The 121,896-nt window shown below is 43.6% G+C and overlaps 1 protein-coding gene across 1 annotated transcript; it reads right to left on the reverse strand.

Moving 5' to 3' along the window:
* Window positions 1-31,779: 31,779 nt before the first annotated feature.
* Window positions 31,780-121,458, reverse strand: PID1 (phosphotyrosine interaction domain containing 1; the record flags this gene model as incomplete). Its single annotated transcript, XM_082003552.1, has 3 exons — window positions 31,780-32,256; window positions 86,414-86,560; window positions 121,429-121,458. The coding sequence occupies 3 exons, from the start codon at window positions 121,456-121,458 to the stop codon at window positions 31,780-31,782; spliced, it is 654 nt and encodes a 217-aa protein (XP_081859678.1).
* Between the last annotated feature and the right edge of the window lie 438 nt (window positions 121,459-121,896).

Genomic DNA, 121,896 nt, shown 5'->3' on the forward strand with positions numbered 1-121,896 from the left:
TATAATAGGTATTTTTAAACAGCTTTTCGGGCTGAACGGCTTTCTGGGTGCCTCCACCGTTACCCGTTCGCTCTATGTACTCTAAACATCCCAAACCATCAACAGACAAATTAGTCTCCTATTTCCTGCGACCAGGGAAATGAGCTTTACTATTAAAAAAAAAAAGATGATGGTCTCTTGCTGGAACACAATTTAAGAAACATGCAGAACAAGGAAACACACCAAGTGTACATGCTTGAGGATAATTTCCCTAATGCATCTGTTCAAAGATGGGCTGTTGACACGTGTTTTCCTTAAAACAATCACTACTTGAAAAACATTTTTCTCCTTGTCCTTCCTAAAAGTCTTCAACAGTTTGCCATTTTGTAATTATTTTGTTATCATCTTCTGCATTTGTAGTACATTAAATCTCTCATTAGTTGCTTATCCACCAGGAATTGGAGATGATTATCACTCTGTTGCTTTGAATTCATACTTTGATATGATAATTTACTGTCTAGATATTATCCATAAGAGCAGGAGGACGCAGCCTGAACACCCTGGCTGTAATTTGATGAAGGATTTGTGGCACTCTGTCAGTTCTTTGACCATCAATCTGCCCATGCGGGGGCTTCGCTTAACCCATCTCCATGAATTACATTGTGGCACAGGGGGAGAAGTGATTATTCCAAAACATTACTTCTAAATCAGAGTGTCTAAACAGCATCTACAGCCTGTATGGGAAGGGATGGTAATAAAGGACTTGTTTACAGCCCTGAATGCCCACTGTTCTTGGAATTTATTAAGTAGTTAAATGGCACAAGTGGTAGTCAGAGCTTGTATTTTATGTCCTGTTGTAATTCAGTTGTAAGTCTACTAAAAAGGTTGTCAGCAACCTTTGCTAGTTCATAGTGTACATCTGAGGGAAGAAAAGGGAGTTTGTTTTTCATTACAATTTATTCACTTAATTATTTAATAAAAAGCTAACGATAGACAGGCCTCCCTGCTGGCAACACATATCAGAATTATAACTGAGCAGAGGAGTAGCACCAGATTCTTCTGTTTGCCCGGTGTTTAAGAAGATAGCCATAATTATTTTTGCAGGCAACACGAGCAAGATTCAGACATTCATCTTACCAAACGTTCACCCCGCAGCAAAGGTCCCTGCACTGACCCCGTATCTCATTTTGATTTAGGACCAAACGCCATGCGTGGTGCCCCTCCTCGCAGCACATCCCTGCAAGCCCCCGGCTTCGGGCTCAACCTCACGTTGCATCTGTGCTGCTGCCAGAGGGAAGTCGGGCCCGAGCTAGCACTCAGTTACAGGGGGAGCTTTCTGGATTCAGTGCAAGCCTAGACTAAAATAATTAAAGTCCCTTGTCAGCTGCATGTACAACATGTCACTGTCACCAAAGCCAAATTCCCCTAGTTTTATAGTCCCCAAAACAGGCTGCCAGACTGCACCTGAGGCAATATTTCTATGACCCTTCGATAACATTAGCTACACAAATTCAGAAGCAAGATGATGACAAACATGAAAATTGGAAGCAACCGTAAAATTCTGCCAGTTTATATTTTTCAGAACAATTCCTGTTTGTAAAAGTTCCCAGCTTCTGGACTCCTCAGCTCAGCAGCTGCTTGCTTAGTTGCATAGCAACTTTCTCTTCTGCCTCTGCTTGCCAGAATCAAAAGGCAACGTGTTGCATAAAATTATTGAAGTGTTTCTTGGCTCAGAAGGACCAAAGTTCAAGCAGGCTGGCTGGCACATTATTCCCTGCACTGCTCTCTGCCTCCAAATTCCTGCAACAACAACCTCCTCTCTGGATGACAGTCACAAAGGTGAAGGCAGTCAACTCTGAAGCTCACGAAGCCCAGGCCCACAGCTCTGGCATGGCCTGGCTGCAGTGTGCCATAGCCAGATGACAACCCATCAAAATGCTACTGACACAGTCATATTTGTAGATTTGGTTGGCTTCAGGGCAAGACTTGTTATATTTCAGCACGTGGCTGAAGCATGGTGAGCTCTCAGGACGCCTCAGCCCTGCCTTGCAGGGCTGTGCCCCAGGAGGTTGGTGGGTGAACACCATTTTGATGGCCTTTCATGTATTTCTGTGTACTTGCACGTTTCCTCCCGAGGCTGTACCCCAACAGTGGGCACAGCCTTTTTGGAACAGAGAGACCCAAGCTGTGTCCCTAGTCACTGCTCTGTTTTATGCTTTGTCCATAAAATTGGTAAGGGTAGACAATTACCCCAAATCCTTCCCAGCTGCCACAAGCATAACCATCTTTAGGAGCAGTCCGGCTTTCAATAGAAAAAAAAAAATCGCCCTAAAAAGAGACTTTTTTAGAGGATCTTTAGGGCAAAAACCTGCACAAGCATAAAATGACAAATGACTGCCTTTGATGGAAATATGCAGATGCATCCATGCAAGGACCCAGCCCTGATGTCCTGTATTCTTGCTCTTCCTGGGAAACAGATCCATGGATTTAACATAGTCATGCTCTTATTTAATTGGCCTTACAATTAAAATTTCCCCGTGTATTTTTTGCATCTCATAATTTCCAGAGTATAATGTCAGCAGAAAAGAAATCACAGTGAATGGTAACTCCTTCCCCATGAAGCAAGTCTGAGTTGCCTGGGCAATCCTGCCTGGTCCTTGCTGTGCTTTTGGGCCAGGCCATCCAGCACCAGCACCAGTGTTTGCTGCCAAGTGCAAAGAAAATCTCTGGCCTAGCAAGCAACCATGAGAGCTCACATCAGCCACGGTCAATCCTCGCCGCTTCGTGTGAGGTCAGCTGGCAAATACGGCTTCCTGTGCTGTGGACATGAGCAACACACAAAACCTCAGCAGTTTAGGGAAAGCTTCACAGTGGATCAGCCAAAGCGCCTGGCACGCAGCTTCTGAGCATCCTGCTGCTCCCTACCAGCCAAGCCAGAATTGCCTCCTTTCTTCCCCTTTTCAAAATCCTGCACCCCCCAGTTGTTCTGAGTCCAAACCGGTTGCTCAGGTGTAACCCACCAGAGGAGAATCAGCCCTATCTTACATCTACCCATGATCCCCAGTACAGGTTCTGCACCAGCTTCAGAGGATTCATGCTTAATCTACATCACCTTGAATGAAAGGAGAAAATCCGGCTTATTTTCATCATCCTTCCCTTCCCCTAGCACATAGAAAGCTGCTTACCTTGCTGGAAATATGTTGAAATCCTAGACTGAAAACACCTAGGAACTTCTGAACATGAGTCCAGGGCTGGATTTGATCTGAACTGTGCAATGAAGAAAAGAAGGGCAAAAGCTCAGGTCTTTCTCCTTATTCTCTATACACCACTAAAATACACATTTTTGAAGACTCTGTTTGCATTAGTTTCATCTGAATTTTGTTGCTTTTTTTGACATGAAAGAGGTGTAAAAACCTCATAAAAACACAGTCCTCAAGAACTGCTCCTTACAAACAGCCTCTTCACTATTTTCCTTTATTGATGAGGGAACAGAAAATACACAGTGAGCACTAGAAAATTGAATTGTCAATTGTAATAAGGTCTACTTACTTTGAAAGAATGTGTAAAGAACTGTTAGATTTTTGCTGTAGACAAAGTAAAGAATTAAAATCATTAATCTATTATCTCACATCAAATTACAAGAAAATTTAACAAGAACATTTTATCATAATGAATTCAGGTATATATTGCTCAGAAATCCACTGCACCAGGATTTTTATACATACATACATACGTAGGGAAAAGGAGATCAGCATTATCCACAGGGACAGGTTCAGCAGACAGCAGCGGGTGCCTGGTCGGTGGCCAAATGCCCTCTGACAAGGCCTGCCCTTACTGCTCATACTCAACAAATTCATCTCCTTCATAAACGCCCTGAATTCATAGTGCACTCAATCCCAGAGTGCCAGCTGGGAAGAGAAAAGGAGGTAATGGACGGATCAGACATTACCAACACAGTCCTGATTTTGGGTGCCTGCAACTTGCACGACCACCCAGAGATGCCCCAGGTTTCCTTCCCCTGCGTCTCAGTTCAGTTCACTGGGGGTTGAGGGCTCTTCAGTATTTCTGGAAAAAAGACCAGCTGCAGTACAGCAGCATCAATCTGTTAGCCAAAAACAGCTGGTCCCTCTGAGGAGTAGGCACAGATTTTTTTTTTCTCCCATCAGAAAAGAAGGTAAACAAAATGAAAAAAAAGAAAAGAGTAAACATATGCATGTTGTGTAATTGGTCAACAAAGCTGCATTAAAATAGACAACATGAAGTATATGAATATTTACTGCCCAGCTAAGGAGCAGGGAGAATCACTGTGTCATCCCACGCCTTCCTGAACATCTCTTCTGCCCTCACCTTACTCCAAAATGCAGTGTTCTGGTTGGAAAGTAAAGCCCCATGAAGCAGCACCCAGAGTTGGCACAAGGTCTTCTGAGAAGGACGTACCAGCTGAAGCTGGGAAACAGGGCCAAGACCTGCCAAACGTGGAAGGGAGAAAGGGCTTTTCACCTAAACCCCCAAAAAAGGTGTCCAAGCAGTTCCATGCTGGGTTGGGACTTCATGCTCAGCGAGGATAGGCGCCTCAGCCCTCTGGCACATGGCGATGTGACCAGAACAGAGTGGCAAAGCGAGCTGTGACCGCCTGCCACACCATCACAGGTACAGCCTCCTGCCTGCTCCTGCCTCCAGCCCCCTCCTCGGGGTGTCTCAGGCTCCGTTTTAAAAGGGAATACATCTTTGGGCATTTTGCACTCTTTATTTTACATTCTGCATTACTATGAGCAATCACCAGCTGCTTTCAGGCTTTTTTTCTCAATTCAGCATTCAAGATTTGTACATTGATGTTTAACTACACCCAGGTCACCTCCGTTCAGCTGGGGAGAGGGAGGGCTTCAGCCCCTACTCCTCTCTGCTTTAGAAAGGGGAAAAAGTCTCATGATGTGGGGCTGATTGCCTCTTCCCTTGGAAATACCCAGGAGTGGGTGGAAACTTGAAAGGACAATTGCTCTCTTTGCCTTTTCTGCTACCATTTCCCCTTACACACCACAACAACTTCCAGGGAAAAAAGTACTCTCAAGCTCCCCAATCCCATAAACTTGTCTTCAACCCTGTAAAGATTAAATTTGAAGAGGGAAAGGGCACAGACAGGTCACCTACCCACCTTACAGCAGGGGCAAACCTCCACCTGGAAAAGCCCAGTTGTGTATGGACCTAGAACAACCAGCACGCACAAGTAGTAATTTGGTATACTAATCGATCTGCAGGTACCTTCTCAACTCCTCTAACATAGCTTTGTAAATAATATCTGGAGAACAAGGCATATATTTGTGCAGGGAATCAGTGATATGCAATTTTTATGTGTGTGAAGCTAAATATATGTGCTAATTTGCATGTATTGATTTCAGAAGGAATTAGGTATCTAAACATTATTTTAAATCTGGCTTCAGCTGCAGGGTGTAGCAATATTCTGAATATTTAGCAATGCATGAAAAGGCTGGTTCCTGACCACCCTGAGGACACAGAGACGATTAAAGATTATCCCAGAAACAGTTTGTTTCATTAAAAGCCAATATGCTCAAAAAGATTCTTTCCACCCACATTTCTTCCCAACTGTCTGACACTCGTAGAGTGTAAGTGCACACACAGAGTGGGCAGGAGGCTGGCTGCAGTTTCTTGAGAGCTCAGCATTTAGATGAAACAGTTATAAAATTCCTCAGTCAACCTTCCAACTTAAAAAAAAAAAGGAAAAAAACTATAAATCTCTCTCTCTCTAGCTTCCCGACCCAATGAAGGTCTTGGTGCCCAAGTGCCGATGTGTCCAATGTCGTGGCTGCCACGTGACGGGCCATCCCCACATGCTCCTGGGCTTCCCATGCCCTTGAGCTCCCTGTGGGTGCAAGAGCTACTGGAAGGGATTCAGGATTCATGGGAGTACAGCCACAGTCTGCTCTCGCTCACTGCCTTGGGGGATGCAAGGAGGCGTTTCCTCCATGTATCGTATATTACTTTAGAAACTACATGCCATCTGACAGGGATTTACACGCAGCCAGGATGTTTCACTCGAATTGTGAATTTGCCTTAAATCCTCCTGCTACTTCGCATAAACACTAGCATGATCTGGTCTGAAGGATGTGCTACAGCTCCTGCTGCTTAGGCCAGCTGTGCACAGCAGACAAAGGTGGGGAGACCTTTGTCTAAAGGTCTAAAGAAACAGTGAAAAGAATCCTAAACTTTGGCTCTTCAGCTGGGGTAAAAACCACCACTGAGCAATTTGTATTGGCCCAAGGTACTCAGGCGAGCAACTCCTCTGTGCACACAGCCCATCTGAGGAAGAAAAGGGGTTGTTATTCTGAGGAAAAAAAACCACCAAATTTTCTTCCTCACCCTCACCCCAGGCTAATCCTGGAGCAGAGCTGCCGGGTTATGGCTGCTCAGCATCCACAGCCATTCGGGCTCTGGGCAGTGAGTCAAGCCGCTGCCACCTCCTTGCTGAACCCCTTGAAAACCCCTCAGAGAGTGGAGCCACCACCCGACTTCAGCGTTCAGGCACAGTGCAATGGCTGCATGGGGAGTATCGCCCTCGTGCTGCTGAGGCTGCCTAGTGCCATGAGGAGTCCAGAGGGCTTTCCTGTACGTGCCTGGCTCCGAGCTCCCATGGTGTGCAGGACCACTCACCAGAAGTGAAACGCTGAGTGAGCAATATACTTTCCCTCCTTCTGTTTCTTTAATGAATACAACAACACCAGCACAATTATGACAAGAGGTTCCCTCTGGCAAAAGAACCATAAAATAGGAATATGATAAACCCTCTGCCTGCTCAGAGCTCTATATTGGTTCTGGCTTTTTTTTTTTTTTTAAATTACATTCCAAAGTACATAAACTTGGACCAAAGCTTATGGAAGTTAGTTTACTGATCTTGAACAGGATTTGCTCCTGTGAAATGTCCATTGCAGCTCCTCCTACTTCATACTTGTAGAAACAGATGTGAAAATAGCCATAGAAAAACAAAGATTCCTCATGCCATTGCCTCTGTCATCTCCTTAGGGGCAAGAAGCAGTCCTGCTCACCTTCTTTCCACAACCAGTATTGGTTTTAGGCCTTCTATTTCCTACTGAATAGTATACCAGCAACCCAAGACCATACAAGAACAGGTAAGTTTGGCAGGGCTTTGCTGTACAAGAATCATCATCTTGAGGGGCATCAATATAAGACAAACAGCTCTCACAGGTTTAAATACATTTTTATACATAAAGTCTAAGGAATAGCAGTGCAGTGAGGTCACATCTCCAGACCTCACTACGTGCTGTGGTTTCACACCCTGCCCCGAGCGCCGTGGCCGCCAGCCTCAGCCTCCCCTCCAGATGGTGCCTCCCGCCCGGCAGGGGCTCTGCCTCCCTCCGGCACAGGACAGCCTTCGTTTTTCCATCCATTTCTCAGAAAAGAAAAACAATTAGAAATCAGCTTGTGAACTAAGGAGCGATGGTGAAAGCTGGTGCTGGCCATACAGCTGGAAATCAGGGCTGAACAAAGCAGCGTGATGGCAGAAAAGGCACCTTTTCTGTCAGGGTAGGCACAGGCTTTCCTAGCACTTTCTCTGCACCTGGTAACTTAAAATACAAATGACAGCAGTGGTCTAAATACATCCTTGTAACATACAGCACAGAAACACGTCAGCAGTCCTCCACCAGAAAGATTTTGTGCATTTAAACTGAGGCTTCCCTGGGGGTGTCATTTAATGGTGACAGCATATTCCTGGTGAGTGCTATTTTTCTGAATATTTAAGGGAAAAAAACTCAACACAAAAACATCAAAACAGTCCCCCAGACAGTTTGCAAGAGTCTGGCTTTAGCAGAACTCAGGAATCAATCCCGAAACACAATGGTAACACCGAAGGCTGCTTAATACAAGATTGTATTTAGAGAGTGAAATGAAAACACTCTGATTTTTAGAGCATTGAAGAATACAGGGGAAAAAAATTTGGGCCACTGAAAGCTGTGGGAGATCAGCACTTCTGAAAAACAGCTGTTTTATTGCAGTTAGGGTTATTACATTAATATTCAGCCTTAAGGCCTACGTGTTGTCAGCCTGTAAGTAAATCATGTGTGTTAGAAATGCTCGCACCCAGCAGTGATGTTCTGCCTCAGAAGTGAGTCTGCGCGCTGAGCTGGTGATATGGCACCCAGCACAGTCGCTGAGGGGCAACGGCCATATGCTCAGACCATAAGCCACCACATCATTTTTAAATAGCTCTTCATTATGTAAATAAAAAAAGTCTTCTATTCGATCAGCTGCCGTAACTTTTGGGCAAGTAGAAGGTTGCAATGTGGTCAGGAGCGGTGGCCCACCCTGTGAGAGGCAGCAGCACCCGTCGGTGTCTGCCGGGGCTCTGCTTGGCAGCTAGCCTCACTGGCACCACCGCTTCCTGCGCCCATCTTCTCCAAAGTATGACTGAAAGTACAATTAGACGCTGGCAGCCAAATCCTGCCACTCAGGGAAGTGGCAGGCAGTAGCAAAACAGCAACATGCTGCTTGGCTTTAGGATAAATATTATGGCACTCCAGCTTTTCTGAAAGTTCACAGGTTTGGTAATTTTGTGTTCTGCTTTTGCTTCTCTCAGTTGCTTTAGGTTTCAGTGTGTAACAGCTGTAAACCATACAATTGCATTACAACATGTTGATTGGTATTTGATAAAATATTCATCAAAGAAAAGCAATAAAACGGCAGAGCTTCAGAAGTATTTTCCTTGAAAAGCCTTGAAAACAAAGGAAAAACAGAATTATTAATTAACAACAATAGAATTCTCAAGAGAATAAAAACCAGACTTTTGTTCTGAAGTACTATTTGTTCTGTGTCCTATAAACTCAGACTTTAAGAGGAATGTTTTCACAGCAAAGTGAACTGTAGTTTACATTTATGAGGCATAAAAATTAATAGACTTTTTTACAAGCACCTTTGCATGCTTAGTCACAAGAATTTTTATATCGTCTTATTGTAGAAATGGAAATAATTAAGTGAAGTGGTGCCACATCTGAACGCTTACCATGGCTCACTGGGGACAGGGCTGTGGCAGGGGAGCTCCCCATGAGTCTGACCCCACACTTGGAGCAAGGCATGGCTTTCACCAAAGGTAAAGGTGGCTTTACCTGGTCACAGTGACCATTAACGGACCAGCTCCAAAAGCTGGTGCAAGGCACTGGCTAAGGAACCACCTCAGTTTTCCAAGGGTAGGATCTGAGTCTGCAGCAATTGCGGTGTTGTTAAGAGAGTGCAGAGATGGGGCAGGGAAAAAACAAATTATCAGGGGGTGTTGCATGTTTTGGGATGGGAGGTAACAACAAACAGGACAGGACACAACCTCTAATTATAGAAACCCTAATAACTGAGTCTTTAGGTCCCTGTAATGCTGTAAACTATTGCTACTACCAATATCATGCCCAAGAGACAGAGAATAAAGTGTTAGAGGCTAAACAACTCACTCATAGCAAGAGGAGGAGGCTGGGAGATCGGCATTTTAAACAGCATAAGGAACTAGTCACTCATAGTGCTGAGCACCTTCAGTCTTCAGTAAAGCTGAAACCCTACGGAAAAGACGTGAAGATCGACTCCATTTCTTATCATTCTTTCCTACAGCAACACCATTCCTGTAACAGGGGACCAGCGCTGGCTCATTTAGTTTTGGGGTTTTTTGTTTTGTTGGGTTTTTTAAGTCTATCAATATTGTATACCAAATCTTACCTAGAAGCAGGCCAAAATCATCTGCTACAATTACCAACCATGTTGCTTCATCATTAACTTGCATAAAATCACTCTTGCTTTTAAGAGCTGTAGGCTAGTTCTTGTGAGCTTTGATGAACTGTATTTACTGAAGGTGAAAACTAACGTATCCATTTTCAAACAACATGCTAATATTCCACTGCAATAAGTGTTGCTTTCTGTTGTTTGTTCTGGTTTTTTGAGGTTTTTTGTTGTGTTTTTTTATTGACATTTATGAAATAACAGTGCCCTTTGGTTATCTAATACTCCAAAATTAAAAAAACTAATCGTTTCGAGCTATGATGGACAAGGAGAAAGAGGCAAAGTGGAAGGACAAAGGAAAGACATCCACATAAATAACTGTGTTAGTATTGTGCAATTTAGTGTGAGTCCTAACAAAAATCTAATCAAAGGCAGCTTTATAAAGGTGAAGTAAAATCAGCACATATGTATGTAAAACAAAGTCACCAGTCATTTTGATGGTAACAGTCCACAACCTCTCCTGACATTGCTTCCAGGAATGATATTTGAAAATTGTCCCTGTTCTCTGTCTGTAGGAAGCAGGGAGAAGGGCAGACATGCTCTGATGTGCCCATTACCTCTGCTGGTTTGGAGAAGGGGGAATAGCAAGGGAACAGACACTGCAGTAATTTTTCTTCCCTTTTGCAACACAAAATAGCCATTTTTAGCATTTCACCTCTGCTTTTCTGAGGAGTAATTTTAAAGGATCATTTTTCTACTAATTTTAAAACATCGCCTGTGTTTCACAGAAACAGTGGAAGTGCCCCAGTCATCAGTTTCTATTCACAGAAGTATCTCTGGACTCTTTCAATGTGTTTATTTTCATCACAATAGAATATAATTTTGTTTTCATCATTAATTATCCAGCCTGGTTTTTGTTTTCCTTTTTCTTCCCTGCATCAAGTATCTTTAATTTTCTATAATTTTTTATCTTCCTCGTAGTCTTTCTAATAATCCCAAGAGAGATCCCTTAATAATTGCTTTTAGTGTATGGATTTTGATACTCCTCCTGCAAACTCGTTTGAAATAATCCTGCTGCATCCTCTTGTTAAGTGATAGAAATCAAATATGCATCAATTATCCCAAGCATAATTTGCCCAGTTTTAACTCTGATTATAGGCACAAGCCACCTTAATTCCTTTTGATGCCAACCCAGATGCAACCACAGCGAGGAGAGTCTTTGACCACGGGCAGATTGAAAGACACACAGGATCAGCACTTTTTCAAGGTTGGGGCCACTGGACAAAAAAACCCAAAACAACCACAAACAAACAAAGAAAGAAAACCAAACCCAAACAAAACCAAGTCTAGACAAAGAAATAAAAAACTCCTTCCACACTCTCCTGATAACTTCATCTGCAAGATGAACAGTGTCTTACCCCCAACTCAGTGGCCTTAAGCCAGGCGCCCCAGCCTTCCACAACACTTTCTCCAGTGCACTGTAACGAGGTAATAGGCACAACTCCTGCCGAGTTCCATTCCGTTGCACAGAGAACTCCCAGCTGAACCCTGCCTATGTAACTATGGAACAGATCCATGTCAGCAGCGCTGTGGTCCCTGCAACCACTCAGGAGATGGACCTTACAAAGCACCTGTGATGTGCCCCCGCTGTGGTCCTCTCTTGCTTCTCACAGGGCCATAGACCTGGAGTAGCTTCCCTCAGGAGAGCTATTTCAATACTAGAAAAGAATAAGATACCTTACATCATCTTAATCTCTATATATGACTCAAATATAAGTGACTTTGCACTTCCCTACATATCACATACTTGCTTAGCTTTTTGCATTTATGGCGGTTATCATTAAAAAGTCAGGTTGCATCAACCATCCACTGCTATCCTGTTTTTCCCAACGTCAGAAACAAAACTAATGTTATTTGCTCATCTTGTATCTGTAGTGTTGAAAAGCAAATCATTGTAGCCTACACCTAAATAGAATCACAGAATCACTAAGGTTGGAAAAGACCTTCAAGATCATCAGGTCCAACCATTAATCCAGCACCACCATGCCCACTAAACCATGTCCCGAAGCCCCACATCCACATGTTTTTTGAACACTTCCAGAGATGGTGACTCCACCACCTCCCTGGGAAGCCTGTTCCAATGCCTGACCACCCTCTCAGTGAAGAAATTTTTCCTAATATCCAATCTAAACCTCCTCTGGCGCAACTTGAGGACATTTCCTCTCATCCTGTCACTAGTTACTTGGGAGAAGAGACCAACATCCTTGTCGCCACAACCCCCTTTCAGGTAGCTGTAGAGAGCAATAAGGTCTCCCCTCAGCCTCCTCTTCTCCAGACTGAACAACCCCAGTTCTTCCCTCAGATGCTCCTCACAAGACTTGTGCTCCAGACCCCTCACCAGCTTCGTTGCCCTCCTTTGGACACGCTCCAGCACCTCAGCATCCTTCCTGTAGTGAGGGGCCCAAAACTGAACACAGGATTCCAGCCTCACCAGAGCCGAATACAGGGGCACGATCACTTCCCTGCTCCTGCTGGCCACACTATTTCTGATACAGCCCAGGACGCTGTTGGCCTTCTTGGCCACCTGGGCACACTGCCGGCTCATATTCAGCCGGCTGTCAACCAGCACCCCCAGGTCCCTTTCTGCCGGGAAGCTCTCCAGCTCTCCACTCCTCCCCAAGTCTGTAGCATTGCATGGGGTTGTTGTGACCTAAGTGCAGGACCCAGCACTTGGTCTTATTAAACCTCATACAGTTGACCTCGGCCCATCGATCCAGCCTGTCCAGATCCCTCTGCAGAGTCCTCCTACCCTCCAGCAGATCAACACTCCCACCCAACTTGGTGTCATCTGCAAACTTACTGAGGGAGCACTCGATCCCCTCATCCAGATCATCGATAAAGATATTGAACAAGACCGGCCCCAGAACCGAGCCCTGGGGGACACCGCTTGTGACCGGCCGCCAGCCGGATTTAACGCCATTCACCACAACTCTCTGGGCTTGGCCTTCCAGCCAGTTCTTTACCCAGTGAAGAGTAAACCTGTCTAAGCCATGAGCCGCCAGTTTCTCCAGGAGAATGTTGTGGGAGACGCTGTCAAAGGCTTTACTAAAGTCCAGGTAGTCAACGTCCACAGTCTTTTCCTCATCCACTACGTGGGTCACCTGGTCATAGAAGGAAATCAGGTCGGTCAAGCAGGACCTGCCTTTCATGAACCCATGCTGGCTGGGCCCGATCCCTTGGTTGTCCTGCAGATGCCCTGTGAGCACCCTCAAGACGAACTGCTCCATGATCTTCCCCAGTATGGAGGTCAGGGTGACAGGCCTGTAGTTCCTGGGATCCTCCTTCTGGCCTTTCTTGTAGATGGGTGTCACAAATATTAGGCTGAAAGTTTAGTATAAGAGTCTCTTTGATCATATTGGCTCCACCCCATTAACCCAGCATTAGGGCAGTGTCATTAGGGACGCTGCTGCTGTCAGGCACTGCCTTCTTAACACGCGGAGTACAAAACTTACCCAAAATTAGACTGAGGCCTAAGACAGCAGCCAAAATAGTCCACCTTAAAATTTGCTGAGACATGTCATGCTACTGTAAATTATCTCCCTCTATATTACTTGAATTGCAGTTTTCCAGTAATAAATAATATAGTCTTACAAATTTTATTTAAGTCCATACACTAAGTAGTGCCCCTAGAAGTGCACCAACACCGGTTATCTGCCAAATCAGAGGGGGAATGGTGCCTTCTCCATTCTTGACATCTCCTAACTCGCTAGGTAAATGAAACACACCGCTACAATTTTCTACGCCGCTGTGCCGTGTGTATATAACATGGTATTTGCTTTTCTTCTTCCCTAGTTAAATGTTTGCCTTAATGGGTCATAAAGTCATCAAACAAACAGAAATTTATGTTGTTGGAAACTTCACTCGGTTATTTCTTAACTTTGGGTGCACTGAACACTGCCTAGGTGGATATTGGAACTATCTAAGACAGGAAAGTACTAGATCTTTAAATTGCATATAGGGTACCTCATGAAAAAGAGAGTAATATCAGCCAGGGAGACCGCACAGTCCCCTCTAGCTCAAAATGCAAACCGAAGCCTGAAAACCGCCTCTGAGAGGTTTCACAGACGCCATAAAGCAGAAGGCCCGACGCTCCGCGTGGGAGCCCCTCCCGGGCGCCGCCCCAGCAGAACCAGCCCTTCGCAGCCGCTCAGCTCCCACAGGCCCTCGCAGCAGGCTCCTCGGCACCGCTCGGAGTCGCAGCCCAACCAGGTACCTCACCCACCTGTGCCTTAACTGCCAAGAGTTAGAACAGCAGCCACTTCTCGACCCGCTTCCAGCGACCGAGATGCCCTGGGGAAGGCAGCCAAGCGATCATGGCTTCTGGTCCTGTGTGGCCCTGCCCTGGCCACTCACCCACTTACCTGAGGGGGAAGCCTGCTGGGAGATGGGCGGAGGGAGGCACGTGGCACTGTGTGACACAGCAGCGGCACTGCCATATCTCCTTGGCCCTCTTCAGCCGCCCTGCTGGGGCAGGGAGAGAAGGGAAGAAAGCAGGGCGTGGCCTCTGGGTTTGTCAGCTGTAATCAATACCTCACTATTTTACAAATACCCTGCTCGGCAGCGGTCTGCTCGCACCCAGCGCCTGCTCTGCAGGCTGGGCTTTTGGGCAATCGGTGGTTGAGGGAAATCCAGCTGTGGGCAGCTGTGCTGGCGCCGGGGCCGAGAGACACGGCCAGTTCCTCGGCTCAGCATGGCCGGTGCCGCCCCGGCAGCCGCCCGTGGGGGTGAGCAGGGAGTCTCTGAGCACCTGGGGAGGGCGGCGTGGGGGCTGCCCAAGGGCACTGGGGAGCTGAGCCCTTCAGGACTCTCCTGCCCATCAGAGAGGATGATTCCTTGCTCTGAGACCTGCGACTCGGGAAGGCAATGAACTCCACGGGGAAAATGATTCATGACAGAAATATTACTCAGTGGCTCCTTCTTACCCTTGCACACTGTGCTGCTGTGGGCAGGCGTGCTCATGGGGAGCTGGCCTGGGCAGGCAGGGGAGACCACCAGGAGGGATTCAATGCCCACTCCAACCGTGGCTCGACGCAAACCCCAGCCAGAGCGGACAGCCGCTGCCGCCGGCCGGGACGTACCCGACAACCTCGCCGCAGCTCCTCCAGACACTCCCGGCCAGGACTGGCGGGGAGAGTACGTGTCCAGCCGCTCCTGGTATCTATTCCGGGACTGCAAAAGGTACAAATTTGTTTCAGTAACAGCGATCTTGGCAGGCAAGAGAGGCAGCTCCGGCGTGCTTTTTTATACGTACGTCTGTTGGACTCCCACCGAGAGTTATTAGTTATTAAAAAGCAATCAAATGAGGCCGGCTTTGGAGTACATTTGTTAGCCACATGATATCAATTAAGCCCCAGTCTCCTGACTGCAAGGAATTGACATTACCTCATATGCGAGCAGAACTAAATTCCTTCTCTCCCTCTCCCCCTCTTTGAAGTTGGTAATGCCAAATATCTCCCACATTCCTGGGGAAAAATGTTGCAGTTATCCTGAATATGTGGATGCCTTCAATTTGTAATTAACAGAGCTATGTAGCAAATGCTCTTGCTGGAGCATGCAGCAGCAGCGAAAGATTCGCTTGGCCTTGCAGCGCTAAATAACGTGGTCATCGGTCCACTGAACAAAGCGGGGCAGGTCAGCCGAGCAGCTGCCCACCGAGTCCCAGGAAGACTCACCGGTGAGATGTTAGGACGCTTGTGAATTACCAAGGAAAGCGAGGATTTTCTTTACTCACGAATAGTGGGTTGCCACTAAAGGCAAACCTGCCTTTTCTCAAAGCTTTGCAAAGCCTAACACGGCAAGACTCGCTCCCATGTTGTGGGCTTGAGGCAGCCACGCTACTGTCAGTAGCATTACGTATGGAAGCTAACCACAGAGGTGGACCAGAGGCCATAAATAGGACACTGAGCAGGTAAAATGCAGCTGTAGCTTTTGCAAGAATGAATAAAATTAATACCATCTACTAGCTCTGACAGCACTATGAAATGAGTTGAAAGTTTCCACCTTCTCACATTGGAGAGCAGTTTGTATCTCAAACACCACATGACACCAACTGGAAACCCTAACAGAAGGGTTAGGACTTCTATTGACAAGACAATGTTATTTAACAGATTTCTAAATCTCCCAAATAAGCCTTCTTTAGATTTCACTGCGTATCTATGTGTTTGCATAACAGGCATCGCCGAGAAATGCTTCTGTGATACCAAGCATCAAGATGTTTCCTGCTGGTACCTCTACAGCTGTCAAACTGTCCTGCATGCACCCAGCAACCCAGCCGAGCAAAGCGACACAAGAATCTACATAGAATATTTTGTAGACAAAAGAACTGCTTAAGTGAATGCCATATTTCCTTTTCAAGGCTATTTTATGTCTTTGTGGCTTGTTTTTATCAAGCTTGCCCATTTAAATACCAATGCTGCAATTTAAGACTAAAACAGGGAGTATACTTTTGTCAGCCAAGTTGGCAGGTTTTTTTATCTGTAGTGCTATGCAAAATACATATACACAACTGTTCTACCAGAGTGCAAAATCACAAACAATTGCCAAATCAATTGAAACTAATATACTCTAGATTAACAGTTCTCTTGCCCATTAGTGAAAAAATACGCATTACCAATTGCAACAGATGAAAATATTTTTTTCATAGTTATGTCAACCATACAGATATTTTAATGAGAAAACCACCATAAAAAAAAACTGCTATAAAACACTCCAGTTCAAAACATGGATATTCAAGGTTATGAACTGTGGTTTTAACAGTAAACTTTTTAAAAGCAACAAAGCACTGTGGAACATTTTTGTAGTTATGTAAAGAAGCTGTATTCTACACATAAACCTAGGTACCTGACATGCCCTATAATGAGATTTTATACAAATATATATTTTGTAAGTATTTTTATGTATATATATACACACACACTATATATATACACTATGCATATATATTTATAGAAAATAAATGCTTTTTGGAAATTATTTAGCTTCTGCTCTACAGTTCAGTTATAGCATCTTCATTGCTTTGTCCTGTTTCTATGACTTGAGATGATTTATTGCCAAGACAGTGCACTGTAGGGTAACTCCTACAAAATTTTAGACAGATTTACTGTACCATAGACAAGACTTACCAATAAGCCACATATTCATTATTTCCACCAGCTAGAACCAGGGCTCAAGCATTGCATTTGGGATTTGTATCTTAGGTGTACCTGGGTTTGTTGTTGGTAAAAGGGTTTTGTTTCATAGCTGTAAAGGAAAGACCTATTTGCAATTCCTACCTTTCTGAAGCCTATGGCTGGAGGGATTTTTACTTGCCCTTCAGGTCCAGTTCAAGGGCTGAGGTAATATTTATGGCTTTGATAAGGGTTCATGCAACTGGACAAAAGCCAAAGATGAGACATTCCTGGCTGAAAGGATCCACCTTGTCAAATGAAACACCGAGACGAGAACAACCAGGGGTCTGGCTGTTACCACCTTCTCCTGTAAGTACTTCCTTTTGCTTTGAAAAGTCTTTTCCATGATAACCCATTGGATAGTGCTCACCTGCACCCTCTCCACAACAAATTCTCGGGAGTAGGTCACACCATCCTCAGAACTGGGCACAACTAAAGGCTCCATGATCTCAGCTGTAGTTGCCAGTGTGTCAAAAGCTAGCACCCCAGAGCACACCAACACGGAGGATAAAAGTCTTCCCATTTTCCACTGTCAGAGAGATTTTAAGGAGGGGTTTTCTCTTGAAGCATAGAGGTGATGTTCAAACAACACTTACGTGCTACTAATATCCAGTGGTGCCCAAGGAAAGAGTGAAAAGCACAATTCCATTGCCATGTGTCCCACAGCAAACACCTCTTGGCCACAATCCCATGATCAAAATGGAGAACCCAGACCTCACGTGGGACACCAAGTGAAGTGTACAGGGAAGTGAGCAGTGCGATGAAAGAATTGGCTGGTATTCAGCTATCTCCACCATCAATCTGGTCTCTCTTTCCCAGCCACATCTTGACTCCCTCATTTGTTACCTGCCTTTGGCTGTTACAAATAGGAGCAGGGCTTAGAGAGACAGCAGGAGCCTTCATGCAAAGCCCTCTAGCATTCTTTGAGTGCTGCAATACCGCACACTCACCAAACAGGTGTCTGTAATCAATGTGTCTGCCATTCACTGGCAAAATAAAGCTGAGTTAAAGTTGTTCAAATAGGCTTGTGTTTGACATTTCTGAACTTTGGAGTGCTTGACTTTCTAAAGTCAATGTAAAAAAGGACAAGAATATCTGTCACCAAGGGGAGGTTTTTAGGAAGAATCCCTGGCCAGCCTCAGGAACCAACATTGCCCCAAAATACACTGCCCACCAGTCTCCAGGTGCTTGCAGCCATATTTCTGCTACTGATACTCACTGAGCATGAGAAACTGCTAAAAAACCACCAGGTTTTCAAAAGCTCTGGATGATTTTAAAGATTTCCACTGGTCCAAGTCTACAGCAGTCTCTCTAGTACCAAGGCAGAGGAACTGCCCAGAATAGAAGCACCACTCTAAGAGAAATATTGGGAGTTTTATTGCAACTCAGAATGAGTGGTTGGTCCCCATTACAGACAGTACAGAGCAGAACTTGGAGACCTAAAGGAAAGAAAAATCAGCCATGATATGCTAAGTTTTCAGTTTGGGGCACACACAAGCACAAGGGCATACATTCAGTTGTATAAATAATGGCAGAACACGAATGAATGGTGTCATTTTACCCATTAACACTGTAGCAGAGCAAAGAATTGTGCACAGGGGAGCAAACAGATTTTAAACAGCATTAAAGATTTACTACTGATTTAAAAAACCAGTTGCACAGCATGTGCATAACCTATTAACTCATTGCCACATGTTATCATTGCATTCAATAGCTTAATAGGGTTCGCATACAAATTAGGCGTTTCCACAGAAAACGAGAACATCAGATGGTCCTGAATGAAGTAAATAGGTTTAAAAGTATGTAAATACTCATATTTCAGGGCAGACTCATGAGACTGGAGAAAAAAAGTCCTCCAGTGGGCAGGTATAGCATTACAGGACCATCATCTGTAGCCTGGAGCACAAGTCACTTTCAAAGACCTGACAATGCACAAAACAGACCACTGCTTACTCCGGTACGGTAATTCCCAGTTACCAAAGGGACTCGTATTACATTTTACTGTGTCGTCTTACATTTACATCTGAGAAAAAAAAAGTATTTGCTATCCTTGAAGTGCACACAAGAATTTTTGGCTGCTTACCCACATAAATGTGAAATTGCACAATTTGCCTTGGGTTTTCCACTGGCATTATCCTGCCCATGCCCGGCACCTCTGAGATGCTTCCAGACAAGAATTCCTGATTCTCTGGAGTGAGCTGATGGCGAAGCACAGCGCACTGAGCCTTGAAGCTGTGGTTAACCCATAAACAATTTAGTAAATTGCTACCACTACTTCAGCATTTCTAGAGGCATTAATCTGCAGCCCAGCATTATTGTTATTACCCTATCTTTGATAACATCCAAAATCCAGTGCCTTGAAGCCCTTTTAGTCATACGCTTTCAGTGGACCCATGGGCTATCAACCCAAGTAGTGAAAATCAGAGGTTGGACTAACCTAATTAAACCTTTCTTCTGACCTCCTTTGCAAATGTCCCTTGATACTGGCACTGCCACCAGACCATCCAAAAATGTTTTGAGGAGAAAGCGGGGACAGAGAGCTGCAAGGAGCCTTTAACCCTGTCCCTCTGCAGCCCCACCAGTCCATCTGACCACAGCCTCAGCTAGGGCTCATCCTTCCATCACCTCCTCTTCGTCACTGACGGCATCCAACCTGCCCTCGGCAAGACGGCACAGCAGTGACAGGGAGGGCTGCTGACGGTCCCAAGGACAGCAGCGCTGCTGGGACAAGGGCCGGAGCCGGCTCAGCACTGTGTTGCCTTTGGCTGTTGCAAAGGCTGTTGGAACATTCCTGGACACCAGGTTAACTGCCCAGGGAAGCACCAAGCAAGATGAGGGTGGGAAGGGGGGATAGGGGAGGGAAAATAATATCTATTTTTGGACATTGGGGAAAAAAAGGAAAAAAGAATCACCAATGTCAGCAAGGAAAAACACTTGATTTGAGGTTTGCAAGAGAGCAATTATGTTTTTAAAGCTGGCATGAAGCTTGCCCTTTGCCCCATTTGATCTAATTCAACACCAGCTGAAATCACTTGCCAATGGCTTGCACTTGGGCTTTCATATAAGTCAATACTTTACATAAAAACTAACAGTGCAAAATTATCCAATAGATCTATTTGTACTAAGTAACTTTCCATAAAATGTTGAGCAAATAAGCCCTTATATTTTTAGGAGCATTTTAAATGTTTACTATAAAATTTTATTATGTATTAAACTTAATTACCCAAATTAAATTCTCAATTATTGTACCTGTGCATGCTGTTTTATTTTTTGCTTCACTAATGCCAGATGGTATAGCTATTCATTTTTATTTTGAAATTTTGATTGCATGTATTCAGTTATTTCATGTTGGTGGTGAACTGATGATAGAACCTGGTTAAGCTTTAGAATAACTGGCAGACTGCACAGGCTATATACTGCCAGTCATGGTTGGCAACATGCACTGGGACTTTTTTTGAAGAAAGGCTGCCGTGATCAAACAAATGGGACTGAAAAGTACCGTCTGCTAGGACCTAATGTTGAATCAAAAGCAGATTTCCGTTTCGGAGCCAAATCTTTCTTGAAACCAGGTTTTCAGAGATGAAAACATTACATCACCTTGGGGGCAAAGGGAAAGGATACAATAAGAAATTTTAAGGCAAATAAGCCTTATAGTTTGCCAAGCATATGACTGCTGACGATTATTTTATGTATGCATTTATGGAGCATCTTTTACATTTTTATATCAAGCACAATAACCTCCTCCCCCCACGCTCTGAGCCTCCACCGTATTAAACTACTGAAAGAGGAAGTTACATTCTTATTCTTTTGATTTGAAAACCTAGTTCCCTGTTTCTCTAAACGTAACAGGCATATATTTTCTGGTACGCTTAATGATGAGTTCTGCTAGCCATACAAATAATGCAAACATAATTCACTGCAAAGATATGCCCCTTTCAGAGACCACTTCATTTATTCTTTGTAGTAGCAAGGAGCTGAAAAATCCAGGCATGAAATCATGTTTTCCAGCTATGCTTTTTGTTATATTTATGGTCTCTTTGGTAAAATCAAAGGAATGCACTTCTGTGTAATGGGGCATAGTTTGAATGGCACAGTAACCATCACGCCATAAAATTTAGAGTTGGGCTGCCTGATTACAAAAGCATGTCCTCACTCCAGCCTTTGCACAATACAGCTGTTTAAATCACTGGGAGTTTAAAATTGGAGTCACTTGAGAACTAAAATTGCATGTGATGGCAAAATGGTAGAAGATATTAAGTCTGGGCTGCCAATTTCGGAGCAATTTCTAGAAGTCTGAGAGCTTACTGATAAAATTATGGGATGTAGAACACGCAGCACTCACTAAATTAATTTTCTTTTGCTCGCCTCATGAGAGTTTCTATCTTGGCACTTCACTGTGGGACTCCTTGAATTTATAAACAGGCACCAACAAACCAGAATGGGGTAATGAGATTTTGAGGAGCGGAGCCTTTGACTTCTGCTGGTTTTCTCCTGAGATATGCTCTCTGCTGCCACATGTTCATTTATTACTGTGTTGGACAAAATCTTGCAATCCCTACTCGGTTTTAAAATGTTCATGATGTGACAATCGTGTATATTTTCAGGCAGCTAACGACATGCTAATGCAATGATTGTCCTCTGCTTCCTTTTAGGTGACGCACCACGGTATGGCATCCAGAGACCATCAGTCAGGCAAGGGACAGGGGTTTACAGCATCTGGCACCTCACGCTGACACGGGGCGTTAACAGGAGGTGGCGGAGCTCCGCTGTGACCACCAGGCTCTGTGAGGTGGGCACCACGGTAAGGTTTTTCCACAAGACTCCCATCTATTTTTCATGCTTATCTGGACCATGGCTTAGATCTGACAGTTGGAGCCACCTCCGATTGCACCACCTCCGGCGGGTGGACGGGGAGCTGGCCTCCCCACCATGTCGCTCCCCCCAGGAGCACGCGGCAGAAGGACCTGGCGAGATGACATCTCGTCACACACTACAAGTTATGATAACTGCATTTTAATAATAAACTACAGGGGCTTTTTCCTTCTATTTTTCATCCTCCTCCACAGATGCACACAACCCATGTAAGCTGTAAAGGATGCCCAGGATGACAGATACTGTGGCTCAATAAGACTCAGTAAAAGCAGGCTTAATAGCCTGCTTTTGCCGCTTCTTCGAACTACAAATACTAAATAGCCCTAAACCTTTTTCTCAAGGTAATTCCCAGATTTCCAAAAGACAGCTGAGACTCCTCCACCCAAATATTACACACTGAAAACACACTCAATACATTGAGTTTTAGCAGAAATACATAACAAAAGTGCTGTGAGTATCAGTACACAGCTAATGTCTAACCATTGCCTCCTCAGGGTGACATCTTGGAGACCAGGTCTCCTGCCAAAGCATCGGTTACCTCCCATGCAGGGGGGTTTCTGCAGGGCAAAAGCTGGTGCAGAATCTGTCCTCCATTGTTCCTCAAAGCAACTCACAAAGTTTCCACAGGAGAGGCAGTTTAAGGATTACCAGGCACCATTACAAGTCTGCTTCTTCTGTTTCTCTGATGCTATTCAACCCTTATTCCTGTTGCCAACAAAATGTCAGTAAATTCAATAGCTTCCAAAAGCCTGGGATAACCGTGTGACACCTGCAACAGCACAAGGATGAGGAACGGGGTTTGCGGAGCGGTCCTCCTTCCTTACAACCTCAAAACTGTTTAATGAGGAAACGAGTGCAAAGCCTTGCAGAACCAAAGCGTCACAAGGAAGTAAGGGTACAACACTTTTTCCTTTTGAGCTCTTAAGTGGCTGTAGATTTTTTTTTCCTCCACATTTGCAGCTATTGTTTCTCTCATTTTTTTATTAAATCTTGGTGTGTACCCGTTCATACCATTTTGATTTTGACCTGCATGAAAGCTACATATATCTTGCATGGTCTGACATCACTTAATCTACAAGATTAGAGTTAATTCTCTGTTTTACCTAATTAACTCCACTGGACTGATCACACTCACTTCTCTCTCTGGCTAAGATGCATGCAGCTGCTCATCTAAAGCATACAAATTATCTCATAGCCTAGTTATGCTGCTGACACGAGGTCATGAAAAGTGTGCCAACAAAACAGAATCCCCAGCGCTCCAGCAGACAACAACGAACCTCATATTTCACTATAACTTGGCAATTAAGTCGGAAGAAATACCTCGGGAGAGGAGCCGTTCTCCAGGATTTCAAGCAGAACAAACCGCTGCTGATGAATTAGCCGAGACCCACTGCAGTGCACAGGCAAAACGTGAACCACGCTGCAACTCTTTGTTCTTAACATTTCTAATGGCATAAATTAGAATGTCTGTAAGTAAGGCACAAGGAATGTGGCTACCTGCTGCATGAGACCGTGCTGCCTTAGGAAAGCTCAGCACAACTCAGCATCGCTTCATCCTGCAAGCAGATGAAGTGCCGTCAGCCTGCTGGGCACTCCGACCCGTGGATCGGTCGCGCTGCGAGAGCAGCCCACAGCCAGTGATGCCGGGGCTGTCCTGGCCCCACGTGCCTTCCTGCGTGCCCAGCGGTGGCTGCTGTTCCAGAGACACGTGTGCCAACTGGGATCACCAGTCCTGTCCCATGCCACCATCCTGACACCAAGACTTTAATGACCTGAGGCGGCACAGACGTGGTTCCTCTACTGCATGCACGCCAGCAGAGACCTGTCACAAGTCAGTTAGTAAATGCTGGGCAATTATTGTTGGTCATCTTTCTGAAAACTGCAGGAAGCAGGCTGTGGCCTCTCCCCTTCTGCTCAGCACAGACTAACGCGTTACCATATAAACGCTTCCACAACACTGGTAGGAAAAGATGGATTTTTCTGACAGGTCACACAAATTCAATCAGCGCATGCTACTGCAGAAGACACCGCGACGGCCCAGGGAGCAGAGCAGGGCTCATTGGAAGTGACAGTGACCTCCTCCCAGGGATGCCGAGGACAGGCAAAGCAGGACGGCCAAGCTGTGGCAGAGGAGCGGGTGCAGGGATTAGGCAGCTCCTCTCGCTGCAGACCTGGCTCCAGCTCGTCCCGGGCCATTCCTTCACTACTGAATAGCAAAGACCATTAGAAACAGGGGAGGGAGACGCAAACACCTTTTCTTTGTGTGGTCAGAGTTGACGCAAAAAAACCCCAACGAAATCCACCTGGAAACCCCAGGGAGAATGAGGTCCCAAACCACTCAGGAGAGCCTGGGTAGATGTGAAGCACGGTCTATTAGTCAAGCACAGTTTCATATTTCACCTGTTTCTGCATTGGGATAGGCCTAAAGTCTTTTATGGATATAAAAATATCCCACAGTTGACTATATCATTATTTAACCTCATTTTTCCTTTCTAGAGGAGTTTCCTTTGAAGTTCCTCTGTGTATTTCATTATTGTCTTGGGATCTGGAAAAGCTGTTGTTACTTGAAACCACCAGATCTGGAATCCATTAAGGATGAGACTGAGCCAGGGAGCACCGGCATGGTACTAAGCACTCAGCCACCACAATTTAACCCAACTGTGCAAGAAAAACCTTGATTAATTATATCCTCAATAATTATGTCTAAAACTATCTCTAAATGAGAGGTAACTAATTTGAGATAGCAATAACTTACTTTTCCATGTGCACACGACCCATATCAACTTTGAAAAATTACTTGCTTTCCAAGAATGAAATCCACTCCTGTCCATCGTTCTCAGAAAATCTATACTGCCCACAGAAAAACATACCAGCCACATTATGCATTATTCATAGGATTGTAATGATTCCTCCCTTTCCAAGAGTAATACAATTTACAGGAAAATAACAGAGAATGTAACGCACCACACAAATCAAAACACAGTAGATAAAAGTTATCTAGTGCTATCTTCCCACCCTGATGGTGGAAGTTGGGAAAGGAAAGATGCTCCAGTCTGCACAGTAATAGCCCCTTCGTGAAGGGACACGTGGATTCTGTACCATGTGCACAGTCATTAAAAGGCACTCCTCTGCCATCAGAGCTGGGATACTTCATGTTTTCAGTAGGTGTTTTCACCTTGCTAACCTAAGCGCACAAACAAGTCACTGCATTCATACATGGCCAGTTTTCTCCTGATGAGAAAATAGTAACAGCCTTTTCACACACACCTTGCACCACAGACATTAAAAAACAAACAAAACAAACACGTCCCAGATACCCTCTCCCATCTTTCTAGCAGTAAGTGAAATCATGCCTACTGCCTACACGGCCTATTCCTAAGATGTTCCTGTGCCAGGCTGGGGCTTTGTCTCCTTTGGCTGTTAGCACAGCGCGAGGATGCTCTTCAAATGCACTTCCAGGACCTGCTCAGTAGATAGAGGTTGTTACTCCAAGTATTTTTAATGCTTCCTCAGCTGTACATTAGAAACCTACTTTCTCACTTCCAGTTTTTCTGAAAAGACCTTGCAGCAACCCTCGTCTCTTACTGAGATACACAATTTGAAGCTCCTCTCTCTTTCAGTGGCCTAAGCCAGGTACATAACTATTTGAAATAAACCAACTGATGGAAGAAGAGAACAGACAGAGACAGTGCCACCGGAGGAGCCCACCGAGCACCCTGCCACGGCCCACCACAACGCAGCAACTTGCTGCTGTTGCGCACACGCCGTGAAGTCCCAGCACCGGGCAGGAGTCCAACCCACACAAACCCAACTGCCTCCAAGCGCTGGCCGTACCAGAGCATCCCTAACCCCGTCACCACCATGGAAACTGAGCACATCACATTATTCATTCCAGTGAAGACTTTTGTGTCACTCAACTGTATGGGGATCTCTGCTGAACTCATCACAAAGCTCTCCAACAGCTTATCCTCACTCCTCAGTCTTCACTGAACTGTGTGGTTTGGGGAAGCGCGTTGAAGAACGATGAACTATCCAAGTTTTCACATATCCAGTTCATGCTCAGACAGCAAAAATCTCCATTACCCTGTAGACACACACTTCCCTGTTAGGGCCTTGCCATGCCCTTCTACACCCTCGCAGCTGTATTATACATTAAAGCCTGCAGCTTTAATCCCATGTGCAGCACATGGTCAGCACGTGCATCATGTCTGTGCTTCCAACATATATCACAACCCTTTTCAGGGAAGGCACCACAAAAGACAGGATAACATCTCTCCAAACATACAACTATTTTCAATAAATCATTGTATCTGCTTTGACAGCCCTGCTCAAAACTAATTACAATCCTAACTGAGGAAATTGTCATGCCACTTACAATGAATTACTGCCGTACAGAAGAGGTCTTCCCAAACTTCAAGCTTAGCCTGGGCAAATTAACTGTAAAAATTCAAACCAAAAGCCTGACCTAACTTTCTTAGAGCCTCCTGCAGCCGCCCAGCGACTGCCCTGTCCCAGCCCCAGCTCCTGCAAACACCGTGCCCTGGCTCAGGCACACAGACTCCCTGCGGCTGCAGCAACAGGGACAGGAGCACCCGGCCCACGTCCCCTGCCGGGACGGGAGGGACGATCCCGGCTTTCCCCCAGCCTGGCCCCGGGGCAGTGTAGAAGCCACGTCCTGGAGATAAAAGAGCCTTGGGGCAATGGGTAAAAGCAGCCAGTGATGATCAGTTGTACAATGAAAGGAAGGAAGCATTTTAATGGACTTTAACAAAAAAAAGAACTTTTAAAAACACCCTGTATCTGTTTAAACTTACATTAGAAAAAAGGTATAATGAATGTCCCTATTTTCACAAAAGGATATATATATTCTCTTGCTGTAAACTCTTGGCAGCCTGAACAGTCTCGTCTACAGGATAACAACCATACATTTAAGCTATCACTTCCCAGTTATACACAAATTAATAATTCACTGCCACGGGAAAAATGAGCCCAATCATACATCATTCTTACAGCAGCTAATTGGGCATGGAGCGGGCCAGCTCTGGTGGCAAATGGTAAATAATGCGTATAGTATATCAAATTTTGCACATAGATAGACAAGTTAATTTGCTTCCTACAAAAAAAAAAAAAGGACTGTTTAAGAAGAAAACCATTTATTTCAACACTAACATGCAAGATTTCCTTCACACATATACTTACCATTACATATGTCCATCATACAGAAAATATCTACTAACAAGCATCACGTTTCAATGTGTACATCTGTATGCATATCCATATGCATACAAATGTGTATGCAGACACACAGAGAACCTTACAATTCAAATAAAATTCACAGTGAATACACGGATAACGAAGTCTCAAAGCTTCCAAGAATAACATACATATGTAAAGTTTTCTAAGAGACTGATACGGTGTTTCCTCTGTATCAAAGGCTTCTCAAGCACATGCCATTCCATTTATTTGCGGGTTTTAGGAAAACTAAATGCAATTCATTGGCAACGTCCAACTGCTTTTTCATGTAAAAATGGAGCCACTCACTACTGGAAAGTTAGGGAGTGGAACCAGCTGCAGAGGGGTTTTTTTGTTTGATTGTGTTTTGGGTGTTTTTTTAAAAACTACACAAAGCATTAAGCTGTTCTTGGGGGCCTTTGAGTTTAAAACATCAAAGAAATGAGTCTCTGCTTTCTTCCTTCCCCACGGGCAAAAAAGCCCATGCGCATCTAAGCGATTCTCCAGCAACCTGTGCTCGCTACTGCTGCTCCTGAGCTACAATCATTTACTCACAGCTCCACAGAAGACTTGGTATGAACAGAAGATATTTAGACTTCAGAGCTTGAAAACTGAACAAACTTACTCTATATAGAATAACACTTACTTTCTTTTTTCTTAAGGTAGCTAGAAAATTGTGAAAATGACCTTGACAAAACACCAGTGATGTTGCATATTGATGTTAAGGTCTAATGACCTAAATGCTCTCTACTTTTTCTGCAGTTCTAATAACACATTTAGATATTCAACCCTTTTCTACACTCCCCTACAATCAGAATAGGGAAAGAAATCCCTTACGTGTTTTCCTGGCTGATGCTGAAGGAACTCATCAACGGGATGCAGTGAGATCCAAAACTGGGCCCTTTGTACTTGAAAAGGAAAGTCTTCAGCCAACTGGAAGTGACTTCTGATGGAAACTTTATGATTTTTCTTTTCCAACAGATTAATTTTAGGAAAAGTTTAACCTGATGTTTCATTCTGGTATCTATTGGCAACTGATATTCAGTGATAACTGATACGTGCTCAATTTAGGAGTAAAAGCTTTCCTCCTCCATGCAAATAGTATCACACATTTGGTATTGATAATGCAGAGGGATTTGGCCTGAATTCCAAATTATCTAAGGATCCAAACTCATGATACTGATCATTTTTCAAATCTCATGTTTTCTAAGACAAACTGGAATTCACATTCACTCATATTCCCTTGCATATTTGAACCCTTAGAAAATAGCTGGTTCATGTTTCAAAGGGTCTGATTTTCTAATCACAAGGACTAGAATTTTCTCCTTTGCGTTTCTTTTTATAATTCAAAATTCTCATGTAATCCACAGCCTCCAAATGCTGAGGAATTGTGACAGACACCACAATATCAAATACCATTGCAAGAACTTCCCAACACACTGTAAATCAGCGCTAGGTCAGCAAGGGCGGCACAAGCGGCAGCTACCTCGCGTAACTGTCCCTTCAGGCTCCTAATCAGCCCCTAGGAACAGATTTCCAAGTGCACATAGGCAACTAGCAAACAGGTAAGCCCCATGCTCCCAAAAACATCGATTTATCTGACACCAAGCCATGAAATATGACAGTCCAAAACCACAGCTGAGTAACCTGCATCCCCATCACTGAGCGACTGCACCGCGCTGCTGCAAACGTCAACGCATGACACGATGCCCTGACATGGAGCATCACTGTAGACTGTGATCTGCAGACAAAACCACTTAAAATCACACTCCCAGATTATTCCTGCTCTAGGTAACACCACATGGCTGTGGATTACAGTGGGGGAGTAACACCGTAGCCCAGGGCTCTTGCTGGCAGATGCTGACAGTCACAGACATGACAAGGCGAGCAGCAAGACACCACTTCAGGGCGTAGAGTAAGAGCACATTGGAGCAACCCTTTGCGTTTCTGTCTATGGTTTCTGTGTGTTGCTCCCAAATAAAGCCAGCACTGTTTTCAGAAATTTAGACTGTGCTTTAAAAATAAATACATTAAAAAAAAGACAACAACAAAAACCCCAACAAAGGTATTTTTGGCATAACCCACACCCGCAGGTGACTTGGGGAGATAGGATCTTTTCAGCAGATCCCCACACGTTAGAGGAAAGACCATGATCAAAGATAAAATGACAACAACATCCTGTCCAGTGGTGCTCCGGCCTGGACTGCTTGGTGAGAAGGGCAGGCTGTTGGTCAGAAGGATCACCCCCACACACCCCCCATGGCAGGAACACACCCCACGCTTCTAAGTATTTGCTCCAGAAGTGGAAATCCCAAACCCAAATCATCCGGCATAGTCCTCTGCAGGGCAGGCAGGAGGCATCTCAGCTCCTGGGTGTGAGGAGGGCAACTTCCTTCTCCCCCTCCCACACCTGAGCAGCCCTCGGTTAAGGGCTGGGACTCACCATCAAACCTCTCCCTTGTCAGCACGGACATCTGGCTGAGAGGATGAAACAGGGGATTTCACACGCTGATTCACAGCGGCTTTGGTGGCAGAGCATCCAAACAAGTAAAGAACCTACCACATGATTGCACCTCCAAGAAAAAGAAAATAATTTGTCAAAAGTTGAAGGAAGTTTTGCCTAATTTTGCCTTTGGTCTAAAAGACAGACATAGACACGTCTAAAAGACATGGCAGGACTCAGATTGTTTGGGGTTGGTTGGTTGTTTTTTAACCAACAGATAGCCCATACATGACCCTCCACTTCCAACTGAGCATTGTGGGAAGGAAAAAAATAAATCACTTTTAGAGACATATTTTCAAACACTGGATTATCCAAAGATTCAGAGAGAAACAGTGCTGGAAGCTGCCAGCCTGGTGTTTTATTTCCCCATCCCACCATCTAATGCCGCACCTGAGCCACCCTGCGATTTCTCTGTAAGCAGGACAAGATACTGCTCCCACTCAGCAGAGCTCCTTTCAGCTGGCCAGGGGTGTGCTTGGGGGGTATCTCTGCCACCTGCAAAGCAGAAATTATAAATCATGTCCACACACAGCAAAGTTAAAAAAAAAACAACCTCACAGTACTAATTTACCTAAGTATTTGAAAGAAAATAAGGTAATTCTCATGGAGACTAATGTAATACTAAATGGCAATAAATTAACATTTTCATTACACTGAATGAAACGAACACAGAACCCACACACAGAAAAGAAAACCACAGAGTTTGCATTGGAAAGACAGCTTAAAACTCCCAAGCTTTAACTCAAACCATTTTTTTATTAAAGTATGAATGCATTTATGCTGGAGAATAGTTTACATACATTGCAAAGCAACAAGCATATTTTCAAGAGGTGTGGGCCCTCCTCAATATGTCTCCGTGCTCAGTCGACATGCTTTAACACTGGACTCACACATACACTCTCACATACAAACATATAGACCCACAAAACACAAGACGTGGAGCTATCTGCTTCAATTAGCTTTCTTTTAAGGCTTCTGTAAGGTGCCCTAGTGCCCCTAACATTACCATAATTACGAATTAAATTGCATAAACAAGCAGCATTACTTGCAAACTGTTGATCTGCTCCCGGCCTTAAAAAATATCAAGTGAAACAAGTTTTTTCCTTTTATATTTGAGTTTTATTAAACATCTGCATTTAAGAAAGGCATGACTCTGTATATCTGTGAACAGGGGAGGATATGGGAATCTTAACATGAGCTTCTCAACCAGAACAGATGTTCAAACCTGACTCCTAAGAGACCATTTCCTTTGATCTTTCCAGCAACGCAGCCCTGGCTGTGCGACGAGGCACTACCAGCTCCATCCCACCAGGGCTACTCAACCAGCAATGCAGAGACTGGTAACACGGAGTTGAAGCTACCATGCTCATATCACTTCAGACCTGAGGCTGATGAGAAATCACAGTTCAAAGACTGACAGACCCAAGTGTCCCTCAACTCTTACCAGTGGGCCCCGCTCCTGCAGAGCACATCAGGGTTGGAAAATGCACAGGTAGTGGTGCTGGCTCGCTGTATCCCTAGCCATCACAGAGTATTTTTGCCCACCCCTTTTTGGTATCCTGCAGTATATAGTCTGAAACTGCAACTACTGGTATTGGGTGAAAGACATGGCAGCAGGTATATTAAGAAAATAGGTACAATGAATAAAATAAAGGATAGCATATGATATAATGTGTACATACAAGCATCTTCTTTTGTGTTTTGTCTGTGAAGTGTGAATTAACTGCAGAATGCCAGGCCATTAGTCTAAAAGGCTATGCATGGCTGTCAGCCTATTTATGGTCAAAGGATTTTTGTGATGCACCATGGAGAAAGATTCTTCAGGGACCATTATGGCTTTCCAGGTCTACTTGCTCTTGTGCATCAGCCCCCAGCTAGGAATGTCAGAGGAGCAACTAAATAAAACTGCCTGACCAGTCTTAAAAGAAAAACAGGAATGACTCTATTTCATGGTACGCACCTGAACTACAGACACGAGAAAGGGACAGTGATGGGTGGGTAAGAGAGATGGGGGAGAGAGCTTGTTTCTCACTTTTACAACAGCAGCAGATTTCAATGTAATGTAATTACTTTAATGATGCATATCTGTAGGCATAGAATTCCTCTTTTGATGTAAAAAGCTGGTCAGACTTGAAGTGTTTGGCAGTCCTTTCATTCCCCAATTTCAATTGTTGCTTATTCATCTATGAGCTCTCACTCCCTAGGCCATTTCTGCCTTTGCTGAACCGTGAATGAGTTCAGTCAGCCATCATCAGATTCAAATTCATGAGACACTTCCTCTGACGAGCTGTTCCTGTGGATCCGGCCATCACTTTTCATGCTGTGAAAAGTCTTCTTAAAGGCCTCCATCATGGCATGGGCCAGCTTCTTGGCCTCCAGCTTGCTCTCACACTCTACAGCATGGCAGTCCATCTGGTAGGACAAGTCATCGTTGATCTCCCGATAGACCCAAGCAAAGATGTTTGGGCTGACATTGTGGTCAGCAGTGCAGTAGGCTATACGTGCTACCTGAAATGTATCCATGTGGACTGTCGCCTCGCCTTTGAGGTCCAGATGATGCAGCCAGACTTGGAAAGGGCGAATTTCCAGAAGGGCATTAGCTGGGTAAATATCCTCCCTGGCGAGCGTGTGCTTCTTCCATAATTCAATGACGGGTTTTTCTGTGCAGCCTGACAAAAATTGCATCCCTGTTGTGGAAACCTTACCCAAATATGTAACCTGCAAAGAAGAGCAAAGGTAAGTGAAACACAGACAGCAGACTCCAGTGTTGCTCTCTGCCATCCCAGAGAATTTTCCTTTATTTGCAAAATAAAAGCACACCCCCAACCTGCAAACTCCCCAATTTCCCCATCATTTTCAGTAAAAGTTTTCAAACTGCTTTCCAGATACTGCTTTTTCAGATGCTGACTTCACCATTCAAACCCAGATGTTAAAAATGTTCAGTCCCTGAGTTTCAAGGAATTCCACTCTCTTCAGCTCCCCTGGAAAGCCCAGCCCATGACTCTAAGCTCATGTTAGCAAGTCTAAGCACTAGTAGAACAAGCCCCAGGTAGCTGTGATGCTACCCCACCCCTTCTTTTTCTTTCTACTTTGTTCAGATGATTTGTATCATATTTCAACATTAATATTAGGAAGACTGAGACATTCTCAGTTTGATAATGCAAGGCTGCAGGGGGTCAGAAAAGCATGATCACGGCAGAGGATTTTAAACTGTTTGGATGGGGTTTTTTTTCCAAAATGATCCTGTTTTTCCGCCACTTCTGCTGTTTCTACTTAAGTATTAAGCCAGGAATAGCTCTAAGCTGGTCAAAACTCTATCTTGGAGCAGGGCTGAGAAATTTATTGCATCAATTTCAGAAAATATGCTGTTAAAAAAATCTAGTAATAAATCTATCTCAGTTTAATCACATCATCTCTGTGCTTTTCTGTCTAGCTCTTCAATAAATATCCTGTTATCCAATCTGCACAGGAAAGCAAGGTGGTTTTAGTGCCCTTACTTTATTTTGTTCACCAAAAAATCAAATTCACTGAGAGGTCCATTCAAAAATTCTGTATTAAGGCTATGCAGAAACAGTCCCCTAAATCTGTGCAGCTGCTAAAGAAGCTTTCTTCCACTTACAACTGAATGGAAGATTATTTTATCTGGGAAAAGGGATTTTCTCTAGAAAAGACAGATCAACACCATATAAATACAATTATGCAGATTATTCTATTTATTGCTATTGTCAGAACGGTGTATTTAAGAACAAGTATATGAAAGCAAAATTGCTTCTAATTTGTCTCTTGCAGCAGTAACTGCTTGAAATGGAATCTTGTGCCTCTTGCTTGATGTCTTATAACCTCATGTGCATTTTACTCAAGGCGATTGGAGGGGGAAAAAAAAGTAATCACATGCACTTTCAAAACAAATTTCTTCAAAATTCTGTATTAAACACAGTATCAGCTATTTTTATTTTGTATGTGCTTTAAGAAATGCAAAGAAAAAAATACGGGATTTCCACATTTAAATACATTTTAAAAAAATCATACCCACAAGGAGTACAGGATTTGTATTCCATGCAAACAAAACTTTCCACAGGAAAAATATTTTGCTGCAAGCTTCATAGGTTTTGTTAAACTCAGAGACCGAAACTAAGCCATAATTAAGGAAAAAGCTTACAAAACATTATTGGAAGTCCCCTTGGCTTAATCACGCCTGCCAAAAAAGCAGTTTCATAGCACTGATATTTCAAAATGGGAAGTCTTATTCTTTGCCTATAAATATTCATGCTTTGCACTGGGAATATGTTAAATCTTATAAAGCTTTATATTTTTTGGAACAGTGGGAAACACAACAGCTATAACAGTTAACAAGGCAAGACCTACCAGTGGTTTGCTTTATATTATTTTATTAGTGATGAGAGTTGAGATCCCTGAAGTACCGTAGAATAACTTAAAAGAAAACCTCAGAGCTCATAGTGCCAACTAAACACATACAAACAGCACATACAAGACCAAAGAGGAACGTGTCTGCAAAATACCGGGGGTATTTCAACATATATCCACAGTCATATCGCTTTGGAAAGATCAAGATCAGTGCGCAAATCTGCACATTCAATATATTCTCTGAAGGTTCGCTCAGCACCGTTTCAGGTTCACAAGCCAGCTAGCAGAAGACTCGCACACACTGTAAATTAACCGAGAGTTTGCGGTTAGATTCAAAGCTCACTGCAGTAACTAACAGAAGTCCTCCACTGACTTCAAAGAGATTTGCACAAAGCCTTTAAACCCTGAGGAACAGGGAATTAGCCTCTTGCTCACGCACTCTGTCACTGCCCAAATACGCTTCCGAGTCCCTGGCCGCAGGAGAGACGCTGCCACCACTGCAACACTCTGTGCCCCCAGCCGCTGTTTGGAGAAGTCCAGCACCACTCGGAGCAGGCAGAAACAAGCCCCTCTCGTTAGTGCACAACAGTGAACGCAGGGAATTGCTTCGTTACGGGCTTGGCTGCAAGAGGAAGCTGTTGACAGCACGTGAGCTGCCCTGCCGCAGCGGCGGGAGGAACGGGAGAGGGGAGGAAAGCAAAGGCAGCCGCACGCCACGTAGGAAGCATTACTGCCATTACTACAGGTCTTCCCAGGCAGTCGGCACTGCTGAGCTTGGTGCTGCAAATTCACCCCTCGCACACAGAGCACCAGCTCCTCAGCACGGACGACTCCCAAGTGCTGCTTGGGACACCGCCGGCAGCTGAAGAGCAAGACCGGAGCGGGTTGTCACACGGCAGTGAAAATTGAGTTTAATGTTCTCTCCGTTCCTTCCTTGCCGCTAAGTGCAACCCCCTGTTGGCCATAAATCCGTGCGTGGCCTGCCAAAGTGCGAAGTTACAAAAAAAAAAATTATTTCCTTACAAATAAAGTATTTGTATTTTACAATGAAAAGCAGTGAATTACTCTGAAAGCAGCCATGGCAAAAGTAACTAATAAGAAGGATGGGATGATGGCTTGTTGATCAAAACGGGATGTAATGGTCTGATTTACTGTCCCAGTTCTGTCACAGTATAACTGTGTAGGAACATTTGGAAAGTTCCTTCCTTTAACACTACTTTGCATCTCCATTATATAAATTTCATTTTCCTTTGAGGACACATTCATAAATATTTATAAGGTGTTTAGACATTACACCAAGGAGTTCACAGGAGAGAGAATAAACAAAACCTCTGGTTTAGAGTCTCTCCTGTACCCTGTCTTACATAGAAACATCAACACCTACTAATGTTGTTATTTTTGTTTCTTTTTAAACAAATTATCCTTTTTTTTCCTAGTTGAGATGTAAGCATTTCACAAGAGTAGCATTAGTGAAGCTCTTAGTGCAGACAGATGTCTAACATTTCATAGCTTTGTGGTCCCCTGCTAAATACAGAACAGGGATACAGGGACTGGCAAGACACCTTGAATATTTGTCACAAAAAAGGCAGCATCCTGTCCAGCACAAAGTTTTCTTCATGGTTAAATATCATGCACATGTTATCCATTACGTATTAATCTAGCTGGAGCTGGCCAACTAGTAAATTAGATACTAACATTCACATAATTGCCGGGACGGTACCAGTATGAACTAAAACTGGCAAAAGATGGATTTATAAAGCACTTCTGCCTGAGCTCTCAGCTACAAGGTTATTCCACAAGTGACACTCTCTGCATTTCGGGTCCTACTTCATCATGCGTCATGGCACATCCACCTTTATTTAAATGCCCTGAAACCACTGACCACACACATCACTAGAGTAAAGCTATTACCGTACAGCCATCTTCCTTTCCATGTTTGCCAACCAAAGATCAGATTATTCCTTCCATTATCAGATGGTCAAGAAAATTATTTTGAGGCAAAAATTCCCACTGGTGGTCTTCTCCATTAAAATCGATGATGTCTCATCAGTGTGGAGCCAGCAGGAAGTAAAAAATAAAAAAAAATTCCTCTTTAATACTTGTAAGAACCAGATGTGAAGGGGGCAGAAAAACATCATCATTGTTATTCGAATTATTAATATTATTATCCTTATTATTATGTGTGCATGTGCAAACACATGCTGAAGAAGTGCCTGAACAAAATGAAGTGTAGAGCCTTACTAACCAGAGAGTGATCATTGCCAACGACTGGCAGTAGCCACAGCTCAGGCTGAAAGCCGCTTTGTGATAATACAGCTCTGGACAGGGGTCACTTGGCAGCAAACATCAGTCCAGGAAGACGACTTATTTGTGATAGCATGGCAAGTCTTATACCAAGTGTCATCCTACACACACCGAGGCCAGTAGCCACATTCCCTCCCCTCTAGCCTCAGTGCAAGCCCGAGTATCCACAGGCTGGTTGTAACGTGTAAATTATCATCAAGCTGTTGCAGCCTTTACTGGTTTTGGACACTGTATTTTAAGTGAGAAAAGGAATAGAAAAGCCAGCTCAATGCCACCATATTAACCTTAAGCAATAAAGACATTTACGTATCATATGTTCTTCTGGGGTAGGGACGTATTTCTTTATGGCACTTTCAGTCCTTTGGTTTGTGTGTTCCATCTTTCCCATGGATTTCTGGAATATAAAACTCACAACAACTTCTTGCGCACATTCTTTCCAGCCTTTTTATGGCAAACTGGCATTTTCCATCCGAGCCTTAGCACCCTGGCAAGCCACTGTCACCCAACATAACATAAAATACACTTCCACGCTTGCAAACATTCAAACCCTTAGCAAAAGCCAAGATGCTCTGAGGAGCTCCTTATTCCACTCTAGAGACTTGCCAACACCCGTGTCAGTATCTGACAAAACTGTCCTCAACAGTGCCTTTGCCCTTTCATAACACAGCTACTGTCATCTGACATGTGGAGACGTCTCATGTCAAAGGACATGAGGATTAGTCGATGTCATCTTTCATGCACTGTCCTGGACACACAAAAGCACCTGAGTATTTTGACATTGTTATTTTCAACCCCTTCAGTCCAGTAACGTATAGTGAAAATATCTTCTAATAACTGGACTCAAGAGCTTACCAACTTTGAAATGACCAACAGAGCAGCTCCCATAGACATTTTCACTTCTAGCACAGCACCATTCGTCAGAAGTAATAAGGGGGTTTTACTTTCTATACTCTACTTTATCATTGACCTCACATTGTTTACTTGGAGCTCATATGACATAAAGAACAGCTTAGCTCCTGCATGTGTTGATCTGACTCTGCTACGGACCATAAGTCCATGCTGCTCCTAACTCACGAGCCTCAGTTGGGCACCTGAAGTTAGGTGGCCCGATTTCTTTTTCTCCCTCTGTTCCCTATCCCCAGTCCATAGACTACCATTGCTCCAAAAAAACAGATCCAAGTTGTAAAGATCTGTAATTATTACATTACACGAGGGCAGATGGTCTCTTGGCAGAAGAGTCTGGCACGGGAACATATACGCACACAGGACTCTGGGCTCTCTCACTATTCAAGACCATGATCAAAAGACCATATGGAAAATTAACTACTTAGTTATTTCTTTATATAAAAGTATTTCTTCCACACCAGATAATGTGGGTCTTTGTCAACAAAATTAACACAGAAAATGAAAAGATTAGAACAAATAGAGCACTGAACTTGAGCCAGCAGGCATTTACTCTGCATCTTTGCAGTCACCACAGGATGCCCTAGAGGATCTTTAATCTTTTGCAAAACTTAGTAGTAGGCGGCAGTCTCTTTTGTCAATCTGTGCTTTAAAATAAACATTCTTTTAGCTTCAAATCTAGTCTAGTTGCAACTGATCATGCTTGATCCAAGGCAGTAAGATAAAAGGTGAGGCAAGCAAAGGTAACAAGACATTTTCTTCCTGAAATCAGAAGAATTTCTCCTGTAGCAACTTCAGGACATGTGGTAATGAAAAAATGATTGGAAGGGTCTGTACTGAAAAGTAACTTTATCCCAGCCAAAACCAGGATAAAGATGCACACGTATAGACCCTCCAGTCAGCAAGTAAACCCTCAGCTTGTCCCCGCCAAGCAAGAAGCCCCCACCTAAAGATCAGGTAAACTTGCAAAAATATTTAAGAGGAATACAGAGAGGACTTGAAGAAAGGAGCGGCCAAAAGCAGGTTTGGGAGGATGCACGTCTTGTTATGAACTGCTGCTGGAACACAGATAAACATGCAGACGCTCTCTGGGTTAGCAATACAAAAGCACAGGCAGGATGAGAGAGCCCCAGCTTCACCCAGTCTCCATGCATGTATTGTTGAGGCCAGAACAAAGCAAGCTTGATCTCCACATCATTCCAGGTCTGGAAACCACTGCAAGAAGCTGCTACTCAGAAAACCTGCGCTTGGGCCTCCCTGTGCCCCAGCAGCTGGCCACACCACCAGGCACTAGGCTTGGTGAAGTCCCAAAGCTGTCTGGACACAGCCTCATATCCTCCAGTGCCTCCAAAAGGCATCAGAAGATTGCATTAGATGTGGCGCTGGTGAATCCCGAACATCACCTTTTTTAGTTCAGAGACAATATATATAAGAAAAAATAAGAGGCATGTTTCCCCATGGCCACTGCCACCTTGAATACGTCCCCGTCACACAGCATGTTACCCTCCCATCCCCTGGCCACAAAGCTTTGGAGAAACTCGCCCAGAGGAGCCCTGGGCAGGACCCACCAGGACGCCTGCTGCTCCTCGGGGCTGGGGGACACAGTGCAGCGCTTGGAAAGCCGGCCAGGAGACAAGGTCGCTGGTGGGGAGCTTCGTTGCAATGGCAGCATGCCCAAAGCCCACAGTGGGTGGCCAAGGAAGGTCAGGGCTCACCAGAGTGTCACACAGCTTTGAGCGCTGAAACTGGATTTTTTTTATCCACAGCAGAGCTGGGATACAAGTGGGACAGTCCTGCAGCAGGCTGCCCGGCAGCTCAGTCAGTCGTGGCACATACCTCATCTCAGTAAAAGCAGATTTAGCTGTAGACTCATTTGCAACATCGTTAATTAACACGCCCAGCTCCTGGCGCAGGGGGAGCGCTCGGTGCCAGCCAGGGTGCCCGTCTCGCCGCACCACTGTAGCTGCTCCGCTCTCCTCACCCTCAGGCACAGCGACTCTGCCTCAGGCTGGCAGCTTTGGGATTTAGAGCCAAAAACTGCTTTTTGGCTCTGGAGGAAAAACAAAAATATCCCAGACATTCCACTGGATCACTGAGCAAATACCATGAGCTGCATTCAAGCAACGTTTGCTTAAGTAAGACCCAATAAACTCACTCAGTTAAGGAAAAAGGTTGCAGTTTCCCTCTGCCCGCCACTGCTTCCTCACCCACACTGCCCACCATCCAGCCAAAGCCTTCACAGCACACGCACGAGGGTCTTTGTGAGAACTGCGGGGCTGCTCAGCACACAGAAATAATCAGTAAATGTAGTAACATGGCTTACAGAAATATGTGAAGAACTGTTTTATTTTGGAGATGAAATTCAGAGGGAGAACAGACTGAGCTGGGCAACCGTTTAATGGAAAATAACCATTGACTCTGACAGCTGCCGTCCGGTTTAGGAGGGAGGGGAAAGAAAGATCAGTACTTAATGTCGGATTTATTCCAAGGAATCAAAGAGTAGCTCCAGAAAAAGCTGGAAGCGTCAGCATGGCTTCAACAGTTAAGTCAACAGCCAGCATCTGACTCCTCTAGTGGGAACAAAGCTGAACCTAAGTCTTAAAACAATGATAAAATTCCCCCTCGAAAACAAAAATAATAAACAAGCCCAGCAAGACATGCATTCAACTCTTTACATCTTCAAAACTCCTTCAGAAAAACAACCACTGGGCAGCCGCTGCTCTTGCCCTCCGTCCGTCCGTCCCCACCGCCACGCTCGCAGCAGCCCTTCACAAACACCTTTGTTTCCCCACGTGCTCCTCAGCTGTGACCGTGCCGCAGATCCTGCCTTAGCTCAGTCCCAGGAAGGGTCCACCACACAAGTGAAGTGTAAAGTGATAGCGCAGGGCAATCGCTTTGGACGTAACTCAACCCTCCAACTAAATCCCTTTAAACGCACAGAGCTCTTGTTATTTTTAACCCATCATTATTCTTCCAGGTTTTACAGCCCCCGTGCTTCCAGGTAGCTGTAACAGGTGAAGGAGAAGGAAGAGCTGGGGCACTGTGAAAATTCCTTTTCTTGAAAAATGCTCATCCACAGTAGAAAGAAAAATATATTATCAATTTCACTGCTGCTTCTGAGCTTAACACGGCAGCAGGCAGAGCAGATGAGTTACTGTGGTCCAGGGTGGGCGTCCCAATGTCCAGTCCCTCACCTGCCAGGGAAGCATCTCAGGCATGGGGCTTTTCTGAGGGAGGGCAGAGCTCACTCACGAAGGACCTCTCATTTCTCAGATACTGAGCTGGACAAACACTGCAGGGACTGTGGACAACAGATGTCAAGCACAGGGCACAGCTCTGAGATCCTGGCCCAGCTCTGAGCAAGGCACCCAACAGCACACAGACATCCCAGAGCCCCACTTCCTGGCCAAATAAAACCCCAGTCCTCCCAAAGCAGAGCTGTGCCAGACCTCCCGCTGATGGTGCTTTGGCGGGGGGGGAGCATAAGACAAAAGCCTCTCTGCAGAGTGCCCAGAGGAGCAGAGCCCTCCTTACTCTGCACAACCAGCCCCATCACTGACATCAACCCACACTGAGAGAAAGGAGGGAAAACACACTGACATTCGGCAAGTTTAAGATTTAGTAAATAAATGTACTGGAATAGAAAAGATTTACCCTTGATGGCTTAATTTGTAAGCTCTGAGAGGGACAAAAGCAAACAAGAAAAAGCCCACTGGCTCCACAAGCCAAATAGCCAGTACAGGATAAATAAGGCAGCAAGCAGAGCTCTCTTTTGGAAACACAACCCTGAGAAATGCAATGGTCCAAGCTTTTCACCTTTCATTACACCAGGCTGCTGCTCAACAAGCCTCTTTATAAACTACCCTGGGTATTAAACTACTGTCCCCAGTTAGACCTAAGAGCATATAATGTCTATCCAGTGACCAGGAGCCTGACTAACTGGCAAAATGGTTAACCAAGCCCAAACACAACCTCAGCAAGAGCCAGCTCTGCTCCCTGCAACCTCCCATTAGCAACAAAAGGATTGCCTCCTGCATTTCATTTTCCACTGGACAGGAAGCTCTCTTTGTGGTTTGGCTTGCGGGGATGAGTCTGAAATGAAATCAAGTGGAACTGGCAAACTGCAGCTAGCTTGCAGTCAGAGACACTGGGGTCCTGGTGCGAGTCAAGGATTTACACTGCACTATTTAAAACTCAAGAAATCAATTTCATTCTAGCAGCGATTTAAAAATGTTGTACTGCAAGACATAAACTGAATGAACAAATACATCGATCATACACAACCTCAGCAGGGCTGCTGGACACCCTACTGTACAAGTGGATTATTACTTTTATTCCCAAATATTTTCTTTATGTGGCTATTTAGATCACTTTCCTCCTTTGTCTCCTTTCATTGCCTCACATAACTTCCTTTCTCTATGTCCAGTTACCACTGGGTTGAAATTAATTCTTGGAAAAGCCAGTTGGTTTCCCCCTTCAGGAGTCTGCCCAGGGCGAGGAGAGATGTGGAGGCAGCCAGTGAAGTGAGAAGAAAACCAATCCACACTGCAGTCACTAGTTGCAATTACTTGAAGTTTCCTTTACACAAAGTCCTTCCAAAACCTCTCCTCTGCCACCTCAAAACCTTCACTTTGAGAACATCCCTTCTGCCAGGAGAAAGTGGTGTAAGTTGGTATGATCATGATCTCCCCCCAGTCATCTACCTTAATGTTTATGTTCAAATTACACACAAGCTTTTTTCCTCACACCTTCTTTATTTACAAGGGGTTGAAACTGAAGGTGGAAATCTGATTAAGCAACTCATCATGTTTCAGAGAGCTTTTTGGTCCTGGGCTCCTCACAGCTTGTTGTCTCGTAGCAGAGGGAAGGAGCGCATGGACGAAGGGGGAGCAGGCTGTTTGCTTTGACTTTGTTCCCCTTCCTTTCCAACCCACAGAAAGCTCACTTTGGCACCAGTCCTACAAAAACTTCTCAAATTGTACTTAATGGAGCATGCAAAGAGCAAGTATGGGAATGGCTAACTTGGGCTGCTGTTTCCACCGAGGCATGTGCATTTTACATACTCTCCAAGACTTTGAACACTGAAGTACTCCCAGAAAGCCATGCAGAGTGCACGTTTTTCAGGATCTTTAACGGCTAAGAGATCTGTCCTCAACGTTCCCTCTTTGAGCATTCCATTTAATTCATTTCCTTTAGTTCTTCCTTTTAAAAGAAGATGCCAAGTAATAAACTGAACAAAGCCCTTGTTACTAAGACATTCAGTTCTGGAGACCAAACATCTCAACTGCACTTGCTTCCTGGCACAACTTGACAACACCTGAAATTAAGAGCAGAAGGGAAAGGAGCCAGCTTCAGGGTCCACTGACGATGACTACAAATTGGGTTTGTATTTCAAGAGAAGTGTCAGGCCTACATCACAGAAAGAACAGAAGAAAAATAATGACAACTAAAGCATTTCAGTCCTCCCTCCCCAAGTGCCATAAGACCAGCAACGTTCAAAAAAAGAAAAAATTACGAAACAAACCACAGACACAAGAGACTTACAGCAGTGGCAGTACTTACTCTTTCTGCTATCCTCCACACACTGCAAATGAAACGCATTCCCTGAAGAGAACGGGGGAAAATAGAAGTATGACCCCCCCATATAAATGTAACTAGACCCACATCTGCAAAGTCTCCTATTAAGGTACTTGGTCATTAGTTTTACTTCTCCTTCATGCATCACTATGTGAAATGAGTTCCATGACTTAGCAAAACCCTTAGAGATTTCTCCAGCTCTCACAAGTTTTAGCGTCTCCAGGAAAAGTCTTATTCAAAGGCTAAAGAAGAAGAAATACAGTGCCTACACTGGGATTGGAGCTCTTACACTGCAGCGATGAAAAATAGACTTTGCATATTTCAACTTAATAAAAAGGACTAAATACATTATTAAAAAGAAAATACAGTTAAGCAACTCTTTTTTATTGCTAAATGAGCCCTTAGATAAACATGCCTGATTTATCATTTATGTTTGTTTGTGTTACCGAATTCTGGATCAGGGCCTGCACAGACAGAAAGAATACAACGTCGCTGCCTCTGAGGTTTATGACACTATATTACAATTTAACCAGAAATTTCCCACTCAACAATGCAACAGTATGTTAGCAGACTAAACAAAATATTTTGAAAGAACAAATATGTCCCAGAGAGTATAATGATGGAAGACAATAGTGCCATACAGTTTTTAATTCATTTCCAAAGCCATGGTTCACAGTGCCTGCAAGGTCCTGTTTTCACAATGGATTTAGTGCTTGCCTGTGCTTTCAATACAATACTTTCCATTTGGATAGTGTCTTCCCAACCAGCACAGAAAGATCTGAAAGCAATCCTTGGCCCCTGTGAGCATCCAGTGAATAGAGTATTCATGCAGGGTACCTGACCTCCAAAGAGGTTCTGTCTCCTGGGCATTTCTCCAGGCAGCAAGAGGTCTTTTGCAGTGACACACAGGGAGCCTCCCTCCTTTTCCGGCTAATTTAACCACAGCATCACCTGTGCACCTCTCCAAAAAAAGCTACATTGCCTCCAACCCGTTCTCTTGGCATGTGTTTCATCTGTAAGGTGAGCTCATCTGTATGAGCCTACATAGCAGCCAGAAAGCACAGTCCTTAACCACCTGGAGCAAAAACTGAGACATGGAGACCTCTGTGGTGCTAATTTTAGCCAAGATGAAAGGAAAGACCAAGCCTTGGTTTGGTTTGGAGAGCCTGGAAGGCGGCACTCCAAAGTGGAGGACTGTCTGGAGGAAAGAAGGGGGGGGGGCAAAGGTTCTCTTCTCTGGGGGCAGCTCTACTTACCACTGCTGCAATTTAGATCATCTGTTACAGCAGCTTGCCCCCACTACAAACCAGACGGCTGCAGGTCAGACCCAATCACTATTCACACCAGTTGTACATCAAACTCCAAGGAGCTCCATTCATATCTGCAGTTCATCTCTCTGGTATTACAGACGTCATAGCTTTTACAAAGGGCAGAAAATTCATTTTCATAGTTTCCACTGGCCCTGAAGTTGACTTTGCAAAGACAAAAATCTATAGTGAATAGCCCTGCTGTTGATCTGTTTGACAAAGGACAAACCAGTGCAAATTTTACAGATTGAGGGAAAAAAAGAAACTACTTATGATGCAAATAAACAAGCCCTTCACTGTTTTTCTTGACACTTGTTGTCTTTGTGCAACAATAAATACCTGCAGTTAAAAATACAATAATCAATAACATTATAAAAAGGCCCCAGTCTTGCAGTTCTCAGACAACCAAAACTGCCATCTGGATTTAAAAAATTGCTCCAATTTATATTTGCAGAGGATTTCTGTAGTTGTATGAATAGTAGGAAAGAAAGGATATAAAGATACAGTAGCAAAACACAACGGTGGGATCAATACTGATTCAGAGCAACCGCTGGACCTGCAGAGCATCCCATTCATCTACTCTCCATAGCCTATGTTGCTTTAGGAGAAGTTAGGGTGAAAGAAATACAACAGCAGCTCCACTCATTCCTATTTTGTCTTCCTCTTCGCAGTCAGGCAGTTGCTGGGACTACACGGCCAAGCCATAGGGAGTAGAGAGCCTACTGGGTGCTTTGCCACTGAAGCTCAGACACCTTTACCCCAGCTGCTGCTTGGCCTACCTGGGGACGGAGGGTCAGTTCTCGATAACGCAACACCAACCCTCTGGAATCACTCTTCAGCATGACAACAGAATACAGCTTCCTAAAGCAAAGAACATTACAGGCTGCCTATGACATTGCCTCTAAGCAAAATACATCCATCCTACGAAGCACAGGCCATTCTGTAGCATAATAAGCTCAGTGAGGTCTCACCACCCAAAAGTTAACATATTGCTAACTCTGACTGCAATATATATCTGGTAAAAATCTCAGAAGTCTGATGATTGTTTTCCATATAAACAATTACTTGAAGATGTTCCATTAACAAGGTGCTTCACAGTTGTAACAAGTAAATACTTAGTCTTAGCCTTTTCATCCCACAATTTTCCATATAGTTATTAAAATTATTTAATAAAATAAGCAGATCTTGTTAAGAGCTTAATAGTCCTTGATCATATCAAAATAAGAGTCCAACCAGTGCAGCACTTTCCAGTATCAGGCAGAAAGGGAAGAATAAAGAAGCAGGGTCCGAACTGACAAAGCAATGGCCAAGACTGGAATAAACTGCCCACAGGGGAAGGTTTCTCTTCCCCAAACAGCAGGAGCCAAATATTTCCAGGCATTTCAAGAAAGCCCATGGGTTTAGAGTGCTCTCTCCCTTTGCTGTGAGATACTGACAGAGAGATTTTCAGAAGAGCACAGACAGCAACACGTGTCGAGCATTTTAAGAAAAGCTGACCCCTCTTTCAGTATCTAGAAACAGAGACAGAAATTTGGCAAGAGAGTATAGTATGTGCATTAACAAATGAGGAATTACGTGTCTTTTAAAATTCTGTAGCTTTCCCCATCAAGGCTGGAGCAAGCAAAGCACTCCTGTTCCTACAGAGCCTGATACAACACTGGTATGAGACACAGTTGTACTTTCACTCACAGGATAAGCGCCCTTGGTAAGTCTCTCCTAAGAGTCTAGTTTCCTACCAAAGCTGTTATTACTTTGGTTAAATACTTTTAAATAGAAAGTAACCTATATTTTAGGTTTAATTGTGCATAAGCTTAAATATGACAGCACAATAGAGAGAAAACAGCATTTTGGGTAACACAGGATTTACTTTAGATTGACTTTATGCTAAAAATGTAGATATTTACAGTAAAAGCACACACTATATTATTTGTCCCCTACCACCTGTCTCTGGCCTTCCACTCTTTTCGTATGCTCCCTCTTAATCAAAACAAGTTAGTATCTCTTGTTGGGCTGAAACTAAGTAGAAGATTCTTTAATTACAGTGCAAACCCACAAACAGCATTGAAGTTCAGGCCATGTATATAAAAATCAAATCTAAACAGGCCAACCTAGCCATTCCTGTGAGGGAATCTTCTTTACAAGTAAACATCCTGCTTCCACAAGAAAATCACACCCAAAAAAAAAAAAAACCAAACACCAAAAAAACCACCAAAACCAAAAAACCCACACCCAAACACCACCACACAAAAAAAACACACCAACCCACTACATCAGAAAAAAACACACTGCACACCCCGCACACCCGCCCTGTGTTTCTTACTCCAGGCAAGCGCAGCCAGCACATGATGTTTCTTTGAAGGATCTTGTCTACCTTTTCTTTCCCAAGGAGAAAAAGCTGAAACAGATGTTAGTCCCCACCTGAAAAACCAGGTACTATGGCAGACAATATAGATTATAATATAGATTATAGTTTGTCTTCATGTTTTGTCATTAGCAGGATTTTTATTTTTATTTTAAAATAGATACATATATAGATACAAAACATATATGTACAAACATAGATACAAAACAACTGCATCTCCCTTCTCACAAAAGCACCAAAGAGAGATTGTAAAAATCTCCACATTTAAAACAGCACAGCAAGAACAAGCCAGTCCCATGTCAGCAAGATCACACAATATGCACTAGTAAATTGGACCATAGCCCTTCTGGGGATGGACTCACTGATGCTCAGAAATGGCACTAATGCATCATATTGTAATGCCTGTCACAGACTTACGTTCCTAAGATCCCAAATTGTTCAGCAGTGCACATAGCTTCCTATCTACATGCACAAATTGGCAGTATGCTATTCTAACAGGATATGATATATATGTACTACAAAATAATTCCATTGAATTATTTATAACATCTTTCTTCTCAAAGAAGCATTTAGCAGGCTGTATCATTAAAATATAAACAGCAGCTACCTACATGTCTCTCTATACCCCAAATCCAGAGTTTAGAAGAGGAAGTGATGAACAGTATTACCAAGGGAAACTGCAAAGGCAATTTATGAGCAAGCAGTGTAATTAACAGGAACGGAAATTGGGCTCTAGCAGCCATGCTCAGAGTGCTACCCTTGCAAAAAGAGACATGTTTTTCCAATGGCCGCGGTGCTCGGGACACTGTCTCCCTCACAGCATAGTGTCATTGGGAGAGATGGCTCCCAACAGCACGGGGGAGTGCTGCCCTTACAGCACCATGTCTGCTCACGCCCACTCACTTTGCGGAGCAAATCCTGGCTACAGAAACACCCAAGACTCAGCAAATACAAAGGAGAGGTATTCATGAAGCAAGGTAACTTCACTACTTTCTTCATCTGCCATCTTTCTTGCCTGCCATTTGCTCTGCTTCCTTCCTCTCCTCCCAGGAAAGCGCAATCCTGGCAATGGCCAAGCGCCCCACCAGCACTGCCTGCACCGCCCGGGCGATGGACATAGGTGTGAGCAGCATCTGCTCAGCGCAGAGCCCAGACAGAGTGTGGAAGCTATGAAAACCACAGCAAGTGGGAACTTTATGTAGGGAAGACCAGAAATGTGTGGAACTGGGAGAGAGCCACAACACGACCGCGAGAAAGCTCTTGCTGGGTATGCAGCTGTTTCCAGGACAGATCGCAAACCAGAGTACACCCTTCACAGGGAAGTGCGTGGATGTCCCTGGATGATCCATGAGGGTACTCCTAGGCTCCTTAGAGCCACTCAAATGGAGTTAATGTGGTCATAAACCAATTATTAGAATGAACACTGAAAGGTTTACCCAGGCATTTTTAATTTAAGATATTGGGAAGAAATTCCATGGAGTGGTCCAAAGAAAGTTTATCTCAGGGGTGGGTCCTACCATAGAGGATACCAGCCAGAAAGCTAATAAAAACAGAGAAGCTGTGAGATCCCAGTAGAACTGCCACCTGTGCTCTCCTGAAGGTGGTCCAACAGGATGACAACACAGTACTACATGCCAAAGCAAAATCCACTCTCCATTATATAAGGCTGCTGCACTTTGGAAAAATACAGAATCAGCACAATCAGCTTTAGCAAGTGAGAACTTGAGAGAAGGCAAAAATCACTTTGGCTGCTACTTATAGATTGGGTTTGGACTTGTATTACAAACTGTCTGAGATCAGGAAATCAAACATTCCTCTTTGACGTAGAGCACAAAATGCTCTGGAGTTTCTTTTTAAAATGAAAACTGCCTTTTCCTTTTATGCTTTAGGCAAAGGAGACATAACGTCCTTCATGCTTTCCAACACTTAAAACTCTTACACGACACAATGTCAGGTATAACCAAGATCTTGCATTTGAGCTAATTAAAATCAAGGATGCAACGGCAAGAACAGGTTTCATCTTGCTTGTGTTATTCTCCAATTCCAGCAACTCAGCTGCCACCTTCAGGCACCTACTTTTTTTGAAATGAAAATGAAGTAAACACACACACTGTAAAAGAACAGAACAGAAATTTGTATCCAAGGGTGTCCTGCAAGTGTGGAAGAGGAGATAAAGCTCTGGGCTTTGCCAGATGGCACAATCGTCATCTTAGGCCTGGAAAAATTCTGCAAGAATCAACAAAAGACTAACACAGATCCTTCCATGTAGATGGATAAAGCCACACATAGCAGCTTTCATAACCCTTAAAGACTATGACTTCGGTACGTGTACAGTCACTCTCCCTGATCACGGCGTAACATGTTACAGAATCCAAACTCTTATAATCCCAGTTTCTTCTACTTCATATGCACTTCTCAGCAGATCATTCTCAGATGAACAAAGCCCTAATCACACCTGAAGGACATTATCACATGTATAGCACTGCTGGAAAACCAAACATCTATTCTGAAGGCCCGCCCTGGTTAAAACTAGTCATCGCTGTTCTCTTTTCCAACAGATGATCAGCTTGAAGTTACTGGGAAATAATTGTTGTTGGGTTTTTTAATTAAAAAGATAGACTGGTGTCCAACTCTTTGATAGCAAAAGAACAGACAGCAGGAACTCACTAAGGTCACAGAGCAAAAATGCCCTTGGGCTTTCCAGTGCTCCATGTCAGCCCATGTGAATGTACCATGCGTTTTGGCAGTAGAACATAGCAGTGCCCTTCCCTGGTCCCTTCAGAGTGACTTCATAAAAGGAAAATGTGATTTTGACACCCTTGAACAAGAAAAGGTGTAAAAGCTGGTCAGGATACCTGGGCCAGAGAGAAAACCAAGGGCAGAGCTGTGGGCCCTGGTAACACACATGAATGCCACAGAGGGAAAACAAAGTCTTCTCCTCAGCAACAGCAGTAGTAATACTTTTCAAAAAACTTTACGAGTCCTATGATACCGTCTTCTTTGATCTATCATAACAAAGATAAACCAGCCAGTAAAACAACTTGAAGCAACTGCAAAGCCCTGGTTCATGGCTTGAATACCCAGTTGTCATATGGACGTCTATCTGAAGTATTTCATACTGCCCTGAAGTTACTTCTAGCCGTTGCCTAAGAGGAATGTTGTTTGGGCTTTGACCCACTCTGCACTTGGTCACCAGCGTTTGTGAAGTGGAAGAAATCAATACAATTTTAACCTCTGGTACAGAGCACAGAAAACAGAAACATGGCAGCCAGCAGAGTCCCTTGTGCACTGATGTCTGCCGTTCGAAGCAATCCCTGTTTTTAATGATGAAGCCTTTTTGATGTCTACTACACCTTCTTCAGCTGCACAGTCCACGGCCACTTGCATTGAAGGACTTGGACTGAAATGCAAATCTGGAAAGGTCACAGAGACCCGACAAAAAACTAAAACAGGCTTCATAAACTGTGTTTTCAGAGTGGAAATCTGTGTTCAGTACATGCAACTAGACACCTGATACACCAGGTTTATGAATGGTGTGGTAGTACATCAATGCCACACAGGGAAATGTGGGACTACTACAGTATTTTCCTTAATAGATGACAGCAAAGCCACGGAGCCATATAGTGCATGAGAACCAGGAGCCAAGATAAACACAGTGCTTGTCCTTAACGTAGCTGAGGCACCATTGTAACAGCTGTGTTGCACCTAAACCAAAAGAGAAAGGGATCAAAATCCATTCTGCTGGCTTATAAAGTCTTCTGTCATGATCAAGCCTATTAGGAAGGAAAGCTAGTGGACATACAGAGACAACACACTTGTTTGGATGAGTTAGTGAGTTAAGTGTAGGGAACTTCTTGTGAAAGGCATGTGTAATCTCCCTAGGCTGACAGAGGAGAAGGAAGGGAAAAGGATGCTGTATACTAAAACAGAGCAACCAACAACACCTGGAAATCCCAAGAGGTCAGATGAAGAACTTACCATTGGTAAGCTTAGCACTGGTACAGCTGCAGCATGAGTGTGACCACCTTCCCAGCTCCTAGTCACACCCCAAAAAAAATTTCAAACTACCATGGTCTGGCCTGTTGGGGAGGATGGTGTGGGTGGGTAAGTACTACCCTAGGCAGAGACAGCAGTGGGGAGCCCAACCCTGACCACCCCCACCCTCCCCCACCTAGCACCCCACACTGCTGCCATCTTCACTCAAACTAGACTGGAGTAAAAGTAGACCCGTACCCACCCTGTCTCCTGGGTGGTGGGCAGGGTGCTCAGGTAGCGAGAGGTGGGGGTTCACACGCTGTTGTCCCATCTCCCAGCACCAGCTGCCAGAGCTCCTCAGTCCTTGGGACATGGGCTTCTGGTGTCTTTGTTTTAAAAAAACAAACCAAAACAAAAAACAAATCCAGAGTGGTCAAAGTATGTAACATCTCAGCATTTTATAACCAACGTATGCTAAATGCTAAAACTTAAATCTATGCTGAAATGTAAATGTATGTTTCTGTTGTGTAACTATCAGACACTACCAATAGAAACTCATGATAGAGAAGTGAAGGAGTCCACCAGGTTATATGGGTGGAGTACTAAAGGTTCACAAATGTTTGGCTTAAGGTCCTGAATGCCTCTTTCAACCCCTAAACCATCACTGGAAATCAGGTTCAAGAACAGAAACTCAAGTGAAATTAGTCATACATTTTCTCATGACAGTCCATTGCTACTTAGAAGGAAAATATGCAAGTAAGTGTTTTCTTCATTTGTTGAGATAAAAATGAAGAATGGCTTCCCTTCTTAAGCCTTTAAAGGATAAACTATTTCTGCTGCACTGCTGTTAAACCTGTTTTATTGTTCTACTACCATGAAAAAGGAACATCACACTTCCAAAATGATTGCAATTATCAGTCATTAAGGGTGCAGCTCATAATGCAGTACAAATCCCTTATAACATATTATAACTTCAGCTGATAATGTTTAGCTTTATTTCAATTAAGCAATACCTTAGAAAGTAATGGCCTTTGCAACTTGAATATAAACCAGAAAGCATACAAAGATTTTGTTCTTGAAGTGTTTGCATACTAATCCATAGAGTATTTAATGATACAAGACGACAGCCCCCATGGGTACCCATATACAGTACACAGTCACTTGTGAGATGAACTTATATAACTTGAAAAGAATCAAAGATTCCTGAAAATATCAAGTCAATGGAAAATACAATTGGCATTTGCAGTCCAAAAAAAACTGTAAGAAAGAACTCTGAAACTCTGAAATTCAGTCCTGGTGTGATACAGCCTCCCATCACAGGAAGCTGACATTTAAAAGACTGTTTAGAGAAAGCCGGATGACATCGGTGCCCAGTGCAAATTTGTAGCCACACAGTGGTGTGAAGCTGCAATCATTTATCCCACTCGGGGCTGTGTGATCACCCCCAGCCATGATGTGAAACAAGGAAGCAACTTGCAGTGGATGGGACCGACTTTTCCCTCTTTTTCAAAAACAGTCATTTAACTTAACAATGCTCTGCGACAGACATGCTCCAGAGGGAATCGTAATTCTTAGATGTAGAGATATCCCATCTTCATTAGAAACTGCAGCTCCATCCAGTGCATTTACCCAGAAATATTGCTAAACTTCCTCTTCCAACAGCTGCCTTCACTGTTACATATGCAAATAGTAGGTTGGAGTTACCCATTAATCTCACAAAAGAGAATTAGATGGATGTTCCATAGTTTGAATAGTAATTATAATATGAGCTTGAAACTGTTCACAGTAATAAAAATGGCTATAAACAATGCTAGATCCACAGAGTATGATGGATGATTTGTTATGACACAGAATAATGTTTTAAATATTGCATTGCCAAAATTCCAGCACACAGGATCATATTCAAATTTAGGGTAACTCCAATTCAATTCACACCAGAGGTTTGCTTGACCTATAATATCTTAATTTAAAAATATGGACACAGCCAGTTGCCTACAAATGGTTTTGCCAATGAGGTCAATTAAATGTGATGTTTTATTTGAATTTTGCTTGATTAAAAACCAAATCTTGGGCAAGCAACTGGGAGGTTTTGGTCCTGTAAGTGCAATGTAATTTCAAAGTGTCAAAATTAATCTTGGAGCAACGCTAAAGTGGGATGAAAAAAATAGTACTGCCCAAACAGCATTAGGTTATATCCATAAATGGATGCAGAAGCTTGAATATCTGTCGCCAACACCAACACCCTTCATAACGGCACCTTCTGGGAAACAAATATTCTAGCAACCCAACCAAATACCATTTTCAATGGATATCTTTAAACTTTAACCCACCTTTGGCAACCAGCTATTTTTTAAGATTCCTCCTACTATTTTTTTGGAGTAAAAATGATGGAAAGATGTTGGTTTATTTTTGTTGCTGCTTGACGGCTAATCAAATTTTATATTTATATTGTACTGGGATAATGAAATATCAAGCTGGCTATTATAAAACATTTCTGAAGATAGTAATTTAACCTTCAGCAATTCAATTTGATTCAATGGTGTCTACACACTTTCAAATAATTGTATTTTAGATCCTTGCAACCTAATGGCAGAAATAGACCCTTCCCCTGTTAGATTGCTGGGTCTGGAGTGCCACTTGGTGGTTGTAGTAGACACCGATATAACACCAGTCAAGTGGACATACAAACCATCAAAGTAGTCTAGTAGAGTCTACTGTTTGGGATATACTAGATTTGGAAACATACATTCTGCAGTTGCTTATATAACAGCCTAACACAATAAGAAACATTTTTCTTCCTCTCATAAACTCTGGTCATAGGAGTCTGGTGACAGTCAACACACCCTCGGTGAGCTGGAGAACCTCCAACTCTAAAAGCCAAACCTCTCACCTCTCATGCAAAAAAAAGCAGCTCCAGAGCCAGGCTGTAACAAGCATGTCCTCTGTGCACCGAGCACAGAGAAGGACCTGTAACACATCCTCACCAGTGGGTAACTCTGGATCTTGTAGCACAGAGGAGCTTGCATTTATTTATTTATTTTAACCTAAACAATCAGTTTCTTCACATAAGCTGATATGCCTATGTTAAACAGAGAAGGAATCAGAAACTAAAACGGGGCATGCAAACTGCAGTTTGTAAATCTGGGAGCATCTCATTATGGTACCACTTGTACACCGCCATCACAGGACAATAAACTACTATTTATTTACTTGCAGTACCTCGTAACTCCAAGCCAGTGCTGAACTTGCATCACGCTGATCTTGCTGGTCTCAAGGACAAAGCACTCCCTGTTCCACCAGAAAACCTCAGCTTCCTCTTACTCAGCTGCCTCCCAGACACTGAGATGCAACAGGGATTTTTGTGTTCCGACTTGCTTCCTTACAGAAGCAGCAGCCACCAGCAGCAGCACTCACGTTCAGCACAGGCACCACACAGCAGGCAGGTGGTAAAGGAAAAGATGGACAAAATTAGTTTAGGCACGACCCACATCTTTGGTCCTTCAGAGAATAAGAAAAATTTCAAGTAACACTACAAAAATTTGAGAACTTCCTTACAATCACCTGAGTTAGTTGCACTGTTCCGTTTCCTCTTGGATAGTGGGACTGGAGAGCACAAGTTAGTATCTTGTATGAAGAATCTTAACTATAGAAATTAGATTTTATTATATCAAACAATGTCAAACATCCATTATTGTTCATATTTTTACTGTAAGCTTTCCAAATTGCTGGCTAGCCTCCCAGAACATTTTTACCTCTTGTTTTCACTCAAGGAGAAATGGCTCATGGTAACATTTAACAAATCTAATCAGAGTGCACTTTCATGATAAATATTACTATCTGAATAAATCCCAACGAGATCAAATTAGCTGAATATTCAGCCTTCTTCTATAACCCATCCACATCAGTTTAACGAAATGAAAAAAATACTACTTTATTATAACTTGGTATCAGACCCTAAACAACTGTCGGATACAACATAAAGCAGGAAAAGACAATGAATTGACAATGAATTCTTAATTCAACAAGACATTAACTCATCCTGTATCAATCCATGCCACTGGGCAAGGTTGCTGCCCTGACATGACTAATACATAGGTGTCAATCTGAAGGAACAAGAAGCTGCCTGCGAAGCCAGAGTTGCTGCATGGGAGATGTGTACACACGTGGGAAAACCCCAGAGGCTCGAGAGCTACTGGAAGGCACGTTTACACTGCTGACTTCAACTGCAGCCTGGGATGCTGGAAATATTTACAGTGAGACAAAGTAAGGTCACTATAACTGTGCCTGCACTGTGGCAGCACAAATGTATTTCTTTTTAAAAGGAAAAAAGAAAGGAACAAGGTAAAGTCATCAGACAAAACCCACATGATTTTTGTAAGAAAACTGGGAGCTCACTGTTTCCTATGATTTCATCATATAAGGGGCCACGAGAAGCAGCTCTTTGTAGCACCATTTTCTTAAACCAGAGGGTTAGAAACAAACAGTGACTGTGTGCCGAAACCACACCATCCTTCCACAGAGGAGGTGCTAGCAGAGCCCTGAAAGATGTCAACATTTCCACCAAATCTGCTACAAAGCCATCACCTGGTTTTGCCCTCAAAGACATCAAAAGCAGTTTGATATTCCAAAGACCATATTCCAAAGACCTTTAAATCCCTATTTCCTAATAAAAAATGTCATCTGAACAGTGAAATTCTGCAGGGAGCTGCATCCTGTGTTATTCAGCACTTGAAAATGGAAAAAATAAAGGGAGATGATTTGCTGAGAGCACGTGAGCCACACACCTGAGATCACAGAATCACAGAATCACTAGGTTGGAAAGGACCTTTAAGATAGTCAAGTCCAACCATTAATCCAGAACCACCATGTCCCCTAAACCATGTCCTGAAGCGCCACATCCACACGTTTTTTGAACACTTCCAGGGATGGCGACTCCACCACCTCCCTGGGCAGCCTGTTCCAATGCCTGACCACCCTCTCAGTGAAGAAATTTTTCCTAATATCCAATCTAAACCTCCCCTGGCGCAACTTGAGGCCATTTCCTCTTGTCCTATCACTAGTTACTTGGGAGAAGAGACCAACACCCTCGTCGCCACAACCCCCTTTCAGGTAGTTGTAGAGAGCAATAAGGTCTCCCCTCAGCCTCCTCTTCTCCAGACTAAACAACCCCAGTTCCCTCAGCCGCTCCTCATCAGACTTGTGTTCCAGACCCCTCACCAGCTTCGTTGCCCTTCTCTGGACACGCTCCAGCACCTCAACATCCTTCTTGTAGTGAGGGGCCCAAAACTGAACACAGTATTCAAGGTGCGGCCTCACCAGTGCCGAGTACAGGGGCACAATCACCTCCCTACTCCTGCTGGCCACACTATTCCTGATACAGGCCAGGACGCTGTTGGCCTTCTTGGCCACCTGGGCACACTGCCGGCTCATATTCAGCCGGCTGTCAACCAGCACCCCCAGGTCCCTTTCCGCTGGGCTGCTCTCCAGTCACTCCTCCCCAAGCCTGTAGCGTTGCATGGGGTTGTTGTGGCCAAAGTGCAGGACCCGGCACTTGGCCTTATTAAACCTCATACAGTTGGCCTCTGCCCATCGATCCAGCCTGTCCAGATCCCTCTGCAGAGCCCTCCTACCCTCCAGCAGATCAACACTCCCACCCAACTTGGTGTCATCTGCAAACTTACTGAGGGAGCACTCAATTCCCTCATCCAGATCATCTATAAAGATATTGAACAAGACTGGTCCCAGAACCGAGCCCTGGGGGACACCACTTGTGACCGGCCGCCAGCCGGATTTAACGCCGTTCACCACAACTCTCTGGGCTCGGCCATCCAGCCAGTTCCTCACCCAGCGAAGAGTAAACCCGTCTAAGCCTCGAGCCGCCAGTTTCTCCAGGAGAATGCTGTGGGAGACGCTGTCAAAGGCTTTACTAAAGTCCAGGTAGACAACATCCACTGCCTTTCCCTCATCCACTAGGCGGGTCACCTGGTCATAGAAGGAGATCAGGTTGGTCAAGCAGGACCTGCCTTTCATGAACCCATGCTGGCTGGGCCTGATCCTTTGGCTGTTCTGCAGATGCCCTGTGAGCACTCTCAAAACCAACCGCTCCATAATCTTCCCTGGAACAGAGGTCAGGCTGACAGGCCTGTAGTTCCCAGGATCCTCCTTCCGGCCTTTCTTGTAGACGGGCGTCACATTGGCAACATTGTGATGTGACATGTGCCACAACCACATTTCAGGGAGGCTGAAGTCCAACCAGTTTCATGCTTGGGAGGGCAGTGGTGGGCTGAGACAAGCCCACAGAGGCCACTGCCATGCGGACAGCAAGTTGTGCTGAACTGGTTGAGTGCCCAATGTGTAGCAGCAAGCGGAGCTCACCAGCTCCTTACGCTTTTCATACGACTTCAGCAAAGTGCTTAAGCACAGGAACCCACCACATACTCTTTGTATAATAGGAAACATTTACTTTTGTGAATGATTATAAACAGAAGGCTCTTGAAAGAGCTTACTCTCCAACAGGACCCCTTAAATATTTACATTCTGCGGGCTGATGTGCAGCAAGGAGTGTTTACTGCCGAGGCTGCTCCGACCCTGCTAGATGGGGAGCTTGCACACAGCACACGGCTGTACTGCATCTGTCACTGCAGGGGCTCAACTTCGGAAAACAGGCTGCCACAGTCCAGCTTCTGCCTCAACTGTTCCTCGAGTTCGTTTGCAAATAAGCAGGACATGGCTCAGCCACCGTCTCAGATGCCTCTGAGCAGCCCCAAATGCATGCAGCTCTGCCCTCCACGTCGCAGCCTTCCCGACTCAACAGAAATAATTCACTGCAACAGACAGATCTTAAGGGGGTTTTGTTTTCTTTTTTTTTTTTTCCTCTAGGAACTGAAGCTGGCTGTCAAAAGCAGCTGCTAATACAGTCCTTCCTCCCCTCCAAAATGCAATTAGTATCATGGTAAGCAAGAAACCGAAGATGAAAATGGGGAAGGAATGAAACAGGGACATTTGAGTCACTTCCGTGACATGACTGAAGCTTTTACTAATTCTGAAAGTGCACAATGCCCATTCACCAGCCCATTTTTCAGCTTTCCATTTAGAAAGAGAAGCAGATATTTACCAAAAGCAAACAAAAATCCTGAAAATTCACAATAGATGGTTCCTATTCTGAGACAGCTCTAGTTTATAATATTTTTTCTTTATGGCAATTTAATGACTCATACCATGTGACTCTCCTCATTCCTAATGCCTGCTGCTGAAAACTCCTCTAGAGAGATAGTACTTGGATGCCTGAGGGAAAGTCAGAGAGAAAGACAACTACAAAAAAAATAAATCATGGGAGTCATCATTTTCTGGTGAAGGCTGCACTGAAACAGATAAAACTTCCCTTGCCAAGATTAGCTCATACAGTACAACATATGGGGAGATGGACAGATCTCTTTACATGGGATGATAGGATGAATCTTTCCATCAGATATATATGCAGACATATATGAAATAACTTCTTTGAAATCAGCTGAATTACTTTGGAATCACAGCTAGAAATCCACGACCTGAAATGAGTTTGCTCTGTGACTTGGGAGCTGGAAAACCCAAACTGATTGTCAGAGAGAAGGTGCATCCTCTTTTGGGATAAAGCCAAGAACTGTAGGAAGAGGAAACAAAACCAGATGTTATTGTAGTATAAAGACCCATTAGTTATTAACTAATTTCATGCATGATAACCTCTTAAGCTAAAGCTGTAACTGTCACAAATTGGTCCTCTCCTATTTCATCATTACAGGTTATTTCATTCACCTTGGCTAAATATGAGCCATATTTTAATTATTGAACAAAGTTGTCATTAAACCCAGATCTTTACTTCCATACATCCCCTAAAGAACACACAGCAGTCCTGAACATTTTGGTATGGGCTGTTTTATATCACAGCAGCTAATATAGTTGCCTCCTGCTCTCAAAACTTCAAGTAATAAATCTGTTTCCACAAATGTGTATTATCTCACTGCTGGCCAACATCTCTGACAGCACAGGTAAGTGAAGATGTTTTATACAGTACATAAAATGTGAAATCAGAGATCTATCCTGTGGAAATCGATAAAAGCCACACAATTTCACAACTAGGCTTGCAGAGATTCCTCAGGGATTTCCCTGGAGAGTTATGGCTAAGAATTTAAAAATGGAGAATATTGTAAAACCAATGCTAGGGCATTTTCCAAGTGGGCAGATGACTTAATTTAGATCATAACATTGCTATGACTCAGTAAAACATCCGTTACAGCTAAATAACTGTAGAAGCTCTTTTTTAAATAAGCCTGGCTCATGTTCTTTGACCAGCTCTGCACAGCTTTTGACAGCCAGCCAAGAAAACTGCTACGAGCAGGTCGCACGCTCCCCTTCTGCCCACCAGCACCCGCCTCGCTGCCCTGCGCCTGGGGACCTCACTGCACTGCCCTTCGATGCGCGCTTTGCCGCACAGCGTCCCACCTGCGCTGGCTGGATATCCTCAAGTCTGGCTGCAAGGTACCTGCAGGTGGATCACAGTATGGTCACATCCTCCGTGATCCCCCTGCCATGTCCAACAAGGCAGAGGAGAATGACCCAGGTGGCAATCTGCAGGAAAACTGGAAGGAGAGCTGCATACCAGCAATTGCATGCTGAAAGAAACTCTGCAGAGAAGTGGTGGAAAATATTTTCCATGTTTTTTATCTTCCTCATGAGACTGCAGAAGTCACACCAAAAACCTCTGGCTCCCACTGAGAGAAACTAACTGCGCTCAATAGAACATGCCTTTAGAAAGAATTGCACAGAAACAGGAATATATTCTGCCATGGGCTGTGTCTGAAAGCAGCAAGACTACCAGCCTGTTCGTTTGCAGGCTTGATAAATTGCTATAGGAAATACATTGCGGAGGTGAGCCCCAGGCTTCCCCCCTCTTCTCCAGGGCGGTGGGAAGCAGTGGGGTGCTGGGACCAGTTGGTGCGCAAAGGACCATAGACAGACCACGTGCACTGCGCTCCTGGTGCTGCGTTCACACCTACTCCCTATGCAATATTGAAGGCTGGTTGGACATAGAAATCTGCTGGGATTACAATTTTTCCTACACTCTACTACCCAACATTTTAAAATATCTGGCTTGGTTTGACTGTAGTTACCCACTTCCCCACTGCCTGCTGTGACTCCCTATCCAGAGCACCGACTGCCCAGAGGCAGATATGGACAGAGAAGAAAGTGTATCCCTTCCTCCTCCGAGCACCAGCTGATGCTGCCCATCCCAAGCAGCCAGCTGAAGCTCTGCCTGCCTTCGATGCTCTGCTCTTGCCATGCAAAGCCTCCAACAGCATAATTAAAGGATTTCCCAGCTAAACAGGAAAGCAATTGATCCTTGCAATTATCCGGATGCCTCACAAATCTTCCAAGCACCCTTCAAACAGCACTGGATTTGCACTGACAGAAAGAGTAATTGATTCCGCACTGGCAAAGGTGAAAAATTAAAGGACGCATTAAACTGCGGTTAACACAGCAGAGATGGGGTGCCCTCAGGAACACCCTCGGTCCTCTCTAGCTCCAGGGACAAAACCATCAACGCTTTGCTGCTAAGCTGCTGGGGATGAGCTCCTTGAAGTGTAGGTCTTTCATCATGGATGCCTATTTGATAACCATCAGTCCCTAACGTAAATAACAGATTTCCATTTCAATTGATAAGCATCATTCAGTGTGCATCAGAAGGACCTCTATTGGTAGAAGGGATTAGAAAATCAGGAGAGAATGCTTTGAAGCTTTTCCCTGGTGAATTTATTCTCCCAAATCTCCATCATTTGCTTATTTCCATCTCCATAAATAACATTATTTTATCCACCAAGTTTTGCAAATTCAGGTAACTTTGGTAGCAACCCTCCTTAGGTGGGAAACCCAGGCCCAGGGTTAAATAATGTTTTGCCAATTTTGTAACATCATTAAAAAACAAGGAAAACATTTGTGTTTGCCATTAATTTGATGTGAAATGCATTTAAATGAAGAAGTTTAGGCTGAGCTTGGGGCAAAATCAAAAACCCCACATGGGACACAACCACATAGGAAAGCAAATTCAATGAGCTTTGCAGAAATCATTATAGTGATTCAAGCAAAAAAAAACATTGTTAACTTGCTGTAAGAATGGCTAAATTACAAAGACAACAGTGAAACATTATAGTCAAAATACATAATCATGAAAGAATTTAGGATTTTTTCCTCGAGGCCACTGCAGCCCAGGCCCCTAGTGGGTCTGCGCACAAAATTTCTATTGTCTTCAGCAGGAGACTTTTGTATGGAAGAATCACTAACTAAAGGATGACCCTAATGAGGGCAATCCTCTAATCAAAACCAATTCATTATTTTATGTACTGGTTATAAAGTACAAGGACAGTTTCATAATAAATTTGACACCAAATTAATTTGGGGGGGAAAGGAGGATGGAGACCAAACAAACTCAGAGGAACCTTAGTAATAAAAAATGGAAAGGGTTCCATAAAAGTGTTTTTATGCCATTAAAACAGGTTTAAAATGTTTATATATAAATACATACATATACACAAATACCCATATACATATATATATACACACACTCTCAAAAATATCTTCAAAACCAAGCATTACAACAACTTTTCTCAACCACGAGAATCGGAAAGGGTACCTAAAATTGTTTTCCAATGAGAAACTAATTTTTGTAGAAATACAAAATAATAACTAAATGTTTCTTAAAAAATTACTTCAAGACTTCTTCTAGAATTCAGCTCATCTGCTAAATACTCCCATTTCTACTACTTTTCTTTTTCCTGAATCTGTCAGAAACAAAGATAAACTACCTCTTTTCTAACCCAGTGAGCAAGAAAACCATCTGGCTATATGTGGCAGCACCTATTCCAATATCAGACACCATATTCCTCTTCACTTTGAAATACAACATTAAAAAAATAAATCACCATACCCTTACTGTGCACTGCAGGACACCTGCAACTCACACAGTGCCTCCTCAGACCAACCGTTCCTCCTCCAGCAGTGGAGCAGCACAGCCGTCTCTACTTGTCACCTCAGCAAAAGTGACCCCAAGAAGGGACCTGTCTGCCCCGCCACTGCGAAGATGCAAGGAAGAATTGTTCATCTTAGCCTGTACTGACAGTGAAGAGATTTGTGGCATTCTAAGTTATGGTAGTTTTGAGTCTGTGTATGTTTTTTGACACTTTCTGAGACTAAGACAATGTTAAAATTAAGTATGAATTACTCTCAGTATTTGTTTAGGAACTGCTCCTTAAATAAGGCAAACCAACTCTTGTTGGTTTGACTGTATTTGACTGGTTTATTTGTTTGGATAGACCAATAGCTACCCCAGAGCCTTGGGATGAAGCAATTCCATCATTGCGATCCATGGCTATGTTTAAGCCACAACTTGGGGATGGATGGATGGATGGATGGATGGATGGATGGCCTCTAAATGTGGTTGCAGTTGGTTACCATGATCCAAACTGCATGCCAAAGAACATTGAGAACTGACAGCCATGGTTGCAACCTGCATTTCCTAACAGCCAGAATGTATGGAAATAGAAATAATATGGGACATCCTAAAAGAAGATATTCTGCAGGTTTGCATTACTGTGCCTGCAAACACCACCTCTTCTAGGTATATGATGGCCACTTATCCTGCAAAGCAAAAATCCTCTTGCTGAGGATGATAGAAGGAAATAGGGAAAACAGAAGAGGCCCAAGAATAGGCATAGATGCTCTTGTCACATAGGGCAGCCACTTCTCCCACTAGCTCTCACCTTGTCCACAGTGGCAGAGGCATACTCCTATCCTTGGATATACACAGGAGTAACATGGAGAAAGTAAGAACATACACAGCACAGACCCAGATGTAAAAATAGTTAGTTGAAGTCACAAGTTTTCTAAAAATAGACTCACTATAAAAAATCTGTTTCATTCTCAGCATTACTAAAACATAATGCAGTGTAAGATAAAGCAAATTAGAACGAAATAATGGAACGTTCAGGATCTAGAAATAGCAATGTAATTTCATGCCAGATTTTCATTCAGTTACTGCCCTGGAACGACTCCAGGTTTACACCAGCCTGTCAGGCTACAATTTACCACCATATATGTGAAACCCTCCTCTGAGTCGGTGCAAAGAAACTCTACAAAAAGCCTGAAGAACTCCAAGAATCTCTGTACAACAAGAGAGGTGCAAAGAGGAGTCCAAGAATCCTAAGCAAAAATATTTTACTTTGTCCAAGTATGCACATGTGGAAAAAGTGCCTCTGAAACAACTGCAGTTTGCAAAACATCAGCACACAGAAGTGCTGAAATTACCTCTCCACCCGAAAGCAAAGTGTTTGCAGCTGCTGCCATAGCCTGTTCTGGTCAGTTGGAAACCTGTGTGCTGTGCTCCCTCCTCCTCTCCTAAACCTGGAGAGGAGGGAGAAGACAGAGCCATGACCCTTCTGTTTGCTTCTGCCTTTTCAGAGCACAGTACACCAACTACAGTCTTTCTAAAAAAAAAAAAAAGCCGCATGTCAAGAACTGAAAACTCTTATTGTTGACAAACAATTGCTTCCAGTTCGTGGTGCAGCAGACTAACTCCTACTTATTAAAGCACCTCCATAAAGCAAGCTATATTTTAATGGGCATTTTCTGCCCAGACAGTATTTTTCACTAAGCACTGTTTTCCCCAAGGAGACCGTCCTGCAAGAGCTACCAAAAATTGTTTTAAAACTAGAGGTCTTCAGGACCATGAGATATGATCTTGAAAACCTCCTGTCTCTGGCTCCGTAGTCTGTTTGGGTGCCAGTCTTAGCAACGGCAGGGTTCGGCAGAGGGCAGGGACAGACACACGGACAAGCAGCTCAGCCCTCCTAGCTGGCGTGTGCTGGGAAGAAATACCTCAAAGTTCTCAGCAAAGCCCATGGCCATGGACTGAGGACAGGCAGCCCCAGCCTCTCTGAGCTGTGTCACTGCAGGATGCTGTCACCCTGTGGTACCACAGGGCTGCGATTCTGCAGTAAATGAGTGACCTCTCATAAAAATTTGGAAGCCCAGGATGTTTCTCTTCCTTTCTGGTTTGCATGTCCAGAAGCAGTAAAGGGCACTTTCACACCTCTGTTCTCAATCTGAAAGCAAAGCGATGGAGAAGGGACAACAAAGGAGAGCGGCAAGGAAAACCCTGGATGGCCTCGCAGCCATTTTAATCAAACAAGCAGTTTGCAAGAGTACAGGGGCCAACCAAAGCTCAGCAGGCCTGTCGGCCGTAAGGGGCATATTCTGCTCAGCTCCAGCCCCTTCATGCCTTACCCCAGCCTATGTCCATGAAAGCCAACTAAGGAAAAAATGAAGCAACATGTCAGTGTGGGTGCCCTTCCTGACCATCCCTTGTTATTCTGTTCATGAAAGCTAGCTGTAATTCAACACAACCAGATGACAGCAAATCAAGAACCACGACACAAGCAAAGCAAAGGACATTTTCTCAAATAAGACAGATGTGTGTAATAACAGCAGTAACAAGAGGAGACTGTGTATAAGCACTCCAGGTTAACAGACTTCTCTGTGAACTCCCTCCTGCACTATTCGTATTTCTGTAAGACAGGAACACAAATTTATCCTGAAGGAAACAGTCATCCCAAAATGATGTTGTCCTGTCAGTCGTCACATAGCTGCACAGCCCTTCCCCTCCATGTGGGCACTCAAAAGCTTCTCTCCTCCTGTTTTGCATCATGTCTAAAGCACATGCATGACAGGTTCATACTTACGCGGAAAAAATTGCTTTTTTTGGCAAAGTTTCTTAACTTGTTTCTATAACACCCTACATGTTTTACAGTTTCCCTTGTTCTTTCACCCTTCAGATCACCATCAGCTTGGCTCTTGCTTCAGCTAAGGGAGGGGAAGAGAGTGGAAGAGGAAGGTCTGGTTTTGGCTCCAGTTCACCCCTTTCAGAGCAGAAAGCCTGAACACAGTTTGGGTCCTGCTGCAATACGTACTGTGGAGTTGACACTGCAGGAGTCCTAGGAAAACAAGCTCTTTCCAGATCAGCTTGGCAACTCAGCAGCGACATGCATCACTGAAATCCCCACATCTTTCCACTTAATCAGTAGAGATATATCTACCTGTACAACCCCCATCTGGGGTCTCATGTTAGGAAGTGTATAATTGTCTGAATAACTGTGAGCAAGGAGGTGTTTTCATCTAGATTACTTACTTTAAAACTCCTGTAATTATTCCTGCTACAACACACTCAAAAAACATGCAGCATTGACTGCAAAAGAAACTGAATAACACAGTGATATCCTGGTTCACAAGCCTTACAGAGAAAACAGTCACTGAAATCTACAGCCCACATCCATGAAGGATCTTCTTCCCTTGCCTAATTTCCAGACTTCTTGAAATTGCGTTACTGAACTCATACACTGGACAAAGAGCTATGCCTGCACGTGTAAAGTAAAACCTTATTAAACAGTCACACGGAGCCGTAGGACAGGGCAGAACAATGAAGTTATTTGTAGCTGTTTCATAATCGGACACTGACTGTGATCCAAAGATGACGCTTTGGGTCAACACTGGACGGCCGATTTCTTCCATGCACAACACGGGGCCACCGCCACGCTGAATACGGCCCTATGGCAGCGCATGAGAACAGTCCCACTATGTCCCACTGGAGGGGCTGAGACAGTCCCCCCGCAACTGCCCGTGCTCGACAGGGCTGTGTGGGGCAGTTGTTGTGACAGTGACTGGGGCCGAAGCCACGAGGTCTGACCACTTGTTATTTGTGGTCAGCGTATCTTTACTTCTGTCATCTGTACGGAATTATTGCCCCTTTCAAATTTGAAACTTAGTACATTTTATTTCAAGTTGACTTTACAAGTCCTTCTATGTGATATTCATTTCAACAGCGCTCTAACATTGCACAACTGTCATATGATCCATTGTGTGTGTTTTATGAGACAGACATGACATAGGAAAATTAAAAACAGGTTCCTTGTCTGGAATACAGAGAGAAAATGCAGAGGAAAAAAAGAAAAAATAATGAGAGCACGCGCCCAAAGATCAGGGTGGAGGAAAAAGGGGAGGAAAAAACAGGATGAGACATCAGAGTCATTTCATCCTGCCCAGAGTGAAAACAGCTTTCATCAGTATGAAAGACAATTAATCTGCATAAATTTACTGCAGAATACAATTTAACTGTGCTTCTGCATTTCAGGACTGGCACTGGAAATAAAGATTGCTATGCCTATGGCCCAGCTGTTTATCAATAATTTACAAAATTCTCTTCTGTGGGCAAAACTTTTTAATGGCATTTCAAATGACATTTTCTGTAGATCTTGCATCCAAGGAGAAATATGGAGAATCAGGTTTTAAATGCACAGGATTTGATGTTTGGTTTGCAGCCCATGATTTAAGCACTTAGTAAGAACCTGGAGATATTTCCTATGGTCAACAGTATCCTTCTAAATGTTCTGCTTAACATGGAGGATTCAGAGGTATTTCAAATATCTCAGCTCTGATCTGAATGCACCTCTCTCTCAGACTCATCCTCCAGATTGCACAACTGAACCATTTATAAGACCACTAGCAGGTGCAGTCATTTTAGTCTGTTTAACTTTGAATGTGTTTGTATTGCCATGTATGAATCATATATTATACTGGGAAGAGCACGGGCAGAGGAGGACGCCTCCACCTGAGAAGCAGTGCATAGCAGATGTAGTCTATGAGCTTTTGCAGAAGCTACAACTCGAAAAATCACTTTTGCTTTGCCTAGCCTGATGTTACTGGCTGAAGCAAAGAGGGTTCCTCTTAACCAAGTGTACTTCCTCAGCTAAAGGGGTTATAAAATTGAGTAATTTTACAAAGTTAGGTAACACAGCAGGTGTTATATTCACAGCTATGTGGGCACAAACAGGAAGCCCTGAGGTAATCAAATCTCATGCTTGAAGGATAAGAGGATCCGTAAGACGATTACCAGCTGAGATCAGGCACAAGCTACTTCATCCCACACCCTTCTAGACACTGAAGGACCAGCCAGGTGCAGGCACTGTCTTGTTTACTTTTCAGTTTCTCTTTCTTCAAGGCATCCACTGCTGGAGGTCAAATACAGAACAAGATTATGATCCAGATCCATTTGTTTTACCCCATATAAGCAAGGTGCAGATGAGACACAAATATCTCAGCACATACACATAGTGGGGAGGCAAGCCTGGACTAGCCAAAATTCTTGTTCTTCTCCATATATCCCAAACACATACCACAGGATTACATGAAACTAAACCCATTCATCCAAACCTGTGAATTGTCCTTCACTTTTGCTGCCTCTCTCATTGGTAATATCCCTAGAGATAGTAACATTCTTAAGTAAACACACGTTGTGTTGTATGGAGATAGACTTTCTCAAATGAGTTCACCTCTGTGGGGTTTTTGGAACATAAAATTTTAAATTAATACCATCATAAAATGCATATGGATGTGACAGTCTGCCTTTAAGAAAATATTTTTAAACATAGATGTTGATTTTATGGGGAACTGAATGCCAAGAAGCAAATATGTATAAAAATACATAAAAAAAGAACAAAAACATTTCCTTATTGTGAGAAAAGCCATTGGAAACAAACTCGTAAGAAATAATTTTTATGGCTTCTGTTCTACAGACTACTCGGGACATGCAATATACAGAACATCAATGGGCACTGCCTGCATATACAGTTACCCCAAATGTGGTTGCAAGCTGTGCCTGTTGGGCCTCTTTGCATATGCAAATATCAAAAACTAAGCAAGTACCACAAGAAGCATCTGATCACTGTGAATTTTCAAACCACCCTTCTATGCTTTACTGCTGCTTCTGTTAAGAGCTTTTTATCTTTGAGCAATTTATCTTTGTTTCTTCTAGTATCTGTATATCTACAAAATGCCAAGGTCAGCATCTGCTTGTCAAAGGTATGCTATTTTGGATAGAAAAGGAAAAAACAAACAGCAGTCATAAAATGCGATAGCACCCTTCAGCCAAATCTAACTACTACCAGTATCAAAGGAAGATTCATCACGAACTTCAAACAGGACTAAAAATTGTATCGAAAACAATGATAAAAAAGCAGCTTCCAGACAATGAGCGAGCAGGAGAACTGACTGTATGAACAGGAAATAATATAAGTAAATTGACTTAATTGAATCTACATTAACTGACAATCAAGATCAGCACTAAACCGCTTGCTTCATACTCTCCACTGCTGCTAGCACAGAATATCACAGAACACAGCCTGTTTTTTCCTCGTCTCAGAAGAGCAATCAATCTCCATGCAATATAAAGAAAATGACAGAGAAAAAAGGTAATAACCGATTTTTCATGGCAGTCTGCAAAGAGGAAGAAAAGAGCCCCAAGATAGTATTATTTCTGTGGGCTTCAAAAGAAAAAAGGAAAACGATCCTTATAATGTTCGTAATTTATTTTCTTTCGTTTTAAAAAACAAAATAAATTGGAAAATTGTTTGTTTGAACCAATCTCCTGGAAAACTTGTTAAAGGACTGTCCATAAAAGTGGAAGGAACATCTCCAGCCAATGCTGCTTGTCCAAGACAAATCCATATTGCTCACAGTCCTGCAAAACTGCCTTGATCTGCTTTGAGGCAGGTGCCCATTTTAGTTGTCTTGAAGGATGCTAAAAATATTATGTAGTAAACTGGAATTTTTCTTGTGTGCACACAACCTTTCACGTGTAGATCTTACCCCCAGGAAATACATGAAACCTGTTTAAATTTTGTGCTTAAATGTGTCTGTATTACAAAAAAAAAAAAGGGGGGGACGGATGGACGACAATGTCCACTTCTGTCATCCTTCCATGTTGACATGAACCAGCTAAATCAAACCTTTGGTAAAATGAAATTACTTCATTTCTCACCACAAGGAAACCATGAGGATTTAGTCATGGTACTGATACTAAAGTGTGTATGTATGCTATATATCCAGCATAACCACTCTCCTAGCTTTTCTGTACAGCCTCTACAAAATAATTCAGAGGTGGACACTACTATATGGCCAGGGTCTGTATCCTCAGTGCAAAATCTGAAATCTAAACTGAAGCTGCCTGCCTTTACCAAGAAGTGTTCGGAAGAGAAGATCTATCGGGACATACTTTTAAAGATGTAAAACCTGAAACCACCCTCGTACCCATCTCCTGCCTGAATCCATTCATTGGGTGTGCAAGGTAACTGGACACAGGGACGAGTCAGGGATCTGGGCATTATTCATGCTTTATAAGGGGATCAGGACAACAGTGGCCAATATCATCTTACCCTTCTTTTATGTTTAGAAAGGGAAAAATGAAACACTGGATTAAGTTAATGGTAACTCATATATTATTTGTGAGGAATGCATGGCTTTTTGGGGAGTTTCATTTTCTACTAAAGATCCCTGAATTTCACAATTGGGACTAGCAGCCTGAGCCATAGCTTTTCTTAGATGCTGAATAAGCATCTTAAGTATCTTAGATACATGTTGATTATGTCAAACTGTTCCAGACATTAAAAGACCATGGCTTGCTTTCTGCTACACAGCAATGGCCTGCAATCATTTATATGATCTGGACACTCAGAAAAAGAAATATGAAACAGATTTCACCTGGTAGAATATGAACAATATGTGTTCTATAGTACACAATATGTAGGGTTTTTTTAATGTAACACTCCTCTCATCTTGGAAGAACTTAAAACAGTGCTTTATATTGCAGTGGTGGGATATCAGAGCAATTCCCAAATTTAGTGCAGTTGCCGTGGAGTTATACTGCTATAAAATAAATAGGGAATTTGCTTATGAATATAGAGTGCTCTATTAAAAACATCTTTTCATATCCATATAATCAGGCAGCACTTTCACCATCACCTGACACATGCACCCTAATACATTTCATGTTATTCAGCACATCAGCTTTGTGAGAATTAATTGGAAAGATAGCCCTGAGATGTGAACCAACACACCAGCTTAACCAAACCCAACGGTTAAACCACAGGGCATCTCCAGCTCATTCACAATGATGATCCTCATTTATACCATCAGTCATACCTCCTGTCAGCTGGAAATAAAGAAGCACTGTTCGTATCTTGAGGCTACAGTCAGGCATGACTACAGGATAATTCATCCGTATACTGTCTGATTTCAACAGGAGCAGGAGATACTAGGGAACTAGGTATTTTCCTATGAATTCTCTGCTCCCTTTATAACAACCTTGCAGGGGAGTGGAGGGGCAGGAAAAAAAAACAAACCACAAATGAAAGAAGAAGGACAAAAAGTAGAACTCCTCCTTATCACCCTGGAATCTTGTAGGGAAAGGCCCTGTACTTCAGGGACGGCATTTCTGACACCTCCCTCTCAACTACAGCCTGCACTCTCACACTTCCTCCACACCCCACATGCGATGGGGACAGACAACCCAAGCACCATAAAGTCATAAAGCAAGGTACCAATCTCTCATCCACGGGTCAGATCATGCCACTGACAAACTACTGAGTTAGCCACATGTTTGCATGTTGTAATTGCACTTTCTTGGCCTTTAAAGATTACTATGGAAAACAGACTGCAGACCATTTTAAGTGGGTGCAAACTTCAGAGAAAGTAGTGCAGGATATTTGCTTATTTCACACACAGGGTCGAATTTGGCACGCCTGCATTTTTGTGTAGTCATGCTCTTAGAAGAAGAAAGCATTTATTTAAGAAAAAATAAAAATTCCAGTCTCTTTTCTTGAGAAGGCGGCAAGGCTTCCTTTCATGTACTGGGAAATGTCATTCTTTGTCTATGCAATTATCCAAGTACATCAACAATGCACTTGAAGTAGGAAAGTCAATTAATGTAGAAATTACTTAATCCTTTATAGCTGTCCTTCATGTAATAAACAAATCTTATTTCTATCCCATACACTGTTTAAAGGCATCGCTTCATGAAGGACGTTCTAAAGCATACCACATAACCATTGCCGTAACTTCTATGTTGTATTTTGGTTTCCTTTCTGAGTGAAGGTGCTGCTGCCTTGCAAAGACAGATGGACAGGACAGAACCGATTCACTGTGCAGCTACGGATTAGTCGCTTCCTGATTTCCAGTCTGCCCATGTGTGTAACATTGCAGCTCTGCACAGGATTGTTATAAAGATTAACTAAGTGACACTAAAAGGCTTTGAGACCTGCTCAGTAAAAATTATTTCTATAAAAGTGTACATGCATAAAGTGCTAATTGATGCCAGCTGGCCTTTCATCCTGGGCAGCAGAAACAGCTTCTTCCCACACACATTTCCTTTAGTGGGCACCAGCAGCATTATTTTTTATTTCTAAATTCCTGAGGTTAGCCTTAAAACATGCAAACCATTTGATTTTCAGGAATACTACAATTAGGAGATTGATGCAGCGATGTATTTCAGCGATTACTTTGATTAACCCTGCACAAGCAACAAGTATAAACATTGCAACACCCTTCAAACTGAGAAATGAGCCCTATTTGCAGTGTTCAGCTCTAGAGTCAGCAATTTGCATCTTAGAGGGTCTGCAGTGTCCTGTTCATTTCCTATACGAGCCTGACAATCAAGTTACAATAGCCCTCGAAATGAAGCAGAAAGCTGCTGTTCCTGGACTGGCCTTATATGACACGGCACCATCTAATTAAGATACATAAGTAATTATTTTTATTTTTATTCTCCCTCTGTGCTGCAAACGACCATGTTTTCTGGAGCCCCTCCCTCAGCTGCAGAAACTTGGATGTGCTCCACCTGCTTATGTTTGCTGATAGACGCCAGAGGAATTTTCACTTCATCTGTTTCACAGATGCTCAGACTCTTTTCTCAAGACACGTCATACAAAAATGTCTCCAAAATAATTAGCAGGATTTCAGCTGGCATGACTGTGATGGCTGCACGTAAAGAGCTGTCTGAGCTTTACCTAAGAAATTGCAGCCCTGGAATGAGTGTCTGGGACCTTAACAGCATTCATGTAAATCCTCCTGCATGACACATTTATAGTTTTCCATGTAGTCAAAAGGGCAAAGGGGTTGGTATGCAGAAAGCTGCTACAATGTGAGAAACATCATGCTCTTCTATAACCTCTTGCACTCATACTGACATGAAGGTAATTGCTAATGGAGAGCAAACATGCAACCTAATTCAAAGAGGGGAGCGGAAATTGGATCTGTGTAATCCCAATCTCTATATCTCATTCCAAAATAAGATTCACCACTTTACTGAGGAGCTAATTGGAATAAGAATAATATTAATGAAATGCGTTGAAAAGTAGTATTTTAATATTTAATTGAAAGATGCACCTCCCTTGGCCATTTGCCTTGCAGTGCAGCTGTCAAGCAGGGCTCTTGACCATCACAAGGCTGCCCCGGCCCCACAGCTTGCAACCCATCCCCAGCAAGGCACCCAGCCACCATGCCATACTGAGTCACATGGCAGAAGATGATGACTCAACTGCAAAATGAGGGCACACTAACGAATTTAAAAGGACAGCAAGAGCGCCTCATGATTGCTCACAAGGCTCATGCTATGAAGTCCAGGGGCTAAATTACCTAAACTTCTCTCCTCCGGTTTCACAACAGACGTTCAGAGAGTCCTCTACTGTCACAGTGGAGGACTCAAATTTAAACTCTTTTGTCTGAAATGATAGGAATTTAAGTGCCACTGCATAAACTCTTGATAAAAGTATTTCAAATGGCCACCAGTTACCAGAGTCTGATTTCAGGCCTATGGCAACACGCAAGCCTCCTTGAAAGGGCCAACAAGGGGGGTCTAAGGAAAGGAATGGCTGCTCTGGCCTTCCTTCTACCCCCAGACACCCCAGAGGGCTCTCTTTTGTTTCGTTTTGATGAGATAGGAAGGTTTTACTGCTGTTGACTTAAGTTATCAAGATCACAGAGGTTGCAGAAAAGCTGCAGGTGCTCGAACCACAGCCCTTGGGCACAGGCAGCTGCCCGTTTCAAAAACGGTGAGACATTTCAGAGCACACACAGGAGCCTCAGGACTTGTCTCGTAGCGGCCCCAGCCCTGGGGGAAACCTGGGTCAGAGCGCAGAGGCCAGCACGGGTCTTCAAGGCCCAGGACAAGGCCAGATACGTCGTCACCCTCCTCCATCCCCAGATGGCAGGAGGGATGACCTAGCCCTAAAAGATGGGGCCACCTAAAGGCAGAGAACAAAAAAACCAGCCCCGTTCCACTTGACATGGCCAACGGCCACTGGGAAACACACAGCCCCACCACAGCGCTGAGGCAGACCCCAGCAAAGGGCAGGGATGCGTGGAGGCAACAGGCCATGCTGGGCCTGCGGCAGCCCCGTCCCTGAGGGGTGAGGTGAGCATCCCAGGGGTGCACACAGAAATCCCAAATCTGGGCTCTGTTTGATTTGCATTTATTTATTTAAACCCAGGCTCACTCGCCTGTGACATTACCACACACAGAACCTGAAAAGTTGACACAACTGCAGCTGCTGAGCAGGACTAGCCCACAGAAATCCCACCATATGTTTTCCTTGCCAGCTTTTATTTAGTCACAGACACACACACACAAAAAAAACCCCACACAAAACAAAACACAAAAAAATCCCACATTTGCACCTTATGTAAATATGCATGAGAGCATTCAGTCGTGCAACACATCTGTGCAGACAGCGGCAGTGTGAAGCCGTGCTCGGGGCAGCTGAGGCTTGGCAGGAGGTTGTGCAAGCGAGGTCCTCCGGGCTGCAATCACTCAAAGAAACTCCACGGAGAGGCCATGCAGCACCACCCAACCGAGTAACGCCGAGCAGCTGCTGGGGTGCATTTCAGGCCCCTCGCCCCTGATGGCGGCGCGGCTGGGAGCCATGCCACCCTTCCCGGCACAGGGGAGCTGCTTGCTGGATGGGACAGCCGGGACCGTGGGGGTGGCTGGTGCCCACACGCCCGCATCCTGCCTTGGAGGAGCGGCATGGAGCTGTCAAAACAGACGTGCCTCCCACTCCAGCCAACACTCACCCACCCGTCCCATGTTAACCCCCCTTTGGAGCACAGCTACAGCAATAGCTGTGCGCTAGTGCCGTGCTTTGGGACAAGTTTCACACTGGAGATGCACACTGTCTGCATAAAAGTGATGACCTTAAACAGAAAACTATACACACAGATAAGGAAAGTCTTGCAGAGTGAAAACCTTAGAGCAGTTCATCAGTAAGTCGCTGTTAAAGTCATTCAGTTTATCCTCAGTATTTCTAAGGAAGTGCTGTAAACTATTCCAAACTTAAATTACATATACATTTATTAGATGTATAACATATTTCCCACTTGGGAATCCAGAGTCACACAGTTTGTTTGGCCTTGTATGAAGACCTCAAAAAATGCAAACTCAAGGCAAAGCTTTGGGGTGAAAACACACCTTTCTTTAAATCACTATCAAGCCATTTCATAAAAATAATTTCAAGAATAACTTAATGTTTTTAACACTTCAGCCTAATAACAAATGACAAACAGCACTGGTTCACATATGCTGTATTCAATTACTTTGATTTCATTAACAGACTGCTTTCAATCATTAGGAATCCCAAGCCACATACCAAACTAAAAGGCCAAATTCTTAGACAATATAACTTAGCATGGTAGTCGAGTCAAAGGAAGTATGCCAATTTATACCATAGCAAAGCCAGCCCAAAAACTGCATCCCATTAACAGTGATTCCCATAGGGGTACTGGCCACTGTGGTTACAAAGAGCTGACAAAGCTGAAGTGTATTATCGTGCTATTTGGGAGAACAAGTCAGACATCAGCACAGGGGAATTACTCCCAGCCTATAGATAACTCAGTCAAAACAAGCAGCTTCCATGAAGAACTAGAACCAGCTAGTTTTCTGCCCACCCTGTCCCACAGAATACTCAGAATCAACTTCAATGATTCTCAAAATAATCATGACACACATATCTTACCTTATTTTATTGTGTCTTTTCCTTACCACCTCTCCCTATTTAGTACTCAACTGTACCAATCTTTACACAGATCCTTCTCTGATCTTGGAGATATTAATTTAAATCTGTTTCTGATTTGAAATTTGCTTTTTTCCCCTCCTGTTTTCTCTCTCCCAAAATAAATCGGGAGACAGGGGGAAAACCACAATACACACTGAAATAGAACAAGTCACTCAGGATGAAAAAAATCCCTGTTGACAAATCTTTCTCAGCGAACAGTTCAATGAATCTTCAGTTAATTTTATAAAGTACAATTAATAAAGACACTTTCAACTTGCTCTTCTTCCAAAATTCACTCATTTAAGTTAAAGTAGTTTCCTTCTACTTGAAATGTTTGTGTATGGGTACCTATTAAAAGTAAGGTTATCCACGTCCCAAGCTTGTTATTACCAAGTGCAGGTCACTCCCATTCCATTTAAATCTTGAGAGCACTTTAATCAGAAGATCATGTCATCGTGGCCTTACAGGTGAAAAAAAAACCCTGAAGACCATAATGAATTAGTATCTTCTTCCAGCTGATTAACTCATTAATTTTTTTTCCCCCAGTGTGCTATGCTCTAGCAATCAGAATGCAACCCTGATATCTAACAGGCAAATGAACATCAGGTCCCAAAAAGGGATAGTGGGTATAAAACAGTATGCTGCTCTATCAGAGTTAACAAGACACTACCAATTCAACATTAGTTTTTCATTCAGTGATAAAACTTGATAAACTTAATTCCAAATTTACATTACTGTGAAATTCAGTATCTTATTTCTACGGCAAAATGTATCATTTAATAGGATCTTGCTGTGAACCAGTTAAAGGCGAATACCGGAGATTCTTGGGTTAGTAGTACAGGGGAAGTTCTTAACATAGGGGTACTTAACTGATTTTCCAAACCAGACTGTAAACTTAAGAAAGGAGACAGATCAATTTTAAATAAGGAAATAAAAATAATAAATGAGAATACCTCTGTTGCACTTGTTATTCCTATACAACCTAGAATCTCCGAGAAGAAAGGTTACTGAATTACCACAGCCTGAAGTCAAATATTCACAATAGGTAACAGTAAAGGTAGTTGATCAGCAATAGATAACATACATCAAGCCTTAAAATTGCCCAGAAGTATTGCCTAAAGATGGTTATTGTTATGAACATCTAATTAACTATGCAAAAAAAAAATCTTTTAATGAAACAAAAAAATGTTATTAGTCTCAGGCACTGACATCCAACCCCGGGAATAAGAAATTTCTTTCCTCTTAAGAGCTAATGTATTTATACATCACACTGCATTGCAGACTATATTGCAATAGTATGAGGAGAGCAGGATTACAGCTGGGACCAACAGACACAGACGTGGCGCACACACAGGACATTCTTTTCTCTGATGACATAGTATTTTTTTGATTGCAATGTTAATCTACATTCCAGTAGCCTGTGCATCTACAAACAAGGCCAACAGTACCTGATCTACAGAAGAATGGATATGTAATCCAATTTTGGCCTCCTTTTTTGGCAATGTCATTTGCTTCAGTGGGAAGCTTTCAGCGCACAGATCATCCCCAAAAGAACTGATGGTTTTGGGCATAGTACAGCTGTAAGCAGAGATTACCAATTCCTGAGAAGGCTCATGTTGGCTCAAACTAGTGTAAGCAGTGGGTACCCAGTGCCAAATGCAAATTTTGCAGTATTCTAATGGAAATCAAAGAAACAATATCCATGGCTTCAGGGGAAAAGCTACACAGAATACCTTCACAGAATAAGCACGCATGCCTTTGTTGCGAAAAGGCTCGCCTAAAAAGATGTGCCAACACCTCTCCCAGCACATTTCATGCTGTTGAGTAGGGAGGTGCCCACTGCAATAATATGAGGGACCAACAGCTGCAGAACCAGAAGTTCTTTGATTTTCTTAAATAATAACTTCATGTGCTACAAAGGAAGAGTGCATCCTCCTGAGAGCCAGCTCACAGCAGGGCCCGTATACCCTAAGGGCCATGGAGAAGCACCAGCTTCCCTGTGCTCTCCAGCAACACAAATCACAGCTCCATACTTATGCCGGAACAGCTGGACCAAGATGGAAATGTTTCTCAAGGACACACTAGAACAAAACAATTGACAGTGACTGCAGCATCTGCTCAGCATAACCACCATAATAAATTTCAATCTCAGTTTAATTTTTATATGTCAAAAGTTATTAGGTCTTAGATACTTGAACCTTAATTATTATGGAAGCAATTAGCTCCTATGACTAGAAGGCTTTGCCTGAGCATTTGTTACAAGCACAGTATTTTCTGCAGTGTAAAAAATAAATATCCTAACACATCTGTAGCTATCTAGGACCTGCAGTTGCCACTGTGCTTCACACTGGTATCTTGGCTTTGTGCCAGACTGTAAAAGATAGAACTTATTGGCATGCACTATAAGACATTATGTATTTGTGTAATTGAAGATTATCTCCTAAGGAATTCTGGAAATTTAGAATTTCAAAATTTAAATATTTCCTGCTATAGAGCGATTAAATTGTTTCTAAATATTTAAATATTCCTTGAGACAAAACTATTTTGGTGTGCTATCTCCTACAAAGACAGCCATAATTAGACAACAGCTCCAAGTACCTTGAAAAGTGGGATTTCTAGAACTGACAAAAAACCCTACATTTGGGTTTCAAGATACTAAAGTATTCCATGGAGTTTTATGCAAAGGGATTTCATTAATATATATTGCTTTCTACTACCTTTTTTCAATGCATTACTACTTAATAGAAGCATGCATTTTAATTCTCAGTGTCTTTTTTCTTTTTCCCCTAGCACATCTTACCTGCAGTACAGTGTGCCCGTGCAGCCTTCCCCTGAGCCTTGGTGAGCTGATCTGACTTCTGCAAACTTCTGCTGGCTGAGGATGGCAGCTGAACAGCAGGGGACAACAGAGCTGTTCTAGAAATTGTTTTGGGATCTTCCTAGGTGAGAAATACTACAGAAGTACAAATGATACATAGTAAAGAGCTACTGCATGTTCACTAGCACACAGTGCCAGGCCTCCTCAGTACCTCACAAGTTTCTCAGTTGCTTTTACAAACAAGGGTAAAATTCAGGAACAGCCAGTGCTCAATCTCAACCAAGTCACAGGGAACATTTTTAATGCCTATAGATTTGCATTTTCCATAGTGCTCTTTGAATGTCAATCACTATCTCTTCCATAACTAATCTAAATACAAACTCTTTAGTGCCTTGTTTTACATTAAGAGGTTTGATTTAGATAACTTCTGCTGATAAATACCTTTTGCTAACAAAATTAAGGGCTGATGACTTCCAATTCAAGCTTTTGTTGAATCAAAGGCAACTAATAACATCAAAGCTTTGAAGGCAAAGGAAGCGCTTGATTCTAGCCGAAGGAACTTCTGTTTATGTTAAAACTCTTTTTCCCAGGCTCCATATCACGCATCGTCACCAGTTTTCTTCACTGGGACTCACCGCATCCACTACAGGGACAGAACTATGGTAATAAAAAGAAATGTAAGGTATACAACGGTTGTGCAAGCAATACAATACATGCACCAAGGGGAGGAGTAAAGCACAATGTGCTAATGGATGCTGTGACTTTTCATTTCCTTGTGTTTTTCAAGGGTTTTTTGTTGTTTAGGGGATATTTTATGCAGCTCTCTGCCAAGGAATACAGGCTTGAATACACACATATACGAGCAACTGGCTTACCTGGTGCGACACTTCTGCTCCTGTTTCTTCATGCAAGACAAAGCAATGCTGAGAATAGGTCACTCCATACACAAAGCCAGGGACCCTGGCCCTCAGTCCCAGGAACAGCTGAGGAGACCTCCTGCACGCTCACTGTCAGGACTTGGGGGGAACCTCTATTCCCAGGTCTGGGCATCATCTGCACCGTCCACACTATTTGGAAGCCTGCTACCCAGCACAAGGAGTGAGGAACACAATCCTCTAGTCCTCCAGGGAGTGTGCGCAACACACGCGCAGCTACTTTAATTGCAAATCCCCCTGTGAAACCCAGCTCCCTCCCTATTTTCCTCACAGTAACGCTCAGCCTTGAGCTCCCTTCCTCTTGAAGCAAATCTAAGGGGAACCACAGGGCAAAGGCCCTGCACCCATTGCAGCTCAAGCCCTGTGCTGGCCACCAACACAGAGGGCAGCTCCCAGAAATCCTCCTGTCCAGCCGTCACCAGCGCTCTCCTCCCAAGGTGGTGGTCTTACTCTTTTTTGGAACTCTTTAAAATGGTTTGAGATACACATTCTTAATGAAAATCCAAAAGTAAACTTAAACAAGCAAAAGTCTTTTCCTTTAATTGATATACATATATTCAGAGCAAAGTTACTCCACTGTATGTGGAAAATAGCCACATACTTTCTCCTGTAAAGGTAGTTAAAGCAGAAACATGAAGCTGACTGAAATACATGACCATTTTTAGACGGGATGTAAGAACTTCCCGAATAACAAGATGCCCTTTACTTGAACCATGGTTTGAAAAATGTCACCGGTGCAAATGCTAAGAAGAAAAAAAAAAAAATACCACCAACATATCTGACAGGACATAACGTCCACCGCTCTCAGCATATGTTAGTCTTACAATGCCACTTCACCAGTAAGCAAATAAAATTATGCCAAAATACATCCAACACAGCAAAACTGAACACAGCAAAAGGCTCTATTTAAAGCAGGCTCAGTTTAAGATTTATTCAATTGCTTTAGCTAATTTATATTCTCCACCTAAGACTCCTGGACTTCAGGAAATGAAGCATTTCAATGCTTTAACAACATTCTCCACGTGCATCTACCCCTCATATTTCTATTAGCTCCTCTGCACTCATTTAAAGCATAAATCCTCATTGATGTAAAAGGGCTTTCCATGCATACAATTAAAAAAAAAAAAATCGTATGCAAGAGAGACCCTCCCTGAGGTCTGAAGGCAGCAGCCATCCTGCACAGCTACATCCCACCATGCTCACAGAGCCCATGGCAAAGCTCTCACTAACTTCACAGGCACAGGACTTACTATACAGTCATGTCTTGAGAAAGGAATGAGCACATGCAACTCTCCATTTTCAACATTAGAACAAGACTCAGCCAAATTCTCTGAAGCACTCTTGGATAGTCATGTGTAAGGCTTCTGCAAGCAGTTTACTCTTCCCTAACTTCAGTGTTAAGCTCTGCCTCCCGCCCTCCCCGCCCTGCCGTAACACTACATGAAGAAAAAGTAAACAAAATACTCCATCTTCACATAGCATACTTGTTGGGACATTAGTTTATTTGATGTACTTCATTTCTGGAAAACACATCATTAAAGCCTCTGTATCTCTCACCAACGAGCACTATATCTAAATATATTGAAGCTATTGAGATTTGCCCCATGCAAGATTTCACATGATTCCTTTTGGTTCATCTGATGAGAGGAGAGAGAAACAGAAAAATAAGCTCTCAATTCACAGTACAAAATATGTAGTATAATAACAGAAGTCCTTTAATGAAGCAAGAAGAAAATAAGCCCTGCGCTTCACACTCACATTAAAAATGGTGGAAAACAGTAGGCTGGGAGTGATGGTACAGTTTAGCTTGTCTCACTTGTTTAGTTTGCTTCTGTATATAAATTTAATGGCCATCTTGATATTACAGGCTTACAGAATGGTAATTAAGACCAGGCAGCTAGCTGGACTTGTATTTACAGCTGGATAAGCCTGCGCTCATAACAATCAATCCTGACCATGCTATAGCAGCTGCAAAGAGAACATTTTTATTAAGGTTTACAAGGATAAAGTGAGGTGGTTTTAAGAATATGTGCAGCTTCCAACCAGCTACGGTTTCAATAGCCAAAATAGCAATGAATGTTCAAGACGAGCAGGGTTTTTAAATTATCTATGGAAATTTAAGTAAAATACTACATTGTTAACCACCCATTTACGTCATCTGGATTTCCCCATCTCAGAAAGTCTTAGGGCATATTTTCAGCCCTTTTGAGTCAACAGGACAGTACAAACAGGAAAAGGCACCATGGTCTCTGGGTATGGAAATGAGAGACAATGTTCTCTTTGCATTAATTTTGACTGATTCAGTATCAAGACACACAAAACCAACCCATGCATGGTAACAGTGTGGCAGAGGGGAGCCATTCACCTACTCTTCAGCTGGCCAGAGCAAAGATTTTGGAGTTGGGGAGCAATGAAGGGGAAGAGGCATGAGGCTGGAATTGTCACAACCAAAACCACACTGTAGGCAGCATGAAGCTGGGAGAATGGTTCATTAATTTGGGCATTTTCTGAATGTTGAGGTGCCACAAGGCCCAGGAGGTGGGGAGCATGCTGTCTCCTGAAAGCTAAAGCAATAATGTGTTTGGCCACCACCATGGCTGAGCTGATTAGGATGGCACACAAGTAGCAGAGGTAGCGCAGGACAGAAATGCTGGGCAAACTATAGGAGAAAAAAACAAAACACAAAACAATAAAGAACAACAGTCAAAGTTTTAAAAGTGCAATGACCAATAAAAGCAGCAACATAGCATTAGTAAGTTTGCTGTAGAGGCATCTAGGGTAGAGTAGAAACAGGGTATTTTGCAAGCATGTGGTAAAAGACAGTCCTGCTGCAAGGCCTTTGCAACCAAAACTAACAAGGCAGAAAATCAAAAATAGGCAGTAATATCTGAGCAGACATTATTCCTAAGTGACTCTCTTACACAAGGAATTGGAATCAGGCCTAGCAGGGCCATTTTAAGACAATGTTTTATTTATGTAATAAGTATCCCAGTAAGAAACATTTTCTTTCTATGGATCATAATCGGATCACGATCAATATTACTCGCTATTCATCGTATAAACTTCTTACAAGCTTCTCCCTTGCAGACTAACTCCAGTCTCTGCTACACTCGTGTAAATCCTGTTGCTCAAAGCATGCTGAGACAGTTTCACATGCACAGAGGTTTATTCGTAGGGCCCACAGCTGATGGCATGCATTGTCTCCAATGGTGACAGCTACTTTGGGGAAAAGAAGAAAAATGGGAGAAAGAGAGACAAAAGGGAAAATGAAAACTCTTGGCAGCAGCCAGCAAGGCCAGGAGAAGAGCAACAAGGGCAACAGGTTGCCCCAGTGGCTTTGGTGAAAGGGCGCGGAGCTGCAGGGAGAGAGCAGGCTGCAGGAATCCAGAGGCAGGCCCTTGGCTTTGCTCAGGTTAAGGCACCGCAGGCACTGCCCCGCTCTCCCCGAAAACACCTCAGATCCAGTTAATAGGCTGGCACAAGTGTAACAACCCCAGGTGTTTCCCAGAGCTGCAACAGTCAAGCTTGGTGCGTACCTGCTGACACTGCACTGCACCAGGCAAGCCCAGCTGTGGCCATGGCCCCTTCATGCTACACAGGCACAAAATAAACCCCACCATAATCACCACCGGGCAGCAAGCTTAGTACAGGAACCATTCTCTTTTTACCTTGGGAGTAAAGCGATTAAGCTATTCTGAAACACCAAGCTCCATTTATTTTTTTTTTTTTTTTTACTTCTTCTCTAATAGAGATTTTTTAAATCTCCATCAATATGTGCAAGACTTGATTTTAAAACGCCAGTACCACTCCAACACCATTTGTATAAATTGCCAAGCCAGACTTCTGTTAATCTTCAACTAAGATACATCATCACAAAAATTTCAACATCATGCCTTATACAAAGCCTGAACTAATAATCTCACCAACTCAATCCAATAAGACAGGCAAGCAATGAGTATCATGGCTGCAAATTCCATATCATTAATATTTTCCCATTTAATAAAAGTATACTCTTAAGAATGCAATTATTTTCACTGTTTATGCTCCTCTCACCTCAGACTCCCAAGCTGCTGAGAAAAGCTTTTCCACTGGTGGGAACTGGAGGAGTAAGATCGCCTGATCCAGGTGGGTAACAAAAAGCTACTGATTATTCATCACTGACTTCACTTTGACAAGCCTTCCAATGGAAAGGGAAAAAAAAAGTTAAAGCTATGACGCCACTTCAAAAATTGCAGGCAGCATTTTTAACCTCTGTCCTTTTGCATTACTGAAGCAGTGCCTGGAAAAGCTACAGCAGAAGAGAGTGAGTCATTTAGGCAGTTCCCTTCATGCCACCACCATAGCTCAAAGGGACAGAAATCGAGAAACATTAGAATCAGTGTAAGCCTATTAGGACATTAAGCAAAACACACAGAACTTAAACAAAATCTGTTAAAAGGCACAGAGAAAACATGCCTTTCTGAGTAGAGAGCAACTTATTTTCTGGAGATATTCCAGATTTTCAGTTTCCCATCTGGTGGTAGTTAGTGTCATGATAAGGGAAGAGGAGGTTTCCAGCTGAAACACAAGAGTGCACAACATTTGACATGAAAGACCTACAAGCAGGACAGCCGCAGTCTCATCAAAATCATAGAATAGTTTGGGTTGGAAGGGACCTTAGGATCCGAACAAGGATGGACACATTTTTATATACAGGCATCTAAATCACTCATGCCCGTATACAGAAGCATGCTCTATTTAAATAAGAGCAAATTAGGAACCTGTGATTAAAAGTGTGGTCCAGTTAGGAAGAACAAAAGACTTATTCTCATGCTTTTTTGCCCTTCCCCAGCATAGGGTGGTTTAGCTTAAGCTGAGACTTGCCATTTACAGGTATACAATAAGCCAGTTGGGTTTTTTCGTTCTTTGGAGCAGTTACAGATCGTAACACTTGGTGCTCCAGCGTTCACAAACACTATCACAGGGAAGAGGCAGGATGCACATTAAGTGCTCAACTGTGGCTGCCAGAGAGATGACAACCCTCTGGGCACTGCATCCCTCTGCCTTGCCTAGGCGGTCTCAGCTGGAGGAGGATGAGCAGCTGTGGTTCCTCTGGAGCCAGAGACCTGCCTCTCACCTACACCACCGCTCAAAAAAAAGCAAACGAACCCTCAGGATAAAACAAGAGACTGCGTGCTGTATTGTACCGAGGACTCCTGCTCTGTTCTAGGCTGTCTGCTCTGAGTGGGGCTGTGACAGTCCAACCCCAGGTGCAGGGCTGGCATTCCCCATTTGCAAACAGGACTGGTGTGAAAGGAGGGGAGGGGGGGTGAGAAGGTGCCCCTTGGAAACTATAGCCTCCAAGTCAACCTCTGTCTCAACGACCAGCCAGCACCACAAACTCTGAAACACGTACACCTAAAGCTCTATGCTGCAAATCAATGCAAATACTATCTATGCCTCCTATTTGGTGAAATCATGCCCACGAGTCCAGAAGGGTGGAAACCGTGATGGCGCAGCCAGCCCAAGAAGGTGTAGATGTAACAGTAACAGGAGGAACAAGTTTTAAGCCTTCTGCTGTAATTAAAAAATACATTTTAGGAAACATGATGGCAAAAAAGTTGCATCGGAACTGGAACTGGGAAAGAAAGAGACACTCTCTAATTTTGTTCAATTATTTAACTTTCCAGATTTTGTGGGGGTTCCCTCTAGATTACTTCAAGCAAGACATTTCTCTGCTATTCTTAAAATCATCCCATTCAATTACAGAATGAGATTTTGGATCTCAGCAGAAGAGTTTTGTTTCTTCAGGATTCAGCAGCTAACACCAAATGAAAGAGAAAAGAAAAGCCTGTCTTGTGATGAAAGAACAAGGAAAAGAGCAATCACATAAGAAAACCAATGCCCAGACATCTGAACAGCAAAGCAATTGCATGTGTCAAGTTCCCATAGCACCACGGTGCCAGCTGAGGCTTATGTTAAAACTGTGCAATAAAATTAGATGTCTGGAACCTCTGTCAGAAGAACGATGCTATCTCATTAATGGGATTACATAGAAAAATTGGAGGGATTTCAGTCAAGAGGAATAAAACGATTAAGGATCAAAAGAGTGTGACTCACGAAAAAAAGTAAAAACTGGCTGTGCTCTGGCCTGAAAAGCCCATGTCTCAGAAGCGGAGAGGCTCAGTGGTACCAACAACACCACAGCATCTCTCTCCTTACACTTGGAGTAACAGTGATAGATCAGACCCCACAGAGTGAAAACTCGTATTATAAAATACTGCCTTTGTTATGGCAACACTATTATTGTATCACTCAGCAAGAAACTAATAATCAGAGGGGAAAGAGGAGAGGAAGGCTAATTACCTATAAACAACTGGAGGATACAAGCCTGTAAGAGAAGAATACATTTAGTCAGAACAAACGAGAGGGGAAAAAGAAAGAGACTGTGACTAGAGACTGGCTAAAATCAGAGCCTTTCTGTTAAGGACTGGAGAGGATTTCTTAGCCATAGGAACAACATATATGTGGGATCATCTTCCTAAGGGGGGTACTGGAAATCACAACTGCTGAATCGTCTGACGAAGGGCTGGCCACCATCCCAAAAACACCACCATGAGACTCCAGTGCTGGCAGGAGGTAAGCTAGCAGCAGGGGGAAGGGCAGAAGGAGAAATACTGCAAGCAGGAAAAGGGACCATTGTGGCAGCAGACGTTCCGTAGTCACCACTACTATGGTACATTGCAGGAAAAATAAATGAATAAAAGAGATCTCTAAACATAGAACGAGATTCTCTTCAGAGGGAGAAACATTCAACATCTCTCTGCAATCCATCTTTTCCAGTTGAAGAACTATAGGCTAAGTAAAAAGGTTCATTTAAATTCCACACACATTCACAGAGATAAACTGATTTCAGAAAGCATTATTATGTCTGAACTCTCTCTCACTGGGGGTGAAAGCCAGATACTTTGTGAACCATTTTTATGATAGTTAATATTCTCTAAAAATTCATTAGATGTCAACATAAAGGACAAAAGACATCACTGCAGAAGAGCAGATGCTACAAGCTACCATACGAAGCATATTAGGGTCACTTGCCCTGCATTCCTTCACGTCGGCACAGGGCAGCACTGTTTCAACACTCAGCAGCTGTCTTGTTTCTTGGCTATCGTGACAGGCAAAAAGTCAAACAAAAATGACACTTCCCAAGAAGAAATTTTGCTGAGGAACTGCCAGACCTTGAGGTGCCCAAGCAAAGCCCTTCACAGCATGCCCAAAGCCCATGCCATCCACAGAGTATGCCAAGAGAAGCAAGGGAACACACCAGGAAGCAATTTCTTCCAACTCCATCTCACTCACGTCAGATCTGCCAACAAGAAGAGTGTGTGCACACACATACGTGTGTGTGTGTATACACACTGGCAGGGGAGGAGGTTAGGACATTTAAATGCACTTTGGACCTCATCCAGTACATGTAGCGTCGGGCAATGGCTCTTCTAGAGCTGACACTTTACAGAGCAGTGGAGGCTGAAGCTCAGCTCTCTCCTTTTTCATCAAGACCCTTGTGGCCAGCTGGATACAACTGACAACCAGGCTGGGTGAAGGTGACTTGGCTGCCAAGTCCCAACTGGCAGCACAGGCCAAACTGGTACCCAGATCAGTCTGCAAGGCTGCCCATGGTTCTGCAAGGCTAGGCAAGCTCTGCGACCAAGGAAAATGACTCCAACAGAAGATGCAAACAGAGCAGATTTATTTGCTATTTTTATATGGTTTCTTACCACAGAACACCACATTCAAAAGCTCTTAAGCCGTTAAAATTCTGAGACCTTTCTCAGAAGCTGTGCTTTAATGTAACTGGGCAAATACATCTTGTTGCATAATCAAATCAAGATCTAAGTCTCCTTGACACACACCCCTTTTCCCCCCCCCCTTTTTTTTTTTAAGAGAAGAAAAGAGAGACACATCACACACACAAAAAAAAAAAAATTAACCTCAAGCTTTAAGCTGCAACCCTATTTCAGTAGGTATATATCTGTGTTTCCTAAGTGCAAATACAGAGCACCTGGCCCTTCATCTCCCATCTCAGCACTAGCACTTACAGAAACAATGGCAGTGTTTACAACGAGCGATGTTCATTGCAGGCTGTTAGAAATCTTCCACAATTTGCATTGTGCTACACAACCCAAACTTTTTTTCCCTGAAGCCCAAAATTTCTGGTCAGAAATGCCCAATGACTTTTCTGATGTAAAACTTTATAGTATTAGTAGCAGTTAATGGGGTTTCCAGAACAACAACAACCGTTTTCGTTACTTTGAGCTCTTCAGAGTCCTAACACATACATGGGACACCTCCACAGTGGTCTTGTTCCTTAAGTTTATACTCCCAAGTACCTTGCATCCAGTGTGAGTTCGGGTCTTCATGAGGGGAGTTGTGGTGCACAGCTCAATGGCTTCTGGTTCATGGAAGATCACTGTTGGGAGAGGCTCTTTCCGAAGAGTTAAGACATTCAACTTAGTCTTTAACATGGTCTGAAAGTGCTAAACAGAGAAAGAAAAGCAATTATCTTCAGCTCTAGTGCAGAAAAATAAGAGTTAGTAGTTGGACGTGTCTGCATGTTTCACTTGCTGTTCAGTGCCTTGGAAGTTTCCATGGGGCAAGTTAACAAGTTTTATAACTTAAGACAGTGAACATCCATTATTACTATTAGCAATGTGGAGACTGTTTTTAATTAAAAAGAGATATAAACGCACAAAATGAGAGGATTCATTAGAATCCACGTATGTCCCAAAAAGGATTTAAATTCAACCTCTCATCACTCCCAGGCATATTATAAAACCGTTCATAGACCCAGTTCCTCTACTAATGACCACAGGAAAGGAATAACAGGGGATCAAAGACCATTCAAAGAACTATGTATTCATTCATTCTTGTTTTCTTTCCTCTGTATTTAAATCTCATCCCATTGACCTTTATAGATGTTATAGTGTTCCCACTGAGCTGAATGCCTCATCAGTTTGCCTTTAGCATGTGAATTTTAAATTATCTTCCTTTGTAAGCAATAGTTCCTCTAGTCTCCAATGTAAATGCCACTACTGATACTAACCAACAGATGTCATTCAAAACTTGTCACTTGCTATAACAGACAAGAAATAACTCCCCAAGCTTGGGTGTGGAACTATCCAAGTGGACAGTAATGTTGTTGAATGAAAAGTTTCTCAGCAATTGCTTCAAGTGAAGAAAGTCAATCCTTGAAAGATTTTCAAATCAATTTTGTGGAATCAGGGGAGTCAGAGAAATTTTTCAACATTTAGATGTTTCTTTGAACTGACCTTCATTTGAGACGCTGAACATTTTTGCTTGCTACTACGTATCTAAGGGGGGAAGATGAAGCAAATCAATGTAGTGTTCCCAGTTAGTAACATACTGCAGCACTGTCTAAAGAAATATGTATTTTTTTAAAGCTTCGTTAACAACTTTTATAAAATCAACTTTTATAAATCAGCAGTTAGTAGATGCATGAGCAATGACGTCAAATTACTTTTATCAAACCCAAGCCATTTGTTCTGACTTTTGATGGGAGATTCTTGGTTTGCAGTCACCCCTTTCCTCAGCCTCCCCTTCACTTCTGCAAGGCAGACAAACATAACAGGGCCGGCCTGTAGAAAGAGACACGCTAAGTGATTTCCCAGGACCGTACAAGAAGCATCTATCAGAGCTAGAAAATCAGCTCAGGTTCTTGCTTTTCAATCCCGTGCCTGAGGCGAGGACAGTCCCTATTAAACATTTTATTTATACGCAGGGGATGAATCAACTACTTAGGTACCATGCTGTTTTCATATAGAGTTTTGTGGACTGTATTCCATTGAAAATGCATGAGAATTTCTTGGAAATAAACTTCCTACTTAATTCATAAATACTTTATCATTAGCTAACTGAAAGCCTGTTAATACATGTCTAAAACAGTTTAATCCTTAGCTCATCAGTGGTTAGGTCTACTAATTGTTATGATACTGGATCTAAAGCACCTTAAACACTCTCATAAGCATATTCAAGGCATAAACACTAACAGTCTGTGAAAATAGTACTTATTTTCCTGCTTCACGCATGAAGTTGCAGCCTGTTACAGCAATACTTTAGGGCCTCCGTGCTGTCTGTGCAAGCATTCAAGTTTCCATCCCAGTGAAGAAAACTACTCCTATTATTTTTCATCTGGCTCATATTACACATTATCCCATTCACTGTCCCAAGCACAGCTCCAGCAAGAGTACTCCATTTAAGACAACTATACATTGAAGAACATTCTTTGACACGTTTCTGAAGATAACAGAGCTCTCTGGAGCCAGGATTACTAAACTCACCGAGAAAATCTGTTTCATTTTACCTTTCAGTTACAATTAACAGCCTTTTGTTTGGAGTTTCCTAGGCTTCTCTGGTGAAGTTGTTAGCAAAGGTTAAACAACAGATAACCAGCCATGACGAGTATAAAGTAAGATCAAAGTCTGAGATCCTGAGAAGCACCGCTGATTGCCAACCACAGCACTGGGCTTGCTGGTCTCATTAACTAATTGCTGTCTGCTACAACTATGGTTCTCTACTAGATTGACTTGCTTTTATATACAGGCTTTAGCTTGTATATACAGGAGGTTGTATTCTGGAGGGGAAAATACGCAGAAGGGAGAGGGTGCCGCAGACCCGCCATGCGCAGGTCATGGCGATTCCCCAGCTGTGACTGGCTCCTTTTCAGGCGCGGGGAAATGCTGTCTCCAAGGTCATCTGCTGCCTTGTGCACGCTGGGAATGGGAGAGGAAGGCAGAGGTGGAAAATTTACCTAAACATATTTTTAACCTTAAGTTTGTACTATTTTGCTGGTGGGCCTATCTTGGATCAAACCAAAGGTAATGACTGTGAAATATCATGATCCCATCCTAGCATTTAACTTCTCCCTCCCTGTGTGCTGAAAGCTCCATTCCCATAGATGGCCTCTTTACAGAGGTTCTCAAATAAAGAACAGTACTTCCAGTAGATACTCGATAGATGAAAAAACTGCATTAAGCCCCTCTGAGTACTGAGCCTGGACCTCCAAAATGGTGGTTCTCCTCTGCTAGCATCTCTATCAACTTCAGTGGGAAGTGACAGAGAGCGCACAATTTGACCAAAATGAGGAAAGCTGTAACAATGATCTACTTTTTTTTCATGTTTTAACAACCACATATACAGTCCTGAACAAGGAAAAGACTACTCTGCCTTACAAAGGCAATTCAATACTTGTATGAGCAGCAAGTTGAAGTGGTTGGGTGCCAAAAACACTAGAGCACAATTGGCAGCAAACAGATAATTAGTAGCCAGAGAAGTGCAGGACAGATTGGGGGTGGACACAGAAACAGCCTTTTTCTTTGGACTGCATGGCTAGTGCAGACAATGCTGCGCTCCCTGCACACAGGTCATATGATGGCTGCCATAAGAAAATCAAGTCTGGGCCAGGAGACACCACGCAGTTAGCCCCCAAATAAGCAAGTTATTTAAACACATGCCTAACTTTCACTATGTGAGCAGTCCCAGTAAAGCACATGTGGGTAGTCAATGGGATTATTCATGTGCTTTAAGCCAAGAAGAGGATAAAGTGCTTCGCTGAACCCATTTCTTAGTTCCCACTCCAAACTGGCATCTCCTGTGGAAACTGTTGGCAAATGTTGTCCTATAACAGTGGTCGATGCATTTTTTTGAGAAAAGGCACTAGCTCTCCACTGCTGTGAACGCAGAATATTTCTTTAAAGTGCTTTAAGTTCACAAAGTTCTTGAAAAGCACGACTTTGGCAATTCAGTGAGTAAAGGTTCAGGGACTTTATTCCATTCACATTTCATGTGGCAGAACTACTAGGTTCATTTGGTAGCTCTTATACTGATAATCATCAGAAGAAGATACTCTTAACTGGCATGACCATAACATCATCTCAAAACTGCACATCGTTCATCCTTAATCGATTTAGATGGTGCTACTAATATATAGACTTTACGTTTGAAAGAAATGCAAGGAGCAACAAAACAGTAAATTGGCAGCAAGTTTTAGAATTCCTTGAGCAAACAAAATACTTTAATTGCCAAAGAAAGGGTCAGGGCTGTAATTAGCATTGTATTTTCCTATTTACTGAACATGAAATCATTCAGAGTAAAATCTCAGGAAAGCCCCTAATAACATTGGAAAATTATCTTAGTACAAAACCATAGTTTTGCTTATTCAAGGATTCAAGTTCCATCATTTTCTTTTGTTTAGTTTACCAGTCTTAATGGCATCACTTCCCTCTATAGAAGAAAACTGAAGGGTGTATAACTGGTAGCCCAAACCCATAGCAGGCCAAGACTGTCACTACGGAGGTACGATATATACTTGCCTCCTTGGTGACCTTCAAAGTGCTCCCTATTTCAATGAAAACCCTGTCATCACTGATCCTCTTAGCTACAGATTAATTGAACATAAGAATCAAGAACTTGTAAACTGTTTTCAACATACATTTTGTTATCAGCTCAACAGTCACACATTAGCTCAAGATTAACTACTTCACAACATTCAGTTTGAAAATTTTAGGTGCTACGTATTTAGTCCAAGCACAATTTCTGTTGCTGTTAAAACTAAAAGTTAACAGCATTTGGGTTTTGGTTTAGTTTGTCAGCAAAAATAATCACTTCTACAACTCAGGCCAAATGTCTTGGAGAAAACAACTGTGACTCTATACAATTAAGCGTGCCCTGGAGGAGAAAAGTATGCACTGACAATTTGTAATAATAATGCTTAACACTTCTGCACAGCTCTTCATCTTCAGGGCTTAACTAAACAGTCACTGCTGTCCTCAATAGTGAGTACTCAGCAGACAAGCCTGGGCTAGTGGATTTTTTCATTTTCATGACGGAAATAAAACAAAGACTCAAATTCAAAAAAATCTAAGAAAGGTTTATATATTGGATGTGAATATGAAAACAAATGTCAAGAAAGAGGGGACTGTAACTCATTGTAATCTATAATCCAGCAATAGGGGATAAGCAAAATGAGCACAGTTTATAGGCTAACTGGGTTGCCACATGGTGAATGTAAGTAAAGTCTTCAGCACCTTAGCCCTCAGCCCCCGTTACCTCTTAACATCAGCATTACAACGAACACATGACTGCATAAACTGGTATCACATTTCCAGATGACTTGTATTTGGCAAAATTTTGCCAAAGATACACGTTGACTGCAAACCCCCAAATTATAGGGTGTTAACTTGTGAAAAAGAGTTATTGTAGAAGTTCAAAGCCTTTGAAAGAGGGGTTTGCCAGAAGGAGGAGAAATCCTCTGGGCAACTCATCCTTCTACAGCACCTACAAAGGAATTCCCAGATGAAATCCATGTTAGAGCATCAGCAAAACATCAGTCCCTGGGAAATTAAAAAATTGCCTCAGTAATTTATTACTTCAGTGCAAATACTTCCTCTACCTTTGAAATCCATTTAGCTCTGGAATTCAACCAAGACTTTTCAACAGCATCTCACAGCAAGACACAGCAGCCTAGGAGGCGAAAGACACAACCAAGTGCAATGAACTGCGAGAGAATTTTAGAAAGTCTACATGTCCCTTTTCACCTACTCCCAGTGGAATTTGAGTACCAACATACGGAGTCTGTAGATACAAGACCCCACTCTCTCACCCACGGTCAGAGCAGATAACACCACAGTAGTCCTTTAGCAGTATGGTCACACCATCAGTGACATGAGCGCAGCTGTGACCTGAGGACCACCCCACCCATCTTTTTTGGCAAGAAAATAATTCTGATACTGTTCATATAAAAACTCATCCATTCCAAGGCTTTGTTTTTTTTAAAGCAAATGCTATCCAGTACAGATAAATGTCACATCTGATCCATTTCTTGTTAAACAAATACTGCAAACACAGTTTAAATACTTTCCCCTCCCCCATATTAAACTTTACTGTGCTGTATTTATTTATCCCTTACTAGCAGTTCATATAAACATGGTACTGAACACTACAATAAAACCCTCTACGGAGGGGATGGAAGCACTTATCAAAGTCAGAAATCATCCCATCAGCAGCCTGCTCTGAAACACAAAACTGACTGGCACGCACAAATCCGAGATCATGTCATGGCTCTTTATACTCAAGCAGATCGGGCCTGAGTAATCTTCTTGAAGCCAATCCAACTCCAGAAATCTGGTTATTACAAGCCTGTCTCATCTAGCGTGTCCAGAGCTATACCTTGCCAGCCTATCAAACTAAATCCATTCAATCTCTTTCAGGTAACAGACACTACTTAGGTGAAAAAGCAGGTAACTGTGTCTGAATGTACATCTCTCAATTGCAAAGAAACAGCAACGGGCACGAGGGGGTGACGGACTTGTCTGCAGGCACCCTGTGACACATTTTGGAAGTAGAGGACCTTGGGCAGGCCCATGGCGTGACTCAGCATGCCCACGCTGAGGGCATGGCACCTCCAAGGATCTTGGGGCAAAGACCCTGGGAAACATTGTGCCACAAAAGGGGAAAGAAAAAAAAAAACAACACACAAACGTTTGCCACCCCTCCATATGCCTGACGCCACCCTGCATGGTTGCTCATTAGATATTGATGAGTATCTAATCACCTGCCACCATTTTCCCTCCTCGTGTCCCCCTGCTCCTACCACCCCCCTGCTAGATAGCGTAGAGGAGATATGGGGGCAGGGGGGTGTGTCCTGGCACGGAAAAGGGTAATCAGCGTTTACCAGAGTAAGCTCAAACCTGTATGACCGGACACCAAGCAGAAGACGGCATCAAAGCAAGCACAGCACGAGACTGGGAAAGGAAAGCAGCAGGAGAGGCAGCGCCCGGCATGCTGCAAGCAATGCTCCCTGCTGCCAGGCTCACAGACCCTCCTGGACTTCTCCTGCCGTTACTGAACGTAACAAGGGAGCCAAGGATAAAGCTCTGGTGGAAAAATCTATAATACACAGAAAAATACTGATAGAAGGGAAGGAGGACACAGGGCTGCAGATAGAAAAGCAGGACGAGGACACAGGGAACCTTTTTAGGATGGCAAGCCCAGCTGCAGTGTATGGTACGGAGGAAACTGAAATCAGTCAAGAGTCAAAAAGCCTTTCAGCAAAGATGCTACTGGATCTTTGCATGCAAGCACTGAGAGTTACGCCATCTCACTCTAATACCAGTTTCTTGGTGAATACTCTTCCTGCAGGGATAAGACATATTTCTTAAAAACAGACAACTACAAAGATTTCATAAATAAAACTTGCACTCCCTATTGATGGCCCTGATCACACAGCTGCCCAAGTGACGATGCTCACATTGTCTTGTTTTCTTACAAGTTTAAAGAATTCCTATTTCCTCACAATTTAATTCATGTGAAACGTTTTGTTCTCAGACCTTGTGTACTTCGAGTTTGCTCTGGCTGGATGCCTCCGTTCTGTTGCCAAGCTTATGCTATTCCAATCAGCAGGATCGCTGCCCAAACAAAACACAATCTCAGATACAAACACCCTCCAAACTGCAGGGAACTTCAGAGCCAGATGAGAATTTCATGACTGGTCCTCTAACATCTCTCTACACTCAGCCAAACTAAACCCCCCAACCTAAGCAAATCTGAATATACAAGATATTCAGAGACTAAGTTCCCAGTTTTACCATAATTGCTCCAAACCTGAAGTCCCACTATAGAGATCCACATCAGAGTAGGAAGGAGTCAATATTTCAGGACGTATCATGAAAATAAGACTTCCCTAAAACATCAGTACAGGAGGTAAAAGAAGTCACAGTACTACAATAAAAGGTTCTTTGATCAGTATCTACATTACAGTACCCAAATTCCCAGTCCATTATTTCAGTGGAAATTAGGCATGTGGATGGCAGACTAACATCTAAATATGTCTGTTTGGATTTGGGCTTTTACAGCTTACTATTTACTGATGACTGTTAAACATAGTTTGAAATTAGTAGTTTGAGCTGTAGTTTCCAATGCCTGGTGTTCATGGCATGTATTTTATGCCAGAACAACATTTTTTAAGCATCAATAGAAATAAAGTATAATGACTTTCACCCATGTATCAACTGAGCTGTTCTCATAAATAACTGCTTCCCAAACTTTTGGCCCCAGAAATCACTGTTAACTCTCAAATTTTAATAACTTTGTCACGACTGAACTAGCTCTCATACCACCTAAACCAAACTAACAGATAGCAGTGTTGTGTATTTCATTAAATACAATCATTGTAAATAACATTTACACTTGCAGTAACAACTCTGCCTTTTTCTTCCGCCCCATCCCTGATGATGTTGGTCTTCAAACTACATTCAGAAGCCCGGCAAACAAAACCAGCTTGGGAAGCACAGCTCCATTACATGGCACTGAAGGAAAATAAAGTCATCCCCATTATCTGCTGTTCATCTTATCACCAGAGCAGCAGTACCTCCCCAAAAGCACCATGTCTGTGTACAAGCCTGCAATTTTAAACTAGATTACAATTTCAAATGTATCAGTGTGCCAGAATTTTTCTGTGCAAGCACAGGTATTTATCAGGCCCAGCATTTTTCAGGACAAATGGCAGCCATAAAACAAGCCCAAGACAAGACAAATGGTTAAAAAAAAAAAAAAAAAAAAAAAAAAGAGGGAAAAAGAAGCATGGAAATAAATGAGGAAATAGGAGCTGACAAGAAGAGAAAGAACAAAATAGGACACGCAGGAGCATAGATATGTCAAGTTCATTCACTTTGATTGTGAGCTGACCTCTGCTTTCCAACACATTTTTCTCCTAACATGAGTTTCCAGTAGATGTATTATCTGGTATAGTTGGCCCAATATTAAAACAATGGAATCCTGCAGCATAAAGGTGGCTGTTGCTTTTTCAATTTGCTCTTGGAGGCTTTCCAGTAATTTCTGTGTCAGAGGACGCTTTAAAAAGTTCTTTCCCCTCACTCTGTGCCTGGCAGAGGAAGCCCATCTCATACAATACCAGCCACTGCATTCCCCAACACAGCCCTTTCAAAACCAGCAGTTCACTCACTCTCTCTTCTCTCTCATTTTTTGCAATAAATCAATAGCTTTTTACACAGTTAAGTAGCTCAGTGACCTCTCTCTTGCCTTTCTAAGATTTGTTCTTGGAGACCTGGACACGGACTGGATGATATAGATGCCTGCTACAAACAGGGAATTTGCCCTGATTATTTACTAGACGTAACATTGTACCTAGTACTATGCAGAAACAAAAGGTACAAATTCTTGCCAAAAATGCTTATGTATTGCTTAACTATAAACCAAATTAACTTTTGGGATAAGTCTAATGAATTCTTGTATTTACAGCGACAAGATAATGAGAATCCATTCCTTTCTCTAAAGTTGTCCATTTTATCACTGATTCCTTTGATGCTAATTTACAGCACTGCCTTTTCCAGGTCTGAAACACCCCCAGGGTTTAAGCCTGGCATTCTTGAGGGGGTCCTCCTACTTCCCATAGACACAAGCCATCTCCAAGTGAACAGACGTACTTCTTCAGCAAGTCACACTTTCTGGAAAGCCTCCATCAGGGTGCATCTGCCCAAGCCTTGCAGAGGGCAAAGAAAGAAGCCTGGTGGCTTTAGCCTTCCCTCTCACCACATATCCCCATCAGCACCATCAGTACACGCTCCAGAGCATCCCCAAGGGACCTGTGTCTGGCCAGCACTGCTGTCCCATCACATGCACCTTCCCAAGGAGACTTCCCCAGCCCCAACTACACTGACAGGCATTTCATGTCCCGCAATATTCCTCCTTTCGTGCCTCCACCAGTGAACTATTCATCACCGGGGGAACTCTGCCAGGATTTATGGCTATACAAACCTTTAAGCAGATGATGCAGAATATAAACAAAATTTGTGTCCCACTGCAGTGCAAATGCACAACTCCTATCCCCAGGAGGCCTTCACACAGTAGGTCTTCCCCCTTCTAAAGCAATGAGTAAGAGCAGCACACCAGAGAGCCTACACCAGGAATATGGGAGTCTACAGAAAGCGATCAAAAATACCCTTCTACAAAGTGTGTCATTAATTCAGCAAAGCTTTAGAACTGGATAATTGACAGGATTTGTACCAAGAAACCTTTACAAAAGAAAATCAAACCAACTCATTTACATTCCCATTTCTCCTGCAACTACCTTACTGGTTAAGCTGAGCCAAAACAGCCAGATGCAAAATTACTCTGCTTTTTCCAGTGCAGAATGAGTCAAATAAAGCAGCTGAGGATGGCGCTCCCTTTTGCTGCCCTCCGTGGGTGCCGTAGGTTAGCCCCAGCACTCTTATACCCATGTCCTCCAGACAGAAAGGTTGAATCTCCACAGTGTTTCCAAGGTTTTTCAAAAGTAATTAATCTTTCCTGATGTTGCCATTTTTCTGATTTTTCAAAGGACCCATACTTAGCGCTTGACAAGAAGGGAGATTAAGCTTCCAAGTTCTCACAATGTAAGCACCCAAACCCAGAGATACCCAGAAACTCCAGCTTCACTGTAAAACCTCAGTTCCTTCTTCTTTACTTGCCAGCAAAGTTCAGATAATTTTGCAGAAGCTTAACTAATCCCTCAGCTGAGTATGAGGTTTCAAAATGCTAGTGATTATACACATACATACATATCTACGGTTCTTAGAACAAAAATTAAAAAAAAAAGGGGGGAGGGAGGCAAATCCCTCCAGAAAAGAAATAAAATATGCACCATGAGATTCAACCAGATGCCCTTATTCCCCCAAGCCATGGTTAATATACTATCTGCCAGTACATATGGGACCAATTAAAAAGAGCTAACTCCTCACACAGACACTGCCGCGTCACTCTGGAGGAATCCACAACTGATTAAACAAACTCAAGTAATTCCATTCTGGAAACACGTGCTCATTCACAACCAAATCCCAGTCTTTAGGAATCCCATATGCCATGAAAAAAACCATCCCTGCTTCCACATAAATCTGTGGCAAAATAAATCTGAAGTTCAACAGGAACAGAACTAGCCCCCATCTTTACTGCTGCTTTACATGTGCTACTACATGCACCTACACGAAGAATTATTACTACTTTGTAGAGTAGTAACTAAATTGCTATTTCAGTCTTATAATTCAACATCGCCGATGAAATGAAGATCACTGAATGACGGAAATGTTAAAGTGCTTAACCAAAGAAAACAGAAGAGCTCAAAACTATTCAACATTCCCCTCCAGCAGGACCAGCAGAATGGGAAGACTTCAGACCTGTACAAGGATCATCATTTAAGCTCTTTACTTTGTGAAGGCTACTTTCTCTTCTTCCAGTAATTAAATTCTCATTTTTGCCCAATCTGCTCCAAACTTTGACACAACAATGACTTGCAAGTTTTCCACACAGAAAACAGCCGCAGAATAAACAACCCCACAGAGCAACAGAGAGGAATATCCTCTTTTTATTCTCAGTACAGCCTCAATTTCCTTCCCCCCTCCATTGATTGCTGACCACCTTAAACACCATCCATTCTCAGCCACTTTACAACTTAAATAATTCTGCATTGAAAAAAGCCGATCAATTTTGAATCTGCAAGTTTTGGCTCAACATTGAGAAATCAAGTTGTAGAAGAAACAGGAATGTAAATGAGAGGTGGTTTGGGTTTTTTTATTAACTGTTTCTTGGTGAAAACCCTGACAATTATTGCAAACAATATTTTAACATGTTTCAGGCTTAGGGAAAATGAAATAACATAGAACATCAACACCTAGGGAAAAGGGTCTGGGCTGTTAAAGCCCCGAGATGCTCTACCTGCAGATCTAATATGTATTCCTGTAATACAATACAATGGAAGTATTCTGAATACCCATAACATTTAGGGTCTCCAGTGTACCTGTGTTGGGCAGCTAGTTAAACAGATGTGAAAGAATTAACAAAATTAAAATAAGTTAACTGCCTGCGCAGCCATTTCCCCCGTCTCCTTCCTTTGCCCCATTCAATTTAACTTAGAAGTATTATTGATGTAGTTATTCCAGCATCCTTCAAAGCACATAGCTGTAATTCTACAGGAGGTGTTAACAAGGCAATTCTTATCAAACTTGATACATCTGAAATCTAAATTATTTACCCTGAAAGAAAGGGGAGTAAAGAATTTAGGGGCCTCTGATAAAATATTAAAGTATTGAATCTTGTGAATATCAATTAGTCATTCCCACAGGCAAAAAAAAGTTTCAAGACAAGTATTTCTTTTAATCGAAAAAGGCATGCATTTGGCTGGGGAAAAAAAAAAAACCACACATACAACTCTGATGCAAAATGTTTGAGCAGCTTTACAAATTCTGTAATTATACCAAGACTGCTAAAAATTCCACTTTCACAACCACCACCACAAATAAATAATTGTCAAAATAAATCCAGTAGGTTACCATGCAAAAATGTGTCTTCTACGGCTTAATCTTGCGATAATGCTTCTTATAGCATGTGTCTCTGCAGCTTTTGCTATTTGCATTGTGACCACTAAGCACAAGGGTTATCAATCTTATAATTCCTTTTTTTTAATACTTGAAATACTTCATGTTGCAGCCCTACCGACAGCTTCTCAACTGTGCTTATCTAAGCTATTTGCATATATAATGGCCATACAGTTCTTTCAAAAAATCTCCAAGCCAAACTAAGTCATGTCAATGACAGTAATCTGGCCAAAAGAAAAAAAGCCCAATTCTGAACATTTACTGATATGGCAGTAACCAGGCAGACTGTAAATATGAAGCAGATGGATGCATGCACATAGGGATTCAACATGAATCTCCAGTGCCACTTTTGTATGGGTCAGCCCCAATTCTGCAATCGAAGAAGAATCCACAGAAGACTTTTCAAGGCAATCTGTCAAGTTTCCTGGCCTCTTCCACAAATACTTCTAGGAAAAGTAACCATCTAGCTCATAGTGTCTATCGCAGTTTCTTACCTTTGGAAAGCAAGGATCATTTAGAAAGCAGTTAAAGTAAACACCAACCCATGAGCTAGGATCATCAAGGCCAACTACTCTGATGGAGCACCATCATCAGAAGGGAACTGCAGTGGAGATCTTCTGTCAGTGAAGCTATACGGCACACAGGGAACAACGCAACAGCTACGCAAGACTTCTGCCTCATCACCACTCACTTCCATCAGAGTTTTCATTACAGCTGCCAAGATCCTCAAGACTGCCCGCTGCAAAGCTTCTCAACTAGTGTACAGGCAGAGAACATTCAGCACAAAACATTACATGTGGGCACCAAGTCAAGCTTTGCCTCTAGGTCTCCACTTGGGAAGTCAGAGGGTGGTCAGAACGAAAGGCTCAAAATGAACATTTCTCTTCCTGAGGGTTGATTCTGAGCTAGATGACAGAGGGCTGTTTTCTTGCTTTCCAAGTGTTACCATTATTTAAAGGAAAGTCTGTAAAAATGTTTGTACTGTTGGTAAGTTATTTGGTAGACCACCGCAACTATTAAAAAAAAACCTAAAAAACAAAACAAAACAACAAGGTAGTATGTCATTTCAGTCCAGAAGCAAAGCTTGAAACAAATAACCTCAACAGTGGAAATTCTGGGCAAGCTGTTAACTGAAGTCACAGATCTTGAGAGGGAACTTTAACGCCACCTCAGTTAATCACCACTAGTTCCCCTTTGACATAGCGACCTTTAATCCAACGACACTATTTTCAGTCTTAGATGGCTGTAGGAGCAGAAGGTATCCTTGTTTGATATTTATTCAATTTTGGATCCCAGGTTCTCTGCCTGGAACAGATTTTCAGATGACATTAGAAAAGCCTCTGAAATAACATCAGTCAAGTTTTGCATGCACAGCTATTTGCACAAGCCAATTCTACAGTTTTAGGAGACAATTGGCTAGATAAACATCTGTCTGCTCCATTCTGAGCAGCTGATGAGCACAGAAGACCTTTGATCGTTCAACAAAGCCTGTTGCCTCCTGGGTGAGATCCAGCAACCACCATAACTGAAGTGCTCCAAGTTTTACTTTTTCCACCTCGTCTTTAAGCACTGGTCGGGTATGATGTGTCATCCACAGCACAACAAGCACAACACAGAAAATGAGAGGAAGAAGAGCTACAGCATCTCCCTACAGAAACAGGAATACAAACAATATTTTCTGCTGTTCAAGCCAGGCAAGTGCATGCACTAGTTATCCATAAAGTACAACCGTGAGTTTTGACTGTAGCACAATTAAAAAACTATACGATAAGTGCATCTGCTTAAACACCAATTTTTTAAAATAATTAATTTGTAGAAATAAAGGTTAGAAATAATTTAAAAACCATGATATTCCATGCAGTGCTCCATCACTAGTATAAAGATTAAAAGGGAACCAGCTTCAACCAGCACATGAAACAGGGCTGTGGTTATAACCTATTTTCCCTGTAGCATCTGTAGAAAAGTGATTAGTTCCAACTCCTGCCCTATGACATGAGCACTTCCACTTTCATGTTTTATCACCTTTGTAGTCCAAAATTAACAGGCTCTGGTGGCTACCACTGATATTCCTAACCCAGCAGAGTAAAGCTGCTCCTGAGGCAGATTTGGTATTGCCTTTTCTGCTTACATAGTAGACAAATCACAAATGCAGTTTACTGCAAAGCTGACAATATTTAGTAGTGTTTAATGGTGCAGTGTATATCTGAGTGGGAAAAGGGTGCAAGCACCCATCTAGCGAGCAAATTAGTTCATCAGCTCCAGTACAGTTCCCCTCCTTGCCTTCCTCCCTGAACATGTGCTGCTGGATTGGAGGAGTAACATGCAGCTTGTGGGCTATTTATTTGCCGAAATACCATCTCAGATGAGACAATTCTGGGGAAGAAACAGGAGGCAATTCTGAAAACAGACTAAGCAACAAACACACCATTGAAGAAATAACACACACAGGACGCAGGGGTAAATCTCGGTGGTAACGTGGCAGAACTACCCTCTAGGGCAACCCATGCCACCTGCCTTAGATTGCATAAAACACCCCCGGGGTGCTGTGGCCCCATAGTAGGTTAGATTGTAGCTAGCCTGACTGCCCCCCACAGCTGCTTCATCATCAATTGTCACAGAGGGTGGCTATCTTTCCATTTATTTAGCTGTACATGTGCATAGACAGCAGAAGGAACAAGCAATAAGAGGCTCATTTTTCCCCAGCCCATTCGGTTTGGAAGAGATCTTTCTCCAGTTCAGCACATGAAGTGCTCTGGCTTCAGTCTCTTTTCTATTTGGCACACAATCAAACCATATTTAGAGGAAATCCAATTCTTCTATAAAAGTTGCATCTCAATAAGTTGTGTCTTGCCTCCCTTCCCTATCCATGTACAAAGGGAGAGAGCACTGCATGGCTTCCAAAGCCATTGCCATTTCAACATTACTTTCCATCTGTACATATTTCAACTTTCAAAACCGCACTCAGTACAAAAAAAAGCACAGCAAAGAATCAAGGTTGTCTTACCATATTATATTCACTTAATAATCATAAGCAATTTCTCAGAGAAGTCCTCCAGGCACAATTTTAATGTTAAAGCAATTCTTGCTTCATTTTAACCATCCACTGATGCAGAGCTGATAGCCCAGCTTGTTAAAAGTACAAGGCACTATTTCAAGAAATGCCATCGTTTATTAGGCAGAGTTTAGTCACGCTCCACACAGCAGCCTGGATGCACAACACCAACTGCCTCAGACATTTCCCGAATAGAGCTCTGAAGTCCCTTGGTTTTGGGCTCAGCTGCCCATAGTGCATGAAGTCACACGGCAAAGTTTCCTGCTACAGTGATAAACACGTCATCTTCTACCTGTAGTTTTTCAAGAGGCTTAGCTACATTTAATAATGCATTAACCCCACTTGAGTGACAACCGCTTCTTCAGGTTAAACATTTCCACCCATTTAACCAGCTATAAAACTCATTACAGGAAGGATGGTGGGAGAGAATATAAATATTGCAATCATTTTTTTTGAAACTTTATGATGTTTACATAGCACAAAAAGTCACACATTAGTTTGATTAAGGACTTGAGTCCAAAACAGTGGCAGAGCTCTCACTTTATGCTGCTGGACATCGGTTGTCATTTGGTGGATTTGATATCTCAGTGATGAGATCCCACATCTCAACCATGCAAATTATAACAGGCAAAGCAAGGTATCACTACCTGGGATGAGGTTATATCTAGTCCCCAAATTATTCTTCTGAGGGACTGAATTTCACTTCTCACAAGTACTCCCCAGCACACAGGGGGTATCAGTCTTTGGACTCACGTAAGACAGGAATGAACCACCTCTCCTACCCATCTGTAGGTATCCTTGCAAGAAAACAGGAATCAGAAGAAAATGGTAAACCCTTCCCAAGACCTCATTAGGAAGGTGCATACTGGGGACCATATACAACATATGGGTAGCCAAGTGATAATTCCATCATGGAACTCAAGTGGTGGCTCTGCTAAACTAGGTGCTACACCCAAGCGAGACACTGCAAATCCAGAGCCTCTTCCTGATCCACACCGACTCTGCAAACGTCACACTGCTCTGCTTAAGGTTTTGTGTTGCTTTCTGGAAGAAAACCTTATTTTTAAATAAAGCCCACTAGAAGGAGATTAACTGCCCTTAAAAAATACTTAACAACCTCTTCGCTTGCTATCAAGTGGCCCATACATATGCCAGATGAGCGCTGTAGACAATGATAATGCATTAAATAAACACTTCTGTGTAAAATCCATAAGCGTACTTATGACTAGTTTGAGACACACAAATATCTACAGCTTATTCAGTTCAAGAATCCTCTGCTCTCAAAATGTCCATTCAGCAGCCCTGCCAGATACTGTTTCACAATACTACAGGCTCACTTATTCATAAACAAATCATTAACATTCTTGACATAAATCCATAGTGTACAACAAATCCCAGCTATGATAGTGTTTTACTACATTTGCTGTGCCCATCATGAATGGGAGCTCTGTTTTCACAAAAAAAACCCACCCTCAACAAATAAAAGGCAAATTATTCTCTGCAAGAAAACCACCAGGGTGAAATGCTTATGCACGGATCACAAACTAATTATCAGGTTCATGTAGTAATAAACCTGGCGTTCAGTTAGTGAAATGGGCTGCCACAATTTATGCAAGAAATTTTCTTGCTAGAAATCTAATAATTAAGAAATTCTGATGGTAAAATACGCCATTACAGACTTTTAAAATTTCCTCAGCTACCAGGGAAAACCTTTTACACATCCACGTTTCTCCACACACGGGCACACGAATCATCTGAAAAGACCCTTCTACAGTCCTTCGGCATTCACTCACTGCCAGGGGTTTATTTACAGCCCTGGATCACAGGGTTTCAGCCAAGCCCTGAAACGATCAAGGCCCATTTTTACACACATACATCACAGCTTAAATTAGACCAATTAAAATGAACAGAATAGCTTAACGAATGTATCAGGACCAGGCTGCATAGTCTCTCTGAATACAATCTGCATAGATGGCAGCACAGAGCAATAGTAAAATCAGCGTTTTCCCAAAAATCACGGTCCGCGAGTAAAACCTCTGCAGATGCCCCAAAAAGGCCCCAGCACACAGCAGCATCCCCCACACCGAGGGACACGGCGGGGCACGGTGGGACGGGATTCCCTGCCCGGGGCTGCTCCGCAGCAGGGGGGATGCTCCCGCAGCACCTCCCGGGACAGACCATGCCTGGTCACACGGTACCCAGCCCCCGGCAGCAGCCGGCCTCCAGCAATGCTCCGGAAACCACGGGGTTAAACCCTCTACCCTTAACTCACTAATGCCTTCCTCCCCATATTTAAAGAATTACACGCCTGCCCGAATGGCCATATTTAAGTAATTAAAAAAAGAGTGGAAGATAGTCAAACTTTCTCTTGATGCTCTTGGCAGATGAGAAATAGGCTCGCAAGAGCTGGACTTCTCCCTGGATTGATAAACATAAAGCAGACTGCCTTCTGTGCCGGCTGCCAGCTCAGCCCAGGGAATAAAAGATGTTTTCAATCCCGGAAAAGATACATGTGCCTTGAAACATGAATACTTAGCAAGGCCTCAGTCCTGCAAGACATCGGGCCCTTACTTGCCCCGCAGTGCACAGGCCTGTGGGCGCTGGCGGCTGCTTGCAGTAAGTAAAAATACACGTCTGAAGTTTTGCAGAAATAAGACCTTTGATTATTGTAAATACATGCACACTTTCACAGCAATTACACTATAGCATTTATTAGGGGCATGGCCCCTGTTTTTGTTATTTCAGTTGGCACAGGTGTTCCATTTACAGTTTGCTTAATTCCATTTTTGTGATAATTTCACTGCAGTACGCTCACGTATGAATATATACAGCAGGAATAGCTTGTGGTCTTCAGGTCTGACCTACTAAGGGATGTTCTGCAACTCAGGAGAGCAAGTTTACAGGATCTATTTATGGGTCTCACTCTGTACCCGGCCTTCAAAAACACTTCAAACCTATTTTTGCCAAAGAACACAGCTACTGAAGAACCACCGGGGTTGTCTAGCCTGGCTTTTGGTACCACAGAGGTCACCATCCCTAACAGTTCTTGCTTTCACCCTTGATCTCCCAAAGTTGTAACATATCCGTTAGTACAAAAACTGTCACAGTTGAGAGAGTGCAAGGAATTAATAAGTTTAGCTATCTTCTCATTTGCCTCCAGGTTTTCTGAGCATCTAAGAATCACAGTTTTAGAAGTTGTCTGCGACAGTAACAGATAAAAGGCAAAAAAAAGAAGGTAATAACAATTTAAGGCGGAAAATCACGTGTAATCACACAACTATAGAAAACGAGGCACTACAGAAGTCCCGGACTATGAGGGTCAGGCTAACGCAGTGCATGATTTGAAAGAAGGCAAACATGCTCTGCCAGAAATCAGCAAGGGAAATCAGACAAGTTAAGCAGTCATTTGCAGTACAATACAACAGCAAAATGACGTTGCAACCTTAGTGTCAGGACACCCGAGAAAACGGCCGCGCTGCAGAGCCACCCAGGAAGCACCCAGTTAGGAAATACCGGCGTGCGGCTTTGCTGCGTGACACCGGGAGAGGGCAGGAGTGAAAACAGCTGAGTAATATTGGAAAAGTCTGGGGGAAAAGGATACTCACAATTTGGAATAATTTCTTCCTCCTGAGTTACGGGTAGCTCCGGGGGCTTGCTAAGAGGGAGCAATGCCAGCAAAATACTGCCCACAAAGCGCCAAGAGCCCCTACGCTGGCCCGTGGAGAACTGCACTGGCAAAGCCAGAAGACAACAGCAAAAACCCTGCATTAACAGGGAGGCGGAGCAGAAATCCTGAGGACATACATGTTTGCCATCTTTGATTTCTCATTTTCTGGAAATACCAGTATGGCCAACCCCACTCTCCTTTGCCGACTGGTGACATAAAAAACATCCTCTAGGCTCTGCAAACCAACAGCTGCACATCGCCTGGTACTGCTAACAGTTGTTCAGTAACCTGGTTTAGAAGCCGAAATAAACACCACACTTTTGTTTCTAAAGGCAAACGCTGGTCATCAGAACCCATCTGTCACTGGCTGTGCTCTGAAACACGTCTCATGGCAAATCCCAGCTTGCATTTGCACAACCGTGTGTGGTGCACGCCCCATGCACGGTGCTCCAGCACTCACACTGACCTACCCACTTACCTCCTTCCATACACTAATGCTATATTTTGCCCACCGATAGGGTTCTTATAAAAGAAGAAAAAAAAAAAAAGAAAAAAAAAAAAGAAAAAAAAAAAAGGAAAAAACCCAAGGCACAACCCTCAGGCCCCTGATCCAGCAGCAAAGTCATCAGTATTTTAACAGTGATTTCAAACAGGAGCAAAGCCAAGCCTGAATCCTCAGATTATCCTTTGCAAAATCCCAGCATCGGCATTAGCAAAAGAAAAGAAAAAATGAAACGGGTTGGCTCAGATGGACTGTTATTTCTGTACCTATGTTTATTAGCACTAGGTACATAAAACTGAGAAAAACCAAGGAAGTGCTAAAAAAACACATAGTGATGTTAACCACAATGGCAAACTAAAAGTATGTACCGATCCTTTCCTTCAGCCAGGAAATATTTTCAAGCTGTTTCTTTTACAGCTAGTCACTGGGTAGGAAATGCTTTTTAGACAGAAAAATATTTTCTTTTCCAGAAGACTCCATAAAATCCATGCACAGAGCACAGTGTACATTTTGATGAGAATTAATTACTTGTTTACTGCAGAAGTTCAATACACAGTTAATCCCCACACATTGTCTAAACAACTTATTTCCTCTGGTAAGTGAGGAAAGGTCAGAAGAAACAAAACAGTTTTATTTTTTAAAAAAGAAGAGGCAGAGCACTGGCAACACATCTGCAGGCTGTAAAAAGCTGAAGAGTGACATTGTAGGATACAGGAGGATGTCCTTTGTGCACGTTCCAGTTTCTTCTAAATGAAGGTATTCCAGAATAAAATGTTACCAAATATAATGGAATTGAGATGTTCTAATATACAAAAATAACGTCCTAAGCCCAGAGCTATTAATGCTTAAGAGCTGTGGCCTGTAGTTTATCATTATCATCTAGAAGTGAAGGATGGTTGTAACAATTGATTCCATTTCTCCCCAGTGACTAAATCATGTACTGGCTAAGTCATTTATTAATGTCAAAGGGTGACATTTTTCAATTAAGATAATGAGATTCTGGAAGCTCTGGCCATCTGAACTCTGCTTGTGCATAATCTTGCCAATTAAAAAACAACAACAAAAATACAAACAAACAAAAAAGGAAGCAGTCTGACAAACTGATTTTACTTAAACTGAGTGCATTAGCAGCTTCCCCACTATCCAAAATGCCCTGCTGACCCTGTGCCAGGTCCAAAGGAGACAGACACACCCCTCCCAGCACCAAATACCGCCCAGGAATGGATATATATTTCAGATCTTTGTAAATATCACCTCTGTAAGTGAGCAGCTGACCATTAGACCCTTCACTGTTAACTTCCGTTGGAGTATCTATAACGTAATTGCTGGTAGCGATGACCATATTTTTTTCTTAAGTCATGTCACATCCACTGTTTAAATAATTCTTTATATTGACCCACTGGCTTGGGAAAAAAAAAAACAAAAAAAACCCCACAAAGAACCACCACCACACAGTGAAAGTTATGATAAGCTACACAGAGTAAAACTTCAAAATCCCACGGAAGTTTAGTAAAATCGAGAAATAACACTGCATTGGTTCAGATGTTACTAAGCGCTGGCCAGATTCCACACACTTCCTCTTCGCTTTATTTTACTTACAATTAGTTTGCAAGAGACGATGATTAGCTAGAAAAACCACATTCCCTTTTGACCTCCAGGTGTACAAAGCAGAACATCATTAAATATTTCTTAGAGCAAACCTTGGATCTGTATGCAGCGTGCAGCAAACCACCATGTGGGATAACCAGCCCCAGCAGTAAATCACCGCGCAGCTTTTACAGCACAAACTCTCGCTACGGAGCCCGTTAGCTCCTGGTCAGAGCTATCAAGGCAGGCAAGCGACTGAAGGCACCGAGTGTCACAGCAGCCTCAGGCAGACGCCTGCCTCCAAACCCTCTTCCAAAGCCTCGTCCGAAGGCTGGACCCGTACAAACCACTGCACACATGAGAATTTTACAAAGCACAAGATGACGGCTCCATTCTCTACGACAGTGCGCACTGCCAGCCCAACTCCCTGCTCTGCTGGAGACCTGCACTTCAGCATTTCTGTACCTCGTTCGTGCCCATACACAGGAAGGATTAGGAGGGCCAAAGAGTGTGACAGTGACACCAAGTGTTGCGAGTCACCCAGGCAAAGCTGGGTGGTACAGCATCCCACCCTCTCTTCACCAGGGTAACGTCACTGCACAGCACAGAGGATCCAGAGCACAACATCACCTTGGCATTGCTGGCAGCTCCTTCTGCATGGAAAAACTGACTATATTATATGCTTGACAGTCACTCCTCCACACCTCCAACAGACGGACAAGTTGTGCTGTGTCTGTTCCCATTGCAAAATAGTCACCAAGTCCCCCGGGGCGGTCCCGACAGCCTTGCTCCCTCCCTGGGCAGTCAATCCCTGTGGCACTGCGAAAAGAGTCTTCACCCGCTCTTTTAGCCAGAAAGTCCTAATAAAAGGACTTTTATTTTAATAAAACCCTATCTTAAATAAAACTGTACTGCTGCCTGTTGACACCTACTAACTGGGACACTACAAAGACTAATTTTTCAGGGAACTGTATTACACTGCCAAAACTGCTCTGTGTTGACGGCAATGATTAACAGTGACTAACTTCATTATCTGACTCCTGAAACTCCCAAACATCCCTTTACTACCAATATGGGAAGTCATGTATGGCACTGGTATAGCACTGTAAGGACTAGGTCATTTTAAAGCACGTGTTTCAGTCTGATTTTATGCAGGTTTATACCAAGTTGCAGAGATCAGTAAGGAGACAAGATTTAAAAACCTCCCAGAAAGCTGTTTAAAAATCTTAAAAAAAAAAAAAAAAACAACAAAAAAAGCCCACACCAACAAAGAGATTTTGGTGTAATGGGGAAGAATATTACTGCACTTTCCTGATGTCCCACATATTGATCTGAGATTAAGAAAATGTTGGGAACAGGGGTTTGGTTTTTTTTCCCCAGGATGCGGCAGACTGCTCTTTAACTTCAGCTCTGTAACCATGGCTTGCTGGATAAGAAACACTTTTTTGTTCCTGAAAAATGTTGGAGAAAAAAAATAAAAAGCAGAGTAGGCGTTTAAAACCCTGTGAAGAAACAAATATATGAAGTTTTCACAAGAAAATATGAAAATAAGAAAAGGTCTCAGAAACAGACTGGATTCACAAATAAGAAATACGGTTTTCAGCTGAAAACTGAAAATATTTCCTGAAGCTCTGAAGGCGGGCGGCACGCTGCACGCTGTGCCGGGAGGCGGCTGCGGGCACCAGGGCCGGCAGCCAGCGATGCTCTGAGCCTGCTGCCGGGACCCACGCTCCCTTTTCCCCTGGCAAAGGGGAGGAACCATGCAACTGTGAGGCTTATTAACACGGCCATAAATATTGTGTAAAGCGGTTTTCCCCCCACCCCAAAGCAAGCGGGCAGCGAGCTCATAGCGTGACACAGATGTTCCTCTGTCGGATACGTAGCAGCCCCTTATCCAAACAGCATTAGGGCCCATCCAGAATGACTTCAATAACACACACTTTCCAAAAAGAGTCATACAGAAACATTCAGTTCAGTTCTCTCGCGTGTATCTACTCTTTAAAAAATAAAGGAAGAAAAAATCTGAGCAAATTTGGACTCCTAAAAACACATGTAGTTTCTTCTCAGAGTAAAAGAAACACAGAGTAACTCCACTGGCATTAGCAATGGAACTTAGATTTATACCAACGTTCTCAAGATCTGAGTCTGGACCAAAAAAAAAGACCCGAGTATAGACAGGAGCAAAGTTTATCCCCAAGTGAACAAAATGACATCTCCTTAGACATTAATGCCTTCTGAAATTCTCTAGCTTGATACAACTTTAGTGATTTAAATGCCAAACCACATTCACTTTGTTTATCTTGGAAAGCTTCACGTCCATGTAAGAACACCCTCAGACCATAACAGAGGAATGAAAGGTCAGGTCATTACTTCCAGAACCACCACAGTAAACTTCAGAACAAACAAGGTACAGGCATTTCCCAGTCAATGCTGCCCGCTGCACGTGGCTATTTTTCTAGTATCATGTAGGCACCATGAATAACTTCTGATGTTGAGAAATAAAAACCTTAACCTGAAAAGAAAATATAAATGCCCTCTGAAATCCATTTAAAACACCTATGTTTCTTGTAACCAACCCAAAGCAAGCTGCTTCAGTGCAAGGTTTCTGCAGACGGGGCTCCCGGGCTGTGCCTGCCCCCAGACAGCTCGCCGACCTCTCTGATCCCCCGCTGCCCACCTGTGCCTCCTACCCCCAGAAGCCCTACACCTCTACAAAGAACTTTACATTAGTTCAAAGCCTGCTTAGATTCTGCCTTTCTGGCAAACGTCTCCAGATACCTACACGTACGCAGACCTTGCTGCCCCGCACAGCTGGGCCTCTGCCCTGACCTGCGGGAGCCCTCTCCCAAGCTCAGACAACTGGTGGGAGCTTGTCTGAACACAGGCGTGAAACCCCCAAGCTGCAGCTCTGGGATGTCTCTTTCCAGGTGAAGATCTTGCCATAGCTCATTTCTGCTACCACTTGCAGCTTACAATGTCTTCAAACGTGACTCTCCTTAGGAGCCATGAGCTCCACCACTTCTGCAGCCCGAAACTTGTCAGCATTTTACATGTGAGAAGGTTGTGGGAGAGTAGCTTCAGGAAAGGAACGATTAAGCAGTGACTAACTAGAACTTCAGTGACTGTTTTTTCACTGTTCTGAAGCACCAGGGCTTTTCATCAGCCTTGATTATGAAAGGCAGTCATCTCGGTCGTTTAGAGACTGGCCGCAGGCTCGCCGTGATGCACAGAAAGGCCACCCTTCACCTCTGCAGAGGTGTTTCTGATGGGGACATTTCCTACACCTGGCATCCCCAGTCCCCGCTGGACACCCCCAAGGAAAAGATCTGAACTCTGTCACTGTTGAGGAAAACAAAATCCCAAGTCTTTGCAGTAGGGTAACCACTTGGAAGCGTGCATCCCGTTACTGAGCCAGAAGCTGCAGGATTGCGAAGGGGAGGTGCAAGGACTCACATGCAACCTCAGAGCTACAAGAAAGAGAAAGAACTAAATATTGCCACACTCATCTGCAGGAGAGAGCAACAGCGGGACCTACCTCAGCTCCTATAGCCTTTCAAACCACGCACGCAACTCTTTCTTCTGTAGCAACTCTGTATTTTAGAGGTACAAGATTAAAACGTAGCCCTTTGAAAGTGTTACACATCCTAGCACCAAGCTTCAGGCTCTTTAATGCAAAAAAGAGCCTCTAAACACCAGATCAAAAGAGAACAGTCACCAACAAATGCCTCCTAACGCTCCTTACAAACCACTGAAAAGTTATATTGCCATCTCAAATGGCAAGATAAAAGTTCATGGGTTCAAAGGCATGGAGATAAGGCTGCATTCTTAAATCTGAGTGAATTAACACACATTTATCAAAGTGAACTGTCCAACCTTGTAGAAAATAACACTCCCTCTGCAGACCTTGGCACTGATGCTCCACCAAAAAGCACATGACACTGAGGTCTCTGCTTCCCCCATCATCCCAACCACGTGTCCCAACAGGCAGCTTTGCTGGTGGCCATGCACCGCCTGGGGGGAGCCAGGGCCACAAACCCACGGTCCCGGGGGCAGCCCAGCCCGGGAAGCTGGGCAAGCACAGAGCCGCGGCCGACCCCTGTGCCTTGGCCTCAGCTGGAGGATCACCAGGCTTCAGGTGTCTTGGGAATCACTGCTGGGTTTGCTCTTTGTTGCCTACCAGAAAAATTAACCACGCAGCACTCTAACAGCACTGCACATCCCTCCAGCAGTTCATTCTAGCAGGAGGCACCAAAGCTGTCTTTACTATCAGGATTTTCTCAAACACTCAGTACCAAGCTCAATAGGCCCTTTCAGCCAAACTATCGAGGGGACCAGCGTAAAATTTTCAAAATATCCTTCCTTCTGATTCTAATCCAAACACGAGCACAGCTGTGAAAACTGAAGCCTGTGCAGATCCGCGCTGTACAGGCTTCTTAAAAGCACTGGGACAAGATTCAAGCTTATAAATTTCAATCAGAAAATGTAGTCAGGCACAGAAAATTCCCGTGGATTAGGGGGAAAAAAAAAAAAACAACAAACAAAAAAACCCCAAACAAACCACAAAGCAAAAAATACACCTCACATTAAAACTGATTTGGTATCATTCAGCAATGCTGGGACTGGCAAGCACAGAAAACAATATGGACACTATGGGATAAACAAGCCCCCTGCAGAAGTATCTCGCTTCATCCTCTGCACACACATGCAAATGCTTCTAGATTTGTGTTCACCTCTGCCTTAAAATAGCTACATGTGAGAACTCTGTTAAATTGCCTGTTTCTGTACCTGTAGTAATACTTTGTCAGTCCCCTCACAAATGATCCCATGAAAACATCACTCAGCCCATCAGACAATTTGAAATCCTCAGCTGCAAAGCAACACACATCAAAATCCTCTCTCCAATGTTTGTATTGACTTACTCCTGTTAATCTGATGCTTAAACTGGCAATTTTCTGGAAGATGGAAGAAATTCACTGCCGCCCTCCGCAGACACGCAGTGCAGCGAGCCAGGGCAGAGGTACACACTACGCCCCAACACCCAGGCAGCTCAGTGCCTGCTGAAGTTCCAAAAAGTACTTTTCTGGTCAAAAACTGGAAAAAAATTAATAAATTCCAGATGGAAATGCTAAAAATGGGCAAGAGGTTCTGTTAAATAAATAGTCTCAAATCAGGCAAAAGAAGATTAAAGCCCTGTTTGTGAAGTCTGACGTATTTTTTCTAATGGTTTTTGCTGTTTGTCTTTACGCTCTGCAGCTCCAAGCTGGAGCCAGAACAACCAGCACACCATGACACGACTCTTCGCCCCAGCAGAAGGAAATAAGAGAAAACTCAGGACAAAATTTCTTAACATGACACTAGAAACCAAGTTCAGCGTATTAAATTGGATTGGATGGTTTAATAATTAACAACATAATTTTTGTTTGCCTGTTTTCTCAACCAGAATGACTGGAGGGAGGGGTGATTCTCCCTGCCCCAAGAAACTACCATTTTCAGATCAGTATCATTGTCATTGGCTCAGAAAGCACAGATCCTGACAGCAGGAAAGCTCATCCCCAACTACAGGAAAGCCACAGAGTGGCTGAGATTCACTCTGGAGGGCCTCCCCCTGCAGCCATTTGGAGAGGACACACTGTGTCCGACCATCCCCTCTGTCTCTCAATACCCAGGCTCAGGGACAGAGTGGAAAGCTAGAAACTTGCAGGCTCAGAGGATGTTGCCAGTATCACCACAGAGAGGTCCTATACCCTTCATCTCCTGCAGGCTCCAAACTCCTCTGCCCTTGCTTCCAGCCAGCAGCCACTCTCAGGAAGAAGCTCCGTAGCATGAAGAAATATTTGTTTTAAACAAGACTATACAAACTTTCCGGATCTCCTGTAACAGCCTGACGGGTGGGATTGCTGCCCTGCTCTACAATCCAGTCAGGCTCAAGGTTGGTACTGACTCCAGCTTGGACCAGATCCCACTGCAAGACCTTCAGGGCAGCAACTGCACCGATGGGACCAGACTCTGAACATCACTTCTCCTCTCTCCAGGCACTGAATGAGCAGGCAAGTTTTCAGAAGAGCTAAGTCCACCAGGTAGAATGCTCTCTGGAAAAGCCTGGCCCTAAATGGAGGCTCTGAACACTTGGAAACTTACTCCAGGGTCATTCTAAAAGCTTCACATGAAACCTATGGAATAACCATTTCTCAAATCCAGAGGGGGCCTGGCACGGGAACAAAGAGGCAGCCACAAATCTGAGCTTCAGGACATTTAATTAACTTTCTATCTGCTCTCACTGTTCTTGGCAGTTCCCATCAAACATATCTGGAGAAAATGTTTTCACATGAGGAGACATTTGAAAATTGTCTAGCATGACACCGACCCAATGCCATGAAGGGGTACGGCACATGAGCGCCGACTGCGGCGATGCTACGGCACAGAGAGCCCAAACCAAACAGCACTGCAGTCACAGCGTCGCTCGGTCAGTAAAACTTACTATTAGTAATTCAGGTCAGAAATGTAGCTGTTAACATTGCCTGGAAGCACAACCAGCCATTAAGCTGTGAGAGGGGAGTGAAACAGCCTTAAAAAAGGTCCCTGACCTGCTCCAGACCTCCCACCCCCTCCCTTGAAGCACTTGGCACGATGGAGCAGGGGAAGCCTACAAGAGAACGGAGGGCAACAGCTAGAATAGCAAAATTTTTACATTTCCAAATTGACATTGGAATTATTACCACTGATAATCATTTTGTCAAAAAAGCAGTTACTATTTAAATGCTCCCAATGAAAACATGTATGGACATTCTTCAAAAAGGCCAAGACTTCAGAAGCCAGCACGGAACTGCTAAGGTAAGGGTCAGTGCAATGGATCAACTTAATCATTCCGAGTCTCTGCATAACATTGTTGAAGTGCCACCATTAAAAGAATACCAAATACCAGAAATACACAAGGTTTTTTTTTTTTTTTTCTTAAGATTCCGAGTATCAAATATTTTTATTTGCCACTCCGTATTTTCAGTATTTCAGCAGGAAAAAACAAATCATGAAAAGCCGTATGAGGTCTTGTCAGGACACATTTACCATCACCCATATTTAAAATCTTTGGCTGAAGAGTTGTGATGCACTTATTCAGAAACAGCCCAGAGGACTAACACTACTGTCACCTGTAACTTTTCCAGATATTATTTGAAGTGTAAATAAATTCAATTATTATACATGAAAGCACTGTGAGGGAAAAAAAAGGCAAGTACTAAACATTGCTTCAAGGGACTTTTCCGCTACACATTTACATGTCTATGGGCCAGGCTCTCATCTTGCTTGCAGAGAGCCAAATCACAAATGAAGTCCCACCGTACTGATCTATGTGAGAAGATGCTAGCACAAAGCCTCAACAGCACAGCACACCTCCCGTCGCCCAGCTGAAGGCCTCTCTGCTGCAAACACAATCACGCTTGGAAGGAAACGGTAATGATCTGGACACAGCACTGCTGAGTGTCCTGCTGGCTGCCACCAGGGACAAAGAGAAAATAAGAAACAAGCAGTTAAAATTCTGAACTCCTTAGACTGAATGCTTTAGTTTGTCTTCCTTCAAGGAAATCACTGCTTTTTTTTTATTATTATTATTTTTCTTGGTCATCAAACAGGCTGTCAGCTTCATAAACACAAACTAGTAGTACACTGTAAACGAATCCTTAAGATCATTTCCCAGGGGGCTTTCCACAAGGCAGTCACTGATTTTGATTTTCTTTTGGTCATAGAATGCTTCCCAAAATTAGCGTTTTTCCAGAGCCATTCATTTTCTACAAAGAATAAATAATGAAAAAAAAGGAACTGCCCAAGCTAAGTGGTGCCAGATGAGCTTGCTGGAATCGCAGAGCTTTGTTTTAAAGATCCCTGACTGCTGTAAAGTTGTAGCAGCAAACTAGTGCAAAACCATTGATGCCTTGAAAGATATCCTGAAAATATTGGTGCCAAAACACTAGGCTGTAAGACTTCCCGGACATTTGCATCCATGTGACTCAAGCTTAAATTTCAAGTACTTTTCACTTTTTCCTTCTATTTAATAAAACCAGAGCTCAGTAGTAGCACCAGTCCTGCTACACATCTTGCAGCAGTTCCTGCCTAGACAGCTCCTTGTGTCCGTTACACTTACAACCTGTTTGTGTTTGGTTTAAAGAAGAGTTTTTCCATATGCTTTTAAAAATTGGAAAACTATTGTTTCAATTGACTGTATACTGCATTTTTTAATAGATGTATACATCTGAACACCAGGCATGTATTAGAAAGACGAGAAGTTCATTACAAAAGCACCAACAGCACCCAAACCCACATCACATCTGAACAGATGCAAACAAACATTGGCACAAAACCACCGCACCCACGATTACCTCAAAGCCATCACACCGGGAAACACTGCCCAGAGCTGACCTCTCTTTAGGGAAGAATTTCAGTGTTGCTGACATGGGAGAGGGGTTTGATGTGTGTACTAGGTGGTAGTGGATGTGTGTAATATGCATGTATTTAGCAACAGGGACTATCATCCCCAAATCTAAAAGTATCAGTAGACTCGAAACGCAGTGTTACAGGGTACAGTGATAAATCCCAGCAAAACAAGCGATGTGTTTATGAAGCCTCGGAGGGCAGCGCTCACAGGTAGGCCAGTAAGTGAGCAGCAACACCCCCAATAGTGCTGCTTCCACTTTTTTCACTTCCATTGATACCTGCCCTGTGTTTTTACTGCTATATCCTAACGATGCAGCAGTTACACCAAGAACTGAAAGACTATGCTAAAGCAACCTTACACACACGTATTTCCCATGGACTTCACAGGAGTTGCACAAATTACGTGATGGCAAAATTAAGTCTCCAGGTTCAGGGAATCAAACTTGCCCCAGCAAAGGAGGACCTGAAGCTTCCTGTGCTCCATCACCCACTTCGCTTCATCACATCTTGCCCACCTGCAGCTCTCCCCCACAGTATTTCACAACACGTTAGAAAAGATGTGGAACCATATTTTATGAAAGAAAAATCCTAGCAATATGACAATACACCACCGCCATCTGCTATTAAATCCTTTCCCAGAAATGGCCCCAAACTGTGGGTATTGGTAAGAATATTGAATTTCCAGGTGAGCATGCAGATTCTCACTGAAGTCCTACCATGAACACTTGGCCGTCTGCACATCCTTATAAAGCCACTTCACCAAACAGTGTCCAGCCCCAAAGCAGGGAGGCAGTGGGTGGCAAGGGGGTCTCTCTTGCTGCCCTCCAGTGGCTTGGGGTAGGCCAAGATAATGGCAGAAACCAGGCGACCGCTTGGCAGGAGGCAACCGCGTGCACAAGAAAAGCATCTGAAACAGCCGCATTTTCCCACCCGGACCCACAGGCAGGTGTGAGACGCAGGATAGCAGCGGGCTCCACGACACGGCACCCCTGTCTGCTCCCCACCACCTGACCGCTGCTTGTGCGAGCCCACGGCCATGCCACCAGCAGAAGAAAAGCGAGAGCTTCTGCAGAACGAGGGCTCATGGGCATGGCTCAGCTCAGGGATGCCTGGCATTACAGCCAGCACCGCTGCATCTCCTGCTCCAGGGGAACAAGTATTTGGACGTGGCGATACCCACTACCCACACGTGTTATGGGAAGCAGGAAAACTTACAAACAGGGCTTATAAACGGCATGACCTCGGAAACTATGCAACCACTGGCATTTATTATCTAGAAACAATGTCTGGCATCAAGCTTCCAGGAAAATTTAGGTTTCAAAGCAAAAAGCAGTCATCTCTCGGACAGGCACACAAAACTGCGTGAAGACCTTGTTTTCAAAAACCACTTCAGAGTCCTCATGGGAGCATCGCCGAGGCCGGTGGCTCCGAAATCCCAGCTGCACTGCCGAGGGCTCCCGACCCTGATGTCCTGAACCAGGCACAAAGGGTACATTTGGAAATAATTTTAAAGAAAGATTTCAGAAGACTTTTGGCATCATTTCAACCAGTGCCGTTGCCACAGACATCAAGCCAAAAATCAGAGCGCACTGCTTATAACCATTGATAAGCTCTGCTGCAGATACAGCAATGAAAACCATACCCAGAAGGTTCGGCAAGCCCTGGGCTGGAGCCCTGGCCTTCCCAGCAGGGACAACAACCCTTACATACCCGAAAGACCCTCTGGTTGCTGCTCCAGCAGAGGAGAGAGGGAGGCACTCACGTGTTTGGTACCTTCACCCACATTTTACTGAACACAAACCAGGAACACCGCCACAGAAATTAGAAGGCAGGAAGTCTTCAGAAGAGACACAGTCCCAGATCCTCTCTTTTACATTAAGCATGAATAATGCTAATGCCTGTATTACCTGCAAAACCACAGTTGTCTTGAGTACCACACCAGAGACTCGCTGATCCCTACGGTATATTCCTGCAACATCCCAGCTGTGCCGTTTCCCATGTAACCAACTGTTCCACTAACTTCGGAGAAAATCAAAGTAACTGTGACATCGCTATAGTTGAAAGACTCACAAAAGGGGAAGGGAAAAGAACAGCAGAAGAAAAAGCAGGCTCCACTGTATCATATTTTCAAGGAAATTCCAGAAACCTTGATATTTACATTTTCCTAGCTTATTCCTTTGAATTCAATTGAATCCATTGAATTCAATTCAACGTACCTTCCAGAAATGGCGAGGCTTCTTCATTAAGCAGCAGGATAACAGGAAAAGCTTCCATCAGAGAGAAATGGAGTAGAGAATAGTGACCAAAAAACCAACCAAACAAAAAAAAAAAAAACCACAAAACACCACCAACAAAAAACAAGTCATCACTGCTTATTCCAGCAAAGCCAGAAACCAGTGCGTTTCAGCAAGTGGCCACAAACAGCAGTGAAGAGATGTCCAGCTCATGCCCCAGCTCACTGTGTTTTTGTAACCCGGCTACTGATGACACTTCATCCCTATTGCGTATGCACGAGCTCTGCTGCTGACCTCACTACTGGAATTGTACCCATTTAGTCGACGCCAAAAATTTCAGCACAAACTGTGAAACTTGACAGGACGGAGCACATTTGGAACAAAAGTAGCTTTTACATGAACAGCCACAGAGCAGGATCACACAGCCTTGTTATACACTGCGCGAGACTGGGAAAGGAGACCCACAAACCATAGATGACCATGTTAGAACATGACAGAAGTCTTCACGCCACGAAGCTTGCTCCCTTTTAAGTTAAACATACAGAGCTCCCCTTAGCAATGAGGGCAGGACTAACCCACACCAACAGGCAGTCACTTCCAAAGTCAGTTCATACTCTCCCTTACTGAATCAGGCCAAAAAAAAAAAAAATTCTGAAAGATGAAAATATTTTCACTGCCAATTCACTTAGGATGGAGCTGCGCTTCACCATGGCTTGACGTTAATGCAAGATGCATCTGGGTCAAAATTATGCCACATACAACGCACACATGAAAACATTAAGCTGTGCCAGCTCCACACACATCACCTCAAAGGAGAACCTATAGAAGACAGGGCTGGACCTGCCATTATACATCCCCCAAATATTCTGCAGTAGTGACTTGGCATAAACCATAATTGCAGAAAACATGAATATAGACCACAAGACATCATCTACTCTACGCAGTGATCAAATAACCCCCTGCTACAACCAAAATCCCACACCCAGTGCCCTCCCAACTCATGCTTGCCAGCCAGGGACAAGCAGAGGGCTTCGCATCAACACCCCAATGACACCAAGATTCGTTTCACAGCAGCTGGGTGACAGGAGAGAGGCAGCTTGGGACAAAGAGAATAACGGGGGACACCAGAAACTGAATTAAGATGTTGAGGGGGAGAAAGAAAGGGAAAATGCCTTGCACAAGCTCCCCTTGGGGGGGCTGGGCAGCGCTGCCAGCAGCTCTGGCCAGGCCAGTGATGCACAATATGTAGTTCTCAGGGACAGAAGTGGAGATCAGGCTACTTGAAGTGACCAGATTTCAAAGTTCTTTGGAGAAAAAAGAAATTCAAAGGGGTTAGGGATATTAGATAGTTGATTGCCCATGCAACTCTGGCTCGTGTATATGGATTAGAATCCAGCTCTCAATTACAGGATCACATCCTAGTTACTCCTAGCATCCTTCCACTCACTGTATTCATTTTGTTCACTGTTCACGATGTTGTTATGTAAACTCCCGTGTGAACAAAGAATTATTACGGGCTTCTTGTGGCTTTTCCAAGGTTTTCCCCTTATCCCTATCTTACGGGCTAGTACAAGTCCAAAGCATTTAATTCATTTAATTACGCAATTTTGGATCCCTCTGGCTTGTTTTTTTTAGAGCACCCACAGCTATTCATACAGTTCCCCAGCAACTCTTGGTGGCAAGAAGCACAATTAGGGGCACTTAGCATTTTGGAAGGCTCAGCAAGCCTGGAGTCTCCAGCTAGAGGTGACCAACAGTAGGTTGCACAAAGTCAGTGGCCACTGCTGAGAACTTTGGTGCTCATGGCCCCCGCTCCAGCGACAGGCAGCATCACGGGCTCCCCTTGCTACAGGCCTGTGCTGTGCTGCAACAGGTACGCAAGAGGCCAGCGAGCATCCCCCTTCCAGGCAGCCCTGGCTCCCCACAGCACATGCCCCTTTCCCACCCGCTCCCTAAGGCAAGATCCCTACTGACACACGGGATACAGGAGGCAGCTGAATAAGGTTACACTTACAACCTTACTCTGCAAAACGTAAGCACTTGGTTCTTTTTAGCCTTGCGTGCTCTGGTAGACAGTATCAGATATTTGTGATATTAGTATCCTGTTATTCTTAACACCTCCTAATTCCACAAAGGGGGCATGTAGCCAGCCCATACGATCCAAAACCAGCACACCACTATGAACCTCAGCTTTCCCCTTCTCCTTCCCTTCCCTCACCTTCCTCTTTACCCCCAAACGTTGGGTGCAGCCTCGCCTCAGGTCCTTCCCTTGCAGCAGCATCCCACAAGGGGACACCATCCCTCCAGAGCAGAGGTGATAACAGGTGCTCCCGCCTCCACAACCGGCCTAAGGTCATTAACTTCTTAACACAGGTGATCCTGTTGCTTGTGCTCAGTACAGTGAGGCTTCTGGCTAGCACTGGGAAACAAATAATAACACGCTTGCATAGTTTTTACCCTGGAATCCATAAACTATGGATGTGGCACATCATTCCTATCCACTAAAAATCAAGTTTCTTGTTGTAGACAAACGTCTTTTTAAGAACAGGAAGTATTTCCATCACTGGCTGGTGTGGATTAAAGCCCATGGATCTGCTCCGCTTGACTTTACTATCAACTCAAACTGCTAAATTTTCTGTTTGATAATATCAAAGAAAATTCTCAATTTGAATTACAAAAGCAATAACAAACTTTTCTTGTCATCAGCTAAGACCATTGATTCTCACTTAAAATGGCCAGTTGTCACTAGACACTCGCTCTGGAAAACTATATGAAGTCGACATAGAGGAACTACAAAGTGAGTTTTGCTTCATCTCGCTCCCTGCCTGTCTCAGGTTTCACCCCGAATATGAAACAGGCAGAAAAGCATACATTAAAAATGACAGAGCCCAGGGCTTGCCGAGCCCAGCCCGCTGCCGAGGGTGCGGGCCACCCGGCGGGGCGCGGAGAGACCCCAGCTCCCGCCAGCCATCCGGACCTGTGGATTTGGCGGTGGCGAGCGGCTCCCGCGGGGTTTTGTGCCCCTCGCGCCCCGGGGGCTCCGCGCGACCGCGGCGGGAGGACCCGTCCCGCTCCGCCGATGCAGGCGGCGGCTGGGCCCCCCCTCACCTGAGGGGTGCGCGGGGAGAAGCCCCCAGACCGCGCTTCCCCCGCCGCAGCCCCACCGAGCCGCGCCGCCTCCCGCGGCCGGGGTGGCCGCGGCCGCCACCCCCGCCCCCGCCCGTTCGCACCAAAGCCCCGCGGGAGCGCCGGAGCCGCCGGGCAGTGGCAGCCGGGACGCGGGATGCCGCCGGGGCAGTGCCTGCCTCCCCCCGCACCCCGTGCGTGTCCCGTCCACTGCACACCCGCCCTCCGCGGAGGCGGGGGGAGAAGTTGCAACAAACTCCCGATACGGGGGCGATGATGCTTCGCCGGTCCTGGTCCTGCTCCCGCTCCCGCCGCCCTCCCCGGGCAGCTCCGCGGCTTCGCCCCGCGGGCCGGGCCCCCGCGCGCGCCTACCTGCAGCCGCTCCGTGGCCGGCTGCCACATGGTGCCGCGGCGGCGGGAGGCGCTGCCGTGCGGGCGCCGAGCGCGGCTCTCTGCGGGCGCGCGCCCCGCCGCGCCGCGCCCCTCCCCGCCGCCCCGCCCACGCCCCGCCCACGCGTGTCCACCGCGGGGCGGTGGGGGCGGTGGCCACGCGCGGAGCTACTCACCAGCGCGGAGACCGGCCGCAGCGCCGCGGTCTCCGTGGCACAGCGTCCCCCGCGGGGCGGCATCCCCCCCGCGGCGTGGCTCCCCGCGCGACGTGGCCTCCAGCCAGGCACCCCCGGCTGCCCGCACGCTCCGTCGGCCCCCTGGACCGCTCTCTCTGGGCAGAGGTGCCAGCCCGCCCACTTGCACCCGCTGTGCACTCACTGCCGGGGGGGGTGGAGGGGGCCCTCCAGGGCAGCCCCCCCAGGAGGCAGCCTTCCTCACGGCAGCTGAAAC

The sequence above is a fragment of the Phaethon aethereus genome, assembly GCF_964289735.1.
Source record: "Phaethon aethereus genome assembly, chromosome: 9".
Classification (NCBI taxonomy): domain Eukaryota; kingdom Metazoa; phylum Chordata; class Aves; order Phaethontiformes; family Phaethontidae; genus Phaethon; species Phaethon aethereus.